Below are 125,150 nucleotides of genomic sequence, written 5' to 3'. Positions count from 1 at the left end.
ACAGCCACAGCTGCCCCTGGGAGGAACAGCCACAGCAAGGCTCTGTCCTTGAACCCCAGACGGGTGGACAGCCACACATAGTTGACCTGGATCTGGTGACCCTGGAGCTGGAAGTTAGCTTCTCCCCGGGCAGGGGCAGCCTGCACAGCTGTGGACGGGGACTGGAAAAGGAGCTGGCCTGGGGCAAGACGGCCGGCCCCACCCTTGCGGGCTCCGGGCTGAGTGTGCAGCCAACCCGCAGGGGGACCCGGAGCCGGCCTGCAGTGCCGGGCACCGCAAGGGGACCCTGGGGCCCAGCAGTCCCCACTGCCCACAGGGCACTCCCAGGAGGTGGCAGAAGACCCTCCAAGGCCTTCGGGGGCCAGCTGCCAGTTCTGGGGAGCCCCGACCTTGGAGGCAGCACCCATTAGCCAAGGTTCTGCCGAGCGCCGACGCTGAGGACCCAGAAATTCTCGGCCCTGTGGGCCTCTCCCCCGCCAGTCTCAGCTGCACTCAGCCCGAAGCCCACTTTGAATGTGCTCCATGACGCCCTCCATGTCCAGCTGTCCAACATCCCCCGTCCCCTGCTGTCCTCCGACTGGGACCCCACGTAGTGTCAGGCAGGGCTCGGCATTCTGGGGACCTGACTAAGCGAAGGGCATGGCTTGAGGATCTGGCTCAGGCCCCTGCAGTGGCGTTTGCCCTTTGGGGAAGTCCCCAGGGGCTGCCACTCTTGGTCACTCCTGGTCTCTGCGGTCCGGCCGCCTCGGCCACCGTGAGGGAGAAGGAAGCAGCAGTTCCACCAGAAAGCTCTAGGTGCTGGGGCCTCCGCCCGTCCCAGCTCCCCACACACCAGCACAGGGACAAGGGGAGAAGCGCTGCCCAGGGAGGGGACACAGCGGGGACCAGGCTATGGCCCAGGTGCTCCTGCAGGAGCCGGGGCCAGCAGCACAGTGGCCGATCGCACTGTGCCCACCTCACATTCAGGTTGGCCAGGCTGTGTCCTGGGGTGGCTTCTGCCGAGGAGGGTGTCGGGGGTGTTCGTGAAAGCCAGGAGCAGCCCTGGCTGGCGTAGCTCAGTGGATGGAGCGCTGGCCTGTGAACCAAAGGGTCACCAGTTCAATTCCCAGTCAGGGCACTTGCCCGGGTTGCGGGCCAGGCCCCCTGTTGGGGGGACCAGTTAACGTTCTCTCACCCTTCAGTATTTCTTTCCTCTTTCTCCCTCCTTTCCCCTTTCTCTGACAATAAATAAAATATTTTTCAAAGCAAATTAATAAAATTGCCTTTGAAAGGGAAGAAATTCAGGTGGTGGACGAGATTCCAGACAACACAGCAGGGTGTCTGACGGTGGTTCCCACAAAGGACTCTGAGCAGAGTGGGGTTTTTTTGTTTTTTTTTTTTTAAAGATTTTATTTATATTTTAGAGAGGGTAAGGGAGAGAGAAAGAGAGGGAGAGGAACATCAACGTGTGGTTGCTTTTCTACTGGGGTCCTGGCCCACAACCCAGGCGCGTGCCCTGACTGGGAACTGAACCAACGACCCTTTGGTTCGCAGGCCAGTGCTCAACCACTGAGCCACAGCAGCCAGGGCTGAGCAGAGCGTTTCAAACAGTGGAAGCCCGGCTGGGAGAATGGTGTGAGGTGCCCACTCTGAAGGGGACAGAGGTGTCACTGCCCTACGTACCCTGTTTCCTGCACCTTCTTCGACACGTGTGAAGGGGGCCTGGCTGGGAGCTTCTGGATGCTCGCCCACACCCTGCACGGAGGGTGTGGGGCTGCTCCTGGGTCCCAAGCCCTGATGTGACTCCAGGTGGCCAGTGTCCTCCCCCAGGGAGCATCCGGCAGTGCCGCCCTTCGTCCTGGAAAGCCACTTCCTCCCTCCATTTGGTCCGTGGAAGCTGTTAACCTCTTCTTTCTCCTGCATGTTTGGGGCTCGGGCTGATATCTGTGCAAAGGAGCTGTGTGGCGGGCTCTCTGACACCCCCACCTGCCCACCTGGGTGCCTGCCCACCTGGGTGTCCCTCACCTCCAACCTGATCACCTGGGTCTCTGTCTCCTCTGACCTGCCCACCTGGGTGTCTGTCACCCCCTACCTGCTCACCTGGGTCTTGGTTCCCCCCCGCCTGGGCTTGCGGGCCTCATCACTGAGGTCTCTGCAGAACCCCCGGGAGCTGAGCTCGGGGTCTGGAACCCCTGTGGGGTGTTCTCGCCCTGTGTTGTTTATGAGGCCAGCCCAGTGAAGCCAGGCCGCCCCCTGGGCTCAGTTCTGGATGAAAGACGGCTCGGAGCTGTGTCTGTGAGCACCCACCGGGAGTGGGGACAGAAGACGGCCTTGCTTCTGATTGTTGAACAGCCAGACAGTCGCCATCTCGATTTTCCTGTCTCTTCTGGGCGTGGGGGTCTCACTGTGCTCCGACATTGCCATTCTACGTGGGGACTCTGGTCAGCAGCGAGTGCATTAGTCTGGGGGGTGCGCTGCAGGAAGACGGTGCCCCCACACATTCCCTGCCCCTGGGGCCTGCTGGCTTAGAACCTGCTTTCCCACAAGTCCCTGGGCTGTTCTGTCAACATCGGGGGCCGAGTCCTTCTGTGTATTTCATGGTTTTGAGGCAGGAGACGGTCAGGACGGAGGAAATTCGGCAGGCGCCCAGCGCTCAGACGAAGGACCCTGTTCCAAGACCAGTTCCTAAGGAATGGAAAAACCGCGGGTGCCCCAGGGCTAAGATAAAGGACAGGGCGGGGACCCTGTTCCAAGACCGGTTCCTAAGGAATGGAAAAACTGCCGGTGCCCCAGGGCTAAGATAAAGGACAGGAGGCAGCACAGGGACCCGGTTCTAAGACCGGTCACCCCCACTTTCTGGAAAAGCACTGAATCACGGTGAGTCATGACTGCACCTGCGCAGAAGATGCCACCTGGCCCCTGCCTGCTTCGTTATAATAGTGTTACGATAAATCAGCCTTGTGGGACCCCCTTCCCTGGTGGCCAATCAAGGGAAATCATGGGAGACCACAGGCACAGTAGCTTTAAAGTAATAGAACTACTCACACACACAATAAAACCCAGCCAAAACCAGCCAGGACATATGCGCCCTTTAAGAACAGAATCCAAAACTGTACTTGAAAAATAACTAAATAAAATTAAAAAAAAAAAAAAAAAAAGAACAGAATCCCTCCAGGCCCTGAGGTCCATCTCTGCCTGGAGCCGGCCTGTTTCCATGTTTTGCGGAGCGTACAGGCGCTCCATCAACCTGCTCTCACTCTTTCCGCTATCAACTCTCCATGTGCTCGGTTCAATTCTTTGTGATCACCAAGAACCTGGTTCCCTGTGCCCACTTGTGACAGGCTTTGGCGAGCCACTTGCAGAGTGGTGAGGCCCCCTTTGCTGCCCTGGCGCCCAGGGAGGCCCCTTTCCACTGCCGTCTACTGTGCTTTGGTGAGTCTGACGTTCCCTGATGGAAGGTTGGCCGCTAAACTGCGGTCACAGGTCAGGCAGTTAAGAGCCACAAGGCGCCCGCCCCTGGAAGTCACCCGAGATAGGATAAACCAGGCGTGGAACGGGGGTCGGCCTCAGCCCCTGCCAGGTGTGAGGAAATGTCCCCACCCCGGCAAGGCCCACTGTGAGAGCCACGAGACGTGGCCCCGCCCGCAGGCGGACCCCCCGCAGACGTGGTCTGCCCTTCCCTTCGGGATGTCAGTCGCCGCCTCGCCTGCACTCGGACTGCCTCCCCCAGGCTCCTCGTCGGGTCCGCAGGTGGTCCTTCGCCCCGTCCTCCCCGGCTGACGTTTGGCCTCTACGCCCGCACCTGTGCCCCATCTGCCTTTTGTGTAGGAAGGGTCCCCGCTGTCTTTGTGCCCAGACTATCTGTTTGGGGGCCACTAATCGTCGCCAAGTACAGTTGCAGGAATGGGCCATTCCCATCTCCGGCAGGCACGTGCTCTCTGGGCCAGCGGAGTCGCTCGCCGGGTGCCTCCGGGTCATCTGTCACCAGAAACGGTCACGTGAGCCACTCTTACCCAAGTACTTGAATTTTAAGTTCTAAGGTGGTTGACTCGCCCCTACAGGGGTATTTTAATTTCCCTCTCCGCCCACCATCCTGCTGTGAGGTCCCCCCTCCAGTATGACAGGGAGATGAAGACACCTCTTGAGGTCCCTTCTGGGGAAGTTTCAGATGCACGTACAGTTTCTTACAGCTCTGGAAAAGTCAGGTAGAACACCTGAGGGTCTTCGTGATTTAATGGGAAAGAGTCATTTTCCAATGAGATCATCTTGGTGCCCCTCTTGGTGGTTAACGGGGCCAGAAACTATTTTGCTAGCAGGACACCTTTTTTGCCCCAGACCCAAGGGCTCCCGGGAAGGTGAGGGTCTGCCCAGGTGGAGGAAGTAGGGATGGAAACACGGCCAGGCCGCCTGGGTGGGGCAGTGGGCCTGGGGTCGTCAGGATGACAGGCAACCGACCAAATTGGCTGGCCAACTTGGTCATGCTGGGCTGGTTCCTTCTGCCCGGACCCTCAGGAGGACCCTGAGTCCTGCAAATGGTGTCCAGGGACCTCACAACCTCTGAATTACACAGAGAAAGAAACAGATGCGGGCTGTGGAGGGCCTCTGGAGCCTTTTAGGTTTCTGTCGGCCACACTCACTAGGCTTTCTTTCACCAGGGACATCTGGGCGACGCCCTGCGGCCGCCGGGAAAGCCCCTGAGGCAGGCACGGGGGACGCCTCTAGATTGCACAGGAACGTCTCTCTCTGGGCTTCTTTCCTTCCCTCCCTTTCACGTCCAGATGGCAACCACACCCTCCATCCCTTTCAAATCGCCACTGGGTGCATTCTTAGCGATTGAGACATATTTGACCCGAAACATTTAGAAGGGAAGAGATTAGTTTTCTTTTGAAATGCTGTTCGGCCCCAGTGCAAGTTAGGGGACGGAGACACACCCTGTGAGAACAGAGCAGGAGTTCTAATGCTATCCCACGGTCTCCTCTGTTCTGCCAGAGGGGAAGCAAAGGGCTCGGAATTCCTGACGTGCAGGCATTCAGGGCTCTGCACCGGGTTCCCCGGCTTTGCTCCAGCCCCACCCCGACAACCTGCTGTCGAAGTGTTGGTCAGTTAGGAGATCCCCTCCTTAGTTCCCCAGCTGTCTCTCGAGGGAGATTAAGGGGACCCCAGAGTGCGGGCGTCTCTGCCCCTACCTTAGAGGGAGTGACCTTTTCACCACCCTGTGCTACAGACCACCTAAAGCTACGAGCTGAGGAAAAACCCAGCCCCCAGGACACACTGGGAGTGGCCCTTCTTATCTCCCTGCCCCTCCCGCACTCCTGCCCCTAGGGAGGCGCCCGAGGGGCTGTGAGGGTCCGCGTCCCCTTCTCAACGGCGGACTTACGACAGTGTAAAGACAGGCTGGGGAGAGTTTCAGAGGGCCCCTCGTGTCTCTCGTGTGATTCTCAGACTCTTACTTTAGCCTCTTGTATGTTGAGGAGGGATTTGTGCAGAATTTGACCACCTGCCGTTCCCCAGACCAGAATCGGCAGGCCTGGGAGGAGGCCGGTGGACACGCAGACCAGCCGCACACCCAGAACCCCGGCACGGAGCAGCCCGCCGTCGAAGCCGCCCCGGACCGGGATCCTGAAGGGGATGCAATGCTCAGGCGGGAATCTGGAACAGGGGTGCAGGGACAGGGTGCCTGCTGGCGGGAACGAGAAACAGCATCGAGAAACCTGGAAATTAGATGAGGGAAATCACCCAGGGCAAGCGAGAGAACCCGGCTCTTCAGAAACAGACTAGTAGAAGCCTTCCAAAAATACACAAACTTGAACCCATCATCCCTGGAGGGTTGGATCTTGACAGGACAGCATTGTATAAGTCAGTCTGCCCCTGATAGTGGCCGGAAGCTTCGGAAATTACAACAGGCCCACAGGCCCCCCTAGAGCAGCTCGCGGGTACGGCCTTCTCGGTCCTGAATGACAGGGACTCGGAGGGGAGAAACCAGGGAAAGGAGGGGGAGGCGGGCCAAGCTCCTCGCACGGGCCTTTCCTGGTGCTGTTGGTGAAAAGCAGCCCCGTCAGGGGGCTCGGGGACGCCTCGAGAGGGTCAGGGCCGGAGGATCAGACCTGCGGTAGGTGCCGGCGCCCCGGACACTGGGCCCTCGGCCCCTTGGGGACCTGTGCTCTCTGCAAGAACGTCAGCTCTGACCCCTGGCACTGGGAGGTAGACCGCCCTGTTCCCAGAGGGGAGAGGCGGCATCACCCAAGGCCATGGCCGCCCTCGAGGGCTGAGGGTGGCCGGGGAACGGGTCGACCCCAGGGAATGAACACTCATGTTCCTGTCTCTGCCGGGAGCCCAGTGACTCTGCAGGTGGCAGGTAAGAAAACGGACTTTCTTGTTGACACCGGGGCCACTTCCTCCGTCCGCACCCCTTACTCCAGACCACTGTCCTCCAAATCAGCCAAGATAATGAGGATCGAAGGAAACTTAAGGCCCATTTCTTTTTTTAAAAGAAGATTTTATTTATTTCTTTTATGCAGCAGGGAAGGGAGGGAGAAAGAGAGGGAGAGAAACCTCAGTGTGTGGCTGCCACCTACTGGGGACCTGACCTGCCTGCGACCCAGGCCTGTGCCCTGAACTGGGAATCGCACCGGGACCCTTTGGTTCCTGGGCTGATGCCCAGTCCACTGAGCCACACGAGCCAGGGCCCGGTGGAAATTCTTAAAGGCTTTGCAGGAGTCCTTGCACATCGGAAGGGATGCTTCAGTGTCCGTGGTTGGTAAATTACTCGTAGGCAGGGGAACGGCTACGACAGTGAGGAAAACCTACTGGGCTTGTACTCCATGTGCCTGCAACAACCCTGGGCAAAGCCACCCCTGCTCCCGCTGACAGAGCCTATTCAGCAAAGAGGGACCTACTTGGGAGAGGACTGGCGGGTCGGTTGTACCAAAATGCCTCCTTGCAGAGGATATAAGCACTTACTAGTCCTGATAGATACCATCACTGGGTACATTGAGGCTTTTCCTATAACCCTTCTGAGAAGGAGGGGCTCCCCTAAGGCCAATACTGAGCTCCGCCCACTTGAAATGCCGTATGGCCCGCCCTTTTCCAACCCTAGGTCGGATATGTGATAGAGCGCCATCTAGCAGTAAGTGTATAATAAACTCGGGGGCAAGTGCAGAAAACTCTCCAGGGACATGGAAACAAAGTCCCACCAGCCCCAAAGGGCACTTTCACACTGCCAGATGCCCGGGGTCTGGGCACCCCTTCAAACCTGGAAGGAGGGATCGCCAGCAGACCAACTCAGCCCTGAGTGGAAGGGACCCTCCCTACCAGGTAGTCCTGAGTACCGCCATAGCTGTGAAATTTGGGGGGGTTGGTAGTTGGGTTCATACTTCCAGGGGAAAGCAGGCTACCGCCGATCCCGATCCGACTCAGGACCAGCTGGAGACCCGAAGCCCAGACCACACCGGGGAGCTGCTGGGGGGCCCCAGGTTCCTGTTCAGAAGGAGGAAGCCCTAAAACACAGGCGGCAAACACAAAGCCCTTGGGCTGAATCCGGCCCCCCACCTTGTTTCTACCCGGGGCAGCGCCGAGCTCTCGCTTAACTGTTCAGGAGTAGTTACATTTACAGAGTCCTAAAATTACATTTGGCCCTTTGAAGGCCACTACGAGGCTGATGTGGCCCCCAGGGAAAATGAGTTTGACACCCCTGTGGTAAAGGGTAAGTGACCTTTGATGACGCTGGACTAACATCACTGTCGTTCTGGAGAGTCACGCTTCTTGTAAACTTCCTGTTGGCACCGGTCCTCTGCATGAAGGCTCGTTTCCTGCCTTCTGGGTGGAATCCTGTCTACGAGGGTCCGAAACGAATATGTCCTTGTTGTTTCCACTAACTACTCTCTACTCGCCTCTAGATAGACTAGGGCGAGAGTTTCCTGGTTCTCGATAGGCAGGGATGACTGCCCCATCTAAGCTGGAAGTAGTTACAGAAGGATGATCTTCGTCCTTCAATAACCCCAAAAAGATTTTTGAGAACCATGTCTCTCATGGGGGAAGTTGAGGCAGGGGGTGGTCAGGAAGCAGGAAACTGCAGAGTGCCCTTGCGCTAAGACAAAGAACATCAATACAGGACAGAGAGCCTGTTCTAGGACCGGTCACCCCCACTTTCTGGAAAATTGCTCAATCACGGTGAGTCATGACTGCACCTGTGCAGAAGATGCTACATGGCTCCTGCTTCATTATAATACTGTTATGATAAATTAGCACTGTGGGACCCCCTTCCCTGGTAGTCAGTGAAGGAAAATCATGGGAGACCACATGCACAGTAGCTTTTTTTAGGTCAACAGTATTTATTGAGCATTCATTGTACAGAGAACAGTAGCTTTAAAGTAATACAACTACTCACTCACACAATAAAACCCAGCCAAAAACCAGCCAGGACATATGCGCCCTTTAAGAACAGAATCCCTCCAGGCCCTGAGGTCCATCTCTGCTAAGAAGTGACCAGCTCCCATGTTCTGCGGAGTGTACAGTCGCCTCATCAATCTGCTCTCACTCTTTCTGCTATCAACTCTGTGCGTTCAGTTCACTTTCATGTTTGCAATCACCAAGAACCTGGTTACCTGTGCCCACCTGCGACAGTTTTATAATTTTGCTCTTTAAACTCGGTATTTCAATCAACAAAAACTATTTTTTATGTTGGGTGTGAAAAAATGCTCTAAGTTCATTTTTTCCTAAATTATTAACCCCTGCCCTGGTCTCTTTCACCCAGCAGGCAGTCCGTCATTTCTCTCCTGGGGACATACTGAGTGGGAGTGAAGAAAAGCAAGTTAGGAAGTCACATACTACATAGAATGAGCTTGTGTTTGTTCAAAGAAAAGATACTGGAAAGGACACGAGTGGCGTCCAGAGTTCGGGGTCTAAGCGGGGACAGCGCAGAGCCTGCTTGGGAGAAAGCCTCCATCAGGAGCCTCTCAGCATAGGTTCCAATACACAGCCCAACCACACTGGCGAGCAGGGTATGCCGGTGGCGAAATGGATACAGTCGCTATTTTGAGGCCGCAAAAGTAAAGGGCACCTGTTCTGTGATATTGCTTACAGAGGATGAGAGATGCAGGGATAGACAACCCTTCAGGGACAGAAAGGAGGTGAGTGCCCGCCGGGGGAATGGGGGTGGGAAAGGCGAGACCGTGCTCTCGGGCACCGGCTTCTTTCTCTCGGGGCGACTGACTGTACGGCGCTGTGAGCACTGCCAGGCCCCGAACAGCACGCTCAGGTGGACGAGCGGAATGGACGGGGCGTTGTCTCAGCCAAGCTGCTCCAGTTGAGCTCCTCGGCCAGCATTCGCGGAGGGCATCGCTGCACGCCCTGCGCAGCCCCGGGAGGAACTGGGGGCTGCTGGCTGTGTGCATTGATCGGACTTCCCAGCCGGCACACCTGGCCTCGGGACCCCGTTTCACCTGTCTACTGCTGAGGCGCACGCAGACGGCGCGCCCCCCCACGCACCTCCGGGAACCCGCCGTGGAGGGGCTCTGGCCCGCGGAGGTGGGCGCCGCGCAGCCCGGCCCCGCCCCTCACCCCCGCGTGCGCGCGCAGCCCGGGTCCGACCGCCGCGGGCGAGGGGCGGGCGGTTGGAGGGCAGGGCCTGCGGGCAAGGGGCGCGCAGGGGGAGGGGCTGCCGTTGGGGGCGTGGCCGCGCAGGCGCGCTGGGCCGGCGGTTTCCGGCGCGCCGTCCGCCCGAGCGGGTCTGTCGCCGGCCTGCCCGCCGCGCGCCCCCCGCCGTTGGCGCCGGCATGTCGGGCCCCGGGCCGCGGGAGCCGCCGCAGGCGCAGGCGGGCGGGCCGGCGGGCCCCGAGGGCGCGGACGCGGCGCTGGGCGAGACGGGGCTGAGCTTCACGACCACCGACCTGAGCCTGGTGGAGATGACAGAGGTCGAGTACACGCAGCTGCAGCACATCCTCTATTCGCACATGGAGGCGGCGGCCGAGGGCGAGCTCGAGACGCGCCTCAACTCGGCCTTCCTGGCGGCGGGCGGCGCGGCGGCCGGGGGCGCGGCGGCGGCGGGGGGCGCGGCGGCGGGCGGCGCGGCGCCCGTGTACCCACTGCTGTGTCCGCCCGCGCTGGCCGACGGCGGCTTCGCGGGCGCCAACCCGTGCCTGGGCCACATCGACTTCCAGGAGCTGCGCATGATGTTGCTGAGCGAGGCGGGCGCGCCCCCTGCTCCCGCCGCCGCCGAGAAGACGCCGGGCGCCGACGGCCCGGGCGCAGCGCGGCCCAAGGCGCCCGACGCCACCGGCAAGGAGAACACGTCGGCCGCGGAGGGCGCCCCCGAGGCGCGGGCCAAATCGGCGGTGCGCGTCCGCCTGGAGGACCGCTTCAACAGCATCCCCGCCGAGCCCCCGCCCGCCCCGCGCGGCGCAGAGCCTCCTGAGCCCGGCGTGGCGCTCAACAAGTAGGTGCCCGGGGGCGGAGGGCTGGCCCCGCGGGGTCGGGGTGTGGAGGGAGGCTGGGGGTCCTGTGCAGGGCCGCGGGCTCCCCTCTGACTGCCATCCCCCAGGAAGCAGGCCCTCCGGTCTGCGTGCGGGAGATGCACGGCGAGCAAGGCTCTGAGTGGAACAAGCAGCTTCCCCTGCAGCGATGGGGCAGTGCAGTGACCCCTCAGCTTTCCACCCACCCCCCCACCCTGAAGTCTCCCCCCACGTTATGCACTGTCGTGACTTTGGAGGCTGGCTCTCAGAGGAGTGTGGGGTCAAGGGCGAGACCAGGAGAGAGGACACACAGCCCCTCCCTCTGGCAGGGAGAAGGCGGGAGCTGGCCCTACACCTGCGGGCAGTCGCTTTGCGGAGGTTGTCCTGATGGGGGCGTTGCTGTCTGGAATAGGCCGTGTTGTCCTTAGCAAGGGACTGATGGTGGGTGGGGCCGCGTGTCAGGAAGCGTTCCCACCACCACATCTTCACGTGTTTCTGGGCTTTCTTTTGTCTTGGCAGTTTGGTGACTCTTATCCGACACCCGTCAGAGTTAGTGAACGTTCCTCTTCATCAACAGCAAAACAAATGCACAACGTTAGTGAAAAATAAGACGGCGGGTGCTGCCACCACACTGCAGCTCACCTACCCCCTGTTCACGGCCAACGCCTGTTCCTCTGCGGCAGGCGCCGGCCTCTCACAGACACAGGTTCGCAAAGCGGGGGTCTCTGCTACCTGCGGCCCAGAGGCCTTTCCCTTCCGTGGAGCTTATTTTACTTTACTTTTATTTTTTAAATTTTTATTTATTTATTTTTAGAAGGGAAGGGAAGGGGAGAAGGAGAGAAACATCAATGTGTGGTTGCTTCTGGTGCATCCCCTGCTGGGAACTGGCCCCTGCTGGGAACTGGCCTGCAACCCAGGCATGTGCCCTGATGGGGAATCCAACACTTTTTTGGTTTGCAGGCCCGTGCTCAATCCACTGAGCTACACCAGGGCTTTATTTTACCTTTATTTTAAGATTTTACTTATTTATTTTTAGAGAGAGGGAAAGGGGAGGAGAAAGAGGAGTGAAATATCAGTGTGTGGTTGCCTCTAGCCCGCCCCCTACTAGGGACCTGGCCTGCAACCCAGGCCTGTGCCCTGACTGGGAACCAAACTGGCGAGCCTTTGGTTTGCAGGCTGGTGCTCGATCCACTGAGCCACACCAGCCAGGTTGAGCTTGTTTTAAAATTGAGACCACATATGGATTTGGGGACTTTTAGAAGTCCTCGGTGCACAAAGCTCTTTCTCTGGCCTGTGAATGGCTTTGATGTCACTTCTGCTGAGTGCATTTTATTTGTGCAAGAAAGAAACCACACATCAACATAGTTCCCTTGCTTTGTCTTTTCCAGAGTTCTAGTAACTCCTGTCCTGTACTCGAGGCTGCCAAGCATCAGGACATCGGACCGCCCAGAGCGTTTTCCTTCTGTTTCCAACAAGAGAGCGAGCCCGCCAAGCAGACTTTGGGTGGCAGAAACAAAGCTTTGCCCGAGCAGGTTTGGGTTAGAGTGGGAGGTAAGCCACCCAGTGGGGGGGGGGGGGGTCCTTCTGCTGCTGCCTGACCTTTGCCCTCTAGTCCTTGGGGCCTGTGGGGAGAGGCGGGTGGTTTATAAAGGTGAATGGTCTTGGAAGTGACTCTTACCTCATCTCGGGGCTCCTTCCATTCCTGCCCACTCCCTGCCACCTCACTTGGAGCATGCTCCTGAATCACAGAGTTACAGTCACAGGGAGTTCAGGGCTGCCTTTTCTTAATAGTAACATGCGAACACAAAAACTCTTAAGAGATTTACATAAATTTCCAGTGACCTTCAGGCCATCAAGGCACATAGGTTTTTTCCCTCTTCTTTTGTACCTCTTGGGTGAGGCGGGGGCCTGCAGTCTGTTGGAAGCTTTGGGAGCCAACCTGCAGATGGACCCAGGCCTGGGTCGGCAGTGAGCGGAGGTAGCGTGATGTGGGTGTTTCGGAGACAGACCATCACGCTCAGTCCCTCTCCCCCTGAAGACATACCGTCTTTCACGTCCACTGAGTGGCCCACCACGGCCCACCACGACTGCACGGCTCACCCCGAGCTTCTCCGAGAGCCGGTGAACACAGCGTGGGGTGCAGGCTGCTGCTTTCTCCTGTGGCGACAATTAGTTTTCCCTTGTTTTTCTGACACTTTCTGCAGAAACATATGTTGACCTTTGTTGGGTGTGAGGGTGACATTAAAATGTCCCTGTGCTGACTGCGCGGCAGACGGTAAAATTTGACCTGTGCCTGTGGACCTGTCTGTCCCCCTTGGGGAGTGTCCACAGGCAGAACTGTGCTGAGGGACTTTCAGACGTGGCCTTGTGTGGCTTCTCGGGGATGTGGCCCCCCGCACAGCAGTCAGACGTCTGCTGGCGTGTTTGGTGTGGAGTTGACGTCTTTCTTTAGCCCGGGCCGGGGCGATGATGTGATCCCCCCTCGTGAGGAGACTCGCTTGTTAGGGGACAGGGTATTGAATCCTGAGCCACTTAGCTGTTGTCCTCTTCTGAGAACTGCAGGTAGAACGACAGTTGTCATGTTAGAATTCCAGTTTTCCCCCCACTTTGCACATCAGAAAAATCAAGCAACTTCTTGCTTTTTCTGTTCATAGAGGACAGTTAACGCCTGTCAATTAGTGAGGTGGCTTTGACGAGATTGTTGGCAACACTCAGCGAGTCGCAGTGTGGTTCTGGGTTTGTGCTGTTTGGCGTTTGGACACACAGACCGGCCACTCGGTCCAGCTCGTGTTCTGCGGGTCTCTGCTCCTTACTCACTAATGTTTATGTCTTGGATTGAAGATGCCAAACATGTTAGCTTTAAGGTAGATCAGTTAAGGAAAATAAAGAATTAAAGTACCTGTGTTTTTTTCTTTTGCAAAGAAGAAGCGCTGTGCAAACAAGCAATGAATAAGAGGAATCGGAGTAGGGTGCGGCAGCTGGACGCCAGTGTGGAGCGAAGAGCCCTGGGAGAGATTCAGAACGTGGGGGACGGCGCTCCTGCGGCGCCGGGCCCCTGGCAGCCCACATCCACGGAGCCGTCGCAGCCCCACCCCGGGGAGCAGGCTCCAAGCGCCCCGGGTGGCAGGTCGCAGCGCAGGGAGAGGCACAACCGCATGGAGAGGGACAGAAGGTGAGGTGCACGTGCGTTAGAAGTGGTGGGCGCCCTGTTGCGTAGACAAGAGCAGCTGCGACTGTGTTCAGAGGGAGAAACGTCGGCAGGAGGAGGGGACACGGGCTGGGCCCTGCTGGGTACTCCCCAGACCCGCCTGGTGGGTGAGGAGGGCTCATGGCTTTGACTCATTACAGAGAAAAGATGCTACGAGATTGGCAAAGGCTCCCGGGGCGTGGGGGGGGACCAGGGCCCCCACCCAGGGGAGTCCCTCAGGGGCACTTCCCCCCAGCCCCGAGGTCTGGGACACGGGGACTGCTGCCAGCAGGCTCAGTGCCGGGGACTGTGTCGGGGTCAGTCCTGTGGGCGTCCCCTGTGGGCACATGGCCAGGCGGCTGACACAGAAGGAAAGCCCGTACTTCACACAGACTGTGTTGCTTGTGCAAACCGCTTGTGCAAACCGCTTAGGCACTGGGAGCCCCACTTAACCAACGGTGGGGTCCCCCGCCCCCGCAGTCCAAGTTCCCAGAGGCCAGCGGGCCAGCCTCCTGGGCAGTGCTTCCCGATGGGCAGGTTTACTCCCTGGCCAGATCCCCCGCACCTTTGTCACCAGTGTGTCCCGGTTCTTTTGAGAATGTTGGGGACGGAGGAGACTGAAACTGTTACATTTAAGTCGCTCTATCTGTAGATTTGATTGCGCTGTTCTGTGTAGAATCGAAGGGGGGGGAGCTCTCAGGCAGCGGCTCTCACACAGAGCTCATCGGCCTCGTCATGCGCAGGCGCAGGATCCGCATTTGTTGTGATGAGCTGAACCTCTTGGTCCCGTTCTGCAACGCCGAGACGGACAAGGCCACGACCCTGCAGTGGACCACCGCGTTCCTGAAGTACATCCAGGAGAGGCACGGTGACTCTCTGAAGAAGGTACGTCTGCGGGCCGGGGCTCCGGCTCCTTCCCCAAAGGTCCCAAACTGTCCCTCGAGTCCCGGAACCTGATGTTCGCTGTGAGCACGGCTCTGCGCACTGGCGACAGGGCTTGTCGTGGTGAACATGGTGGCCACAGCCTGGATTTGTTCACTTGGAGGCAGAGTGACAATGACTCAGGTGAAGGGTCGTGTCAGGTTGAGTGCCTGCTGTATGCAGTGGGTGGTGCTGGGCATGAAGGGGCTTTAGCGACCTGGAGGGGGAGATCTTTGGTTTTGTACTCAGAAAACCCAAAGGGGTGAAGCGGGAATAGACCCCTCCCCCCAAAAAAAAGGCAGATAAATGTCAAGTAGATGGTCTGGAGATCAGAGGGCAGGAGAGAGACACTTGCGTGGTCTGGGTGCCTGTGGGTGACTTAGGCCCTGGGGTCCGAGCACCTCGGCTCCTCGTGCCGCCAGTGAGAGCGCGGCCTGGCTCCCATTGGACCGGCTGTTCCATGTGGGTCCTGCCTGCCCCACCCCTGGTTCAGAGGGGAGAGCGGAGGTGGTACTGGGGACCCCGGCTTGGGGACCTCAGCTCAGGCGCTAGCCGCAGGGCTGGGGGTCTGGGTGGCAGGTAATGAGGCTTTGTGGACCAGAGCCTGCGCCCCCTGTGGGCTGTCGTGGGGTCGGAGGGCGGAGCGAGCCGTTTTCCACAGCACCTGCCGCCTCCAAGTGCCCGAGGTCCAGGTGCCTGTCCCGGTCTGTGCCCCCGCCGAGTGGCTTTCCTTGTGTCCTTGCGTCTCCGGGCAGCACGTAGGTCAGGCTTCCTTCAACGGCCACTGTGTCTGCAGTTAGTCACTCTTTACCATTTGGTACAGGTGGGCTGGTTACCTCTGCACAGCAAAGCCGTTACATTTTGTAAGTGATATAATGTTTGCCTCTGTGTTGTACCTGTTAGAAAACTATTGATACAACTCATTCAAGTACAAGGAAGGCATTACAGCAACAAAACCCTTACCTGTGTGTGTACACACACAGTCACACACACACATATGTGTCCCCCACACTAAGTTGAAATAGATTAATAGCTGATGGGCGTCCTGTTTCACGGATGTTTTCCTTCCGGAATGTTTCCGAAATTCGGTTCCATTGAACTTGCCCTTCCTTCTGTGCTGCACCCTGGGGCCCACCCAGAGCGGGCTGCAGGGAGGTGCGTGAGCGTTGGGGGTCAGGAAGTCGTCAGCCCCCACGCACACGGGCTTCACGCTTTGTCCGTGACTCCCCCTCTTACCCGCCCGAATGTTTTGTTTTCCCGCTGCGACGCGTGAGACCGCAGTGGTTCGCCCGGGTGACTTTGGTGCTCGTTTTGCTCCGCAGACCTTTCCTGCTCAGCCAGGCTTCCGCGCAGCCCCGCTGGGCCGGCCACAGAGCTCGCTCGTCAGCCCCAGGGGCGCCCAGTTGTCTCTGACTTCATTTGGAACAGTTTTGTTAGGTTGTGTTGTGACAGCTGTCAAATCAGTGTGCAGTTAAAAAAAACTTATCAAAATTGGTGAGCTGTTGTGTAGCCATTCTTTTATTTTCACTTTTTAAAAGCTTTTTATTTATTTATTCTTAGGGGGGAGAGCGAAAGAGAGGGAGAGAAACATCAATGGGCGAGACACACGTCCCCTGGTTGCCTCTCGCCCCCCATCTGGGGACCTGGCCTGCAGGCCGGGCATGTGCCCTGACCGGGAATCAAACCAGCAACTTCTTGGTTCACAGGCTGGTGCTCGATCCACTGAGCTGCACCAGCCAGGGTTTTAGCCATGTAATGTTGAAGTTGGAAAAAAATAAGTGACGTTTTCAGCATATTAGCCTTTGTTATTCCAACAAAGGTAAAAGCGCACTGTAATGCATGAGGCTTTGTGCAGCGGGGGGAGAAGGTGCTTGCTGTGACTGACCGGACGTGCCGGAGGTGGTTTTCGAAGTCTGTCGCTGGACGGTGCTGCGTGGTTGCACAGACCAGCTGCAGCTGACAGCGATCCAGTCGAGACACCATTTGAGAATATCAACGTTACGCCACGTGGGAGAGGGCCGCCTCACTCAGAATGTGCAAATCAGTAGTTCCCAGTGAAAGTGAAAGATGTCTTTTATTTTGCTGAAAAAACTAAATGGGCTTTTTGGCCAACCCAGCACTTTGAACGAGGCAGAGACTCCACTGGCCTGTGGGCGGCTGTCCCCAGTGTCTCAAGGAGGCAACACGGCCGTGCAGCCCTGTGGCGGTGGGCCTGCAGGGTCAGGCCGGAGTGGCCCAGTCTGCTTGGTCTTGTGGGCACCTTGCTGTGTGGGGAGCCGGGGCTCCAGGGAAGAGAGGCTGGGGCAGGAGTGACAGTGAAGCCCCCGGCTGGGGCGGCAGAGCCGAGTGCCTAGACTGTGGGGTGCTGCCGGGGAGCCAGGGGCCACGCTCTCGGGGACGTGGGGTGCCGGAGGGGGATCAGGGAGTGCTCCGGCTTCTGGCTGGAGCCCCCCCCAAAGGGAGAAACTATGGTGGGCAGAGCCCACCAGACGTTCTGCACCAGCTGTGGCTGCCGGCAGGTCCTTGTCGGCGAGTCAGTGCCTGGCGTCCTTCCTCTAATGAGCCCACGGCACAGCGGATGCCTGCGCACATCGCCGGCCTCATGCAGCTGCCTGCGCGCCCTGAAGATCCCGTCATCATGGCTGTGGCCCTGCCTGGCCACATATTTTTCCGTACTTTTATGGAGAGGGGAAGGGAGGAAAACAGAAAGGAGGGAAACATCTGCGTGGTCGCCTATCGTGTGCCCCTTACTGGGGACCCCACCTGCAGCCCAGGTGTGTGCCCTGACTGGGAATTGAACCCTTTGGTTTGCAGGCCAGTGCTCAATCCACTGAGCAACACTAGCTAGGGTTTGAGGTGTTTTGATAAATTGTGAAACCCCCTTAAAACTCAGCTTTTCCCCTGATGTTTTGTTGAAAGCAGATGCTAGTTGAGAGAAGTGAATGAGAACGCGGCCCTGCCTCACAGCCCCCCCAGCTCCCCGTGACTGGGTCCCCCAGGCCGGGAGAGTGCAGGCGGAGCTGCAGGGTGACCCCTCTGGCCTGGAAGTTCAGGCGCCCCCGGGGCCAGCCTCACATGTGAAGACAGCTTCGAAGATCTCTGCTTGGACTCCTCTGTCTGAGAAATGGTGGTTTTGCTTTTGACTTCGGTTTAGCTATTTTAAAAGGCAAATTCTGCCCTGGTCAGATAGGTCAGGTGGTTAGAGCATCATCCTAATAGACCAACGTTGTGGGTTCAATCCCCCCGTTAAGGCACATGGGAGAATCAACCAATGAATGCTTCAGTAAGTGGGGCAACCAATCAGTGCTTCTCTCTCTAAAAAATAGTCAGTGGAATAGGAGACGGCTTTGCAGTCTGGCCAGGCCCTCGAGGAGCTGTTGGCAAACCAAGTGCGAACCACGGCACTGTGGCCGTGCGACAGAAATGTTTGGTGTCTGGTTCTGTCCGGTGACCCTGACAGATGCGCCACGAGTGTGCAGGTGGCACCCCGACATCCCTGTGATTGGAAGTGGCTCGGCTCTGAACCTCAGCCTCCTGGGCGCGAAGGCGGCTGTGCTCCGTCTGAGTCGGCGCCCTTTTCTCGTCCGCAGGAGTTTGAGAGTGTGTTTTGCGGTAAAACCGGCAGGAGGCTAAAGCTGACCAGACCGGACTCCCTAGTGGCGTGTCCCACGCAGGAGAGTCTGCAGAGCAGCCCCGCCATGGAGATCAAGTGACCCGTGGGGACGCTGGTTCCTGGGAAGCACTCGGCCCTCCCGGCCCCGCACGCCTGCAGCCCTGGGGCTCACGCCGACGCCAACTCCGAACGCGACTCCAGTGGGACTCCAGGGGGGACTCCGAAAGCACAGTCTCTACAAATATTGATCTGAAACAGAGCATCTGTCCACCAGTGTCCTCTTAGACCATTCAGGGTGAAGACACCCTGACATTAGTAAGTACTGTTTCAATTATCCGTCTGATTCCATCATGTTTTCGTAACATGATAACTTCAAAAATTAACATCCTTTATAATTTCTTTAGTCTTACCAGGCACACCGCTTTTTACTTATTTTATTGACATTTAAATATGCCCCCTTAGCAATTGGAACAAGTCAAAATGTTCTTCACTAGAAGTAGTTGGAAATTTATTTCATTTGTTTATCGCCTCCCCTTGTAACGACCTCCGGCTGCACGCCCTGGCTGTGGAGCGCGGCTGCGTTCCGCCTCGGCCGGAGGCGCCCAGCACGCCCCTCGGGCCCCTCTCGTCCATAGAAGAGATGCTTTTGGGGGCAGGGGTCGCTTTGCCGACCTCGCCTCCACGCTGAGAGACATTATTTTCTGTGTAATAAACTATAGTGTTCAGAACCGGGTTTTCAAACGAGTGGCTTTATTCAGGACAGCAGGTGACACCGACAGGGTAAGTGCAGCACCGAGTCGGCTCCCACGGACGCCGCGGGCCGGAGGCGGCGTGGCGTCCACACAGGCAGGAGCGGGTGGACTGGCGCGGAGGGCATTGCCCGGTAGGAGCCCTTTACCCCTGTCATTGCCCTGCGGGCGCTGTCACTCTGGGGTCCAAGTTACCATTTTACTGTGGCTGCACCTGGTATTGTGCCAGCACCGTGTGGTGCTGAGCTTTCTCTCCGGCCCTTGTGCCCGCTTGGTGTGCGCCAGGCCCTCCTGGCGCTGCCGCGCGGTGCCCCTGTCCAGGTTTGAGGTCCCCACGGGCTAGGCCGCTGTGAACACACAGGGAGACCGCCTTCCCGGCACCTGGGGAAGGACACTCGGGCACGGGTGTCCAGGTGCTGCCGCTGAGGATGTGGGGGGGCAGGGGGAGGGGCTTGGGAGTGAGCCAGCGGGGGTGAGCCAGCGAGGCCGAGCTGGATGTCAACACTGGGTGCTGCTGAGCCCCGCCCCCCAGAGCCCACCGCTTCAGTGGGCATCGCTCTCACTGCCTGTTGTGCTTCAAGAGCTTCTGGGCCCGGACTTCTCCCCGCCCCCAGCCATCACAGCTCCTTGGCAGGCTGAGGTGTCACAGATGCCGGGGGTCCCTTGGGCACCGACAGCGCCGGGGAGGCCGGGGTCTCCGGGCGGCCCAGGCTCACCATGGGCCCCGTCTTGGCCATCTTTGCCGACGCCAGGCACACCTTGGGGCCCTTGAGACAGATGAGGGAGCTGAGTGTGGACGCAGGACACCTGTGGGCGGTGGGCTCACGGCTGCACCGCCCTGCTGCATACTGGCCTGTCTCTTAACCCAGGAGGGGGCCCGGGGTGGGGCCGGGGAAGCCCAGGGCAGACAGGGTGAGAACGGTGGTGGCTGGGACCATCCACCACACCTGACCCGAGCGGGGTGCAGGCTGAGGCGTGTCAGCAGGGGAGGAGCCAGGGAGGAGACTGGGGGTGTCAGTTTAGGGAAAGTCCTGCCCCCAGAAGTTGGGGTGGGGCGTGGCAGGGCGGGCCTTCGCTGGGGACAGTGCTTAGGTGAGAGTGAAAGGTAAACAGGGTCAGTTAGAAGGTTCTGTTAGAACTTAACTGACGTGGACACTAGATGGCGGTAGTGAGACCGCACGGAACCGGATCTGCTAGCGGGTCAAAGGCCCACCCACCCCACTGCCAAGGGTGCTGCGCTGGGGGAAGCTCCAGGGCTCAGAAAAGGTGCCGGGAGACCAACGCGGGTGATGGCAGTGGCCTTGTACCTGGCAGCCCCTGGTCTCCGTCGGGCCCGTCCAGACCTGCGCCAGCTGCGCCCTTGTCTCCTCTGTCCCCCGGATTTCCTGTCGGAGGGATTTGGCAGAAGGGGGAGTTTAGAGCCACCCAGTGTCTGGGACCCCACTCAGGACATGGGGAAGCCAGCTGTGTGGCCACCCGGTGTCCCAGCGGCCACTTGCCGCCGCGCTCTGGCTGTGTTCAGGGCCCACTTTCAGTGTGGTTTGGAGCCCCCAAGTTTCAGTGTTTTCAAATGTCCCCCAGCCGCGTGATCCCAGCCCCCGCGGTGAGGGAGGCCTCTTGTTGCTGTGGGGACATGTGGACAGAAAGCCAGGTTAGCGGGGCTGTCGGCCTGGCGCTGACCGGCCAGCTCCGCTTTGCTCTCGGGAAACGCCCTGGCCCCGTCTGCCTCTAATGCTGAACCGTCCGACACCTGAGGGTGCTTAGAGCCAAGTTGTGTGGCCAGCAGGTCGGAGCAAGTGGGAATCACGAGCTTTAAATTCTTCATTTGGGCCGCGGGGCTGGGTGCCCTGGGTTGCCGGCCACACATGCGTCTTATGGTGAACTAAGTGCTAAAGGCCACTGTGGGAAAGGCTCGTGTCCGGCACGTGTCCGGCACGGTCTGGCACGCATGGCCCCTGCACCCCCGATGGCTGTGTGGCAGGCCCCCACGTGGGCTTCTCCGCGGCACATGCCTGGGACTCCACCTCGTTTCTGAGTTGCCTTCCCTAGTTCTTTGCAGGTGGATTTTGTGTTTCTGGAAAGGGGCCATGCGTACTCTCTGCCAAGTGCAGTTCTGGTGGTTTGGGGGAAAACAGCGCCTTTTAAACAGCGTGGGGCCAGCCTGCAGGGCAGGTACGGATGTGGCTGTGCTGGGCCATAGGTGGCTCCCAGCAAAAGCCAGAGGTCCGGGCGCCCGCGTGGGGGACACAGGCAAGGCCAGGGTCCCCTCCCTCTCTTGTCCCCGCGGAGGGGACAACTCCTTTGCGGGATGCAGAACGTGTGGGGTTCCTGGAATGGCTGTGGTGGGGCTGCCTGGACTCACCTCTGGGTCCCGGGTCTCCCAGCTCTCCGGTGGGACCACGATATCCGGGAGGTCCCCGAGCTCCAGGGTGACCAATGGAACCTGGGGGCCCGGGCGGGCCCGGGGGTCCTGCAGGTCCAGGCCGACCCGTGGCTCCCGGCGCCAACGGCTTCCGCAGGTGAGCAGCCAGCTGTGCGATTTGTTCTTTGGAAACAGAGGCACACAGTCATCTGGGGAGGGTCTCCCTTTCAGAAGGGAGTTTGTTGACCGAGAATGGCTTTAGTGGCTTGGGGGCTCGTGACAAGTACTGTCCGTTCTCCGAGTGCCCAGAAGTGAATCAGGCTGGGCAGGGGACTCTTGATTTTTTGGAGCTTCTGAAAAGTGTCCTCAGAATGGCCAGAAATGTCCACTTGGCCCACTAAAGCCAGAGGGGCACAATTTCATGTCCCTGGTACCTATTCTGTTTAGCAGGACTAGGACAGCCCCGTGTGCGGGCAGCCGAGCTGCGCCCGGGAGTGCGGAGGCGGGTGGGCGGGGCTGGGGAGGGAGCGCTCACCGCTGATCATGCCCCCACACAGCTCCCTGATGTGCTGCTCACTGGCTTCCTTCCCCTGAAATTCAGCCCAGAGTCTGTCAGCACGCGGTTGCATGCCGGTCCCCTCCGAGGCCCCCACTCACGCTCCAAAGGGAGAAACATACCGGGACTCCGGGCTTCCCAGTGATGCCAGGCAGGCCTTGGACGCCCTGGATGCCCACGAGCCCGGGGGGGCCCGGGACACCGTCTACGCCACTCGTGCCGTTGGGACCCTGGATGCCTTTCGGGCCCAGCTCCCCTCGACTGCCGGGCTGGGGGGACAGCAAACTAGGTGGCCCAGGAGGCCAGTGGGCTCCTTTGCAGCTTGTCACCCGACCACTGGGCAGCCACTCACCTCTCCTTTGGATCCGACAGGGCCACTGGGTCCCTGCAGAGAGAGGCGGAGCATTGTGGTGACTCGCGTTGTTACATGGTGGGAAGCAGTTGCCAAGGGACTGGCCAAAGTCAGACCGTCCCTGAAACCGCTGCACCGCTGCCCACACGTGACTCTGCACAGCTGTCTCCCTCCAGGGCCTGCAGGCAGCCCTTCTCCACCTGGGGCGGTCCCCAAACCCGGCCGGCCTACACCCCCCTGTTCCAGCAGCGAGGTCAGTGGCACAATCACACTCACCGGCTCGCCTTTGTCCCCGGGAAGACCGTCGGAACCAGCAATGCCCTGAAATGACACCCCAAAATTAAAGGGACCGTCCGCACTGTTCCCAGACCCCTGCCAGCATCAGCTGTCGACCCAAACGGCCTCTCTTCCCAGGAGAGGGCCAGCCCGACTCAGGCTGCCCCAGGTCCTCACCCCCGGTAGAGAGGGCCTTGGACACCTGGAGGGGCAGGCGGATCCTGGACCCGCCCCTGTTGCCGGCCCAGGCCAGCAGGGGGCGTGCTCCCCCCAAAGAGCAGCCGGTGTTCCCACCTCCCTCCTCTGGGAGGGAGCTGGGAGCAGGTGAGAGCCAAGGACAAAGGTGGAGGAGGGAAGTGAGAAGCGAGTGGCCGATGCCCAGAGTGGTCAGAGAGGTCCTCCCCACCCCTCCCCAGCCCCTGCCGCCCCCCGTGGTTCACCTGGTCGCCCTTAGGGCCTGTGGCTCCTTCTGGGCCCTGTGCGGAGGGAAGGCTCAGTGTCAGGGGTCGGAACCGAAGACTGAAGGCGTGTGTGCCCTCCCTGGACGCTTGGCCCCCGGCCAGGCCCGATGCACGACCCCTCCCTGTGCCCGTCCCCTCAGTGTCCGAGGATCTCGTGGAACCGCCTGTCTCCTAGGGGCTCTGTAGCGTCGCACGACTGACAGGCGTCTCTGATTGGGTTGCGTCTTTGTATCACCAGGAGCGGCACGGGGCCCCTCGCCCATGCACCCCTGGGCTGCCGTCGCAATGACGGGATTGCTGAGTCAGAGGGTCCGGAGCTGAGGGCTGTGGCCGGACACAGGGGTGGTCCATTTGCTGAGACAGCAGCGTGAGAACAGCCCGAGGGGCCCAGGTGCAGGGAGGGCACGGCAGGGAATCAGTGGCCAGCCCCCTTCTCGCCCCCGAGGCCCTGCCGTGGCTGGACCTCCTGACCCTGGAACATCCCCCCAGAGGCTGAGGGGAGCGCCTGCTGTCCCCCCAGTGCCACTGGAAGAGGAAGCAGCTCCAGTGTCTGGGGCAGGGGTGGCCTTGAGGATGCGGCGCACCAGGGACCTCTGCACCCCCGCCATCATGGACGGCAGGGACCCCACTGCAAGCCTAGGTCCCTGGCTGTCAGGAGACCACTAAGAAAGGCTAGAAAAGTTAGGTGCAGTGATGATCACAGGTACAGAGTGACGGGGTTTTCAGGCTCATTTCAAAGCCATGTAACCCTGGGACCCTCGGGACAGCCATGCTGGCCACTCACCCGGTCGCCCACACCTCCGCGGAGGCCCTGGGCGCCTGGCAGCCCGGGGTCTCCAATGCTGCCCTTCGAGCCCTGCAGACAAAGGCCACTGGTCAGCACCCACGAGGGAGCCACACAGGGACCCCTCCCTGCCCAGCTGGCCCACCTGGGCTCACGGCCCAGACTGGGGCCCCAGACCAAACCTGACCCACCTGGAAGCCTCGGATGCCGGGGTTCCCGGGAGGGCCTTGTGGGCCGAGAGCCCCCTGAGAGTCAGAAGGGTAGTGTGAGTTCAGTCCCGCCTCCCCGGGGGCAGGGCAGATGCAGGAGCCTGTCCCCGGCCACCTGGCCTAGCAGTCCAGGCCTGAGGTGGGGGGTGTCCCGTGGGGTAGTGGGGGGTGTCCCGGGGGGGTAGTGGGGGTCCTGGAGGCCAGGTCAGGCGCACTCTGGGCTCTCATGCACCAGCCAACTGGGTGCCAGGGGCCGCAGCCCATCGTCCTCCACCCGAGGCAGACACATGGCTTTGGGGAGCTCCCAGCGCAGCTGCGGGTTCGAGGCTGGGTGGCAGCTCTGTCCCCTCGGTACACGGGTCTCAAGAGCAGAAGGGCAGGCTCGGCCGCCACTACCCCGGGTTTCATGCACTCAGCCCATCGATGCGCCCCCCAGCGCTGCCTGGTCCAACGGAAGCTGGGTCCACGCCCATCCCCTGCCCTCGCTCGCTTCCCACTCACCGCTGAGCCCCTGTGGCCCGCCTCGCCGCGCTGCCCGGGCATGCCTACATCGCCCTACGCAGAGGGGGAGGGTGTCAGCAGGGTGCGTGCCCCAGGGTGGGGAGGGGCGAGGACGGGGACACTCACCGGGATGCCGGGCTCTCCCAAGGGGCCCGCCTCGCCCAGCTCTCCGGCTCTGCCCTGTGCGGGACGGGAGCCCTGAGCACCTGCCACTCCGTGCAGGGCCCTGGGCTGGCCTCCCCTTCCCCGCGAAAGAAGCCACCTACCAGTTCTCCTTTCTCACCCTTGGACCCTGCTCTTCCAGGGAGGCCCTGCAGGGCAAAGGGCAGAGGTCAGGGGTCAGAGCTGCCGAGTCCGAGTCCGGGGGAGAACACGCGGGCCAGAGGCAGAGCACCCCCAATGGGCATGGGGCTCCTTTCTGGGGAGCCCCCGTCAGGCACCCACAGCAGATGGCCTGTCCTGGGAGCCTGGACCCTGGCCCTGCCCGATCCCAGGCCCCCCTGGGGCCCCACACTCACCGGCAGCCCATTGGGACCCTTCTCTCCTGGGGCACCATGGCGACCAGCCTCTCCCTGCGGGAGATTCGGGGGTGAGGGGTGAGGGGTGAGGGGTGCTGATGCCCTGGGCAGGGGCAGGGCCCCCGCAGATGCCTCCTCTGCAGGCCACTGGCGGGTACTAACCTTCTCACCATCCAGTCCCGGCACGCCGTTCCGGCCGTCCTTGCCCGGCATGCCCTGGGGACAGACGAGGGCCTGAGGCCTGATGGGCAGCCCCCAACGCCCCGTCCTCCCCAGCCCTGCTGCCCCCGAGTCGCCCGCTCGGGTGGACCCCTCCCATCCCTCTGCACTGACTTGTCCTCCTGAACCAGCGGACCCCCCACTGGCCTCACAGCTCTGTGGCCCCAGGTACCCTGGGCCCCAGCTCAGACCCTCCAGGTGAGGGGGCGCCCTGTGGGACCCCCAGGCAGCCCTCCACCTCTGCCCAGACCCCTCCAGGCCCCTGGAGGAGTCCTGTTTCACAGGTGCGGCAACTGAGGCTCAGGAGCCGGGCTTTGGGCCCGGCCTGTCCGACCCCACACTCCTGACTGGAGCTGAGGGCCCAGGGACTCACCGGCTCTCCGGCCGGCCCGGTCACTCCAGGGGCTCCTTTGGGGCCCGGTCGTCCCTGGAAGACACGAAAGCCGCTGCAGCCAGGACCCTAGAGGACTGTCCCTCCCGGTGCACGCTCTCATTCCTGGCCAGCTGTCGTGCCAGCCCCCAGTGCCAGGTGCCTATCCTAGGGCCCTGCGGCCCCCCCCCCAGTGCTGGGTGGCCACCTCTTGGTCTCTGGCCGGCCGCTAGGCTCAGTCCGGGGGAAGAACCGGTGTCTCGGGGGCGTCCACAGGAAAATGCCGGTCTGGGAACAGTCACTCTGGTGCCTAATCACCTCTCGGCTTTAGTGCATTTGCTTAACCCGAGTCACTTGCTCTGTGTCGCCTCAGCTCGAGCAGGGAAGCCTGGGCTCGGGTCAGGCCCCCGTGCCCGGGGCCCCTCAACCGGTGCGCGTCTGGGCAAGCAGCGGCCGCCGCTTGGGGGCAGCCAGTCGGATGACTGCCGGGAAGTGGGGGCTGAGGGCTCCAGTGGCTCACCCCTGCCACCCCAGGGAGGGGCAGCCACCCCACGCCCCCGGCCCGGGCCCCTGCAGGTTGAGCCCCTTTGGCAAAGGACCTAGGGGTGCACAGATCTGTTACTTACGAGGTCGCCCTTGGGGCCGCGGAACCCATCTGGGCCCCTCTCGCCTCTGTCACCCTGGAATGACAGGGGCACAGGGACAGAGCTCACGGCTCAAGCAGGTGGGGAGCCGGACTGAGGCGTGACTGGCCGGGGTGACAGCCCAGAGGTGGGCAGAGGCGTAGGGCCGATACCGCTGAGGGTCTCGGCCCGAGGGGCGCCACACACAGCTCGCTTCACGCCCAGGAGGAGAAGGAATGCAAGTGCCCCAGGAAGCACAGAGAGACCGCTTTGGTGGACTTGCCCGCCGGGGGGGGGGCCCATTGCCTCCTGCTCAGGTACCCTCGTGGGAACCTGTCCCAGGGTGCCCACAGATCAGCTCCAGCCCGGGAGGGGCCAGCGCAGCCAGTGGGGCTGGGGAGGTGTCCAAAGGAGGAAGAGGGGAGGGGACAGAGAGCCTGCGAGACCTCCCTCCACCCACCCCCACATACCGCTTTACCAGGGCCGCCTGGGATGCCGGGGGGTCCTCGGAACCCGATGGGACCCTGTAGAGAAAAGGGGGCACCTGGGCCTCACTTCTGAAGCCCACCAGCAACCCACAGAGCACTTAGCTCCATCTGGAGGGGCCCCGCCTTGTACGCTCCACCTGAGCCCCCCAGCAGGCCCCTCCTGAGTTGGCCACCCAGTGTCCCCCATCCCCCCCGCCTGCATTTGCTGAGGTCCCCTCCTGCCCCAACCCCCAGGCCTGAGATGCCTTCACAGCCCCGGCTTTGGAAGGACAAGGGAAGAGAGGCTCAGGCGTAGCCTCTGGTGGCCCAGCTGTGGCCACTGGAGAGGGTGGGAGGGGAGGGGCCTCCCCTCCACCTGGCTGGGCCGGGGCCCGGGGCCCGGCGGTGCAGTGTGTGGGGGTTGGCAGACTCACCCGGTCCCCGGTGGGCCCGAGTGGCCCTGGCAGTCCTCGGAGACCCCGTGGGCCCTGTGCGGGGAGAGTGGAGAGCCATGGTGGGCCCCCAGCAGCTTTCCCAGAAACCCGCAGCCCCAGCTCAGGCCCCGGCGGAACGGGCCACAGACCCGTGAGACCCCTGGCTCGAGAGGCAGGGCCTGGCCTCATTCACGTCATGGGTGTTGGTGACCGTCCTCCTCACCCCGAGCTGTCCAAGGGGCTCCCATCTCCCAACCCACAGGCGTCCCACTCACCTGTAGCCCCACTGTGCCGGGGAGGCCGGGGGGCCCAGGGGGGCCGGGGTCACCCTGCAGGGGAGTCAGACAAAGCCACCGTGGGGGGTCAGCCCCTGGCTCTCCAGGGCCCTTCCCACGCCTGCCGGCCCTGCTCCCACATCCCCGGCTTCTGTTCCAGCCGGCGCCCAGACCTTTCCAGACCCCACTCCTGGCTGGGGTGGCCCCTGCTGCCCACGTGGGGGTCTGGCCACGCCTGCCACACTGGAAGGCGGGCGGCCTCACCCCAGCATGTGGGGGAGGAAGGGCAGATTCTCGGGCAGTGGCTATTGCAGGGTGGCAGGGACCGCTGGGGACACTTCCAGTGGAAGCCAGCCTTCTCTGGCCACCGCTGGAAGGGGGGGTCTCTCCAGAGACCCTGTCCCATGTCACCTGGCCCTGGGCAGCCAGGCCTGCTGGGTGGGCGTGCCACTGGGTGCACCCCCAGTGCCCGCTCGCCTGCCCCTCCACCCGGCTGCAGCCCTGGTCACCACCACCAAATGCCCCTCCGGCTGCCGCCACCTGAGTGGGCACCCGCCACGCACCTTCTCACCGTCCTTGCCGACTTCTCCTTGCTCCCCTTTGTAGCCAGTGGGTCCCTGGAAGCAGGGGGGCGTGAGTCACAGCCTGACCCCCCCAGTAGATCCAGAACCCCGGGGGGAAGCAGGCCGGGCCCCAGGAGCGCGGCTGGGCTGGAAAGGGGTTGAGGCCTGACCAGGCCGACTCTCTGTGACCAGGCCGGCGATGGGGGGGGGACAGAGCGAAGCCCCCAGGCAGGGTGGAAGGCCAGCCCCCCTTTCTGGGCCCCCACGTCCCCCCCCCCCGTCTCAGCCCACCTAGAGGCGGGGCTGCCTCCTGGGGGCATGGAGGTGGGCCGGAGTCTGAGTCACCTTGTGGCCACCACTTACCTTGAACCCTGGCATCCCCGGGGGGCCAGGGGGCCCTGGTGGGCAGATGGCTGGGCACTGTTAGAGAACAGAGAGGTCAGACCCTCCCAGACGCAGGGGACTCGTTCGGGGCCGGCCATGGGCTCTGTGGGAGCCAGACCACGGCTGCCTCCTCACCGCCACCCGGCTCTGATTTCCCGGACTCAGCGCAGACAGGGCCACCTCGGGGTCGGAGAGTGTCTGCGGCCACACAAAGGGGCCTTCATCCGAGCCCCAGCTCCCTGCCGTGCGCGGCGGCGGCTCTTCCGCGCACAGACGTGCTGAGGGGGGGAAGCCTGTCCCTCGGGCACTGATGCTCCACACTGGGGAGGGTGTGGGGCGGGGGCTGAGGATTCTAGAGCATTCCACAGCTGACCTGGCAGAGCCAGGGGCCGTCGACCTCGTGCTGCAGGACACTGGCACGAGGGGTGGGCTGCCTTCCCTTTCACACGAGCAACGAGGCTCAAAGGCCCAGATGGCAGCGAGCCCCAGACTTCAGTCTGGAACCTTCTCCGAGGGGCACATTCCATCTGCAGTGCCCAGTGCCGCCGCCACCGCCACCACTGCCACCGCCGCCACCGAGGGCCATGGGCAGCCTTGCGCCCTGGGGGTGCAGCTGAGCCCAGACCTGCCCCTGCCTTCCCCGTGGGGGGTGGAACAGGCTGGCCTCCAGATGGGTCCAAGGTCAGGGACCGGGCAGAGCCCCCTCCCACCAAGACAGGCCCCCTCCACGAAAGGAACCCACCTGGAGGTCCGTCGCGCCTTCGGGGAGGACCCCTGGGTGGCCCTGGAACAGAGATGTCCGACTGCGACCCAGCCCACCGCCCTCCCCTGCCCTCCCCACACCCACTACCACCAGGGCCTCAGGTTCCTCCACTTTGTGCTGCTGGCCCGTCCACAGGACACAGGACACAGTGACAGAACCACCTGCCTTGGGAGGTGGGGGGGCCACCGGGCCTGAGCCCTCCCCTCCCCAACTCTCTGCTTCAGCCCGGGGCTCAGCTGGGCCTGGACACTGGATGTTGGTGCGGGTCCTGGGGGGTGCTGGGGGCTGAGGACAGGGGAGGGGTCATCCGTGCCTGCAGCCCCCTGCCCAGTACTTACAGGGGGTCCTGGAGGGCCGGGAGGGCCAGGCAGGCCTGGGAGTCCAGAGGGTCCCTGGGGGGCGGGTTACAACTTAGATGGAGCAGGACCAGCCTCACCGGAGGGGAGGGCACCAGCTGCCACCTGGGAGAAGCCCCTCTGGACTGTGTCCTTGGGGGCCGCCTCCAGCTCCGCCCCTCTCACCGGCCTGGCCTGCTTCTGGTGCCTGTGCTCTGAGGCTGGGCTTGTCCCTGTCCCCAGATGTCACTCAGGCTTCCCTCCAGGAAGGTAAGAGGGGAGAGGACGCAGGGGAGGGAGAGACTGGGGAAGCCCCCGGTGGTTGAAGTCGGGGGGTCCCGGCAGGAAGGGCGCCTCCTCCCCGAGGCGGGGAGGGATCGGAAAGCCACTCACCGGGGGGCCCCGAAGGCCGAGTCCACCTGGGAGCCCGCTGATTCCTGCCTCTCCCTGGGGTGGAGTAAAGAGGTGGGGGCGGGAGTCACACCCAAGGGCTCCCAGACCCCCATGCAGGGCCCGTCTGCCCTCTCTGAAGACAGGAGACTTCTGAAGCCCCACCCCACCCCAGCCCTGGTCTGGGACCTGGCAGGCAGGTGGCGGCCCTGGGTGGGTGTGGTGGGCATGCCGGGGTGGGGGGCCTGAGGGTACTCACAGGGGGTCCAGGGAGGCCTTTGCCCTGCAAAGCCAATAGCAGGGTCAGAGTGTCTGGAGACAGGACGATGAGCCCCCCTTCCCCCGACAACCAGGTGGGTGTGGGGAGAGCCCCCCCACCCCTGGAGTGGGGAGCCCCTCCCACCCCTCGAACTCCCACTGGGGGGAGGCAGGACTCACCCCAAGCCCAGGCGGCCCTGGGGGCCCCAGACTTCCCTGCAGAAGGAAACTGGGTATCAGGGCCTGGCCAATCCATCCTGCACCTCCTTTGAGGAGGGGTGCCCATTGTACTGAGGCCCTGGGTGTGGGGGACCTCTGGACCCCAGTGGCCTGTGTTCCCTCGGCCAGGAAGTCCTCCAGGTCAGCTGCCGCCGGGGTCAGAGAGGCCTCGACCCCCGGGAGGGAGCCCAGAACCTGGGCCGGTCTGCAGCCCAGCACCCTGAGGACACTTCCCTCCCGTGTCCCCTCAGCTCAGACTCCCTGCAGGAGGCCTGGGGCTCCCCCATCCTCCCCCACCCCCGTCCACTGGCCCCGAAGGACCCACAGGCCCCAGCAGCCACTTGTCCCTGGCAGCCCTGTCCCAGGGCTGGGGCGGACGGTCACTGCTCTGGAGGGGAAGGGAGCAGAGTGTGCGGGCTCGGAGAGTCTCCCAAGGGCCGCTGTGGTCAGGAAGTGGGCTTCAGAAACGGTGGTCAGACGTGGGGTGCAGTCCAGGTGACCGAGGGCCTCTCGGTGGGCACAGAGATGGCGTGGGAGAGGTCCCCCCAGCTGTACCAGCCTCCCCACACGGTCTGAGGCCAGGACAGCTGCGACCACAGGTGGGTGTAACGGGGGGGGGCTCTGAGAGGGGCTGCCCACTTGTCCCCTGTGCCCCTGCTGCCCAGCGGCACTGTCCCTGTCATGGCAGCTGCCCCAGAGCCACCAGCCTCAGGGCCTGTGGACGGAGGGGTGCCAGCCTGCCCTTCCCGGCCTCACCCGGAGCTGAAGCTGCCTCGTGCTGCGCTGGCACTCACCCGTTCGCCAGGGGCACCCTTAGATCCAGGCGGTCCTTCTCTCCCGGTCAGACCCTGGGGAGAGGGGTGAAGGGCTCATGTGGAAGGGCGTGTCCCCCTCCCGTGTGCAGGGGAAGAACAGGCCACGGGCACTTCCCTAACTAAGCTGAGTCCAGAGCTGCCCAGGAGACCTGGGGCTGGGCGGGCACTGGGCAGCCAGCGGGAGGCCGGGACACAAAGCCTGTGCCGGACTCGGGGAGCCTGGCAGGCAGGAGAGCTCGAGTCTCAGAGCCCTGCGTCCCCACGAAGCTCAGTGGTCCGGGGGCCGGGCCTGGGGCCCCTGGCGACCGCTGCACAGCTGGGCCTGGGAGGGGCCTGGGTAACGGGCCCTCTGCGGTGGGCAGGCGCCGTCCCCTGCCGGCCTGGCCAGACTAGGCTCTGGGACAAAGGCCAGGGGAGGCCTGCTGGGGGCAGCAATTAACCCAGACTCCTGGGGCTGGGAAGGAACCCTCCAGCCCCGGCACACAGCGGGGGCTGGGGAGGGGGTGGTGGGAGAGGGAGTGAGGGGGGCTCAGGGGGCGGGGAGGGCCCTAGGGGAGCTGGCACACTCACGTCCACGCCGGGGAGCCCCGGCAGCCCCGCCTCTCCTGGTTTCCCCGGCTTCCCCGCAGCCCCTTTCGGTCCCTGGGGGGGGAAGGGCAGAGGCGTGAGGAAGCAGCCCGGTGTTTTCCAGCCCGGGTGTCACGAGGGGCCCTCACCGTTGAGACGCAACTCTGTGTCCCAAAGACCCTGACACCCCCCCCCCCCCCCCCGTGCTGGCCCCAGGGGGCCTCCCTCCCCTCTGCACCCTTAGTCACCTCTACAGGATGTCCACCTGGACACTTCAGCGTCCCCAGCTCAGGGCCGGCAGTCCCTCTGCGGGCCCCCCTCCATGAGCCCAAGAGCCCCAATTCCAGGCTGAAGAGGGCTCACGAGCAGACCTCTGACTGGCTCCCCAGTGAGGCTGTGTTCCAGGCCCAGAGGAAGCTTCAAAGCCAGGACATGCCTGCAGCCGCGCAGAGCCCTGGGCACTGCCTCCCACCTCCTCCCCAGCTCAGCCCCTGCTGGGGCCCTCCGGCTGGTTCCCCAGGCCCCCTGCAGGGGGCGGGGCATCAATGCCCCCTCTGTTTCGGGCCGGTGCTCCTCTCCCCCACCACACCAGGGGCACTCACCGGGGGCCCAGGCAGGCCAGGAGGGCCAGCTTCTCCCTGCAGAAGGGAAGACACCCTGTGTGACCCAGTGCTCCCTGAAGACCCCACCCCCATGGGCGTCCCTCACTGCCTTGTCCACACCTGGGGACACCCCCTCTGCAGGGCCAGGCCCTGGGGGAGGGGCGAGCAATGCAGGCGTCCTCGTGGCCTACAGGTTATGGGAGATCATCTCTCTGAGGGCTCAGGGACAGGACCCCCGGAAATGAGAGCTCAAGTCCTGAAGCCCTAGGCCTCCACTGGCCAGAAAGCCTCAGAAACTCGGCCTCCTGTCTCCACGTGGTCAGAGGGGGCGGCCCCAGCCTCACCCCAGCACCCAGCGGGCAGGACTTTAAGGACAACCTCCTCCGAAGGCCTGACTGGCTTGGCCTGGGAGCCCCGGGAGCCAGGGCCCGGTCAGGTGGGAGACCCGTGGGGTCCACACTGAGGGGGAGGCGTCACGGGGGGGCCTGATCTTCATGGAGGCGGCTGGGTGGGGGTGGCCAGGGGGCAGGGTTCCCGCTGCCCCTCCACGGGCTGCCCGGACACCTGTGGGGGTTGCACACAGCCCCCCCCCAGGCTGGCTGTAGCCCCCAGCAGCCCAGGCTGAGGGCCGGGCCCCACACGGCCATGCCCGATCCCCAGAACAGAGGGGCGCAGGGCCCCACACCTCAGGGCCCTCACTTCTGGTCCGGGGCCCACCCTGCTGTCGTCCCCCCACCCGCCCGGGGATGGGGTCCTGTGGGGTGTGTCCTGGGTGAGAACAGGGTCACCTTTGTCTCATGTCGCATCCCACAAGGGTGCTGGCTCATCTCCCTGACGTCACCCAGCCCTGGGAGGTGGGACCAAGTTTTCTGTCCATCAGGCCCGGGGGTTCGGGGAGGTCTGGGGCGACCAGAGCTAGAACCCATGGCCCTCCCTGGCCCTTCCCGCACCCAACTCACATCAATGCCGTCCTTGCCTGGCTTTCCAGGTGGCCCCTGGGGGCCTGGGGGGCCTCTCAGGCCCATTTTCTGAAATGGAGAGATGCTGTTAGGCACCTAGGACTTGTCACCCGCCCACCCTCCCCACCCCACCCTGCAGGTGGGTCCCCTGGCTGGCTCTTGGGTCAGCCCGACGGAGTGTCCCTTCTCCCCAGGTTGCCCAGCACTGGGGCCTGGCATTGGGGCCCACGGGCCCTGTGGCCTCAGAGACCCTGTGGGGGTGTCGGTGCCTGGTCTGTGCAGCCAGGAGGGGCTGTGGTGGCCCTGCCAGGGCGCCTCGGGGAACAAAGGCGACATTGTGTGTCCAGCAGTGGTGGCTGTAGTGTGGCTGGACCCTGGCCTGGAGATGACCAGGCAGCCACCTGGGCTCCTCCTGAGTGGCCCTGGGGTCCATGGGGCTCAGCCTGGCAGCTGTGACAACCCCCAGCACCCCAGGCCGCCTGCTGGCCAGCCCAGGGCAGCAGGGACAGGGGGTCGTCCCTGGGGCTGCGCTGCCCCACGCCCCCCCCCCCCAGGCCCCCACCCCAGACCGCTGTTCGCCGGCAAGGGCCCAGCTCTCCCGCGACCCTGCACTTACCTGTGCCTGGGCCACGAGTGTCTCGGCCAGGAACTGCCCCAGCAGGAGCAGGGCCAGGGCTGGGGCTCGGGCCATGGCTGCGCTAGCTCTGAGCGGCGCTTGGCTGCAGCGGCTGTGCTGAGGCTCGGGGCTCAGCGGGCGGGGCGGACGGTGGGCAGGTTGCCAGCTCCCGCCCCTCCAGCTGCGCACAAGCCCCCCATTCAGCAGGGCCCACCTGGGCGGGCGGGGGCTTCCGCAGCCCGCGCTCCCCGCCGAGCCAGGCAGGGGGAGACAGCTCTAGTGGCATTTTTTGGGCTGGCCTCTGAGTTAAAATTAACCCAGACTGGTGAATTACACACACATACCTTTTAGCAAAGAAGAAAGATGCTCTTTTCTCCCTGCCCCTCCCCCAGAGTGTGGAGAGCCTGCACTGAGGGGACCCTTCAGGGAAGCAGCAGCTTTCATCCCAGAAATGGGACCCAGAGCCGCCCACTCTTCCCCAGGTCCTGAGTGGGGCCCCAGCTGGGCAAGGCCCAGGCAGGCCCCCACAGCCCCGGACCCTGCTATGGGCCCCATCATGCCTGCTCTCTGGACCCCAGGCCTGATCCCAAACTCCATACAGACACATGCACCCTGAAGGCCATGGCCAGACTGCCCCCTGGCCCTCCTCAGCCCAAGAGAGAGCAGAGCGGTGGCCCTGGCAGAGAGGAAGGATGGCCACCTGGGGACTGAGCGGAAATCTTGAGGAACAGGCACCAGGTGCTCCGCTTGCACAGCCTCGGGCAGCTCGGGGCCCCTGCCACAGGCAAACTCTGGTTGTTTGTCTCCGGGTGGGGGGGAAGGGGCAACACCTGGGGTCAGGAGGTCTCCACAGTCCCCTGGGGTCTCTCCATTGCCCAGGTCACTTACAGGCCCACCCCCAGGGGTCGAGGTAGGCTGCGTCAACCGCATTTGCTCGGGTGGAAACTCAGGACTTTGAGGTGATGCGAATTCGAACGGGAGGCGGCGGATGGAGGGGAAAGGGAGCCTCGAGGAAGCACCTGGCTCCGGAGCAGCTTCACCTGGACCTCGGGACCTCGGACCCAGGCCCGGCCCCACCCACGAGGGGAGGGAGGGCGTGGGTTGGGTCGGGAAGAGCTGAGAGAAGCCGGAAACTCCTGCCTTCCAGCAGAGTCTGAGCCAACCTAGGATGGCCTCCCTCGGAGACGGCGGGGGGGGGGGGGGGGGGAGTCTGGCGGGAAGCAGCAACCCCAACCCCAGCCCAGGGTCTGGGGCACGAGTTGTTCCTGAAGCTCACCCCTCGGGACCTCCCGCCTGGCCCCAGGGCTCTGGAGGACGGCCCACTGGCATCAGAGGAACCACGTGGTGTCTGGTACTCTCTTCCACAGCCCCCAGCAAACACGCCCCCAGCTGCTAGTGGACCCTCCCCCTGGGGAGCTGCCCCCACCCCCAAGCCCAAACAGTGAGGCCCCAGTGGGGCTGGGGCTGGGGCCACAGGAGGCAAAACTTGGGGGTCAGTGTACTGTAGCTGCCCGCTGGCACTCGAGACCCCGCAAGGCTCTCTCCTGAGGACCCGGACCCCCAGGTCCGTGCGTGACTCCATGTTCCATGCCTCACGTCCACATCCAGGCCCAGTCTCTCCTCCACGGTGGGAGCCGAGGGCACGTCCCTCCCCACTCCAGCGCTGGTGAGCATGAGCTCTGGGCCTCTCCTGTCCAAAATGACCCCCTGTGTTTGGCACGCCCAGCACCCCTCCCCAAACAGGGCAAACCATCAATGCTTCTCACCGAAAGGGACCCAGATCCGACTGCTCCCTGCACACTCCCCAGGGGCATTGCAGCTCATCCTTCCACTTCTGCGAGTGTGGGCTCCTCCACGAGGCCCCGTGGGCCAGTGTCAGGGAGGGAAAGGCTCTGGCCCAGGGGGTAGAGCTGGCCCTGTCCTGTGGGGAGGGCCCACCGTGCCCACAGCAGGTCGGAGGGGCCAAGGCAGCCCTGGAAGGCCAAGCCTCAGCGCTCAGGCTCGTTGGGGGGCCGTGACCCGCTGGGTCGGAGCCACTCCCAAAGCACCAGCTGAACCCGTCAGGGTGGGCAGGGCGCGGGAACCCCAGCACCACCCCCTCCGCCCCGGGACGGGAGGGTGTGTCCCCAGCCTTGCTCCTGCTGGGGGGGGGGGGCAGTCAATGGCTGCATGTCCAGCCCAGGCGCCCCCAGATGTGGTGGGTTAGGGCACTTTGGGTGGGGCCCACATGTCCCTGCGAGGGACGCATGTGAGAAGAGGCGCCACAGCCCAGCCAGAGCCCCTTGAAGCAGAGGGTCCCCGAAACCAGCCCCCAGCCCACCCTGGCCACCGCAGGATCACTGCCCGCGCCACAGCGCTCTAAGTCAAACGAGTTTATTCAGAAAAAGCCTGGGCACCAGACTTAGAAAATGAGCCCCACCCCATTCCCAGACCCTCAAGGGCCAATTTACAAAGATGGGCCAGCGGCGCCGAGGAGGGAGGCAGCAGAGAGGGCGAGATGAGGATCCCGGAGTTCTGTGCTTCCCGGGGCCGCAGCGACCCCCGGGGCGCGGCCCACAGTGCCGGCACCGGGAGCAGCTGGCAACGCGGCTCTCCCAGCGCAGGGCCAGGCCGGGAGGCCCACTGGCGTCCCATCGCCTAGGGCGTTTGCGGGGTGGCAGCCAGTCCCGCCTCCGCAGACTCGGCAGCCTCCGCAGCCTCCACAGACTCGGCAGCCTCCGTCGTCTGATCAACGGCAGGTTCTTCCGCGGCCGAGCTCTGGGGGGCGCTCTGGCCTTGATCCTCCGCCGCCTCCTTCTCCACTCCATTCTCACCCCCGCCAATCTCAGGGGACCCTGGCCGCACAGGAGACCAGGTGGGGGCCAGAGTCTGGTCCACCTTCCTCCGCTTCCTCACCTCGTCGTTGGGCACCTTGGCCCCTGGGGGTGGGGGACAGGGCTGCTCGGTCTCCCCGGCTTCCTGGCTGCCCATTTCCTGGGCCCCCGCCCCCAGGCTGCCCTGGCTGAGGGCGCAGTCCTCCAAGTTCTGGGCGATCTTCTCCACCTCGGAGGAACCCTGGGGGCCCGCCTCCCCTGGGGCCCGCTCCCGCCGGTTTGCCTCCAGCTTCCTCTTCTTGCTCTCCTTGGGGCTGGAAGGTTCCGGCCCCTCCTCTCCTCCGTTCTGGGCCTCCTCGCCCTGGTCCCTCTCCTGGACCCCCTCCTCCTGGGGCTCGGAGCTCGGTAGCTGCGGGTCGGCGGCTACACTGTCCCCATCCTCGCCTGTCCCAGGTTCGCAGGCTCCAGCCTGGAGGTGGGTGTCCCCAGGGCTCTCCTCCCCTTGGGCCTCGCTGGGGGCCACTGGCGAGGGTGGCCTCGGAGGAGAGCGAAGCGCACGCCTCTGCAGCTTGTCGTGGGGCCCCCAGACGAACTTGCGACGCGGACGGAAGTGCTCCCAGGCGAAGCGCAATAGCGCGCGGCGCTGGCGCGGGCAGCGCACAGTGAACACGAAGTAGTCCAGCACACTCTGCTGTACCGCCGGCAGCTGCCGGTGCACCAGCGTCTCCTCCAGGAAGAAGTGCACCAGCGGCGCCTGGTAGCGCTCCAGGCCCAGCTCACCCAGCGACTTGAGGATGCGTGTGATGCGCAGGTTGTTGTGGCTGTGCCTGGGGGCGGGGATGGAGGGTGCTGGTGGGTGGTCCTCAGCCGAGGCCCCCCCCCCCCATCCCACCTCCAGGGGCCTGGCTTAGGTGGGGGTGGTGATGCGTCCTCTATCCCCTTGGTCCCATGGAACACCCCCTGCCGCCGTGGCTACGATGTGCGGTGGGCACATCAGCCCCCTGGGCCTGCACCAGCTCCCCCGCTTTTCAACGGAGAGGAGCGCTGTCCACGAGGCTGAGGAGGCCAGCGGGTGGCAGCGCACAGCTGAGAAGCCACAATGACCAGGGGACTTTCCTTGGGCCCTGGCACCCTATCAGGTAGGGCCCACCCCACCCTGCAAGGAAGGAGGAGGGCGCTCATCAGTCCTTTGCCCCACCTTCCCCAAGGTGCTCCCAGGACCCCTGCCTGAAACCCCTCGCAGCACCTTCCTCCCTAAACCTGGGGCCTGGCGGGGGCTAGCTGGCGGGGGCGGGTGGTCCTCACCAGTTGAGGTTCTGGAAGCGCTTCCGATAGTTGTGCGCACGGCACACGGCGCCAGAGTCCCGGTCCTTGAGCTCGATCCCGTAGAATCCCAGCATGAGCTCGTAGGCGCGCACGAACCGCTCTCGGGCCTCCTTGGAGTTTTTGAACTCCTGGGGAGTAGCCCGAGCAGAGTTCAGAGGCCGACCCCTGCACGGACCGTGGCTGCCGTGCTCCCTCAGGCCTCGGACTCCGGGGTGTGGGGTGAAGAGACGGGGAAGGAGCCCTGAGACGCGTTAACGTAACTGTCCCTTTACTCTGAACTCCTCTGAAGCCACCAGGGCCTGAGGCGTCACTTCAGCCCCGAGGGGAAGGCCCCCTGGCAGCTCTCGCTGCCCACCTGTCCCTTCGCACCTCCCTGGATGCCACTGCTGGTCCCACGGCCGGTCTCCGCTCCTGCCCCCACCGCCCACGCGGCAGGCCAGGCCTCTGGCAGCCTGAGCAGAGCGCCCAGGGCAGCGTGAGGGCCCCTTAGAGGGGAGACGATGGGGGTGGTGGCGGGTGTTCCAGCTCCTGCACTGCAGGTGGCTGTGAGGGGCACCCAGAGGCCCTGGCTCACCTGGATCTCCCGCAGCGTGAGGGGCTTGGCATGCCAGTTCACCCCCGGCTCCCGCAGGGGAAACAGCCTGTGGGAGAAGCAGCGGCACCGCCTGTCAGAGGCAGACCCGGCTCCCTGCCCCACGGCGCCGGTGGGCTCTCCGGGCTCACTGCTGAACCGAGCAGGGGCCACCAACCAGGGCCCAAGACAGACACACGTGTGGCCCCCCAGGTCCTCAGCAAGTGCGCTCAGCAGCCTGGGACACCTGCCTGCCTCTCCACACCGGGCGGCCAGTGGGCCCTGTTTTCTTTGTTCTTTTTCTCTGGTCACTGATGCTCTGGTGCCCAGGAGAGGCCCCTGTGAGTGGTCCTCAAAGACACACTGCGTTTGCAGGGCAACATCAGGGTCACCTCCAGCCGCGGGTCGAACCCTGCCATGTAGGCCGGGCAAGCGCTACTTGCTTCTGGGGCTCAGGAGGCTGTCCCACGCATGGGACTTCAGCCCCCCACCAGCCACAGAGGCTGGTCAGGGCTAACGAGCCCCAGCCTGCAGGGGCTCGGGGTCCTCCCTCAGCCACCTGGCCTGTGGGGCCCTGCAGTGGGCGCCAGGCGTGGCCTCAGGAAGGGCGCAGAGTGCCTGCTGAGGGGGACGCCCGGACCCAGCCCCGCCCACTGCTCACCACTGGATGTAGGAGTGGTTGTCCTCAAGGGTGTCGTAGTCGTCCTTCCAGTCCTGAAGGATGGTCTCGATGAAGCAGCCTGGGGGCCAGAGGGGACGGTCATCGGGAGTGACCCGGGCCCCGACCCTTCCCCTCGCTTTCCGAGGGCCTCGGCGACGTGCAGCTCTGAGTCCCTCGCCTCCTTGTGATCTGGGAGCAGGGACACCACTGCTGACCAAGGGCAGCCCCTGAGGAAGGGGCCGGTGTTCCCACTCTTGCCCCTGTCCTTGCAGGGGGTCCTCGCTGAACCCCTGCACCATGGCTTGTTCACACCAGGGCCCCTCCTGCTGGGTGTCCACCACTCTGCAAAGTGCCAGAGGGTAAGCGCTGGACGCCACGTGGCCCCCACAGCAGCCACGCTGTGTCCTGGGGAAAACAGCCACAGGCCGGGGTCCCACTAAAACTTCGCTCGTGGACGCTGAAATCTGAGTTTCCCAATATTTCTAGCCACAACATTCTTCCTTCTTGAAATCTTCCCCACCATGTAAAAATGCAAAACCCACACTTTATTAGTTGGCATGTGTGGCTTTCCCGCTGCGGCAGGGGAGTCACAAGGTTGTGACATGAGCGTGGGGCCTTGGGGGCAGCAAAGTGGCCGTGTGCACTGCAGGGCCCTGGTGTCCCCTCAGCAGCCTCCAGGGGGTGCTGTGGGGTGGCCTGAAAGCCACAGCCCCAACCGTTTGCTGCTCCCCGAGGGGGCCCTGCAGTCCCAGGCAGAGAGGGGAGGGACCGCAGGCAGGCACGCACCGTGGGGCAGGAACTCGATCTCGTTCCTGTAGAAACTCAGGTTTGGCATGTCGCCGTTGCTGTCTCGCTCGATCAAATCCTGGAGAGTCGGAGAGAGTCCCGGTCGGGACAGCATCAGGAACAGGCTGCCTCCCCAGACCCCTCAGACTAGAGTGTTCCCAGGGGAGGGGGCGTCTGCTCTCGGCCAGAAACCTCCAGACATCCCGAAGGCTGCCGGAGACCCAGCCTGTGTCGGCCTCTGGCCCTCTCCTCGCCAACGTGGGCTAGCGCTGGGGCATCCCCAACCCACCCCCTGCCCCTGTCTGTCCCCAGAGGCAGCCCAGGGTTGTCTGAGACTCACGGGCACAGAATGAAGTGCCAGCCGCACACAAGAGGGGACCCTGTGAAACCAGGCAGTGTGGGGCCTCAGGGGAGGCGCTAAGCGGCAGCATTACGACCGCCTGTGAAGGCGAGGACGCTGAGGCCCAGGGACGCAGGGCCCCACTGGCCTCGTCTGGGGGAGGTGGGAGGGCTTTGTCCCGGGCAGGCTGCAAAGGTGCAAGGGGCCTGGGCAGCTACTTACCGGATAGTGGTGGCGGTACCTGCGTGTGTCCCGCACGGCTCGCCAGTTCCGGAGCTCGGCCGTCCTAGACTGGGGGGAGAAAGAAGGGGATGAGACCCCCTGGGAGACCCTCGCCCTCCTCAAGGCCAGCAAGCCCTGAGCCAGGTGTCAACAAGACCTGAGGGGCCCCGAGCAGCTGGAGTGAGGCCTGACCCCCACTCACCCCTCAGGAGCCCCCAGCCTGTGCAAACCCCTCTTGGGCGCAGCCCTCCTCCTTCACTTCCTCCTCCCATGCTCCCTGGCTACCCCTGCCCCCGCCAGCACCTCCTCCTCCCACTGTGCCCTGAGCTGTCACCAGGCTCCTGTGCCCGCTTACCCCCTGGTGGGTCCCCAAATGCCTGTTGCAGGGTCTGAGGAAGGAATGAGTGTCCAAGGCCCAGGGAGCCTGTCCCCTCTGGCCCAAACCCACTGCTCAGTGACCAGACCCCTTATTTCCGGGCCACCAGCCCCTTCAGAGTGGGACTCGGGGCTTCCCCACAACAAGGCAGTGGCCCCTCGAAGCCCTCCCAGCCCCTGCAGCCCTGTCTCTGCAGGCCAAGCACCCTGGGGTTGCGGGAATCATGGGGGGTTAGTGGTAAACGCAGCCCACCCAGGGCAGGGGCCCGGGGCGGGGTGAGCGCAGCTGACAGACTGGGTGAGGATGAGGGGCCAGGACAGAGAGCCCCTGGGCACGACAGGAGGGGACAGCTGGGAGGAGCCAACAGCTGGAGGGGCCAGAAGGCCAGCCCCCCCCCCCCCCCCCCCCCCGTGTGTCCCCTGTAAGGTCTGAGCTCCAGCCGGGGTCTGGAGCTGCCCCTCCGCCCACTTCTCCGCCACGGCCGGGAAACAAAACCGAAACTCAGCCGCAGCCGGTGCTGCTTCTCCATCAGTTTCTGTTTCTCCTGCCCCGGGCTGGCGGGTGTTGGGAGCAGCACGGGGCCCTGGCGGGGGCCTGGGAAGGGGTGCGAGGGTCAGGGCACCGCACAGGGTGACAGGGTGGACACGGATACAGTGGACCTGTGGGAGGACTGCGTCCCCCGCCTGACCCTCACCGCCCCTGCTGGAACCTGCCAGGGACAGAACCAAACTCCTGCCCTGCCCCTCCAGGCCCATGACCCCAGGAACTCATCCCGACACACTGGATGTGCTGAGGCCACTGGCCTTGCAGGGTTCCTCTCCCCCTGACTGAGGGGGACTCTTATCTGCTCTGGGAGAATCCACCCGAGACCCCACGGACATGTTCACCCTTCTCTGGACATGCTGCCCAGGGGTCAGGGCCTAAAAGCAACTAGGACACAGGGTGACAGCTACCATTCTGGGTCCCATCCCCCGAAAACTCCTGGGACCCCAGCTGTAACAATGGCACCCACAGCCCAGTAAGTGCTGGCAAGTAACCCCCTCCTAAGGACAAGTAACCAGTGCCAAGACAGGTAACGGATGGCAACAAAGTAACCAGCAGTAACAAGTAACCAGTGGTAACCAGAAGTAACCATTGGGCAGGCCAGTGGCCCCTCAGGCAGGTCACCTAAGTGCAGCCTCCAAGACCACCTGCAAGGCCAGCCCCCGCTGGAGAGGACGGCCCGCACTCCATGAGGAGCAGCAAGGGCGCGGGGCTGGGTGGCTGGCCGCCTGGGAGAAGAGGGGAGGCTTGGGTGCGGGGAAGCAGAGCGAGGTGCTCCTTGAGGGGCGCAAGAGGCTGAGAGGCGCGGAGGGTGGGGCCCAGAGCCCAGAGCCACAGGCCTGGAGGTGGACTTGACGGAGGAAGGGAGGTTAAGGATGTGCCCCGACTTCCCTTCGAGGAAGTGCCACCGCCCTGCTGATCCCGTCCTGGGGGCGCCAAAGCGGGGGCGATCTCAGGGTGTCCCGCGGATTGTGCGGGGCCCTCCAGGAGGCCAGGGTCCGGAACGGGGGCCGCTGGAGCCGGAGTCGGGCTGGAAACGCGTGTCCGAGAGGAGCTTCCGCCCCCGGCCCGGGGCAAGGGGACGGTTCTCCCCGGAGCAGGGCCTCCCCTCGAATCCGAGGCGACTCAGCAGGCCTCCCGGTAGGCGCGGGGGTCACGGGGGGGGGGGGGGACGCGGGGATCGCAGGGCGCGCACCGGCAGCGCGCTGGGCCGCGCCTCTTCCTCTTCCTCCACGCCCCGCGGGGCGCCCGCCTCGCCATCGTCGTCGTCCCCGGCGCTCGGGTCCTCGCCGTCCTCCTCGTCGTCTTCCCAGGTCGAGTCGCGATCGGGATCGTCCATGCTCGGGCGGCGGCGGGGCCCGCGCTCCGCCGGAAGCGGCCGCGAGCCCGAGAGGAAGCGCGGGGGCGGGGCCGGGCGCGACGGGGCGGGGCTCCCAGCGACTCGGGGCGGGGCTCCCAGCGACGCGAGGCCGCGACCACGCCCGCTTGGGAGGAGTGCGCGCGGGCGGCCGGGCGGGAGAACTTCTTTCTCCTGGTCCCGCCGAGCGCCTCCCCAACCCCAAATCCCTCCGCCCAGGGCTCTCCCGCGGGGAGGCTGCCGCTGAATTCAGCGCGGCCCCCGGACGGTGTCCCCACAACCCCTCCCAGGCCTCCCCACCCCGGGATCCGCCCACCCCGAGGATCCCCCAAAGCTCCCCACTCCGAGCACGCCCCGCCCTGGAGGACGCTCGCCCCCTAGAGACCCGGCCTGGAGGCCCCCAGCAGTGTCCCCCAGAGAATGTCCTCGGAGGACGTCCCTAGGAGGGTGCTGCCTGGAAGTTGTCGCCCCCCACCCCGCCATGAATACCCCCAGGTGGTGACCGACTACCCCCATCGTGGTCCCCTCAGGAAACCCTCTGGGTGTCAGCTGGGCCGTGGGCTCCTCAGGGGCCTGTTTAGGGAGCCACCTGCTCCCAAGCTCCCTCGGGCCTTCCACCGGCCCTTGGTACCGGGCAGTGAGCCCCTCCCAACGAAGGGCGGCAGGAGCGCGTTCGCAGCGTGGTGACCGTCGATGCGGCCCGAGCGCCAGGAGGCAGAAGTGACTGGGGGTCCCCTGCTGATGTCCGCGCAGGCCATCGCCAGTTGTGGGCCCTTTGGGGGTCTCTCTGGCAGCTGGGAGATGGCTGATTTTGGATGGCTGAAAATTACCTGCTGCTCCAAATTTCCCCGCAACGCTGGGTCCCTTAGTTAACCTCTGCCTCTGAGCTTGGGCAGGTGACTCAGAACTTCAGCAAAGTGGGTGACTCACCCTTGGAAATGAAGGCTGGGTGTGGCCACCCCAGGTAAAACTATCTGCTGCGACCACAAGTCCTCTGCCTTTCTGCAGACACGTAGCTAAGACTCAAGTGCAGCACTTAGATTCAGCCACGAGGAGAGCTGCCTGCGGGAGGGGTGGGGGGGAGGGGGAGGGCAGGTGCCGATGGGGAAGGCTGCAGTCTAGCCTTGCCAGGGGCGCAGACGTCTCCTGGCCCTGCAAGCAGCTAGCAGGCTTCGGGACGCCCGTGCCTGGGGGTGGTGGCACTCCTGGTCCTGCAACGCTGGTGACAGCCCAGAGTGGAGCAGGACAGTGCACAGGGGAGGGCTGGCCTCCTTGCGGTGACGGCGGCTTCAGGAGCTCTCTGGGCCCTGTCTCACCCCACTGCAACCTGGGCACGCACACCTCTCCTTCCAGGACACTGGCGGCTCCTCCAAAGGCACAGTCGTCTGCCAGAACTGGCCAGCATAGGCTTCCCAGGGAGTGCAGCCGCTGGTCCGCGCCTGCTAGCCAGCGTGCAGCTGGCTTTGGAGACCCTGGCTTTGACACCCGGGTACATGGGAGCCTGTGGTGGAGGTACGGGGTACTGGGGCTGAGGGTCCTTTGGGGTTTGGCTGACCTGGGAGCTCCTGGTGGGCAGGCTCTGCCCCTCCTCTCCCCCAGAGCCGGTGGGAGGATAGGGCTTCACCACCCAGCCCGGCCCATGGGCAGGGCTGGGAGGGCGGTCGGCCTCCTGGCTTGTTCTGAAGACGCTGCCTGGCCCCTGCTCTGGGAATAATGGTCGCCCCCCATCGCCCGTAGATGCTTCTCTGTGCAGTTTGCAAGAGCTCACCTCATGGGGGGGGGCGGTAATCCTGGACCCCAGACTCTGCTGTGGGAACAGGCGGGGGCTCTGGGGACCCCTGCCGTGGGCTCCACATCTAGGCGGCTTGCTGCCCAGGCTGTGCGACTCGGCCCAGAGCACAGCGCCAGCCTCGCGCCTTCAGGCCCTGGCCCCCTGGCCCCGGCAGTCAGCCGCGTGCCCGGAGGCCCTCCCTGCCAGGGGTCAGTGTCTGGTGAGGGGGCTCCGGGTAGACGTGCTCTAACGCTTTCTTTCCTCAGGCAAAAATAGTCGCAGCCACCTTATCTGGCCGGGGTCTGCCCACCCCCACTCTGCCAGCCACCAGTGAGGAGGCGGTACCCACTGCACCCTGCTGCCACTCAGTGTATGCTCACCAATTCTTGTGGCTCCACTGTCTCTCCTGATCCCTCATCAGGGGCGGAGCCAGAGCAGAGACCACACCCACCTGTTTCCCACCCGCCTCCGATGCGGCAGGGTGCTCAGGCCCTAGGGTCCTTGGCCCCGGAGCTGCTGGCTGCCAAGGTTTCCAGTCTGAGGCTGACCCTGAGTTGGTGCAGACCTGTTAGTTTGTTCTGCAGCATCGGTTGTGTTTGAATCTCTACACCCCGCCCCCACCTTGGCCCCCACCATCTCTGTTTTCTTGTTCAGGTACAGGTTCCACGTTACCCAGTGGGCACATGTGAGACCCCCGTGTCACAGATTGGCCCAAGGGCTGGAGACATCATGTGCCACAGGGGCCTGTGTGACCTGCACAGGCCACATGTGGCCAAGGGTCCCGGGAGGCCTGGGGGGCTGCGTCTGCCCAGGGCAGGTGTGCTAGGTAATGCTGAGGACTGCAGCCCCCAAGGGCGCCAGGACATGTGGGAGGTGGGGCCACCTGCTCCCCTGCCCACACTCCAACCAAGTCCTGCAAGATGCTGAGTAATTGAAAGAGGCGGGTGTGATTTATCGACTAGGCTTTTCCAGCAGGTCCCCAGGCCCCTGAAGGCGTGTCTCAGGCGGGCGTTTCCCAGCAAGCCTGGCAAAGGGAGCCTGCCCCCCACTCTGCACGCACCCCCCAGGGCAGGGGCCTCCGGGCACCTGGACCAGGGTGATCTCATTCGTCCTGACTCCTGAACCTGGCAGAATGAGGGTGGTGGGCACTGTGAGTAGGAGGGTGGGGGGGGCATGTCCTTCCCCTGTCAGTTCTAGAACTCTCTATAAGGCAGGCTCTGCTCCCTGTCCTAGGGGAGTCGTCACCACTGTGCGTCGAGGGAAGGTGACAGGCCCTGCGTGTCTGGGCAGCGGGGGAGCGTGCGGTATGTGTGGACTCGGACCCCACGGGCCCTCATCTTGGGAGGAGAAAGGCCAGTAGCAGGAGTGTGGCGGGATGGCAGCCTCCGACCCCACCCTGGGCTCTGCCCAGACCCCTGCCCGGGCAGCAGGGTGCCTTGACCGGGTGTGGGTCCCTCACTGGGACTCACCCCACGGGGCCGGAAGCTGGAAGCATGGGCTTCTCCTGCAGGCTCCCTCGGGAGGTGGATGCTAAGACCCTCTGCTCAAGGTTTGCAGACCCTGGCACAACACGCTCTGTGCCAGGTGCCACCGGCCTGTGGGGGAAGTGGGCACCAGCGACATCTTCCAGGCCCCGTGGGGACTGGGTTGGCCTTGGATGGGACACTGGACAGGGGATGGGAACTCAGAGTCCTCGTGTTGCTCAGGCTGAGGAGGCCGGGCGTGGTGGCTGGCCAGGAGGGGGCGCGCCTGCGCCGTGCACCAGCAGAGGCCTGGGCCAGCGTGCACGTGCGGGCTCTCTTCCCACAGCACGAGGCGCGGGCTTTGCCTCTGTAGCTCTCCTGGCACCACTCTGGGGGCTTGTCACATTTACAGGTCACTGCTGGCGGTCACGCGTTTGCACCTGCGTCGTATCGGGTGTGTCCAGCGCATCTGAGGGTGCGCTGCAGTTATCAGTCTTGGAAAAATAAAAACTCCCCACAGTAGCAAAAGGTAACTTATTCTGGTATGAAAATCACACGAGTCCAAGTCACTTTTCTGGGCTTTAATGTCCCGTAGTCCCCTGCCTGGCATCAGCCCCGGCGGGCTGCCCTCCACTGAGAGTTTAGTCTGTTTGCAAGTTACTTGGTAGTACAAAAATAACCACAAACTCTGTCTGGCATATAAAAACTGAGCACAAAGTATCTCAGCGGTCATCGCCTTAGAACAAAACGTCTCGGAAAAAATACAACACAGGTTTTAAACTTCTGCAGTATTTTTTTCATATAAAACACTAGTAAAATAGGCTTCTTAAAAATTAAATAGTGAAATATCAACCAAATTATATACATCGTTACAGTACAAATGAATGAGGCCAAATATCCAGTTCCCAGTTTCTTGGGTGACGGAGGGGCCGCCATGCGCGGCCTGGTGGTCTTTCCCCGGAGGTCACAGTCACTTGAACAAGAGAGAAGAGCCGTGGGTGGACGGATGGACAGACGGACCAAGGAGAAGACAGGCGCTCCCGGGAAGGCAGTGCAGTCGGGCTTTACTGCTCTTCACGCCAGGCGTCTGTCACACAGACGGCAGCTCGGTGCTGCTGAAGCCACCACTGAGCGCGCTCTCAGCCTGAGCCAGCGATCCTGGCTTTTCGTGTTGTTGGGGCTCCAGACAGGGACCCCCGACGGCCCTCCTCACGGGGCATCTACGTCCGGCGCCGCTTGGCGGCACTGGGGCTGGAGGGGTTGCTGTTGGCGGTGAGGACCTTGTCGGCAGCCCGGCTGCGCTTACGCTTGTCCGCCCCGTCCTTGGCCCCCAAGTCGGAGGGGTTCTTGTCCCTGTCCTTGCTGGGCTTTTCCATTACTTTCCCCAAGCTTCCTGAAGATGAGAAAACTGGGAGACAAAATCATTTGGCTGAAAACAGAATATCCAGAGTTTTATTTTATCTTCCTGTTCAGTTAAAAACTGCATCTACACACACGACACTCTCAACCCACAGCTTCTCCTGAGCTGGGGGTGCCCGCCCAGCCCATGGAGCTCCTGGTTCTTCTGAGAACGTGCCGGCCACGGGGGCCTCAGGCACCGTGTACTCAGCCTTGGGACCCGCCTGGCCGCCACTCACGCCTGTCCTGCAAGGTTGCGCTGGCTTTGCTACTCAGGGTCTGTCCTGCACTGAGACCTCTGGCACGGCACACGGGGTCCACCTGACTGGGCCTGCCCTGCGGTTCGTTTGCGGTGCTGGCCGCACGCATGACGTCCAGGCCTGGTGAGGGTCCTGCCCGAGCAGAGGGAAGCTGCCTCTCAGCTGCTGGACCAGACAGAGCAGCTGTGGCTGCAGCGGACCAGGAAGGCCAGCCGGGCACCTGAGCTGTGCCCTGTGGGGAGGCCCTGCCAGGGGTGGGTGCCTGTCCCCCGGGGCTCCAGCAGAGCGATATGACGAGCTCCACGCTTACCATCATCGGCCCCGTTGTGGGGGTCCATGTCTTCTTTCATTTCCTCCTTCATTTCCTCTTCGATGACCACTTTTCCTGTGGGGAGACAGTGGACAGTTCCCAGAAGCCCACGCTGGCGGGTGGCTCAACACGTCCCCCCCCAACACGTCCGCACATGGGGGCCCCAAGGCTGCAAGCAGCCGCCTGTCCCTGAGCATGTCTCCCCACCCAGGTGGGCTGAGCGTCACAGGCCAGCAACCCCACCCCACAGGAGGCTCACGGCCTCACCTGTCAGCACCTGCCCCCCAACCCTGACCTCCGCTGAGTCTTACCCTCACGGACTTCTTGAATGATTTCTTCCGGAAGGACGAAGTTCCTTTCTGGATTCGGGAATGGAAGAATCTCAGACTCGTGCTGATGGCAAATAGAGAGTTTTATTTTTTTAAGAAACAAGAGACAATGTGATTTTAGTGAGTGACTAAATGTGTGTAAAAGCCAACTCAGGAGCCCCCAGTGAGCCACCCTGGGAGCTGCTGTGGTGGGCACGGAGGGGTGAGGCTGGCTCGCTCCTGTGTCCCCTGCAGACTCGGTCGGCAGGCCCGGGGAGGGCGAGATGACAGTGCCTGCCTGGGAGGAACGCTGGGTTAGCAGCACACGCCCTCAGGGACAGACTGGCAGCAGCTGTCACGAGCTCAGAGGGCAGTGACCGCCCAGGGGCCGAGGACTCAGGGTGCTGACTGGCAGGCCTGCGAGGCCTATGGCCCTGCCTGCCTGGCTCTCACAGGAGCCATGCTGTTCACCTTGACCTGATGGGAACAAGGTCACCTGCCTGCCTAGAGCACTCTGGGGCCTCCCCCATAAGACTGATGACGGCGCAAGGGCCCCCCTGCTCTGGCCTGGGCTCCTGGGTTACCTCCCTGAGAGGCCTCCCCTGACCACCAACCAAAAACAGGTCTGGCACAGGTGACCCACTGCCATCGCTAGGCCTGTGCTTTTTGCAAACCCGTTCTGAGCCACCCTGTTTCCACCGTTTCATGGCCGGCCCCCACGGGGACAGCAGGTTCTCTGGGGACAGGCCCTGCAGAGACCGGAAGGCACGGAGGGGACACTGCTGCTAGCTCATCTGGGGACTGGAGAGGGTGGCGGAGTCCAGCTCACCAGGGCCTGCATGTCATACATAGTGCTCAGGTGGTCCCAGATGACTTTCGATGGCACCTGCCGGCCGATGTTCTGGCTGAACTTGTCCCTGATACAGATCATGTGGAAGTGCCGGTTCACACCTGCAGGAGAAAGGGTCAGTTGAGGGAGGGTGGGGGCAAAAGGGGTCAGGAGTCAGTGGGGTATTGGAGGACAAAGGTGAGGGGAGGACAGGGCAGGCATCAGTGGGTAAGGGGTAAAGATGGGGCAGAGGTGGGGATGCAGAGGGGGCAGGTGCAGGAGGTGGCGGGGGTGGGGGAGTGGGGGTGCGGAGGGGGCAGGTGTAGGAAGTGCAGGAGATGGCAGGGGCGGGGGTGCGGTGTAGGTGACCCCCGCCCGGCCGCGCGCTCCGGGCCGTTGCCGGCTTGCCCCGCCCCCACGCGGGTCCGCGGAGCTCCGCTCACCGACGGGCTTGTGGCCCAGCATGGCGTGGAACAGGCACACCTCCACCTCGGGGCTCCACACCACTGTCTCCTCAGCTGGGCTGGTGGCCGCCTCCCCCGGTCCCTTGTCACCCGCCGCGCCCCCGCCGCCCACCTCCGCCTCTCCCATGGCCCAGGCGCCCAGCGAAGAGCCCCCGGCGGGAGCGGCGGGGCCTCGGGCTCCGCGCAGTCGCAGTCGTGGGGGAGCGCGCTCGGCGGGCTAGTGCTCGGGTTCGCGCGCGGCGCCGGCGCAGGCGCAGCTGAGAGTCGGTCCCGCAGCGCCCCCTGGCTGTCCGTTTTGCAGCGCAGCGCAGTCAGATCTCGGCGGACCTCCGGAAATGGAGCAGATTTGGGGAGGGGGATGGAAACGCTCTAAATTAGGTCTTGGCGATCGCCGCACAGCTCTGGGTAAACCCCGTTGAACGTAAAAGGCGGAATTGCAAATAACACCTCAATAAAGCAGTTAAGAAGAACGAGAATAAGCTGCTGTCAATTCTGCAACTGTGGTCTTCGTTTGCTTCTGGCCGACTTCTGGCCTCAGCGCTGCACAGAGGGGCTCCCATGCACCGGGGAGGGACCGGGGCCCAGACGCCGGGACCTCGGGCCTCTGGGTGACCCACGAAGGAATCGCCGGGATGTTAAGCCGGACTGCGGCGTGGGCAAGGCCCCCGCACGAGTTACTGCAGTTCTCAGAGGGGCGTGGCCCGGGCAGGGCAGGGGCGGGGCCAGGCGGAGGTTCTCCGCGGGTCAGCTCCCCGCACGCGGCGGGGTGGGACCTGGGCGGGGTCTTGTTCAGGGGCGGGGCCAAGGTGGGGCCATGGACTGTGAGACAGCCCAGTGAGGAGCTCAAAGCAGCACCCAATCAAAGTCGCCCGGGCCTCCTGCTCCTCCTGCCCCTCCCGTCCCCGCCCTCTTCCCGCCAGGCCTCGCCCCCTTGGACCTCTAGCCCGGGCCCCGCGGGTAGAGCTTGGTTCACCTTCCGAGTGTTGGCTCTGGAGTTGGGCTCCAGGTCCCCTCCTTAGCGGTCTGAAAGCTGTGTGAGTCGGGCAAGGCCTCAATTTCCTCCTCCGTGCCTGGGATCAATCAGGATGCATTCCCAGGGAGGGCTGTCTGCAGCATCTGCTCAGGTGCCACGAACACAGCTGGCCTTCATAGTAAACGGCTGGAGCCGCACAGCTGAGCGCTGTCCCCTGGCCGGTGCAGGGGTTGGTCAGCCTCTCCTGCTGGGACCGCCAGGTGCACTCGAAGACGGGTCACCTGGCTGGGGCTTGAATCTCGGCTTGCCATCTGTGCAGGGGGCTGCCGGTGATGCCAGTCCACCCCCCTCCATTCCAGGAGGACAGATGGCCCAGAGAGGATTCTGCAGTGGTGCAAGGCCACCAGCTGCCATGGGAGCCCGAGGTGGCTGGGCGTTCTGATGGGCCCGTGCCCGGCCCTGACCCAGAGAGGGGAACTTGGTTCAGCAGAGGCTGCAAGGTCCAAATGAACCTTGGCCTCTTAACCCAGGCCCCTCCCTCAGTCAGGGCCCTGCAGAGGGCGGCCCTTTCCGTCGTTAATCTTACCGTGCCCTGGACACCTTGGGGTCCCTGCTCCTCGGCCACTTTCACCTTAACCTTGCCTTTTTCCGGTGGAGAACCTCCTCTCCCAGGAGCAGGAGGACTCACCTAGCACCACCAGCTGGGGTGGCAAGACTTCTGCTTCGGCACCAGCTGGGGCTTGCAGTCCACACGTCCTACCTCCAGGGGGCGTCTCCCACCCACTGGACCCACGCTAGGGCTGTTCACAAATGTGCAGGCAGGAACCAAAGGAGGGCCTGTTTCCTGGTGACCTGGCTCACTCAAAAGTTGCCAGTCGAGGCATCTCGAAAAGAAAGTCCAGTTCAGAAGGGACATATGCAGCATTGCTGCAACGACCTTGGGGATGTCTGTCCCGCCGGGGAGTGCCGCTGCGTGGCCAGCTCTGTCAAGCCTCACAGTGCCCTGTCCTGGCACTATTACGGTCCTCTCCACAACCCCTGCAAGGCTCAGCTGGGCCCAGGGGAGGTGGGTGGCCCTGAAATGCTGGGCTCAGCTGCTGGTCACTCCTGACCAGTGTGGGGGTTGCCAGCTCTAACAACAGTTAGACTTGAATTTCAGAAAAACCACGAATGACTTTGCAGTTTAAGTACATCCCAAAGGATATGTGCGTATATCAAAAATTACTCATTATTTAAAGTTCAGATTTAACTGGGCACACTGTATTTTATCTGATGATCCTGCCCCTAGATCTGCCAGAATTCCCTTCTGGTCGGCAGCTACATTTGTCCCAACCTGGGGCCCGCCCAGTGGAGCATGTCCCGCCTGCCTCTCGCTGAAGTGAGCTGTGTGAGGGAGGGACAGGACGGCCCTGCCACCACCGGGCACTCAGGGTTTGCAGAGGAAGTGGGTATCTCCTCTGCAAAGGCCGAGGAGGCGGGCCTCAGCCCCAGGATCTCCAGGGTTGGTCTGGGCATGCAGAAGACCCCCAGGGGAGGGGGCACACGGATCGACTCCGCCACCCGCTACGTCGGTGGGCAGAGTCTTTGGGCCTCGTCTGCCGTGAGAAGCCGTGAGAAGCTGCGCTGCGCTGCAATGCTGCCCTGGAGCGCACGCTGGTCCTGGGGGTGGGGCGGAGAAGAGGAGGGGCGCAGGGTCCGGCCTCACCAGGAGCCCCCGCACCAGTGGAGACGCGTGTGCCTGCATGTGCACACACGGGTCAGCACAGTCGCAGCCCCTGCTCCGCTAGGCCAGTCTGGGGTGGGGCCTGGAGGGGGATGCGGCCTAGCTGCCTCCAGGGTGCTTCTCAAGTTGTCTCCTGGTGGGCGGGGCGGGGTGCCGGCCGAGCTGCTGTTCATCACCGTTTAATTTTCCAGTTTCTTGGGGGAGACCAGCCTGTAGTGGGATGTGTGGCCCTTGTCATCAGGGCCAGGACCTGCTGGAAGGACCTTTGTCCAGCAGGCAAATGGTGGCTGCCAGGACCAAGCCCAGAGGAGGGTCTCCTGGTTATTCTGTGCAAGCGGCCATTATTATTCCCTTTGTGCTGGGGAAACTGAGGCACAGGAATGCTGGGTAACTGGTCCACTATGCTTAGTGGAGTGCCAGGCTTTGTACTCTACACAGGTGACCCCACTCCCTTGCCTTCCCTGAGAGTGGGGGTCCCACTCAGTTTTCCCTGCTGGCACTGACCCACCCAGCCCCTCTGCCCTCCCCGCCCAGGGAGCCTGTGGGCCAGTTTGCAGGGAGCCCTTCCCCTGGCAGGGGTGTCCCTGCTGGGGGTGAGGGGCTGGATTCTCTCTGACCAGGGGCCCTGCTGGAGACAGGGGGCTCTGTCCTCAGTGGGGGAGCAGCTCTCAGGGGTGACTGTGTGGCCACAGTGATGGGGACTCTGTCTCAGCTTCTCGGCTCAAGGTGGCCCGGCCCCAGGGGGACCCTTGGTCTCCAGAGGCTGCTGTTTCACTGATGTTGGCCTTGAACTCTCCATCCCCCCAGATAACTCAGAGCCAACCCCTGCAAGGCCCCCTCCCCACAGATGCCCCTCCACTCGTGCCCTGACCCCGTCCACTTTCTTTTTAAAAATGAGGGCTTTTAACACCTATCTGATGGCGGGTGGGCATTGTTAGAGTCTGAGGACAATGACAACTTTGAAAGGCCACAGGACAGAGATGTGACAGCCACGGCAGCCGTGCCTGGGTCGCTAATCATTTCAGCTCTCACGTCAGTTTCAAGAGCACTGACAAGGGCTGAATTTATTTTGAAAAGACAGAATCTTTCCCCATCAATTCAGCTTCTAAAGGCCGGCGCCGCCTTCTCGTGGAAGAAAAGGAGGCGGTTCCCTGGGTCAGTGAGGGAACCGCGGTCCCGTCTGGGTGAAGGGCAGGCAACCCCTTCACAGACGAAGTCGTCCCGGAGGAAAATTCGTTCTGGCCCCACTCCTGCCGAGCCAGCCTCCAGGTCCAGTGTAGTGTGTGCTGTGCGTCTTCGACCCCCACCCCTCCTTCCGTCCCCCCAGCCCACGGACGCTGGCCGGGCCCCCTCTCTGTGCTCGGGCCCGAGACAAAGGGCCCACGGGGGGCTTTCTGCCGGGACAGAGAGGGGAAGGGAGGGAGAGACAGGGAGGGAGAGAAACACCCACATGTGGTCGTCTGTCTGTCTCACACCCCCCACTGGGGGCCTGGCCGCAACCCAGTCCTGTGCCCTGACTGGGAATCGAACCGGTGACCCTTTGGTTCTCAGGCCGGCACTCAGTCCACTGAGCCACACCAGCCAGGGAACAAAGCTTAGCAACAAAAGACTGGAAAGCACGTGGGCCTGTGCGCATGGGGCCAGGGTTTGAGAGCCGCAGGGCAGTCGTACTGCCTGGATTTCCCACGGCTGCTGCTCAGCAAATGGGGACAAACGCAGCAGCTCCAAACCCCAGGCTTTTGCCGTCTCACTGGGCAGCTCCGCGGGGGCTTCATGCGGGTGCCGTCCTCTGCTCGGGGTCACACGCCGACATCGAGGTGTCGTCAACCGGCTCATCCCCACTGTGCTCCCGCCCTTGCTCCAGCGGAGACGTCAGAAGAGACACACTCGGGCCCTTCACACGGTCTCTCCGACTCCCCTCCGGCTCCGGAGACGCTGCAGGGATTGCTCGGCTCTCGGCTGCTCCTGCGGCTCCGTGGGGCCCTCCCCGCCTCAGCGCCTGCGGCCTTAGTTGCACCTGCTCCCACCCTGTGCCCGTTACACAACCCCCGCACCCGGGCCTGGGCACCGGGGCACGGACACCTGTCCCCACAGACGCTGAGCCGCCTCCTGGGGGCGGGGGGCTCTGTGGCTGAGGCGAAAGGGCCCACAGCTGCTTCTGGAGGCTGCCGTCCACCCCAGTCTCTGTGCTTGTGGCCCGTCCCTCCCCGGGGCGGGACGGGCTCCCGGGCTGCCTCTGGGGAGGACCTGGGTGGGGGGGGGCGGCGATGTTTTCCCGGGTCAGCTTTACCCGTTTTGCATCTTGCCACGTACACCTGTCACCCATCTGACAACCACGTACGTTAGAAAATGATGCATTTTCCAAACACAGACGAGGAGAAGACAGGATGTGGGGTGGAGCCTGGGGCGGGGCCCGCACAGCCCGGCAGGCTGGGGAGCAGTGGGGCTGCCGCTAAGTCAGGAAGGGGAAGTCCTGTTGGCCACCCCCGCACCCGGCCTTCAAGTGCCTGGTGCTCAGCCTGGTGTTCGAGGGAGGCCCACGGGCAGCTTTCTGGCTGGGCTGCAGGTGACGGCACACACACCTGCCAGCGTCCTTGGGGACTGAGCGGGTCGCTTTTCTTTTCAAGAGTAACAGCATCCCGGGCTGGCATGGCCCCTCTGAGTGGCACATGGGCTCTTCTCTGAGAAGCTGCCGAGTCCAGGGGTGCGGGAGAAACTCCAGAACCGATGATTTAGCAGCTTCAGACAGTAAAAGAAGCAGGTGACATCGTGGCCAGCACACGGGGGACTCCACAGCACGCAGAGTTGGGGTGTTGAGGGACGATGACAAAAACCAAAACCCGTCCTCAGGGTCGAGGGGAAAGAGACGAGCTAATCGCTGAGAGAGCATTAAACAGGGACACAGCATGCGCGCCCGCTCGCCACGGGAGACCCTCAGACGAAGGGAGCCCCGCCTTCTCCAGAGCAGGGAAGAGGCAGCTGCGCACCCGCCAGTCCGGGTGAACGCAGCTCACGCTCGTGTCCGGGGCTTCCCGGCCCCACTGCTCACACGCAATTCATCCAAACCCCCAGTCACTGGGGTGGCCTTGTGTGTCGCCCGGTTGACTTTAGCCACAGGAAAGACAGAACCTGGTAGCTGCGTGACGACGGCAGGTTGCTCGGGGCGAGGGCCCCTGGGACGTGGGGCTGGGAGTCAGCACCTCCCTTCCTGAGGGTGACACCCCGCAGACAGCTCCCGGCCCTTGAGAGAGCCAGTCCTCCGTGTAAGCTGCCAAGCAGCTTATTTAACTTTTAAAAAGATTTATACGCCTCTCCAAGGAACTTGCAGTTCCCCTTTGAGACAAATTGTGCAATTATCTGTTCTCCGGAGTGGATGCTGGAAGCAAGGGGGAGGGGAGGCGCTTTCTTCTGGCACCGGGAGCAGCCTCTTCCTTCTCCTTTCTGGTGGGTGTCTGCCCGCCGGTCCAGGGGCCCCGCCGCCACCGCCGTGGCTGGGCCCTCAGGGGTGGGACTGGTGCCGCCAGGAGGGCAGGCTCAGGGCACAGGCTGGTCCTGGTCCCAGGCCCGAGCAGGCTGTCTGATGCCCTGGAGCCTGTGCCCTGTGACCCGGCCCCCTGCTCCGGCTGCAGGAGGCTGGTGAGCCAAAGGCGGGCTCCGAGAACTCGGCAGCTGCTCACCGTTGCTGCGGTTGGGGGAGGGCGTGGCGAGGAAACCCAGAGCGAACTTAAGGGGAAGGTGGGCACAGTGGGGCTGCAGATGTGGGGGTGTCCCTCAAGGGTGGTGGCAGGTTCGGGGAGCAGCAGGGACAGCGCATCCTAGGGTCCATCAAGGCCGCCCTCGTGAGGTGACCCAGAGGCCCAGCCGCTGCCCGGCCACGGGAGACTCTGCCTCTCACGCTTCTCGGTGCTCTGAGTGGGAGAGGCAGGGGCGGAACTGGGAAGGAGGTCAGGCCCCGGGTGGAAGGTGGACCTTTTTAAAAAATCATTTATTTTTAGAGAGAAGGGAAGGGAGGGAGAAAGAGAGGGAGAGAAACACGAGTGTGTGGTTGCCTCTCACGTGCCCCCTACCGAGATCCTAGCCTGCAACCCAGGCCTGTGCCCTGACTGGGAATCGAACTGGGGGCCCTTTGGTTCACAGGTGGGCACTCAGTCCAATGAGCCGCATAAGCGGGGGAAGAATGTGGACCTTAAATTCATGTCCTCCCAGCCCCCACAGAGACGGGTCCCTGCACGAGAACGGGGACACGGGCCTGCCTTGTCCCTGCCCCTGTTTGTAAACTGAGGACCCAGGGGTCCTGGGGGGCATCTCCTGGTGGGACCAGTCCATGCAGAACCACAGGGTGAATACAGCCCCCCAGGCTCCCTCCTGGGGTCCTGAGAGGAGGGATGTTTGAGAGGAGGGGCTGGACTGAGGCCACCATGTTGTCCCACCCTGGGCCCCCACCTGCGGCTTCTTCATGGCTTAGCACACGCGGTGAGTGCTCGCCGACTGTGCTGAGGGAGGCGGACCGGCCCGGTGAGCCGCAGGGACCGGTGTGAAGGCCCAGGGCACGGTGCTCAGGTGTGGGGAGCTCATGGGTGCGAGGCACCTGGAGGGGGTGCCCAGCTCCAGGGTCACCTCGGGTAGGCCGGGCCCTGTGCGTCCGACGGGAGGGGCCTACCCCCAGGACAGGCAGGGGGCCGCTGCTCTGTGGTCAGGGAGCAGCTCACCGCCTGCCGGCCCTGCCGGACGCATCCCTTCCTCCCAGATGAATGATGGGGCCGCCGGCTGGAGCCGGGCTGCCGGCGGGGGAGGCCATGACGTGACGGAGGGGAGAGGGCCCGGGAGGCGGTGGACACGCACCGGCCGCCGGCAGTCTGGCCGAGCAGGCTGGGCTCTCACCCGGACGCCGGGGTCCCAGGCGCAGGGCTGGGCCGACTCGGGGATGGGTCGGGGTGGCTCCCCGAGGCCTGGGATGCCAGCCCCCAGCCCCCAGGTCCCCGAAGAGCCTAGTTGTCCTGCCAGGTCCTGTGGCCCTGCAGGCCCATCTGCCTCCCACCCAGTCAGCTCTGCTCTGGCCACAGCAGTGTCACCTGAGGGGGGTGACCTCCTGTGCTCCCTCCGTCCCGGTCCCGACGGCCTCGCACCCTTTCTGTCTCGCTTGGTCACCCCCACCCCCTACGAGGGCCCCAGGGTCCGCCCTGCTCACCCCGGTCCCCTCGAGGCAGGGGCTCCAGGAACTCTGTCCACCCGACTCTCCACCCAGGTGGGGGCTATCGGGGGGCGAGGCCAAGGCTGCACCGGGTTACAGCTGCCGCTGCTCTGAGCGCCAGGCGGGGGTGTCGGCCACTCGCTGAACTGGAGGCTCCACGCCCCCCACCGTGCCCTGTCCCCGAGCTCCCCTGGGGGCAGCGGAGACCTGTGGACACCCGGCCGGTCCTCTGCTCAGACCCTCGGGACAGGCCCCTGAAGTCCGCACGGGGTGGGTCCTTGTGGGGCTGGCAGCATCTGAATGTCAGAAATTTAATTCTGTCTTAAAAAAATGGCTTTGTGACCCTGCACATGAGGGAAGGAGAGGTGCCGTGTGCGCTGACGTGGCCCAGCCTTGTGTGTCCGTGTGTGCTCATCTGCGTGGGCCTGTGCATGTCGGTCCGGAGCCGCCGTGCCCACAGGGCGGCAGCTGGTGGTCCCCTCGTCGGGAGGTCCGTCTGCCAGCCGGGCCGTCTCTGGCGGGACCTCGCTCCGCACCACACGCCGCTGTGCCCACCGAAATGTCCACGAGACAGGGAGCCGCTCTCACGCTCAAAGGCGAAGGCTTGATCTTGAAAGGGGGTGTGCACACAGAGAGCCGGCCTGGCCCCGGCTCCCCCCTGCCCCCGGTTCTGTGCCTCTCCGGGCCTGGAGGCTGAGCTCTCATCCCGCAGGGTGAGCAGCAGGCGTGTGGGCCGCACCTGGCGAGCAGCTCACTGTCCAGCCGATCGCGAGATGACACAGGATGCCACCAGTGTCACCTGCCCAGCTGGAAACCACAGTGCAGGCTCCAGGCGTGGGGTGTCCCACGGCAGCCTGGGTGTCCCCAGGGAGGCAAGGCGGGGGTCCCTGGACCACTCTCAGGACTGCTCGCCGGAGGCTCTGAGCTTGTTCACCTGGCTGCCGGCCACATCAGGAGGGGCACCCATGGCCCAGGGGAGGGCAGCTGGGCTGCGCCAGTGACAGCAGACCTGAGGTGCCAGTGCGTCCCAGGGGACGCCTGTGACCCTCTGTTGAATGGGCACGTGAGGGAGCGAGTGGGTGGGTCCAGAGCCCTCCACACGGCCGCACAGTCTCGAGGGCCCACCGTCCCCTTCACTGAGGGGCTCAGGGGGCTCCCTGGGTGGCTGCATGAGGTGGCAGGGTGTGAAGCGACAGGACTGCCGGCCGGTCACGGGGACACTGGACTCCAGACCGGACCTGCATACGGCACAGGGAGCGGCCTGGGGAGCGACACCCTGACCGGGCCAGGGGCTGAGGAGGAACAAGGCAGCCGGACCCGGGGCTCGGCCGCGCCCCTGCCTACGTGAGTGTGCGCACAGGGCCACAGCGACCAGGATGGTGACGTGGACCCGGGGCCACCGCTGCAGGTGGATGTGGGCCCGCCTCCAGGGCCCGTGGTTCTCCGACTGCGTCCGCTCTGCCTGCACCAGGGCCCCTCTCTGTCTGTGCCGGGTCCTTGGGGGCGGTGGCGTCCAGCCTTGGCCCAGGACCCGCTTGTAGGCCTGACCTCCCTGGCCCTGTTCCTGAGGGGCCTGGTGGCTCAGAGAAGGACTTCGGGGGGCTCAGGTCGCAAACCAGCGCACGGCGGTGGCCAGGCCCGAGGTGACCGACCGTGGCTGCCGTGGCGGCCCGCCGGCCTGGTTTGCGGGTGTGAGACTGATTCGTGGACCCCAGGCCAGCACAGGGTCCCCCGCATCCCGAGTCCGCACTGCCTATGCAGGCTGTCTGTCCGTCTGCACGCCCCTTTCTGGGCAAACGGGCGGGCCCCACGCCAGGGAGAAAAGGCCTGCGTCTTGCTTCCTGGGCCCTGTCTGCCACTTGAGGCCCTGGCTGGTCCGGGGCAGCTCCCACCTTGTCCTGACTCGGGGAGCCTTCTCGGGGCCAGGTTCTCTTGCTCTGTCTGGAGACCTGCTCCTACAGCCCAAGGAGGTGCCTGCTTTGCTGGGTGCCAAGGGCCTGGGCCGGGCCACCTGCCAGGAGTGACAGGCATGTTGGGGCCTCCCCCGGGGGACGCACCCGGAGAGAGAGCACGTCCCTGTCCGGGCCCGGGCTGCCTGGGCGGGTACGGGGAGGCCAGGACCCGCTGACCTGCCCGAGAGGCCAGCATGGAGGACTGCCGGCCGGCCTGCCGCCCTCAGCAGACATGTGGTGTCCCTGCAGAGCCCTGGCGAGGAGGAGGAGGAGGAAGAGGAGGAGGGGCAGACCAGCAATGCCAGGCTGACCTCTAGGGCACATCTAAGCTTCTCAGGGGCCACCTGGGGCGGGGGTCCCCCGGTGCCTGATGCTCTGGGGGCTGACTTGCTCCTGGGGCAGTGGGACCCGGGACCCTGCCAGCCCGGCTCCCTCCAGGGCCCACCTGGGGGGGGGCACGCCCTCCCCAGCTGCCCCAGGCCTTCATCTCTGCTCTCTACATGTCCTTAGCCTGGGAACAAGACTACCTTTCGCCCAACACCAGTTTCTCCTCACAAAAGGCTCTTTTTGGGTCCAGGAGAGAAACGATCTCTCTGGCTTTGCAAGAGGCCGAGGGAGGGATGGGGAAGGCAGGGGAGGGGCGGTGAGAGGGGAGCCAGTGAACGAAACGGGGTCTCAGAGTGTGGGCGCCGGTCCTAGGCCCCCGGCAGACCCTCATTCCGTCCCTGGCCAGCCCCACCCCGCCCCCTCCCCGGCCCTAGTACAGCGTCTCGCGGGTGGCGTGGCTGGAAAAGGCGTGGCTGCTGGACACACTGTTGGCCTTCCTGGACAGGGCGGGCCTCCCCCGCCGGCGCCCCCGCCGGGGCCAGAGGCAGGCCAGCGTGGCGAGGAAGGCCTGGCGGAAGCTGGCGGAGACCAGGTTGTACAGCACGGGGTTGGCGGCGGAGCTCACGTAGAAGAGCGTGTTGGTCAGCAGGTAGAAGTAGTGGTAGAAGTCGTAGAGGAACCTGGGGGCGCAGGACGCTCAGACCGCGGCCGAGACGGCCCAGGGCCCCCACCTCCCGCAGAAGGGCAGCTTGGGGCCATGGCCTCAAAACCGGTCGGGGGGGTTTTGGGTGTGAGGGCATTTTGTTATGAATCCCAGGCTCTGGCTGCTCCGGAGAAGCTGGAAGTTCTGAGTGCAGTCCTTCCTGCACTGAGTCCTGAGCACAGGGCGTGGCCACTCTGCTCAGTCCCGTCCCTGCCTCTCCCTGCAGCGACCCCCGCCCCCTCGCGCTGCCCCCCCACCCCCGCCTGCCCCTCTGTGTGCAGATTCCCAGGCCCCAGGCCTTTAGGGCTCAGCTGGTCCAGGTCTCAACCAAACAGCTGGGGCAGGGACCACCTCCAGGCCTCCTGGACAGCCGGGCCCCACACCCTTCACTTGTTTGCCTCCACCCACGGGGGCCTCGATCCCTCACCAGGCTGCTCACTTCACCGCAGGAAGCCCTGAGTTTCGGAAACCCATTATTTGGGGCTCCCTGTAGCTTCCCAGGAAGCCCCCTCCACAGGGCAGAAAGGCCCGCTGCGAAGGCTGTCGCCCTCTCTGAGTCCCTGTCCCCGCAGGCCAGCTGCCTCCCCTCCTCCCCCCTCCAGGGGAGCCTGCCCTTCCCCATCCGTCCCTCTCCGGATGGACGTTTCCCACCCTGTCTCCGCACGGACCAGCCTTGCACCCGCCTTCCTTTCCGGCTGCCGCCTGTCCCTCCACGGCCTCCCGCCTCCCCCCGGCCTGGTCGCAGCTGGGGGCCCCCTGACCTGCACCCCTGCCCTCAGCTGCCCCCCTCAGCGCCCCCACACCCACCCATTTTGGGGAGTGCACTCCCACACCAGCTTCCCAGTCAGTACTCACGGGGTCCACTGCTCCCCGGAAACATAGCAGAACATGAGGCGCCTCACGTGGTAGGGCAGCCAGCAGACCACGAAGGCCACGACCACAGCACCTGGGACAGGGGCAGGGACATGGGCCTGAGGGGCGGGGGAGGCGGCCGCCGGCTGAGCGCTGTGAGAGCCGGGGAGGGGCCCTCCGTGGAGGGCCGAGTGGCTGGCGCCCCGGCGTAGTGAGCGTTCGGTGGGGAAAGGACAGCATCTGCGGAAACGGCTCCTGGGAGCCAGGGCCCCACGTGCACGAGGACAGAGCGGGACCCTTGCCTTACACGCGCACCATGCAACAATGTGCAGCATGTACAAAAATGAACTCTAGACGGATCGAGGACCTACGCGTGAGACCGAAAACTAGAAAAGGCCTGGAATAAAACTAGGGCAAAAGCCTCACAGCTCTGCGCTCGGCGACGCCACGGTGGACACCAAAGGCCCAGGCAACGCAAGAAAAAAACGGATGTTTTGTGCTGGAGAGTGAAAACTTCGGTCCCCGGGGGACACAGTCCGGGGGGAGCAACACAGGGCGGGGAGCCAGTCTGCAGACCGAGTACCTGATAGCGGCTAACGTCCAGAACAGGCAGAGGACTTCTAAAACTCAAGAACAAAACAGCAAAAAAGCCACTTCGAACAGGGGCGACACAGGACCGAGCAGACATTTGAACCTAGGAGACACACCCGTGGCCAGTAAACCCCCTGAAAAGGCAGCGTCACCGAACAGGGAGATGGAAATCCAAATGGCGGCCAGGTGCGGCCTCCCAGCCGGCGGGCGGCTGCTGTGAAGAGAATCAGACCAACCAGGGAAGCAGTCATTTTGGGCTGGGATGTGGGAAACCGTGAGTCTCCTCCGCTGCTGGTGGGAACGGACAATGGTGCTGCCAGTCTGGGGGAAAGTGTGAAAGTTCTTCCAAAAATGGGGAGCAGGGTGCCTCCCACCTGCCACGGCGGACACAGGCTCTGTGGGCACGCCTTGAGGACCGGACACGCCTTGAGTGCCACAAGCCAGCCACAAAGGGCAGGCACGTGACCCCACTCCCTTTGCCAGCTCTCCCCTGCCCCAGGGCCTTGGCACAGCCGTGCCCTCAGCCTGCAGCTCTGTGGCGGAGACGGCCTCCTGGTCTTGCCGGTCTCAGTCGGACGTTGCTTCCTCAGAGCGCCGCTGCATCTGCTTCTTCACACGCGCCCCTGTCTGCACTCGTGGGGTGTGTGCTCCCCCCCACTGGAAAGTTGGGGTGACCCGGCCCTGGGAGCCACTGTCTGATCCAGAGTCGGTGCTCAGGAGGCTGCTGAGTGGGTGCATGGATTGACGAGCGAGTGAGCGAGCGGATGAGTGAATGATGCCTGATGAGTGAGCGAGGGAGTGCGTGGCTAGGTGGGTGGATGGAGGATGGATGGATGAATGGATGGATCGTGGATTGTGGATGGTGGATAAATGGGTGATGGTGGTTGGTGGATGGACGGGTGGACGATGGATAAATGAATGATGGATGGATGGGTGGTGGATGATGGTGGATGGTGGATGGTGGGTGGGTGGGTGGATGCAGCCGGGAGCAGCACCGGCCCCGGGGGAGCCAGCGCTCTGAGTCTTGGCCCCGACATGCCCACTCTGCAGGTCTTTAAACTTTGCTCCGTTTGGGGCTGTGGCGCCTGCGGCTCTGCTGGACCCTGGATGCCCCCCCCCTCCCCGCAGAGGGCCCGGCGGGCACATACGTAAAACCCGGACTCCGTGGCGCAGAGCCTGGATCCTGCCGGGCTCGACGGCCATGCTGAAGGAAGAGAGCTTGTCCCCGGCCGTGCACCCCTGGCCCTGCTCGCCTGCCTGGCGGACCATGACCGTCAGCCTGTTGGCGATGATGGTGTTGAGGACGGAGATGACCACCATGGGGAGCACGAAAGACATGAAGGTGTTGACCTGGGGAGAGAAGGGGCGGGAAGCCTGTCAGGTGCACCGGCGGGCGGGGGCCTAGGGCCCGAGTGTGGAAGGTGCTCGGTCTAGTGGGGAGCCCGGCAGACACAGACTCGAGCCCCCGCCTGCCCCCAGCCCCTGGCTCAGAGCCCGTCTGCAGCCTCCCCGGCCCCTCGGGGAGCCCCTTGCCCTGGGGGAGCCTGCAGGCATCAAGGAGGCAAACCCTGGGGTGTCCGGCTGTGGCAAGGGGGCAGGCCCTACAGCCCCAGGTCTGGGCGCACAGCATCCGCGGCCACGGCCCCCGAGCACCAGGCTGCCCTGCCCGACCTCTCGCCAGGACGCTGAGCCCCGCGTCCCTCACCGTCTGCGGTCAGGTTACAGGTGGACACAGACCCTCCCCGGCCCCGCCGCCCAGCACGCCGCGAAGGGCTTCTCATCAGCACTTCTCACCCTCCCCCCGCCCCCCGGTCACTCTGCGTCTGGGAAACCGGGTCTCGAAGACGGGGCTGGTCAAGGTCCCGGCTCAGAGGAGGCTGGACGTGGACTTGACTGGGCCTTCGAGGGCATCAGGCTGAGACTGGACTTGCTGGACTTGTGGAAGGGGGTGGCCAGATCTCCTTCCCGGGGTGGCACGGCTGCTCCCGACTGGCCAGCACAGCGGGCGGCGGAGCTGGGACGGGCTGCAGAACCAGTGCGGAGACTTGCAGCCCGATGGGCCTCAGCGCTGCTGAACAGGCCTCGGCCGTGCCAGGGTCAAGGCTGCGTAGGGATTTCATCCTCATTTAACGTACTCTCGGGCGTGTTGTGTCCTGGCGCCCGGCTTGTCAGGCCCTGCAGTGCCCCATGCCCGGCAGCGGTGTCTCTGTCCTGCCTGCTGACCTGCTTGCTCCCACGGCTGGTTCCCAGCTTCCGATTCCCAGGAGGCTTTGGGTGGCCCCTGCAGAGACTGCCAGGAAGGGCTGCGGCCTGGGGAGGCTCCGGGGTCTGCGCTGGGGGCTCCCTGGGCTCCAGGCGTCCCTCCTGCCGCCTCTTCACCGTGAGAGCAGAGCTCCCTCAACAAGGAGACCGTGACACCCTCACCAGGGCCCGGATGGTCACAGTGCTGCCCTGTGGTTGCAGTACCCCCGACCCCCACAGAGCCACCAGGCAGCACCAGAGGTTCCAGATGTTGGCGGGCTCTGTCCTGCTCTTGGGGGCACTGGCGGAGCCCCAGAAGTGTGCCAGTCCCCCCCAGGCCTCTGCCTGCCCCCAAGTCCCAGTTGCTCGAGGCTGCGATTAAACTGGAAGGCAAACACGCCGCCCGGGGCTGCCCCATCTCTCAGGAGGACGGCCTTTTCCACGCTGGCTGGCCCAGCGTCCACCACTGGCTGCCCACCTGCCCAGCACCCTGCCCTTCCAGGTCTCCCCAGGTCCAGATGTGGGGGGTTGTCCCCTGCCTGTCTCGCTGCCTTCTGTTTGGAGCCCACCTTACGCAGGACAATGAGGGGCAGCCTGGGAAGGCCTGAGGCTCCGGGCCAGGCCAGGAGCTGGAGAGCGGGGCTGGGAGATGCTGGGCCTGGGCCCAGGAGACACATGGATTCCTGGTGAGTCATTGCAGCTGGACAGAATTTAAACAGAGCGAATGTGTCCAACACGGATTTTAAACGTCGGAACATTTAAAATACTGCAGCTCAGTAAGTGCAGGCAGCACAAACAGCGCCAACGGTCAGGTGGGGCCACCGGCTGTGGGCCAGGGCCGGGCCAGTGGGCTGTGGGGTCTGGCCTGAGGTCCCCAGGGGCTCCCGCTGCTGGAAGAGGTCCAGGCCCTGGGCCCCGAGGTCCTGGGTGTGAGGGGCGGAGGCCCTGGCCCGGCAGGCCCACCTGACCAGACCCCGGGCCCAGGGCTCAGGGACGGTGCTCAGGCCAGCGCTGACTCCAGGGGACAGGAAGGGCTTCCCCTGCCCTCCCTCCAGCCTGGAGACCAGACAGAGTCTGGATGAGGGGGGTGCCCGAATCCTGGGGGTCTGCCTTCTCTCAGAAAACTCATGGCATGGATAGGGGCTCAGGCTGCACCCCTTTTTGCCCTCTGCCCCCCAACTTCTGGCAGCTGGGGAGCAGCCCACCCCCCACCCCAGCGACAAGCAAAGAGACAGCCACCTGCAGAACCTCAGGGGGACATGGGAGCACGGCCACAGGAGGGGAAGCCGGCGCCCCGGACGGAGATGCAGGACATGAGCAAGCTGGGCCTGGTCTGTGCATTTGTCCCAATAAAACATGACAGTGATTTGGGAGCAGACAAGCTAATTCTGAGATTCAAATGGAAAAATACGTATAACCTAAGGACAGCCAGGAAATTTCTGGAAAGGCTGATCCGTGGGTCAGTGCAGGGCGGGGGGCACCAGCCCCACCAGCCAGGAGAGCACGCTGGAAGGAGGCTTTTAACAACTCCTCCCGGAGGACACGCTCGTGGGTTTTAGAGAGAGAGGGAGAGAAACGTCGGTCGGCCGCCGCTGTATGCACCCCGATATCGTCCGGGGTGGCATTTTGCCCTCAGCTACCCCTCATCTAATGCTCTGGGTGCCGCCGGGTCCCTGCATTCACGGGTCAGCTGCCCTGCAGGGCACACACGGGCCACAGTGACAAGCGTCTGGGAGACCAGCCAGACCCGCGCTGAGCCGCACGTCGAGGACTAGCATCTGGAACGCCCGTGTGGGCTCAGGGGCGGGGCCCTCGCCGGTCCCAGAACTGCGGGCATTTCTGAACCCCAGGCAGATGGGATGACCTGGGGACAGGGCGGGCCGTGTGACCCGGAGGGGCCATGGGAGCCGTCTAACTGCCTGAAAGGCCCCCGTAGGGAGGGGGTCCCGGTGGACTGTGTGCGGCTCAGCCCGGCACACTCAGCGGCCCGCCGCCACGTGGGAGTCGGACACGCAGATCCGGGCATGCGGTGCCTGCGACCAGCGCTTCCCTGGTGGCTCACTGCCTTCGGCCGACGGCAGCCAGACGCCACGCTCAGAGCCACAGGCGGAAGCTGCTGGCGTCTCACCACTCACTCGGCACCGTCCTCAATCGCTTCTGAGGGAAGAGTGTGACAAGCACTACTCCTCCGGCAGTACCCGTGGGGCTGCGGCACCGCACCACCTCCGAGCTGCCGCTGGCACTGTGCTGGGACGTGTGGCCGCCTCCCGGGCCCAGGCTTTTGTGGCCGCAGGTGGCAGCCCTCGCCACTCCCTGTGCCTGGGGACCGGTCTGCTGACCCGTTGGGTGTCAGGGTTCCTTCCAGCAGGATCGAGGGACCGTCACCGACCCAGGAGAACTCAGGATTCTCGGGCCCAGCAGCGGCGCCCAACTTGCCCCTCGGAGGCAGACCGCGGGCTCCGAGCGAACATCAGCTGGTCAATGAATGCCACGATGGACAGGCTCGCCGTAGGCTGTGCCTTTAGGGACAGGGTGTTTGCGGCCACCACAGCACCCATGCATCCGACAGGTGGCATGACCTTGCCTGCCCTTGAGCCCCAGCCCGGTGGGGTGGGAGTGGGGCCCTGCAGCGCAGAGAGCTGACAGTGGTACACCCCGAAGCATCTGACCACTTCCTCCTCTGTCACTCCTGGGGGGCTGTGGCGCCCACCTTGGCTCACCTGGTGGCTGCGGCCAGGTGGGAAGGAAGGACCTTTCTTCCTGGTGCCCTCAGCTTATGGGAGAAAAAAGGCAGGCCCAGGAACGAGGCCGGCTGGAGCTGCATCCCGGTCTGACCCTCGGTGGAGTGCTCACTTCGCACGTCTTGGGCAGGTCCACAGCAGACAGCAATGAACTTGAAGGAGCGTGAGGAGCAGGGTGACAGCCGGACAAGGGCGAGGGATCCATCCTCACCAGCCAAGTTTTGCTGGGTGGGTGCCACCCCCAGCTCCCTAGAGGGGACACGTTTTTGGGGGGTGGTAACGGAACACTATGGAGAATGACTTCCAGTCCTTGGTGACGTCTCAGGGCTGACGTCTGTCCACCTCTGTCCTTCCTCTGCCCGCCCCTCTGCCCGGCCCCAGTCACTGGACTCCGAGTGGAGAGGGGGCTCTGGTCCCAGGAGCCTCAGATTCAGCACCTCGGACAGTGACCAACGCTGCAGACCCAGCGGCCCTGCTGGGGCAGACCGGGGTGGGAGGGACCAGGCCAGCCAGGGGCAGGGGCCGTCCAGAACACCCCACCTGTCCCCAGAGCCTCCCTGTCCTCTGAGGAGGGGCAGGCGGGCGCTCCAGGCCCTGTGCGGGTGTCCCCCCACCCGGCGCCGGACTGCGAGGGACCTTGGCAGAACAGAGGCCCCTGTGGAGCCGCATCCTGTCTGCTCCCGGCTTCGCTGCCACCCTGGCTCCGGCTGGGCCTCTGGGCGACTCTCAATCAGATTAGGGAGGTGGCTTCCCCTCCACCTGTGCCAGGGCGGTGTCCTCCCTGTGGGGGCAGGACGGGCCCCTCCCCCGGGCAGCACACAGGGCCGGCACTGGAGGCCTGGCCTGAGCCGAGAGCTTCTGCCCTGGACGCAGCAGCTGGGCTGCCTGCGCCTCCCAGAATGGGGCGGGGAGCCCCTCACCGAGTTTAAATATCCGCTGGTTAAAAGGCCATGTGAATGTTCGGATCTCCGTGACGCCTGCCCCACAGCAGCAAAGGGGCTTGGAAAGCCCTTGGCTGGACTTGAAAGGCCCCTGGCAAGGGCAGGGGTCAGAGCAGGGGGCAGGGGGTGGCGCCAGGCCCCGGCGCACGGCGCCCGCCCTGGCGCCCGACAGAACTGGAGTGAGAAGGAGGCCGAGTGTGGACGAGCCGCGCAGGCCCGGCGAGTGTGCCCCGACCGCGGCGGGGAGAGCGGGGGCGGGTCCTGACCAGGACCCCCTGGCGGCAGCTGCACGGGACTGAGTGGGCTCCCAGGAGGTTGTTCCAAACCCCTCAGCCGCGAGTGGGACGGCGAGGCCCTGCACACCTGGGCCCCGCCGCGCTGCCGGCCGGAGCCCGGAGCAGGCACCGGCGGCACTCGGGGTGCTTCCCTTCCCGCTGCAGCCGAAGCCGGGCCTGGGGCCTGCCCCCCCCCTCCGCCCGGTGCAGCTGGGCCTGACGTCCTCCGTGTGCCCGTCCTCGCCAGCAGCTGAGTCTCTAGCCCCATGATTTTGAATGTTCTCCTGCCACGTAACTGTGTGGGCAGTTTAGCAAATATCCTGTTGCTTTGCAATTTCGAATTCCTGCCCGCCGACAGGGTTGGTCCCTCTGGTTCCTGTAGACATCTGGCTCTGAACCCAGCGTCTTGGCTCCTTCCAATAGAATTAGTGCTGCCTCGTGCCTTAGGGAGAGCTGATTACGGTGGCCCGGAGCCCAGTGGCTGACGGAGGAGGGCTGGGGGCCGGCCCCCGAGGCCCCCATGGGAGGGACTCGTCACAGCTCAGCCGACGTTTGGCTGTTTCTTCCCAAGTCCCCAGGCTTGGAGGGGACTTTGTGCCCTGCCTGTACCCCTCAGGATGTGACACTCTGTGCCCCTTTGGCCACCCCCCTCCTGGGGCTTCCCCCCCCAATGGCTGTGGTTAGGGCTCCTGCACCCCCCCGCCGCACCCCTCCCCTGTCAGCCCTCATGCTCAGGTGAGCCTGGCTGGGTGGGGTCCTCTCAGGACAAAATCGGTCGGTTAGGAAAGGGGCAGGCGAGGGCCGCTGGAGGGCCCTCGGGTGCCCGCGTCCCCCCAAAGCACATCCTGGGCAGCACAGTCATGTCGGTTAAAGGCCCCCCTTCTCTCCGTCCTGAGACGACGCTTCTCTGTGAGCGGCTTCCATGAGCTGCAGGCCCAGAGCACGGGCGTGTGAGGTGGGCGAGCAAGGCGCCCAGACCCCGACTTTCTCACCGGGAGTGAGGGGCAGGGAGGGTCAAGCACCCGGTGCTGGCCCTCCTTGGAGGGGGCCTGCTTCCTGCCCGTAAAGGGGGGCCGTTCCCCTGGAAGGCTGGCCCTCAGGAGGGGCGTGGCCTCGCAGACGGGGGGGGGGGGGGGGCCCCGGCCCGGGCTCTGGGCAGTGGGGGCGGGGCGGGGGTGGGGCGGCCGTTCGGGGCGCCTCATCCAGTCCCCGGCCCCTCGGTCTGCACCATCCCTCCACCCACGAAAGGGACTTAATCTCCCTCCTAATAACGGTTTGTCACAAAGACATAATTGGTTCGTGTGTGAGGCGCGGGAGCTCCAGGCCTGCACTGCTGGGGTTGTGTTGGAGAGAGCCGCAATCTGGCTGAACCACGGCAGCCTTTGAGGAAAGCAAATGAGGCATTTTCCCCCCCTGCCTGCCTCCCCCCACCTCTTCTGCTGCCAAAATCGCAGCAATTTCCAGAACCGTGAATGGGGCTGGCCACGGAGCTGGGACCGAGTGGGGACAGGGTGGCCTCTGAGGCGCAGGCTCCCTGAGACCTGGCACTGCCCCCCTGCCTGGGTCCTGGGAGAGGGCGGCTCGGGCCCTCCACTCTTTCCTGCAGTTAGGGGCACACGCTGCCCAGGGCTCCTGCCGGGGATGGAGCCTGGTGCACTCCCGCCCCCGGCCCGGGTCACTCAGATGCTGCATGAATGAATGAATGAAAGGCCGCGACCGTCTTGGCTTGGTGGCTCCAACAAAGAAGCAGGGATGGAGCAGCAGCAGAACAACAGAAATGTGCTTCTCTGGCTCTGGCGGGGGCAGGGGCGCGGGGACAGGTTCTGGTGAGGCCGCCTTCTAGTGTCCTCCTAGGGCTGAAGGGGGGTCAGGGGGTGTCTGGCCTCGCCGTGGGGGCCCCAGCGTGACCTCACCGCCAGGCAGTCCCTTCCCCGGAGGTGGCGTCCATGCCGGGTTGGGGGGGGCCCAGGCAAACAGCGCACCAACCACGCACCAGACTCAAACTTCGAGGCGCTGCACGCGGGCGGGCAGAGCATGTCCAGCGTGGCAGGGAAGGTCAGAGCCGGGGACCGCACGGCCACGTGCCAGCTGTCACAGGCTTCACCAAGTGTCCCTCCCGGCCGAGATTCCTCACACTCGGCCAGCTCGCCAGCTCACCTTCTTCCCCATCAGCTGGGACCCTGGTCATGAGTGGCCATCAGCAGGTGGTGCCCCTCCCTGCCCCTCCGTGTCTCTCTCCCGCCCCCGGAAGCCGTGTCGTCCCAGCTGCCCACCCAGACCCTGAGTGCGTCCACTGGGGCCCAGGTTTCTAGAACTCTCTGCCCAACCTGGAACGCTGGGGCGACCCCGGGCTGACTCCCGGGGACAGTGGTGTCCCCGAAGCTGCGTGAGGCTTTGCCAGCCTGGAGCCAGGACTCGGAGGATGGTGTGGAGGAGCCTCGGGCAGGGCCCCGGGCCGCGGAGGCGGCTTCCTGTCGTGACCGAATGAAGACACGTTTTCTCCCTGCAGCTCCTCCCGAAGTCCCATCCGCTTGCTGCAGGAGACTCTTCAGCTCCCAAGTCTGCAAGTCCAGAGCTGCCGCCCCGTGTGTTCAGGGCTGCGACACTCCACGCCCAGCCTGCCCAGGCGCCTCGCTCTCCACCAGGACGTGCCACGCCTGACCGGGGCCCGCGGTGCTGTCCCACTGGAGAACACGCCGGAACTTCGAAGCTGCCCGACGCAAGGCCCCTTTCACGCAGACTGGGCCATGTTCCCCTGCCTGGGCCTCCCACTGTGACCCCAACCCCAACCCCAACAGGAGAGAGGGGCGGGAGGGGCAGGAGGGAAGCTGAACCAGGGGGCAAAGTGGTGGCGTGGGGAGGAGGGGCTTGTCCTAGACCAAAGGCGGCTGTGAGGGGCGCCGGCCCCAGCCCACGCCGCCCCCAGGACGCCCCTGCAAACCGGCCGGCCCTGGGCTGAGGGGCACAGGACGGGCAGGACACGGCTGCCCCGTGAGGGTTTCTCTGTGCTGAAGGGCCTGCCCCGCACGGGAGCCTGGCTGGGGGTCTCCTGGGTCCGCGTGTGGCCAGTGGGGACAGTGGACCCCTCACAGGGCGGATGCGGAGTGACGAGTCCCATAAAGCCTGCCCCCTGCTGTGGGGACCGGCCCCTCCCTGGTTTTGGTCACAGAGAGCCCACCCTGCCCAGGCCGGGGGCTCAGCTGGTCAGAGCGGTGTCCCGAACACCAAAAGGTTTCGGGTTCGACTCCCGGTCGGGGCCCCTACGGGAAGCAGCGGACGGACATTTCTCCCTCACCCCGACGTCTGTCTCTCCCTCACCCCGACGTCTGTCTCTCTCTGGGTCTAAACACTGGAAACACGACCTCTGACAGCAGCCCACCCTGGGGGGCGGGAACCCAGGGCTGTGGCCAGGCAGCCGGCTCCTGGGAACCGGCCTCCCTGGAGTCCCCGGCCTGAGTCCTGCAGTGTGACCCCAGCGCCCAGTTCGGGGGAGCTGATCCTGGGGTGCCCCATCGACTTTGTGAGTTAGTTTCAAAGGTCAGGGAAGGACCCCATTAAACAGACTCAGCAGGAGGGCCGCTGTGGGACGAAGGAGCCTTGGGTGTCCTCTCTCCATCCTGCCTCCTGCCCTGTCACCCTCGCCCCTGACCTACTGTTGTGGACGATGGTGGACCTTCAGGAGGCCCCCCAACGGGTTCTGCAGGAGCCACAGAACTTTCCTGGGTCGGCCCGGCCTCCCCAGGCCCACTGCTGGGGGTGGTAAACAGGTGATGTTTTGGGGGTCCCCACAGTGAGGACAGTCCAGAGGGGCCCTCTGTCCTTCTCCAGAAGGACCCTGGACCCCCGCCGCGTACCCCCCAGGGGGTTCTGGTGGGAGTGGAGGGTGAGCCCAGGCCAGGGGGGCCTGGGGGAGGGGTCGGTACTGAAGCGCAGGCTTCACCCTCATCCGGGAAATAAATACCGACCTGGACAGCTGCTTCCGTCCGTGTGTGTCCTGCTGGGCGCTGAGCCCAGGCGGCTCAGTTAGAGCAGAGTTAGTGCTTGACTTCGGCTCCAAAGCAGGATGTCCTGCACAGCCCGGCGCACGGGTCTCCCTGAGGACACGTGTCCCCAAGGACATGGCCCAGACGGACTTCTACTCCCCCCTGACCCTCAGGAGCCAGAGCGTGTGCGGCCCAACTAGGGACTTACAGTTGCCCCGGACACTGACCTCCACCGGCGGTTTGGGCTTAATTCCTGAAAGGGGGTCACCCCAACAGTCCCAGGCTCCCCCAGGGCTCCCCCATGCTCCGGGGGCTGGAAGCGGCATGGGTTTCAGTGAAGGAGCCGTCTGGAGGTAGCAGAGAGCAGGGCTCTCCGAAGAAGGCTCTCAGCCCTCACACAGGACGAGGGGGAGTGGCTGGAATTTGCAATAAATCAATTCACCTCTCAGCAGACAAAGGGCTAAAGATGTTCTCTGTCTGAGCTTCCCCAAACAGGGCCGCAGTCTCCGCCAGCTCCGGCTTTGTTCCTCGGGCTCTTACGTGCCCTTTTGCAACATTGTTTCAACAATCCCTCTGAGCGCAGTCTCTTCCCATCAACTACCGCAGACATTTTTTAACGTGGCGGCGCTTCAGGTCCACAGAAGTCTCCCTGGAGGGGCCCTGGGCCGTGTCTCCTGTGTCAACAGCTACACGACTGGGCTCGGCGGACCAGGCGGCGGTTTGCAGGCACTGGACCAGCCACAGGGGGAGACTCTGGTCCCCAAGGGGGGGACGCACAGGGTGAGCCCACCGTCACCCACCCGTTTCTGTTCTTGAGGACATTTTCCTGACTGTGACTTTCAGAGCAGGGGTGGCCGAGTGGCTGGAACCTGCCGAGTGAGGCACCGGTTATGGGTTTGATCCCTGGTCAGGGCTCCCACAAGAATCAACCCATGAGGCACCAATCAGTGGAACAGCCCATTGGCGTTTCTCTCACTCTTTAAAAAAGAATTACAAATTAACAGCCTCCGCTGGTGTGGCTCAGTGGATTGAGCGCCAGCCTTTGAACCAAAGGGTCGCTGGTTCAATTTCCAGTCAGGGCACATCCCTGAGTGGTGGGCCAAGTCGCCAGGAGGGGGTGCACAAGAGCCAACCACACACTGATGTTTCTCTCTTTCTCCCTCCCTTCCCCTGTCTAAAAATAAATAATAAATACAATCTTCTTAAAAGAGAGGGAGAGAGAGAGAGACCTGCAGGTGAAGAGGGAGGGGTGGGCAGGGTCAGGTGTGAACGGTATCACCAGACCTCGAACAGGTGTGGAAGTGTGTTGACAGCCGACAGCCGTCATCACAGGAACAAATACGACGGGTTTCTGTGTGGGGGGTCTGCCTGCTGAAAGGGAGGGGCCTGGGACGACCCGGGAGGCACCGAGTTGGCCCGTGACAGGCTCCGGACGGGGCCACGAGCCCACACTGGCCTTGCGTTGAGCACAGCCCCAGTCAGAGCCGCTCGGAACCGCCGCGGGCTTCCGATGCGCACGGACCGCAGCACCGATTCTGACCTGGACTCTGACCTGCACGTGGAGAGCAAAGGACCCGGGCCAGCTGACGGCTCTGGGGGAGGAGGAGCCGGGTCGGAGGACTCACGGCCTTTCCGATCCATCTGCAAAAAGAGCCCTTGTGCCTGGTGCCCTAGAGAGACGTTCACTCGGAACGGACCGCGGCCCTCAACATAAAGCCCTAAGGCCAGAGGCCCCGGAGACACCAGGGAAGGGAGTCTGTGGTCGGCGCTCGGGATGAACGCTGCTTCCCACTCCTGCAGTTTATAGCCCAGTCCTGAAACAGATGTCCCTCTCCCGGGGCGGGGGGGGCTCACTGGCCGCAGCCAGTGGCAGGGGACGGAGACACCGAGACGGTGACCACGGGCCTGGTTTCATTTTCCTCCACTTTGTACACGGGTCTCGAGGGGCCGCCCCTGCCCCACCTGACGCCACTGACAGAGAGCCGGTCACAGCAGGACCAGGAGCACATCTGAGGTCGGAGCGCCGGCCCCCGAGGGCAGGGACACGCGAGGACGGCCAGAGCCTCAGAGATGCCTCAGTGGACAGAGGGGGCAGCCCTGGGCCTCGGGGGGACTTCCTCAGGGGACGGACACGCGACCACTCGCTCACACACAGTGTCCTCTGTTCCTGACACCGTCCCCATGACTGACAGTGTGTTCGGACCGGTCGGGGTCAGAGCAGGGCCTGGCCGGGAGATGAGGCAGCCGCCCTGCTGACTGGGGCCGCCCTGCCCCGCCGCCCCCTTGGGCTTGGCTCAGCCTGTCACTTGCCCCCGAGCCCAACACACTCAGCAGCGCCTCGCCCTGTTCACTGCAGTTCAAAGTCGCTCGAAAACCTGACCGCCAAACTACCTCAGTTTCAAACAGGACTTGTTTGCAAGTGCCAGGAGGGGCCGCGTTGCGGAGAGGGACCATGAGATTGGCGGACCCCCAACCCAGAGGACACGGGGGACGCATGGGGACTCGGCCAGGAGTCACTTTAAAAGCAGGGGAAGTGGGCCCAGATCTGCCCAGTGGCCAGGAAGCCGGGATGGAGCATGGCGGGGGGGAAGGGGACCCCCTCCAGAGATGCGGGGGCCCATGGAAGAGGGGAAGGGGGTGGGCCAAGGCCACGTCCCCGGAAGCAACGCCATCAGAGCAGCCTGGGGCGGACACTGGAGTCTCAGGGCAGCTGTCACCCCGGGACACGTGGACAAGCGTCCCACGAAGCGGCCCAGAACGCCCCCCAGGCTCTGGGTGTTGCAGCCCCCCCGCCACAGACCCAGAGCCTCGGCCCTTTGGGAGGCGTCTGTTCCGTGGGACGAACGGGGGTCAGAGGGGGGCTCTCTGTGGGGGCTGTGCCCCCTCTGCCCTGGGTTTGATGAGGACAGACCCCGACGACTGCTGACCCCGCACTCAGGGTCTGCGTGCGGGCGTCTCTGGCCGGGCAGCCTGCTGCCGACCGGACCCGGCCGTGGCGTCGCACCTTCGAGGGCAGGTGGTGTGGCTGCTGCCCGCCCAACCCCCCAACACGGGCCGGGGAGGCCCCTGGGCACAGCCGGTCAAAGACAGGGTCTGGGGAAAAGCAACGGGACCTCGAAGAAGGGGGTGGTGACCGTACTCTCTGGGGGTGCCCTGGCCTGGAGCGCAGGGAAGGTGGGGGGGCGCAGGGGGGCAGCTCTTCTCTGACTCGGCCCTGCGTGGCTCCTTGGGAAAGGGGGTCTCTTCACACAGGGGCACTGCAGACACACGTTCTCAGCACAGGTGAGGGGGTCCCTTAGATTTATTGCGACCTCCCGGCCAGGGCCCCCGCCCCTCTGCCGGCCCCGCCCCACTGGGCTTCAGAGGCAGCACCCAGAGTCCGGGAGGCAGGTGTGGCTCGGGTCCCCTCCTCCGCCCCACCCAGACCCTCCCGCGCTGGCATCCCCATCCCGTCCTGCACGGCCATGGCCACCCACACCCTGGGGCGGAGACGCCGTTCCCAGCAGTACTTCTGCCTGCTCTTCCTCTGTGGGGTCCCTTCCCTGGCAGCTTCTGCTTGAAAAGCCTTCTTTGGGGGAGCGGAGGAGGATCACCGGCCGGGCCAGGTCCCTCAATCCCTGAGGACCACCAGGGCGGGGTCCCACCCAGGGCCCCACCCAGCTGGGTTCCCTGCACTTTGCTCAGACCCTCCAGGGCAGCTGGCCGCCGGCCTGCCGGGCTGTTCGCCTCACACAGTGCCCCCCCCCCCCGCCACCATGCCCAGACACTTCAGGCTCTCCTCAGCAAGGACAACAGGGCCACCGCGGAGCTCTTCTGGGCACAGGACCTGCCAGAACTCCTGCCGCTGCCCCTCGAGCCCTCTGCCTGCTGGGGTTGGGGCTCACGTGGGGGAACCAAGACTACTAAACCAAGCACCAGGCTCAGCTGTCTCTCAAGTGTGTGTGGGGGACCCAGGCAGCCAGGGTGGGGGCACCTGCTGCAGACAGACAGACCCAGTCTCCTGGGACAGATGCTGGTGGAGAAGCCCACAGAAGGGACTTTCCTCCGGAGGGGCCAGCACACGGGGACGCCGGTGCCCCCGGGGAGGCCACGGCCCAGGGCTCCTGAACTCCGAGACAACGCCAGGGGGTTGGACGAGGGCTGAGAACTGGCAACCCCGGGGTGAAAGGCGACCAGGAGGGGGTTCAGGCTGCTCCCGAGCCCCGAGCCGCCTGCGTCCTCTTCCCAGGAGTCAGGTGTCCCTGGGCACACGCACGGGAAGCGACTTTGGTGGTAAAGGAAGGAGGCACACTGGGGCCTCCCTGAGGACGTGCCCCAGGTGAGACCCCGGTTTCTTCCCAGCTCCCCCCAAAAGACTGCTTACCTGGATGACGACCTTGATGGCAGGAGCACTCACAACCGGGGTGCACACCAGGCCGCCAGGGTGCTGGCCGTCGGTGCTACGGTTCTGCTGGCCCATGACGAAGAGCATGGGCAGGGCCAGGAGGCCCGCGGCGACCCAGATGGCGCTGATGAGCTTCTTGGTGCGGCTGCGGGACATGAGGGTCTTGGCCTTGAAGGGGTGGCAGATGGCCAGGTATCGCTCCACGCTCAGGCTGGCCACGTTGAGGGCGGTGGCGTAGGTGCAGGCGTCGCGCAGGAAATAGTAGCCCCGGCAGCCGGCGTCGCCGAAGGCCCAGGGGTGGTGCACCCAGACGAAGTTGTACAGCTCCACGGGCATGGCCAGCAGCAGCGTCAGAAGGTCGGACAGCGCCAGGCTGCCCAGGTGGTAGTGCACCGTGCTCTGCAGGTTCTGCAGCGACTTCTTGCGCGCCAGCGTGCACGCGGTCACCGCGTTGCCCACCGTGCCCACCGCGAAGAGCGCCAGGTACACCACAGTCACCAGCACCTTGGAGTAGACGTCCGTGTCCACGTCCAGGTCGCTGACGGAAGAGGCTCCCGCGGCCTGCGACGCGTTGCCGGAGCCATTGGAGAAGTTTGGGGCCAGCAACGCCTCATCCAGTCCCGACGACGGCAGCGGGAAGGGGTTGGCGCCCTGGGAGCCCGGCGCTGAGCTATTGAGGCGCATGGTAGGCATGCTGGGCGGGGTGCAGCGCGCCGCTTGTCGGGGTCTAGGCTCGGTCTGGCGCCTCCACCGCTGTAAGTCCAGACAGAGGTAGGCAGCGCGTCTCCGACGGGGGCGGGATCGGGGCAGCCCCAGGCGAGAGCTCGAAAGAGCGATGGGGCGCGTCTTCCAGCGGGAAGCGCGGGAACCCGACCGCGGCACCCCGGAGCGCTCGGGGCTTGCGCTCACGGTGCGCTGTGGGTCCCGCTCCTCCACCGACTCCAGGCTCCCGGCTGCGGGTTCCCTCCCGGCTCCGCTCCTGCCGCAGCTGCCTCCGGATCTCCCACCGGGCTCGGGCTGCTGGGCGAACCTGTGGCGACGAGCGGAGCGCACGCAGGGTAGCCGGCGCGCTCACTTCTTTGCTCGCGCCCTCCGCGCACGCCCGCACCGCACACCTCCGCGCCCGCGCCCTCACGGCTTCCACGCCTCTACTGAGTCGGCGGCTCCGCGGCGCGCCCAGCCTGGGGGGCGCCGGAGGAAGGAGGAGGCGGCCCCAGAAGCTGTCCCCGCCCAGCCCGAGTGCGCGGCCTGCGGTCGGCCCCGCGCTCTAGCAGGGGCAATCCAGGCCGCGCGGAGCGCCCCAGGGAACTGGATTCCAGCGGGCGCGTAGGGATATTGGCTGTTTCCAAGCTCCCTCCCCCCGGCAACACGCCCTCCTCTGCCGTTTCCCAACTTTCACGCCCCCAGGAAGGAGACGCCTCCTTCTCACCCCCAGCTCCCTCAGCGGGGAAGAGGGGGCCATGGTGGGCTTCCTGCTGCGGTGGTTGAGTTGCCTCTCCCTCCTGGGGCGCCTGCGCAGAGCCAGAAGCTGGCGCCCTGGGGCGCTCCCACACTGGGTGGGGTGGGTGAGTGGGGCAGAAAGCTGGAAACAATACAAACCCTCCCCCCCCAGGTTGTCTGGGTTCCTGATCCCGGCACCCTGGGGCGTTCGCTGCGGGTGTGCGCCTGCACCCTGGCTGCCTTATCACTGCCTGGGTTTTGTCACCTGAAGGCCCCAGGAGACCCTGAGCTGGGTGGGGTTTGGGGAGGGTGGTCTGGGGTCACAGCCTCGGGGCCAGCTCTGTCCCCACGTGGGCTGGCTGCACCTGCCGTGCTGGGAATAGGGAACCCGGTGGGCAGTGGCGGGCGGGGCGATGAGGGAAGGGGGACCAAAGGGAGGAAGCCCCGCCCAGCTCAGGGTCCCGCCCCGCCCCGGCGTGAAGTTCAGCCTAATGAGCTGATTGATTACCACCAGCCTGGGACCATACGTATTCCTGTTCTCGGCTAACCTTGGACTTGCCTGCTTCACCGAATCCTGTGTTCTCCCCAGGGCAGGCCCGCACAAGAAACTACGCGGTCAAACGTTTAGCTTTCGGCGCAAACACCAGCGTGCCCCTCCCCCACCCATCTGAAGCCAGTACAGCCAGTGGAGCCACAGGGGCTCAAACGGGGCCCCACTACTTAACTGGGCGAGTGTCCCTGCTTCTCGGTGCCTCGGTTTTGTCCAGGACAGCAGGACGCTCCGGGGGCCAAGCTGCTGCTGGGGCTGGCGGTGTGGGCCCAGGGTCGGCGTCCATCTCTGTGCCCAGAAAGAGCAGCTGGCCCCCCGGCCAGCAGGGGGCGGGGGTGAAGTGCCCTGGCCGACAGAGGCTGCTGTAAAGCGCTGCCGGAGTGGACGGGTCCGTTCTCTGGGAGACCAACCCAGCAGCTCAGAGGTCAGGGAGTCGGGACCTGGGTGTCCCCAGCACAGGAGGCAGGGAGGGTGGCTTCTCCAGACCCGTGGGCACTCGGTGCTGCCGTGGGGCTTGTGCAAACCTCAGGCCTCACCATCAACAGTGGCCTCGGCCCCCACCTACTGGGAGCCCCTCGGAGGAAGGTCCAGCTGGTGGCCTCTGGGTCCTCCCCCTCTCTGGGCCAGAGTTGTAGCTGCCAGGATGCCACCCACGGAAACGGGGCCTCGCCCGCCGCCCCTGCTCACTGTTTGGTTTTCAAACCCTGACCTTTCCACGGGCAGGAGGTTGGTCTTGGAGCCGGCCGAGGGGCTTAGGAGATCGCAGAGGGCAGCTTAGCGCATTTGCTGAAACCACCTGGGAGATGTCACCCTGGGGCCTTGTTCTACCAAGTGGGCAGGAGGCCCTGGTCCTGGCTCCCTGGCGTCTGGCTTGAGACACCTCTTCCAGGCACCTCGGAGACGGGACCCGCAGCCACGCCACCAACGCCACAGGGTCGGCCCTGGGGGAGGGCTGACGTGCGTGCGGTGGCTGTCTAGGGAGCCCGGGGGGCGTGCCGCCGGACCCCGATGCGCCCCCCGCCGGGCAGGGAGGGCCCAGACCCGTTCAGGAGGGTCTGCTCCCTGGAGCAGGCAGGCAGTTCACTGAGGAAGGGGACAGGCTGGGGCAGCACCGGTGTCCCCGGGGTCTCTGAGCAGCCGGGTCCTTGTCTGCTCACTGCAACCGCCTCAGGCCCCAGTGCTGCCTGCACTTAGTAGGGCTCCGTGGACCCTTCTGACCCAGAGGAGGAGCCGAGGCCGCTGCCGGAACATGCCACGCCCACCGTCGCTGCCAACAGGCGTCTGGCTGTGGGGGCCGCCGGCCAGGGTGGGGGCGGGAGGGGCTCCGCTCCTTCCTTCTCTGGCTTCGAGGACCCAGTTGGCGGAGTCGCAGCGTCACGAGGTCCCTCTCTTTCCTCTGGTCCCCACACCACCACTGGGAGATACTTGTTTGCAAGGGGGCTTCTTCCTGAGTCCACACCCTGACCCGCGTGGCTCAGTGGGTTGGGCATTATCCGGCAAATAAAAGGTCACCAGTTCGATTCCCGGTCAGGGCGCAGGCCCGGGGTGGGGGGTTGGGTCTCCGGTTGGGTCCGTGGGAGAGACAACCAATCAGTGTTTCTCTCTCACGTGGATGTGTCTCTCCCTCCCTTCCCCCTCTCTAAAAAATAAATAAAATAATAACTCCACAACCACGCGTGTGCCAGTTCAACACAGTGCGGTGAACCGAGGGGCTCACAACGGCAGACATCACGGTCATTGTCACTGTGCCTCCTGAGGGCGGGGGCAGGGCCACTGAGACACTTGGACGTGAAATGGGCAGGACTTGCAGCGTTTAGCTGGAGACTTTCCCACGGCGGCATGGAGATTGGGCACGTTCCAGAACGTACAGTATTCCGAGGAGGGTTTAAAAATAGATCAGCGCTGGCACCAGCGGGCCCCCCACCGCCGTCCTGCGGAGCCCACGCTGAGCCCCGGCGGTTGGCCCAGCCCAGGCCCCTGCAGGCTCGGCCACCACCGCCTCGTCCCCCTTCCCGGGTTGCCCCTCAGCTGTCAGTCGTCCTCCCGGACACGCGAGCCTGCTCGCTGGGAACCACCAAAGGGACAGGCCACCACCTGGGCCGCAGGGGCGGGGCGGGCGGGGGCTCTGAGTCTCCGCGTCCTCCCTCCACTGACCACGCGCTCCAGGGGGAGGCGAACAACAGCAGGAGGCGCTTCAGCGTCCTCGTCTGTGAAACGCGGACGACGTGGCCCCACGTTGCTCGGTGGCCGTGGGCGCCTGTGACAGGTGCGTGACCTTGGGAAAGAGACCTCGAAGCGCTGGCCCCCCCGGGGACATTTTCTTCCGCAAATTTGCTCTTGGACAGAAGACAAACACGCCAACCGCACGCGCGAAGCACAGGACACACGTCCCCATCTGCTCCATTTCCGAAGGAAAGCAGCGGCTCGCCAGCGCCCGCCCCGGCAGCCGAGCCTGGCTCCCTCCTGGGAGGGCTCTGGTCTGCGGTCCGTTTCCCGGGCGGCCGGCGGGCACTGAAGGCCGAAGGCTCCCGTGCAGAGGACGCCACTTTTCCAGTCACTCAGGAGACGGGGCCGCAGGTCCTAGGGTCTGGGGGTGGGGTCCCGGTGGGAACATCTGGACGGCGGGGGCAGGGAGGAGCAGGGAGGGGCAGCTGAGGGGCAGCGTCTCCGCTCCCTCTGCCCTGGGACTCGTCCCCTCCCTGCGGGTGGTGGGGACGGGAGGACGGCGTTGGCACAGGCAGGACCTCTGGCAGCACAGCCCCTTCCCCAGACCCGGATGCTCCCCCTTTGTCTGCCGTCAGGACTCCAGGTGCCTGGGAATGTTTGAATACAGGAGCACCCCTCACCTCCCTGTGATTGATGCCTCACGAGCTCCGAACATGAAACCCGAACGGTGTCTCTTTTGTCACTCTCGACTTGGAGCTCTGTCATTCAAGACGACACCCACGGGAAGCAGAGCCAGGTTCTGGGGGGTTGGGGAAGGGGGTGCAGGCAGGCGGCCAGGCAGGGAGGAGAAGGAAGGGGTCCCCACTGAGGCCCCAGCAGGCCAGGTGGGCCAGGGGTTGCGAGGTGCAGTCCCTGCAGCAAGTCTGGGCGGGGCCGAGGGGGTCAGAAGGTTCCTTTGGAGCTGCCGACCTTGAACTGGTCCTCCTTCAGGCCCCGTGAGTGACCAGGGGCTGCCGCAGCCAGTGACCATGCCCCGGGGCACTGGGTTCTCTCTCTCAGTGAACTAGAGGTGAGCACAAAGCCACCCCTTCCTCAGGGGGCTCAACACAGAGCAGAGGGGACACGTGTCATTCCCAAGATCCCTGAGGGCGTTCGAAGGGGGATGGATGACTGTGGCCCTCCCTGAGCCCAGACCCAGGGCAGCCCTTTCTGGGGCGCAACAGACCCTCCATCCATCCACCGGAGCCTGATGTCGGCACATGGAGGGCAGCTGGCTCGTTCGCCGGCACAGCTGTGCAATCCGTTTTCTAAAAAATTCCATCACGGAGGGGAACAGGCACGCGCCGAGGGGACCTGTGTCCTGGCGTAAGGAGCAGTCCAGGAGCACCCAGATCACGCATGCGCCCGGGTGGACAGGACTTTCAGGGTCCCTCCCGCCTCCCCCGCGTCTGGTATCAATGCGCTGCGTCAACCGCAGCACCTTCAGCCCCTGGGACCCTCACTTGCGCGCGCACACATGCCGTGTGTTAAACACGCGCCCGAGTGCGTCGGGCGCCACGGCGGGGGGACGCGGTGTGTTTGTTATTCTGCTTTCCTGCGGGTGCCACTGAGCGAGCGGCCTCGCAGCCAACATCCTCTGCAGCCCTGGAAGCTCCGTCTGGCTCCTGTAATCTTTTCCAAATGCCACCTTTGTTTGACAGCCCGGCCCTCTGGATGAGAAGTCTGTTGCTCCTTTGTTACTCTTCGCAACAGGCCAAACAGAGCCGCTCCGCCGGAACAGCTGGCACCGGCCCCGGAGGGGACATCTGTTGGTTTTGCTCGTCCAGACCCAAGGCGAAGACATCCTCATCCCCCACCCCACTGCCACCCGCCTGCCCCGGGCCCACCCCTCCTGCCGGGTCTCGGAGCCCATCCGAGAGGCCTGGGGATTCTCCTGGCCTGGATTCTCCTGCCCCGGGTCCTCAAAGCCGCCCTGCCTGCAGGCCTGGGATTGGGTGGACTGTGAGCATGTCACCAAGGTGGACACTCATGGCCCTGTGTTCTTTGCTCCGCTGGCTCCGGGCACAGCCGGGGACCCTGACCCTCAGCCCCGCCCCTCCTCCCACAGCTGCGGCCTGCGTTTCCATCGGCCGCACACGAGCACCGCGACCACCGGCACTTCAGATGTCACTGCGGGGACCAGTGCCACTCGACTCCCACGTCCCTGGACCAGGAAGTCAGAGAGACAGCAGAGCCGCGGGCAGAGCGAGCTGTGGTGTCGTTTTTCCGTGACGAGTCAGAAATGACAGCGGCGTCACGCACGAATAGGGTTTGTCTCCTCTGACGATGCAGCCTCTGGCCCCTGAGCGGTGCTGGCCTTGTGGGGACCCTGTGCAGGTGGTTGGCCTCTTCTGGTGACAGCCAGCGACGGGCTTCGTGACAGCAGGTGGCTGTCTCAGGCCGACCCTCCTGGCAGCCGACTTCCTGAGAGGGAAAAGCACTCTTCTGAGAAAATATTTCTAGGACCTCGCCATTACTTCTCGGGAATCACTGCAGAGCCCGCCCCCGGCGTGGGGGACGTCCCTGCCTGGCTCCCAGCGAGCTGTCTCCTGCTGCCCGGGGCCCCTGAGTCCAGGGAGCCCCCTGGCGCCAACACATCTGTGCACTTTCTCCTCGCCAATGGATCGGCGGGTTGATGAGCGGTCTTTGACATTTTCTTTTAAAAATTTTATTTATTTATTTTTAGAGAGAGGAGGAGGGAGGGAGAAGGAGAGGGAGAGAAACATCAGTGTGCGGTTGTCTCTTGTGCGCCCCCTACTGGGGTCCTGGCCTGCAACTCAGGTGTGTTCCGACTGGGAATCGAACCGGTGACCCTTTTCGTTTGTAGATCTGCACTCAATCCACTGAACTACGCCATCCAAGATTGACTTCTTCAAATGATATTTTAAAATAATTTGGGGGAAGGCTGAGTGGACGAGTGGGTGGAATCGGATTGGCTGCAGTCGGGGGCCCAGGCGACGGCACATGGGCGTGTCGGCACTTCCTGCAGCAGTTAAAAGTGGGGTGCAGACAAAAACGCGTATTTATGGAAGCCCGTCCTCTCCCCCGCCAAGTTGCCGAATTGCAAACCAGCGAGGGGTCCTCCTCATTGTCGACAACTGCGTGAGGGAATCAGTCATCGGGCGTCGGGCTGCACAGGGGACGGTGCTCATTTCCTGTCACAGCTTCTCCGTGGGCGAAGTGAGCGGCGAATCCGGAATCATAACACGGGTAACGAGCAGGGCGGGTGGAACGAGACCCCAGGTGTCGGGTGGGGGTGGAGGGGCGTGGTCGTCTCGCTCCCTGAGGGGGTTCTCGCTGCTCCCGGAAAAGCCTTCCCTGAGCGGAGGTCAGGTGGCCTGGGTCAGCCCCTGGCTCCCCGTCGGGGGCGCCAGAGTGTGGTCAGGCAGCTCCTGGCCCCGGGCCCTTCCTCCCACCGACAGTGGTGCCGGACGCCTCTCCGCTGCCCAGGCTGTGCTGGGGATCCGTGAGACGCCGCGATGGCCGGGCAGCCGCCGTGTCTCCCCCGGGTCCACCCCAAAACACACGGGGCAGGTTGTCCTGCGCAGGCCGCGTGTGGGGAGACAGGTGCGGGCACAGTGCAGGTGGGTCCCCTGCCCCAGGATGTGTGGACCCCCACCTCGGGGTCTCCCGCTGTGGGGGACTCCTGGTGAACGGGGGGTTGCTCACTGGGCCCCATTCAGCTACCACACGGGTGTCCAGGAAAGGAATGGGGGTGCAGGGGACGCCGGCGGAGCGATGGCGGCATGAGCCCTCCACTCCACAGTCAGGGTGGCTGCTCACCGGGAGGGCTTCCCTCAGCCCCGCGCCCTTCCTCTGCCACTGACGCCCCCAGTGCCCAGGGCCCCCAGGAGGGGAGAGTGTGAGAAGGAGACTCATCTCGAGAGGGGCCTGGCCCTGCAGAGTCCGGGGCAGGGGTCTCCTCTGCTGTCCACCCCGGAGGCCCTGTCTGTCTGTCTGTCTGCCCAGCTGGTATCCTTGGTTTCTCCAGGACAGAGTCTGCCCCATTCTGGATTCTCTGCAGACCGTGCACATCGCTGAGGGAGGTGAAGGACGGATACAGGAAGACACGGTGCATGTCCCTCCCCCCAGATGTGGTCCCGGAGGGGGCTCAGGTGGAGGCTGGCCCCGTTCAGGGCCCGAGCTTGGTGCTCTGAGGGCCAGGCTCTGTCCACTCAGGAACGGCTCCCCAACCGCCTGCTGGCTCAACAGACCAACCACAAGAGGGAAGCCCGAGGCATTTTGATGGGAATGTAACTTCTCAGGGGCTGTGGCAATGAATCCGAGGTTCCAGCTCCGAAACCTCAATGTGTTTGGATGTGCTTTCAGACCGAGGGGTTCTCGTGGGGTTATTGGAAAGAATCCATGGGTTTCTCAGGAAACAACAGGCCTCCCTGCCCGCCAGCCTGCTGTCCCCAGCCGCCACCAAGACCCTGGAAGTTCCCTCCCCGCTCCGTTCAGAGCCCGGCGTCTCCCAGCTGTCGGCACGGTGCTGGGCTTCCTTCCTGGGCAGCTCTGGTCCTGGGTGAGCGTCCGCCTTCCAGGTTCCGGCTCTGCAGCTCCCTGAGCGCTTGGCAGTGGGTGTGGCCCCAGCTCGGGGTGCAGGAGGTGGCGGCGACCTTCTGGGTCCTGGCACCCTCCCAGGTGCGTGCAGTCCACAGCGTGGCTTAGGGGCAGCCTGGCCTTTGGGGGCGCAGTCTGGGGGAAAACGTCGTACCCCCAGGGTCTCCCAGGGGGTGGGGGGGGCTCCTTTCTTCAGCTTGGTGCTCGTGTTTCTGGGAGCTGCCTCCTTGCCAGCCAGCCTGGCCGCAGGGGCAGGGGCAGCGCTCCCTCAGGGGACGCTCCACACACTGACCTTTTGCTCCCCTGCTGCTTCCTCCAGCAGCCCCGCTGTTCCGTGGGCATCGGCACGCACCCTCCTGCAGGGCAAGGGCCCCTAGGGGCCTGGGGACATCCTGGTGTTGCCCAGGGCTCTGTCCAGGGCGGCAGCTCCGAGCCTGGCGTTGGGAAGATGCTCAGCATGTGTTTGTTGACCGACCAAGTGCACTGAGCACACTGTGTCTCTGGGGGCCCAATGGCCTTTAGCCTTCTTCGTGGACCTCAGAGCATCGTGAGGTTGAGCCAGAGGCTGCTCCAAAGGACAGCTGGTTCCCTCCCCACCTGCCTTTCCTCTGGGGCCCTAGATGTGCTGACACCCTCTTCCGTCCCTCTATGCTTCCCTCTTGCATCACCCAAATCTGCCTGTGGTGAAACAGCTGGTGCTAATTTAGACTAGAGGGTGAATGACTGCTAAGAGTTCCTGGGCCCCCTTTTACTTTATATTTTATAACAAAAGGTTTTTTTTTAAGGTTTTATTTATTTATCTTTAGAGGGGAAGGGAAGGAGAGAGGGAGAGAAATGTCAGCATATGGTTGCCTATCATGAGTCCCCTGCTGGGAACTGGCCTGCAACCCAGGCGTGTGCCCTGACTGGGAATCGAACCACAATCCTTTGGTTCTCAGGCCCGTGCTCAATCCACTGGGCTACACCAGCCAGGGCATAACAAAAGGTGTTTTAAAAAAAGAGGAAAAAGACCAGTCTGACCGTGGAGTGGTGGCCAGCTGGCAGGGACGGCGTGTTGGGGTCCGACTCCCCGAGCGCAGACGCGGGCTTTGCTGTGCAGGTGGTGAGCCTCCTGCCCCGTCTGCGGCAGCCGAAGCCCTGCCTGTCTCTGCCTCCCTCCCACCCCCGCCCCCGAAGAAGCCGGTCGTCTTCACTCCGAAGGTGGGGAACATGACGTCCCGGCACCAGGGGGACATTCACTGAGCAGCGAACTCTGTGTCTGCGCCGTCACCCTTGGTAAACGGGGCGGCCGCCGCGTTTCTCAGCTGCCTGGGGAGAAAGGCTGGTTTGAGCTGGGAGCTCGGAGAGAGCGGCGCTGCCCTGGTGCAGGGCTGTTTAGCTGTCACCGCTGTCTGGGGCTCGGAGCCCCTCAGGGGGCCGGAGCCGCAGGGAGACACAGCCCAGTGGACAAACACGAGTGTCGTTCGGCCCGGACCTGGGGAACCGGGAGCACGGCCGGCTCTCAGAGCCCAGAAGTCTCCCACCCAGGCAGGACCCTCCACGAGGCCCAAGCCGGGTCCCAGGCTTTCTGGGGTCGCTGCCTTTCCCCTTAAGCCCACCCCCTCCCCCACGCCCTCGGCTGCACGTCTGTCCTGCTGCGGCCCGCCTGTCCGAGCCTGAGGATGTCGCTGAGACAGGGCTGGTCACCCACAGCCTGACCCCGTGCACCCCGGCCTGGCCGCCCCCGACCGGGCACCACTCTGGTCTCTGCCTGGATGAGTGGAGCCGCAGGGCCCACGGCGGCTCCCGCTGCAGAGCGGGGGTTTTCTGGGAAAGTGGGAAGTAAATGCACCGAGTCCTCCTCCGTGTGCTCCCTGAGAAGGTGCAGTCACCAGCCGCAGGGGGAGTTTGCTCCGAGCCACCGTGGTGAGGGGTGGAGACCTGGGCCTAATTAGGCTGCTAATTAGTGACTTCCAGGTGTGTGATTGCCCGCCACTGGGCTGCCGCGATGCTCTCGTGGAAATCGGTGGCTCCAGGGAGGGGCTGACTGTGCGGCTGAGGCCGGGGGTGGAGTTGCTTTCATGCTCCGGAGATTCAAGGGTGGTTGGGACGCACGAAACAGTGGCCTGCACTCGGTGACAGCCAGGCTGCCCAGGTGCTCTTTGGGTGCAAGTGGGGATGCCACCCCTCCCTGAGTCTAACCCAGGGGCGAGGACACAAACCAGCCTTAGAAGGGTGTGCCCACATGGTTCTGGCAGAGATGGGGGTTCTGACCCCCAAAAACGCCAGCACAGGGGACAGGCTTGCTGGGGAGACCCGAGGCTCTGCCAAGAGGCAGGGTGGCCCAGTGAGAGCGGGTGAAATTTGATTTTTTGTGTCCACCTGCCGGACCATGGGGCCCAGATTAAACGTTATTCTGGGGGTGTCTGGGAGGCTGGTGTCCGTATCGGTGGGCTCAGTGAAGCGGGGCTGCCCGCAGTGCGGGTGGGCCGGTCCAGCTCGCTGACGGCCTGGACCGAACACACAGAACGCGGAGGATGTGCGCCTGCCTGTCCGCCTGAGCCGGACCTGGGTCTCCTCCCGCCACGTCTCAGCCTCCGCAGCCGTGGGCCAGTTCACCCTCCTCCCCTTCCACAGCCCCCCACTGGCTCTGTGTCCCTGCAGAGCCCTGATGCAGGCAGGCTGCTGGTTCAGCTCTCAGCGCCTCGGTTTTCTTATCTGACAAGCAGGGATGCCAACTATTTTAATTATCTCATAAGCACGCATACCTCCTGCAATTGCTGTTTAATCCGGAGACCCCTCTAGTCTTTAGACACCCCAGTGAGATCAATACTGAGGGGTCCTCCCCAAGGTGGACGTGGGGAAACCGAGGCACGGAACGTGTGAGTGAAACACCCAGGCTCCTGCACATCTGCTCCAGGCCAATGAAACTCACACTGTGCTGGCAGCCCTGCCTGGTGGGTCCAAGGGTCCAGGTCACATGCTGAGTTGTTAGATTGTGGTAACAATGTATCTGATGTTACAGTAACAATGTATCAGCGTCTCCACTGCATCCTCCCTGTGCCACTGCTGGCTGGGAGCCCCCAGCAGAGCCCCGAGAAGCTTGGCCTCATGTCCGCCGGGCGCAGCCAGGGCGGAGAACCTGGCTCCTTCAGCAACAGCTCCCGAGAGCCTGCGGTCCCCCAGCACCACTCAGAATAAATGATCCAGTTATAAATTAAACGCAGCGGAATGTAATTACTGGGGGAGCCAGCAGAGAATAAAACGCATTATACATACAACGACCACTAAGTCGCTGTTGCCTGTGCTGCCGACCAGAACAAGTCCAAGTGCAGGCTCTCTCGGTGGGGGCTATTGCCCGGAGCAGCCGGCACACAGAGCCCAGGGGGCTCGCCCACCAGTGCAGCTGGTCCTTCGGGGACTCCCAGCCTCCGAGCTCAGGTCAGAGAGGGGCCACCTCGGGGCCCTGAGACCACTGGGCGGTGGCAGTCAAGTGCCGAGCTGGCCAGGGCCACCCTCCGAGCCCGGCCCAGATGGACCGATTGCTCCTCACCTGCGCTGACACCTGTGAAATTGTGGATGAGCCTCGAGCAGGACACTGTGCGGACACAGCCGGAGCCACATGGCCACGTGACCTGTGCTTCTGTTTAAGGAACATGCAGAACAGGCCCTGCCAGAGACAGGAGGTGGACTCGTGGTGGCCGAGGGTCGGGGGCTCTCTGCCACGGTGAGCAGCCCCTGGCCTCCATGTTGGTGGTTTTTAACGGCGGGGGCTTTAGCGGTCCGCAGCCTGGCAGAGCAGGGGTGAACCAATCTGGACACTCTGGCTTCTGCCGGGTCCTGGGGTCCCCACCCTGACGAGGGGGACCAGGGCCGTCCCCCTTGGGAGGGGGTGTCAGGGAGCTAGGAGGGTCCCAGGCCCCCGACTGCCCTCCTCCTGGGCCTGGGCCCTCGTCACCCAGCACAGGGCCTGGCTCAGAGCAGATGCCCCACCGATCCGCTTGTGCCCTCCAGCTTCACGCTCACTGCTCAGCCCCTCGCCCCGAGGGAGGTCAGGACTCCTGGAAGGGTGGCAGCCAGCTCACAGTCGCAGAAAGGTCTCCCGGGGGGAGTGGAAGGAAGAGACCCCTTAGGGGCTGGCATGTGGGGGGAGAGGAGGCCAGCTGGGCCTGGAGGCCTGGGATCCTGTGGCCTTCAGGGAGCCAGACCCCCAGGGCGTGTCTGTGCTGCCCCCTCGTGCCCAGTGGCTGCAATTGCAGCCTCCCACCTGAGCTGGGAGCTCCCACCAGAGGTGGTGGTGGTGGGGTGGGGGGAGCCCTGGTCCAGGTGGGATCAGAAAACGCCGGGCAGGCTCGGCCATAATGGGCCAGGCGTTGCCGATGCCTTGAGGCACCCCCGGCTGGCAGTGCCCAGTGCTTCTGTTTTGCTTCTTGCCAGAGAAGTCTGCCAAGGACTCTGCCACGCCCTGAGCCCACAGGGGACAAGGGGCCGAGTGGGACATGGGGCCTGTGGAGGGGGTGCCCCCAGTGACTGCCCCGGGTCCCCGAGGCTACAGAGGGTGGAGGACAGAGGGCAGAGGGCATGGGGGCCCCCCTTGCAGGTCAGGCGCTGTGGGAGCGTCCTGACAGAGTGGGGTGGGCCCAGGAGGGGGCGGAAGGTGGGAGGGGGCCGCTGGCCCCTGGGCTGCGGGTGGGGAGGTCGAGGAGCCCAGGGGTCTGCCCGGGACTGGAGGGGAGAAGCGATTTGAGCCTCCGCCGGGAGGGACGGGCAAACCTGCCAAACTTTGCACCTTCCCAGAAATCAAGTCCACCAACAGGACGTGTGTTTTAAATATTAAAATATATTTATTCACATAATTTTGACCGAGGGCAGAGGTCCGACTCCCTCAGGCAAAATCCACAGGTAAAAACCAGATTCTAGAAATAAGTGTTTCTGCAAAATATGGGTCAATAAATATACGATTATGCAGCCTGCTCCTGTCCCGTTGCAGGTCACATGGCAAGGATGCAGGGGGGGGTGACAGCAGGTTTGAACCAGGAACCAGCCCCCGGGGGATCCCACCGTGGGAAACGGCCTCCCGCCGGCCTCCCCTGCGTCAGGACAACTCAGGAGGCCGCGGCGCTGCACTGGACTGGCTCAGAGGGGCCGCCCAGCCGCCAGCGCCCACGCCGGGCCCACGCCTGCCCTTCCCCACGGGGCAGCCACACCAGCCTGTCTCGTCCACGAGAACTGAGCAGGCCCCGGGCGCACACGGATGGCCGAGCCCAACGGGTGAGTCGCCAGCTGCTCGCTCAGCCGTGGACAGAGACCCCGGAGAGCGGGGCGGCGGCTCGGTCCGAGACGGCCCTGCTGGTGCCTACGACAACTGACAGCGCTAAGTCGGAAAGGCACAGGCTGATTTACAAGCTGGGCTGTTCCTGCGTCTCGGGCTCCGGAGGCCCTGGGTGATGCCGTCCGGCTGTGTCCACTGGGAAAGACCCAGAGTGTGAAACGGCCGGACAGCGGTGGGCAGGGGGCGTGTACGGCGGCAGGGTGGGCACGCCGGGCCGCCTCCCCCGTCCCTGTGCTTCTCTGCAGGCACTTCAGTGTGCTTTGCCTGCCTTCTCCTCGCTGCCTTCTGGGCTCAGATACGCACAGCCCCCCTGGCTCGAGCCCCCCGCCCCAAATCTAATGGGAGATGTGTGAAGGGCCCCCTGCTCAGTGCTGGGTGAGCGGTCAGTGAGGGTCGGCCCTTCCGGGCAGCAGCTAGATGGTGTTTCCAGGGACTGCCGAGTGCTGGCCTAGGCCCCGAGCCGGCGAGTGGGCATCAGACGTTGCTCTGGAGCTGGAGGTCCGAGGGGCTGTCGGAGGCCGAGGACTGGCTGGGCAGAGAGACTTCCAGGCCGTGGGAAGACGCCGTCGGGGGCCTGTACAGCACGTACGCAGCGGCGAAGAAGAGGAAACCCAGAGCCTGGGGAGAGAGCAGCTGCTGGACCCACGGAGCCGCCCGCCTGGGCCCCGTCCAGCCGGGCTCCGCTCGAGGTTCCCGGGAGCCTGCCCCTGCAGCCAGTCCCCCGTGTGGACACCAACGCTCAGCCAAGGAACGAGAGCGCCATTTGACTAGAAGCAGAGGCGGTGGGTAAGGGGGGTGCTGAACACTGCGCCCCCACAGCTGTATTCAAGTCCCGATCCCCGGCACCTGGGACCTGTGTCTGGACACAGGGCCCTGTCGGAGTGATTAAGGAACCCGAGAGCAGCGCACACTGGACGGTGGGCCCCCAGTGCAGTGGCTGGTGTCCTTACAGGAGGGAGGGGACAGAGGTTTGACACGGATACACAGAGGGGACCCCGTGAACATGGAGGCAGAGATGGGGTGACGGCCCCCCAGAAGCTGGGGGACTGGCCTGGGAGGGAGCCCCCTTCAGAGACCCCAGAAGAAACTGGCCCTGCGGCACCTTGACCTTGGATTCTGGCCTCCAGAACTGACCACACATTCCCGTCGTTTTAAGCCGCCCAGGGGAGGGCCTTGGTTACAGCGGCTCAGTAACCTGACCGGGAGCTGGCGAGCCTGGCACTCCCACCTCACGGCCTCGGCCTGGAAAACCAGAGCGCGGCGCCCACGCCGTGCACACTCGTGCACCCTGGAAACCCAGGTCCAGCAGAGATGCCCACCCTCTCCCCGCAGCTTCACGGGGGACTGCCAGGCCTGGGCCACTTGGGGCAAAGGTACTTAGGGGCACACCTGCAGCCGCCCCCTGCTGGAACTAGCAGGCGGTGCAGGCTGGCTGTGCAGAGGTCACAGGGTTCCAGCCTGCTGTTCTGGGCGGGAGCGGGCAGGGGACCACGGGACATACACACGGAAGAAAACTGGGGGCCAGCTCCCTCGGAAGACCGTGTCTCTTTAAACCCAACCCGGGGCTCTTCTGTGGAGCCCCAAATCCCTGGTCACGCTCAGCTATTTTTACGCTAATCCGCATCGACCTAACCCAGGGTCAGCCCGGGGCCCTTCCGGACAAGCTTCCCACCAGTGGACACACTCTCCCTGCCCAGCCCAAGGAGACCATTTCATTTGTGAAGTCCTGTGCCTTTTCCCGGGGTGGGGGGACTCGAAACACGGAGTCGTGTCCACCTGGGGGCACAGGCCGGAGCTTCGGCAGGGTGTTTCTGAGCACAGCACAGAGCGGAGGGCCCGGGAAGGCCCTCACCGTCCTTGAGCCCATCTCGCCGAGTGGCCTGGACGTGCCGGGGCTGCGGGCTCTACCCTCCGAGCCTCGGCTGCCCGCAGCCACAGGGCAGGCTTCACGGCTGAGGCCCCGGAAGGCAAGGGCGGGGCTGCGAGCCGGGAGGAGGGGCCTGTCATGGTGGCCACAGCGCCAGGGTCCCAGGGGCCGCTAAAGCAGGGAAGGGTGTACTCCAGCCACGTGGGCTGCAGGAGTGACGTCTTCAGCCACCAGGCTTGTCCGGGTAGAGAGCCCAGGCCCCCTAGTGATGAGAAGCTCCCACCCCACCCCCCGAGCCGACGGGCCCGCTCACCTTGTACACCAGCCCGGCGATGAGCATGTAGCGGCTCATGGCGGCGTTCTGGTACAGGAAGCAGGAGCCCTGCCGGCCGCACTGACTCTGCCACAGCAGGCAGGCCTTGTCAATCACCCAGCCGAAGGCGATGGGCCCCGGGATGCCCCCTGAGGCGAGAGAGGCTGCTCAGAACCCCACGTGCCCAGGCTCCAGAGAGGCGGCCGCGGGGACCTAAATGTTCCTGCTTGGGGACGGGGCATCAGGCGTGGACAACCCCATGGCCTCTGACCCCAAGGAGACTCTGGGTTGGTGGGGCAGAGGGCCCTCTGGGCGGAAGGTGACCGCGGGTCCCTCTAGTGGACTGTTTGGGAATGGCACCCTTCTGGGGGTGGGAAGCTCCGCAGCTGGGTGGGGGGCGCCCTACCTAGAGTTCTAACCACGATCCACTGGATTCCCAGCGCGAAGGACCTCTGCTGGTCACAGACGCACCTGAGGGGGGACACCGCCGGGTCACCACCAGGGAAGCGTGGCCGCCACCAGTTCCCTCGCCCAAGCCCACAGCTGAGTCCAGGCTGTGCCCCAGGCTGCATGGCCGCCTCCCCAGCTGGAACTGGGGGGCCTGGCAGGGACCCCGCTGGAGCGAGCCACAGGGGCAGGCGGCGGACCGGAGCCTGTGCTTACCGCAGTGTCGCCGTCAGCGCGGGGATGCTGCTGAGGAACGTAAAGACAATCACAGCGAACATGAGCACCAGAAGCAGGGGCTTGCTCCTGCAGGTGGCCGGGCATTTCCCTGCGGCCGCGTGGCCGGGGCCGGAGGGCAGGTTCCGGAGCGCGCACCGGCAGCGTCGGTACACCTGAGGAGCGCAACCACAGCGCCCATTACAGGAGGCAGGGAGGGGCCGGGGGCCCAGGCGTGGGGCCTCGTGACGCAGGCAGGGCCTCACTCACCTTCTGGCCGCCCGGGCCGGGCGCGGTCTCGCCCTGGCACCCCGCGAGACACGGGGAGTAGTAGGTGAGCCCGTCGGAGCCGCACACAGGGCTGTAGTGCTCTGCCCGGCAGCTGCAGTTGGCGTTGCAGGCGGCCACCAGCTCCAGGTGGCCCTCGGGCAAGGCGCTGCCAGTGGGAGAAGCGCGAGGTGGGGCGGAGGCTGGGGCGGGCGGGGCGCCCCGTGGACACGGGCAGCCCGGTCTCGTCCCCCGGGCCCTCGTGGGTGGGTCGACCACCTGCTGGGACTGCCCCGCCCTCAGAGGTCCGAGCGTCACACAGGGCCTCACGGGATCCCGGGAAATCATCCCAGCAAAGCAAACCCGGGCCCGAATCCAACCCGTGTGCCAGGCGCATCCCCGCCGGTGTGTTTCTAACTCGGGCAGCGGGTCCCGGGCTTCCACATGCTGAAGCGGCCTCGCTCCGGGCCCAACAGGGCCCAGGAGTGTCGGGTGCGAATCCCCCCAGACACGGTCCTGCTGCAGCCGGGCGGGCAGTTCATGCCTTTCCCGCACAGCGGGCACCCGGCCCGCGGTGCTCTGCCCCCTCCCACCCACGCTGGGGGGCGGCCCAGGGCCCGCAGCCCCTCCCTCTCCCCACCCGTGGACCCCGCTGCGGCCCCACCTGCCGTTGTAGTGGGCCGTCACGCCGGCCATGGGCACGTTGGGACAGTGTGCGAGGAAGACCAGGGTGGCCAGCAGGCTGGTCAGGGTGCAGGCCAGGCAGAACTTGATGATGCTGGAGCCCCGGAGCTTCAGCTTGTTCACGAAGAAGCCGCCCAGGAAGGTGCCGCCCCCGCCCGCCGGCACCACCAGGTACCCTGTGGGAGAGGGTGGGCTCAGCCAGGGGCTCCCCGGGAGCCTGGGCCCTGAACCCTCTGCATCTTGTTACCCCCCCCCTTTGCGGATGGGGAACCTGAGGCGCAGAGCCATCCCGTCTGGCAGTGCTGGGCTCGCCAGGTGCCAGGCCCTGCCTCTGGGGAGGAGCGTGTCCCCCCCCACGGGCCCTGCACACGGCCTCTGCCCGTCCACCTGGGGGGGCAGGTGTGAAGCCGAGGTCATCGTCCCTCAAAGTGAAGTTGAGGTTAGTCAGCAGGGGCTCCCAGGATGAAAGTCGGGCTCCCCAGCACTGACCAGAGCCCCTTTGAGGGGTGGCAGGGGGGGCCCAGAGGACATGGCTGTCCCAGGACCGGGAGAGGGCTGCTGTGGGGACGGGAGGCAGTTGTCGTGGGTGGGGTCTGGGTGGGGGAGTCGCCGAGAGGCCGGGCAGCGAGAGGAGGGAGGGTGTTCAGGGAAGGGCCCGGCCCCTGACGATGGGCCCTCCTTGCGGGAGTGGGAGCCTGAGGGGCACTGGCCAGAGGCCCCCACTGCGCCCACAGGGCAGCCGTGCACACTGGGGTGGCCCCTCCCCGGACAGGGGTGTTCTCAGCGGCCGAGGCTGCCCTGCAGCCAGAGCTGCCCAGGAGGGGCCTCGGGAGGGTCCTCCCTCTCCTGGGCGCCTGTGGCCCGGCAGGCTCTCCGGGAGCCGGGACCCTGGCTGAGGCCCTAGGCAGGCGGGGCCCCAGCAGAGTGGGCTGCCACGCGGAGGGCAGCTCGGCGCCTGGGGCCTCAGAGGGACCCGTCAGTGCACCAGGCGCGCAGTGGTCCACACACCCAGACCCCCGGGGAAGGGCGGTCTGCTCCGGTCAGACCCCGGGGCGGTGTTGCCCAGCGCTCGGGCTCCCCCTGCCTGGGCTGGGCCCCCCAGGGGGCAGCGCACCTGGGCCTTCCGGAACATGCTCTCGAAGACCCCTCACGCATCTGAGAACTGGCAAAGACGCTGAGGGCCCCCGAGATGCGGGGCCTTTTCTCACCGAACAAGGTGGCGGCCTCGGAGGCGCTCAGGCTGAACTGGGACTCGAGGAACTTGGGGCCAAATGTGGACATGCTGGCGATGAGCGTGGCCTCCGTGGCGCCGGCCAGGCAGAGCAGGATGAACGTGGGGTTCCTCAGGAGGAGCCAGACGGAGCTGCCGGGGGACGGAGCGGAGAACGGAGGGAAGAGATGGGGCGTCAGAGCCTGCCGCAGCCAGGGCGTGGGGATGCCGCGGTTCTTGAGGGGGGACAGAACAGGCAGGCACCCCAGTTCTAGTCCACAGAGACTGGGGGTGGGCGTGGCTGGGCTGTGGCCGGGGGACCTGGCACCTGGGTCCGCAGCGTGCAGCCCGAGGCGGAAGCTACTGCCACGGGTTACGGAAGGGCTCCCTCCCCCCTGGGCTGGAGGGCAGGCTCCGGGGTGAGGCGAGACCTTGAGTGGCCCGTGGTGCTGTTCAGGCCCCTCTGAGGGCCACCGTCGCCAAGTTCAGGACTGGACAGGCCCTGGGAAAGGAGACCCAGGCATGGAGGGGTGGGACCCCTCTGAACCAGCAGCCTGTGGGAAGGCCCCCCCCAGGAAGTCCTATTGACTTGGACCAAGAGGCCCCTCCTGGGAGCCCTCGGTGGGCTTGGCTGGCTCCCCAACCCCACCTGCTGTGCACTCGGTGGGGCGCTGCCCGGCCTGAGGGAGGGTGCGGACGTTGGTCCCCTGGCGGACCCCCCTGGACCCCTGTCTGAGGACTGGGCAGGCTCGGCCTCGCATGGCTTTGGTGGGGGCGGGTTCAGGAGTGTTAGACGTGGGGCGTAGGCCTGGAGGTGCCAGCGCCACAGCCTGAAGCTTCACCGGGGAGGCGTCCCCAGAGTCACAGGGTGTCGGTGCCCAGTGCCAGGCCACGGTCCACCTGAGAAATGAGCACACGGGCTCGAGGAGGGCCGGCCCTGCGGGGAGGAGGGGTCCTGTCCCCTGCCCGTCAGGAGCGGCAGCAGTATGAGCACCGAGGGTGCCGTGCAAACGGGGGCGGCGCTCAGAGCTGGCGGACTTGCCGGGAGAGACACCAGCAAGGTGGACAGAGCCCCAGACAGAAAACAGGACGTCCCTACCCCCGGGGGTCTGGGAGTAAAAGGCCCGGCCTGTGCGGGCAGTGCCCCAATGCACAGATACCCTGGGCAGGCAGCCGGGGTTTCCCAGCCCTGGAGAGCCACGGACGGCGGGCACCTGGCCCAGCGCAGAGATGGCTCAGCCAATGGGGCTGAGTCCTGTGCCCAGAAGTCATGAGGGACGTGGGTCGGGGGGGACGGCCTCACTTTTGCGCCCTGACCACCCGGTCAGGGTCCTGTGATTGGTGACTAATGGGGGCTACCACCCGGCTCTATGGAGCTCAGAGCCTCGCTGTGACTATGGAGAGGTTCTCGGTGGCAGCTGAGGGCTGACCCACTGGGGCCCGGAGACACCATCCTCCTGGGTCCCCTGCCGCGAGGGCCGTGTGTTCCCTGGGAAGGGCCCCCCGGGTGGGGCTGGCCCTCCCGCTGCCTCGCCCAGGCGGTGGGGCCGTGGTCCTGCAGGGAGCGGGCTCCACCGTGGCAGGCAGACTTCCTGGTTTCTCCCCAGCCTGCGGTGTTGGCGGAAATCTTGTGTTGCCTGTGCTCGGGGACCTAACCAGTCATGGCCTTGACCGAGGGCACCTGTGGGGGGGCTCGTTCCTCTACCGGTAGCCAGTCTGGGGAACCGAGCCCGGGTCTGCCCTCAACCCCCGGGTCCACTGGGGACCAGGCAGTGGACGGGCTCTGTGTCCCACACGGAGTGGGCGTCGGCATGATGTCCCCGTCCCCTGGCCAGAGAGGCCCTGGGCCAGCTCACCCTGGTGGGGGCGCCCTCCTGAGGGGGCGGGTCTCCTGGGTGGCCCACAGGAAGTTGGACGGGGAGAACAACACGCTGGATGCCGTGGGGACCGTCCACGTGCCGGCCCGCTCCCCCGGAGGCTGCCCCTCCACCTCTCCTGCTGAAGGCAGGCACCGGCCGCTTACAGCCGTCCTGTGGCCTGTCAGACGCTGCCATTAACAAATGGGCTGGGGGGCCGCAGGGCCCGGTGGGCACTCAGCAAGGCCGAGGACTGGAGCCCAGAGAGGCCCCCAAGGAGGGTCAGGTCCCCTGAGAAGGGGCCCTGGCAGCAGCCCCCAGGGCTCTGTGAACCGGGATGAGAGAGCGAGACCACGTCCCCCCCAAGGAGAAAGAGGGCAGACAGTGGACAGAGGCATGTGTGGCCCGGAGGGGGGTCAGTGGGGGCAGTGAAACCGTTGGAGGGTGGAAGAGGGAGGGGTGCGGCCAGCCAGGGGGACTCCAGGGGGCTGTTGGAGGGTCGGACATGCGTCCCTGGGCGCCAGGTCACGGTGGGGGCTGGGGGACTGCGCGCTCCCCACGGGACCCCAGAGGGTCACTCGGACACTCCTAGCTTGGGGCCAAGCTCAGCGAGTGTGGGGCCCTCAAAGGGTCTTGGAGACACGCAGCACGGGGGAGAGGCGTGTGCCGGGGACCACCCCCCAGCTGCTTACCGAGGCAGGTCGCGGATGGTTTTCCCGAAGTCGGGGCTGCTGGCCGCCCGGTGGCCGCTGTCCTTCTGCTGGTGCGTCTCGGAGGCCCTGACCACCACGTAGCGCTGGGAGCCTGGGGGGACAGGGGCCCTGGTGAGAGGCAGGGACCCCAGGCCGGCTGCTGGCCCTGCCCCGCCAGGCTGGGGACCCCCGTGGGACAGAAGGTGTGAGGATGCACCACAGTGACGAGAGGTGGGACAGAGCTGGTGGCCCAACCTGGCCAGAGGAAAAGAAAGGGCGCTCCTGCCCCCACTGAAGCCCTGGCCTTGCTGCGGGGGCACCAATGGCTGGCCGCACCCCGCAGGGTGGCCCACCAGACACCCGGACTCTCCTGCAGCTCAGCAGACAGCAAGGGGGTGGTGCGCGGCTCGCACACCTGGGAGGGCACCCACCTGGCAGCTGCCGCGGGTAGGCCAGGATGGGGACCGCAACGAGGAAGGCGGCAGCCCCGGCGCCCAGGAAGCCCACCCACCAGGCGCCGACCCACTGCGGGCTCTCGGTGGTCAGCTCGGTCCTGTGGGAAGAGACGGCGGGGTCAGGGTCCCGGCCGGGGCTGCGCGCCCTCGGCCGCCGGCCCACGCAGGCCAGGGGGAGGGCGTAGCGAGGGAGGGGCACGGCCCCACCCGCCTCCTGCACTGCCCAGAACGCGCACGTTTGACGCCCCACTTAGTCAACCGAGGCCACAGCTGCCGTCCGAACCAGGGCAGGGCACTAGAGGCCTGGACGGGAGGCCGCCGTCCGCAGAGAGCGTGCGGGGTGGCCGCCCACCCCAGTCTCAGAAGGCGCCGGAGGGTGACGCCCGCAGGGCGGGCCCTCTGCAGAGCCCGCCCCCGCCGTGGTCCGCGGGGCTCCCTCCTCCTTCTGCCCTCCCTCTCACCTCTCTCCGTCTGTCTCTCGGTGTCTGTCTGTCTGTCTCGCCTCGGCCCTGTCTCTCTCCTGCTCGGACGTACAACACTAGCATCACGAGCACAACTCGCCAGGAGACCGAAGAAACGCACAAGACGTGACAGGGACCCAGCCTCGGCCCCGTCCCTGGCACAGACCCTAATTCTTTGCGGTTTCTGGGTGGTGGCGGCATCTCGCATTGGATGTGGCCCCTCTCGGCAGGTCCCTCGAGAGCCTCGGAGGGGGGCTGGTCACCAGAAAGCTCCCCGGTGAGGCTGGGACTTGCCGCCTGGCCTCCAGGGAGGTAACCAACCACACCTGTGGAGTGAGGCCCCCCGAAAACCCTAGCAGGAGGGGGTCCCGGAGTTCCCGGGGTGGGGGGGCCTGGGGGAGGGGGCGCCAAGCTCGGCCCCTTCCCTCGTGGCACCCTGTGCTCTCCGCCACCTGCTTTGTGTCCGGTGGGAGAGCCGGGGAGAGCCGGGCTTTCTGAGGTCGGGGAGCCACCGAGCACATTGCGGAGCCTGGGAGGAGGTCGCGGGGATCTCCGTGCTGTGCCCCAGGGGGACAGAACGCACGGGCGACCTGGCGTCCTCACTGGGGGTCGGCCTCGGGGGACCCAGCCGCTGAACCTGTGGGGCCTGCCCAGATGTGGGGAGTCGGTGGCTCTGGGAGCCCAGCTGGCGTCTGGGAAATTGCTCGGTGTGGAAAAACCCGCAGAGAAGAGTGTCACCAGCAGCAGGAAAACCCACCCCCAGTTCTGCAAAGGGCCTCAGGGTGGCCTGGTCTCACGTGGCTCCGGGAAGCGGTCCAGTGCCCCCGGCCCCGCCCCCCGCTCTCCCAGCCGCCCCAGACCGGCAGGTGCATAGCGCTCCCCGCACACCTGCCCCGTGGGCACCTCGTCCTGCTGCGTGGTGAGCGCGGCGATTTCTGTGCTGGCGCAGGGGGCTGGGCCACTCACCGTCGGCCGATTTCCGTGTAGATGTTCAGCAGGGCGCCTCCGATCAGGTAGCCGGCCGCGGGGCCCAGGATGGCCGCCGTGTAAAAGATGGCTGTGCGGGGAGCAGAGCCGTTGGGTGCTGCGGGGCTGTTCCCCGTGTGGCTCCCGGGAAGTGACACTCGGCAGCCGGCCCGCCCGGGAGAAGCAGCCCCCCACACGGGCCCTTCTGCACCCAACTGACCCCCCCACCAGGGGACAGATCCCTTTAAATCAGGGTTTTCATCTCTGAAACCCCGGCTGGAGCCAACTTCTTAAAGGGATTTAAAAATATTTCTCTCAAAGCCAAGTGCAGGCCTCTGTGGGGCTCTTTCCCCATCACCTGGGAGCCCCTGGGACTACGTGCGGCCACGAGTGGCAACGGGAAAATGCGCACCAGGCCCGGGCTCCTCGTCGGCACCTGGCCAGTGTGGTTGCCTCGCTGCCCGACCCCCCGCCGCCTGCACTCACCGATGTAGACGGGCGAGTAGCTGGCCTTGACGTTCTCGTCCAGGTAGGTGACGCCCAGCGTGTACAGCGGTGTGGCGCCCACGCCGTGCAGGAACTGTCCCAGCATGAAGACCAGCTGGTAGCCGGACGGGCCTGCAGCTTGGCCCCCGCACACCACGCTGCTGCGGTTGGCCGGGCATGCGCCGAGGTCCTCGTCCACCTCCACCTCGTAGGGGCCCGTGGCGAAGTGGGGCAGCGCGAACACCAGCGAGCCGACGCCCATGACCAGCACGCCCCAGCCCAGCCACCGCGGCTTGTGCCCGCTGCCGCCGAAGTAGCTGACGAAGGTGAGGCACAGGCAGGCGGCCAGGTCGTAGGCGCTGGCGATGAGGCCGCTCTGGTAGCTGTGCAGGTCGAAGCGGCGCTCGACAGAGGTGATGACGGTGTTGATGAAGCCGTTCACGGTCATGCCCTGCAGGAAGGAGGCCGCCGATAGGAAGAGCAGGAAGCCCCGTGGCGTGTTGAAGGCCTGCAGGCACGCGGGGGCGAAGGCCCGCCAGCCGCATTCGGAGCTCTGGGGCCCCACGGCCGTGTACCGCGCCGAGGGGGCCGCCCGGCCGCCGTGCTTCTGGGCCCTGGGCTGGCACAGCGGCTGGCTGCAGGAGTCCGGCGGGCCATGGGGGGCTGGGCGCAGGGCACCCAGGCTCAGGGGTGAGCCCAGGGACGCCCGCCTGCTGGGGGGGGTGCAGTCACCCCCGTCGTCCAGGGCCACGGGGCAGACCAGCTGCGGCATGGAGGCAAAGGGCTTGTCCCCCATCGCGTGCTGGGGCATCTCCACCCAGGCGGTGACCGTGGCCGTCTTCCAGTGGCCGGTTTGTCCTGTGAGAAGAGTTTCTGGTGAGTAGACTGGCGTCCACCCACAAACTGACATTTCGGGGAGAACGGGCCCACGTGCCCCATCCCCTAGGCCTGCTGCGGGTTCTACCTGCGTAGGCTGTACCCGGTCTGGTGGGGCAACCCGGGGGACCAGCTCCCTCTCCGAATCCAGGGCCCCACCTGGACCCACAGACTCAGGGCTGTGGCGTGTCCCTGGCCTGGTGGTCAGGGGCTGGTGGTCCACCAGCTGGGCTGGTGGTCAGGGGGTGGGCAGGTGTCCCGGCCTGGTCCTGGGGCAGCCCTGGCCCCCCCCCCCCCCGGCCTCTCCAGGGGCCGAGCTGAGTTCTGGCTCTGGCAGCTGCCAGTGCCCGAGAGACCTGCCCACAGCCAGTGTCAAGCTCAGCCCTCCTGAACCCCACACCCTGCCAGCCCTCTGGGACCTTCGTGCAAACACGAAGTCCATCTCAGTCCAGATTCTGGGGGTGGGGGAAGCAAGGAAGGGGACAGGGCCGGGCCCTGGGAGCGCAGCCGAGATGGGGTCGGACAGCAGGAGTCCTGGCAGACAGACCGGGCCGCCCAGGGGCACGGGGGCAGGACCCACCTTGTTTCGGGGGGCAGTTCTGCGTTTGGGGAGACTAAGCAGCACCCATCTCTCTTCAGGCCCCCCTGTGGCAGCATGGTGACCCTGCGCCCTGTGGACTCAGCCTCGAAGCCAGGGGGTCGTGGTCCGCCCACCACAACCCTGTCCTGCTCCTGGGTCCCCTGCAGGGCCACGTCACCGAGGCAGTGGGCAAGGGGCCACCGCTCTGCTCCTCCGTGCAATCGGAAGGTCACACCTTAGCTAGTGATGTAAGCCTCGCACCCCTCTGCCACAGGGCTGGGCGCGGGGTGAACACCGCCAGGCCCCCTTCCCCTCACGGGGACATCACACATTCCCAGACAGCCTGTGGGTGACCCCTGTGCACGCCTGGCCACGCCCACTATACAGGTAAGGGAAGTGGGCCCAATGCGCCCAGGTCCGCAAACAGCCCCCGTCCATGCTGCCCGGCGTTAGAGCCCACGCCCATGCGTCACAGCTGCCCTCTGACCGAGTGGCATTTACACACCAGCTGGCTGTTTGCTTTGGAGACTGCTATCAGCGGCCAATCTCAAGGCTGTGGGCGGAGGGCAGAAGTTCCGCTGCCCAGTGCCGGCTGGCCCGCCGGGCTCGGTCACGAGAAAGCCGGGGCCTGAGGGGGCCGTCCGAGCTTCCTGCCAGACGGAGGCAGGCACCCGCGCACAGCTGCCCAGACTGGCGGCCGCCCAGGGGACAGGCAGCTCGCACGTGGGAGGCAGTGGGGCAGCCTGGAGCCGCCGCCCACCTGCGCCCCAGCTCAGGTGGCCAGTGACACAGAGAGAAATGCAGAACAGGCGCGACGGCCCCCGAAACCCCCGGGCCCGAAGCCGCCCTGTGTCTTTTGTCACCATGTGGGAGCCCATGCACGTGCACACACGTCCACGCACATATGCACAACTCGTGCACATGCACACACAACCGTCTGCACGCCTGCACACGCAAACCACGAGGCCCTGGGTCTCATCCTGGGGCCAGAGCAGATCCCCAAGGGATGGGGCCGGGCCAGGCCCAGGGGTCAGCGGGGCTCATTGCAGCGGCCCAGAGCCCTGAGTGGGACGGGGCGTCTGCACTGCAGCCCGGGAATGACTGCAAACCCAGGCCCGAGATGCGGCGGCTGCCGAGCAGTGGCCTGTGGGCCCCACACTTGGCTCGCTTGGGGGCTGCAGGAGGGCCAGACCGCCCCAGGGCCCGCACCTCGGGTGGTTCCGCAGCCAAGTTTTGTCCAATCCGAGAGCGGTGGGCCTCTGACCCAGACAGACAACGGCCAACCCAGAGCCTGCGTGGCACACGCGTGTGAATCAGCCCATGTGGAAAGTCTCATCTGAGAGGGTGGCCAGGGTCCGGCCGCCAGCCGCCCCCGATGCAGCAGGAGAACTGAGCACCCAGTGCTCGTCCATCAGCCCCAAGGCCTCCCTCAGGGTCTGAGGACCTGGTTCAGGACCCATAGCCACCGAGGACGGAGGGCCTCCGGCCTCATCTGGGGCCCGCCTCTCCTCTGTCCGGCGAGCGTGGGGACAGTGTCAGGGCTCCTGTCCTGCGATGGACCACGGGCTTCTTCCTCTGGGAGGCTTCGGCCCTGTCTGCGCATCTGGGTTGGAAGGGGAGCGTGTACCCCAGTGACCGAGGTGCTGCGGTGCAAGGCAGCTGGAGCACAACCCCCGCCACGGAGTCTGGAGTCTGCCAGCTGCGGCCGGATCCTGAGGGCACCCAGGGCTGTGCGACGCCCAGACTCTTACAGCCCCGAGGTCGGTCCCACGGCCCTGGGAGCCTGCGAGGAAATGCCCCGGTGTGGAGGAGATGGCGCCCCGTGTCTGGCGGAGCCCCCACTGGACCGCCGGTCCCCAGGGCCCTGTGCTCCCTCCCGGCACCTCGGCTTCGAGACCCCAGAGCTGGGCATCGGCCTGGCGCTCCCAGCCCACCCCCTTTCCCCTGTGGCCATGGGGCTCAGGCACAGCTGCACTCAGGCCCAATGGGGGCAGGGGGTCGTCCCTGGTCAGGCGGGCAGTGGGAGTCTCCTGGCCCAGGACAGCGAGTGGGGAGGGAGCCTGGGGCTTTGGTGGGGAGGCCACACCCTGCCCACTGGGGAAATCCAGGGCCCGAGGCTGCGCTGTGATGAGCCGGTGGCCTGTGGGCGGCTCCCCGCGCCCCGTCTGAGAGGACTGGGACCCCGGCTCCCACAGAAACGCTTTGGCGTGCCCGCTCCTCTCGCTCCTCTTATCTCCTTCGATGCCTCTGCAGGTCCCCACAGGCCCTCGCTCCATGTCCCAGGTGGAGGTTTACGCGAAGCAGGACAGGCAGGCAGGGGTGACCGAGAGGGGCGCTTTAAGCCCCTTTGGGACAGTCTGGGGTCTGGCCCAGCGAATGCCCCCCGGGAGCCCTCTTCATTCCAGACCCCCCCAGGCTCAGTGGCGAGCCCTCCTGACAACTGAGCTGCTGCTGGGGAAATGCAGATTTCGTTTCTTCTTTCTCGTTATGTGTGCCAGCGGTGAAGTCCCTCCTGGCTGCACCTGATGGCTCTGAGGCTGTGGCACGTCCCACACCCCTGCCTGAGCCCCAGCACCCTGGCTGCACCCTCGGTCCTTGCCCCCCTGTGGCTCCTGGCAGTCCCCAGGCAGCTGCCTTCTCTCCTGGCCCCGCCCTGGTGTCCCCTCTTGGGGTCAGGGAGGGGGCTTTCACTTCTTCCAGATGAGGTTCGAAGCTATTTATATCGCAGACACCCCTGTGGCCTGACCTGGGGCGGCCGCCGCAGGGCCTGGTTACCCAGTTTGCATACTTCACGAGCCCAGAGCTGCTTTGCATGGAGGACGACAATGAAGGGTTGTCTGAGTGTGCGCGTGAGGGCCTGCCCTTCAGGGAGCGTCCTGTTCCTGTTCCCACGCTCGTCCCCAGTGCCCGAGCCCCGGGCGGGGAGGGTGGGGTGAGCCGGGGTGGGGGGGGCTGAGGGAGCGTATGCCTCTTCCCAATTAATGATGTTTGATCAAAAAAAAAAAAAAAAAAGAGCCATCCCCACCACTCCGGGGCGATGCCCGCGCAGAGAGGGGCTGCCTCCGAGCCAGGCAGGCACTGAACCTCGGGTCGGGCCTCCCTGAGCCTCAGTTTCCCTACTGGGAAGGGGTCCAGGCACCACTTGAGGCTCATCAGAAATGCAGACTTACGGAAGGGTCTTCATGGGGCGGGGGGAGCTGGGGGCAGCAGGCTCTGCCCACAGGCTGGGCCCTGCCTGGGCTGGACTTGGCCGAGACCCTTTTGGGTCAAGTTTCATGAGGGCCTCTCAGGCCCTTGGGTCCATGTACGAGGCCCCTGGTGCCTGCTGAGAGGTCGATGCCCCAAAAAGGGCCTGGAGCAAGGTGGGGGGGTGCCACGCTCAGCCCAGCCCATCCCAAGCCCCCTGTGGCTAAGGCTGAGGGGTCACCCCAAGGTTTGCTAAGTTAAAAAGTCACTGAGAAGAGGCAACCCCCACGTGGAGGGTGCTCACAGGGACCCGGCTCAACATGGGGGTAGAAGGCCTATTGGGAGCCCCCCAGCCTGGGGGTCCTGAGCACCCACCAGCAGAGCCATCTGGGCCTCAGCTGGCCCAGCCCACCCTGTGCTCAGGCCTCTCCTGGCCTCGCTGTGAGCAGCACTTGCAGGACATGTGGTTAGTGACAGTGTCCACCCGTCCCCAGAAATGTGGTCCGGGAGCTGATTCTGGACAATGCTGGTGGAAACAGGGTTTTGCCCCAGCCACTGAGGACAGCGAGGCGTGCCCAGGACAGCAGCCCACGAGGGGACACAGCCGGGGTCTGGCGTTCAGGCACCTGGGACGGTTTCCTCTGCTTCTCCTGGCAGGGCCCGGGTGCCCCGTTCCCTGCAGAGTCCCCAGGGGCCTGTCCACTGCCTGTTCCCCAGCCCTCCACCATGCCCACCACGCCCAGGCCAGGCCAGGCCGGGCAAGCAGCGGAACATCCCAGAACTAAGGTGGCCTTGAGGTCCTGAGGCTCATGTATGTCCCCTGCCAGAGCAGACAATGGGCTCCTGGGCACACCTGAGCACAGGTGACCACGTGACTCCAGAGGGGCCATTTTTGTGGTCTGGGTCCACACCCCAAGTAGATGACACCGGAGGAGACAGGTGGATGGCCAGGCAAGTCCTCCGCATCCCCCACTGCGCCAGGTGCCCCAGCCCAGCTCCCTCCCATCCAGCAGCAGGCTCTGGTCTGGCTTCCTGCCCCCATCACCCTCGGCGTCACCCACCAGGGAGGCCCAAGGGGCTCAAACTCGCCACAGTGGGAGCCACTGCCCCTGGGGTGTGAGTCCAAAAAGCCACAAAGTCTGTACCGCTCAGCAATGCTGACCCGGGGTGCATTACCTGACACCCACAGACTTCCGGAGGGAAAGCACCGGGATGGTGCTGACTGCGATTCACAAGGAGCCAGGCAGCCTTGGCTGACTGGGGGCCAGATGCAGACTGAGACCCGGCGCTGCAGCCCGGGTCCATAGGGCGAGGGCCCGTCAAGGCCAGGGAGAGCCAGGCGCTCCACGCTGAGTCCCTCGGAGCCAGGTCAACCCCCAGACTCTCATCCTCTCGGCCACCATCCTGCCTGACTCCAGGCATCCAGCCACCTCACCTTGGCAATGGGACCTGCCTGGCATCTGCTTCCAGAGCCACACCCAGGAAGGTGGCCCCATGAAGAATTTCCAGGTAGTACCTTCCGCCCTGCCCAGCAGGAAACAGGACAGGTGCCTGTGCAGGGGGGTCGGGACCTGGGTCCAACCAAGATGTCCCTCCTGCCTCCTCCCAGCCACACAGGGGCAGCCTGGCGGGACAGGCCGGCTGCCAAGAGGTGTTGGGCCTGTGTCTCAGGGCCAGGGCCCACCCTTTGGGACAGTGTCCTGTGTCAGTGTTCCTGGCTCCCCCATCCCCAGGCACAGAACTCTAAATGTCCGGGGTCCCACAAACCCGGACTCAAACTGCTTCACCCAGACAAGCTGTATGGCCGTGGGCTGGTCACCTGACCGCTCAGGGCCTCAGTTTGCTGATCGGAAAAGTGGGAGTTCAGTGGCGGCCTTGAGCAGCGGCCAGGACTGACAAAGTGGGGTTCGAGGCTTGCAGCACAGGGCCAGCGCTGTGCAGACAGCCCCTGCCGTCTTCATCGCTGCGGTGGTCGCAGTCCCGGCCGCCAGCCACAACCAGCAGCTTCCTGTGCTCTGAGGCCCACTGGCCCCATCCGGCCCAGAGAACAGAACCCTCCGCCCTGGCCTTGCAGGGTCCAGCTGCTGCCCAGACCAGTTTCTGATCAGACAGAGGGAATTCAAGCCGAGGCTGAGGCTGGGTGAACCCTGTGGAAAACTACTGCGGCTCCACCTGCCCGGGGGGCCACTCCAGGGAGCCCCAGCACTCCTGGGTGTGTGGTCTGGGGGCTGTGGGGCCAGCCGGCCTCCTCTCCACACCCCTGACGTTGACCCCACTGCCCCAGTGGGGCCCCCTCCACCCACAGCCAGCCTGGGTCTCTCCCCCAGTCTCCCGATCTGGGAGCCAGTGTACCCTCCAGACGCCAGGAGTGGGTCAGCACCCTCATTTCCATCCCTCCTGCCCTCTGCTTGCACCCGGGGATCCGGTGTGGGACCTCACGTGGTGAGGCCGGGACAGGCACGTGGCGGGTATAACCCAGGCTGGGGACCAGCCCGGGGCCACCCACAGGAGCCCCTCGGGGCTGCCTCCGCCCACGCCCCGCTCCCCGCAGTATCCGGAGCTCGGAGCACGGATGGCGGGAACAAAGCGCCGCCTCCCTCCAGAAACTTCACGGCCGGCTTCCTCCTCGACTCAGCAGCGGCGGCCGCATCCGCCGCAGGTGGCGGGCCGGCAGCTGCCGGGGCCACATCTGGCCCCGGCCGGCCCTCGTGGCCTGCTCCAGCATGTGCGTCTGGACCTGCCCTGGCCACCCCCCTGGACCGCCGCCCCTCCCCGCCCGCTTCCTCCACCCGCGTCTGAGCCCCAGTCGCCTACCACGCACCTCTCTGCCCTTCGCCTGTCTCCTCCCAGGGTCCCCGAAAGCGGAGCTGGAAGCGAGAAGGGATGAGTTTTCCCTCCGATGCCCGGGAGGCAGCCGGGCTGTGCGGCGCTGGTCCACGTTCTGGCCCGCACGCCCGCCGGAGGGTCTGGAGCGCTCTGCGGACCCCAGGCCCCTGCCCGGCCCGGATTCCCCAACCCCGTGCGAGCGTCACCTCGGCCCCGCGGGCCCCCGCCACCCCTCCCCGCCGCAGGCACCTGCCGCGCTCCTGACGTCAGCAGGCCCCGGCCCGGCGCGCCTGCCCAGCCCGCCCGCACTCCCGGGAGCACTCACCGTCCCGGGTCTGGGCCGCCGCGCTGCGCACTGAGCTCTGGCGGCCGCTAGCAACCCACTCGGTGTTTCATTCATCCGCTCCCGGGCCCGCCCCCGTTCGGAAACCGGCTGCTTGGCCCCGCCCCAGCCGCGCCCCCGGGCCCGCCCACTGAAGGGCTGCGGCGGAGCCAGCGGCGAGGGAGGGGCTGGAGGGGCTGCGTGACTCCCCCGGAGAGGGGCTGGGGCCTGGACTGCGAGCCTCCGACCCGGGAGGGGGGGGGACAGCGCCCCTGGAGCCCGCGCGCTTGGGCCGAGTAATTCCTCCCCAACCCCGGAGACACGGCCCCGCCGCTTGCCGGCGGGGACACTGAAGCCCAGCGCTGAAGGCCCCTCCCCAGGCCGCGAGGCCTCGAACTGGCTTGGAATCCAGGCCAGCGGGGTCCGGGCCGCAGGGAGATGTCATGGCAGGGAGTGGAGTTTTGTGCCCCAATCTTTTGGGAAGGCTGTGCGTGGCCCGGTCAGGGACAGGCCAGCGAGCGGCAGCCACGCGAAGGTCACAGCGGGCCCTGGTCTGGCCAGGACTCGCATCTGCGCGCAGCGCCTCAGGTGCGCTCTCTGATGCACCCCCGGGCGTGGAGCGGAGCCGGCGGGGGAGGGCCAGCTGGGGATGCGCCCTGGAGCGCACAGCGAGGCCGGCACCCTGGCCTGGGGAACCCAGGGTTTCCTGCCTGCTGCCTTTCGGTAAAACGATCCTGTTTGAAGTCAGCACTGAGGTCAGGCCACAGGGAGCACCAGACACAAAGCCACCACCAGGAGGTCCTGTCTGAATTCCTGCCACCCGGCCCGCGGGGTGGCCTTGCACACGGGGCTGCGTCCCTCCGAGCCTCGCTCCTCTCCCGAAAACCTTCCGCGGTGAAAGCATTGAGTGCAACGAGCGGGATGAGGTCCGGGAGTTAACATAGTAACAGCTGGTCACGATAACATGCCCAAGTGTCCCCTTTCGGCTTCTGTAAAATGAATTTATTTTTACAAGAAGTCTACGGAACTGAACCACGTGTGTGTTTGCATCCTGGGCCGTGTGGGGTCAGGAGGAAATGCCCGGAGCGTGGCCTTAGGCTGCAGAGGGAGCGCTCACAGGCTTCCGTCTGCTTCCTGTGGGCTGGCGGTGGGGAGGAGGCGGTGCTGGGTTTCGGGGTAACGTCCACATTCCATTTACTTAGGAAATGGCCTTTTCTTCAGAAGGAGGGGCCTGTGCCCACTTGCTCCGATACTACGAGCCCCTGGCTGTCTCCCGTCAGGCCTCCACTCCCGGAAGCTGGGTCAGGGTCCTGCTGCTCCTGGAAGAGGGGCCTCTGCTCCTGAAACAGCCGTTCAAGAGAAAAAGACATTAACTGTTGTCCCCGGTGGAGAAGGTCCCTCCAACAGCATGAGGACCTGCTTGAGGGACATGGAAGAAGAGGCTGCGGGAGTAGACAGGGTGCGCTCTGCACCCCTCCCCCAGGAAAGCGGAGCTTCCCAGCGCACCTGGCCTTGGCTGTGGAAGCGGTTGGGAGCCACGTTTCCCAGTAGAGCTGGTTAGAGATGCCTTCGAGGGGTAGTGAGCTCCCCATCACAGGAGGTGTGTAAGCGAAGCTGGCCAATTTTCTGATGGGACGGGGCCACTGTGAGAGGCTTTCATATGTCAGAAGCAGGGTGGCAGTCTGTGTCTCTGAACTTCACTTTGGGTCTTGGTTCCTTAAAACCTTTAGTTACACAAACAGTTCATGTATTTTACTAAAAGGGTAAGTTTCTTTTTTTTTAAAAAAGGTAAATCTGTAGCATTACCACAGAGAGAGCACCATGAAAATAGGTAGAAGAGACAAAAAGTGGCATTAAGTTCCTGCCCAGAACACGGAGCCCAGACATGCTTCCTCCTGATTGCGAAAGAACGGGCCGTGCCAGGCGCCTCGCATGCCCTGCGGGGGGAGCCCGCCTGCTGCAGGCGGTCGCCGCTGTGGGAGGGGGAGGGGGAGGAACCGGCCCCCTCCCCAACTCACCGAGGTTTGCAGTCTTGCGTGTGAGCCTTCCCACATGCCACGGGCCTTCCCCGTCCTGAGGAGCAGTGACCCCAGGTCCCCCAAGGAGCCCGGGCTCGTGGCCCCAGCAAACAGGTCACATCCGAGGGCTTCCCCATCCTCCAGCGGCCACCACATAAAGGGGAGACAGGAGCCAACGTTCCCGCTTATGAGAGCAAAATGCAGGCCTTCGGTCCTCGGAGGCTGGCCTGGGCCGGCTCTAGAGGCCAGCCCGGAAACCCTGTGTGCCCTGGGACCCCACTCTGTGCGCCCTGCCCACCGGGGCAGGGGTGAGCCTCGGGGCGTGCAGGGGGAGGAAAGAGCCGGGCCAGATGCCAGGTGCCCACAGACTCCAGGTGCCCACGCTGTGGGTCGGGCTGGAGCCTGCTCTCCATCCCCCTCCCAAAGTGGAGGGGTGGGGGGGGGAGGGAGGGGCCCCGGAGGTCACCCACAGAGCACGGCAGCTTCGAGAACAAGGGCAGCCTACTAAAATGTCCTAGAACATTCTGAACTCAACATGCTCCATCCCGGCGGGGTTTCCTCTGCAGAGAAAATAATTAGAAGGGGAAGGAAGAGCCAGCCCAGGTTCCCTGGGTCCCCAGGGGCCCTGTCCGCAGGGGCGGTGCCGCTCCCTGCCAAGTGTCTCCCGGAGGCTCGGGCCAGGCCCTGCCCACTCCCCGGGCACCGCTCTGTGACGTCACCCAGCCCACCGAAATCTGAAGTTGGGGTGCTGGCTGTGCAGACACACCCTCCCCCCGCCGACTCTGCTGGCTCACGGGCCTCTCACCTTGAGGAAGGGGTATGTCCTCCTGAGGTCAGGGGAGCGGGGTGGGCAGGGTGGGGAGGAAGCTCGCCAGGTTCTGGGACAGGTCAGCACAGCCCCGACACTCAGCTCCCCAGTCTGGGGACCTGGCCTAAAAAGCGTGGCACCAGGTGTCCTGGCCGAGAACGCGGGGGTCAGCGGGCGGCGCCCTGCCCGGGAAACACTGAAACCGCGCGTTAACCCCGCTCTCTGTGCTCACTTCTGTTTCGGTGAGTTTTGCGTGTGCAGCAGTCGGGGCCTCGGGAACGGCCACCATTGTCCCTTCCCGACTCCCCACGGTGGACATCGCAGCCCGGTGACCATCGAAACCACGCCTCAGGACCCAAGTCGGGGTGGTGACCTCGGGGGAGGTTCTGGAAACACCTTTTACTTTAAACACTCACAGTCAGGTTCTCTCGGTTGGCACAAGAATGAGGATCTGGGGGAAGCCGGAGAGCAGTCGGCCCCAGGCCCCAGGGCAGCTCTGGCCCCTCGGTGGCCGAGAGCAGGCGTGTGGCGGCCATGGTCTGCTGGGCACTGCACTCAAGCAGGACCCGTGGTCACGGCACGGTCCAGGTGTGGGCTGACCGCAGGTCCCCGGTTCACCAGAGAAGGCGAGCGTGAGGTCGGGGGGTCCCAGGAAGAGACTCAACTCAGCTGGGAGTTCAGTCTCCTGGGGGCGCGAGGTTGCCGGGGGCGGGGAGGTCTGTGGCAGCCGGGGTCCACAGAGGGTCCAAAGCACTTTCGTCCCCAAAGTCACAATTCCACCCAAGGAGGGGAAGGCCCCTTTATTGTTACTTTAAAATCATTTTTATAATTCCTCACCCGAGGAAATGTTTAGTGATTTTTTAGAGAGAAGAAAGGGGGGAGAGAGAGAAACATTGATCAGTCATCCCCCGTGTGCGTCCGGACCGGGGACCTGACGCACAACCCTTTGGTGTCAGGCGATGCTTCTACCAGCCGGGCACCCAGCCGGGGCGGAGAGAACGCCTTGGAGCGGGGCGCGGCCAGAGAGCCCACTGGGGCCACCCACTGGCTGCGGCCGGGGCCCTGCATTGGCTTCCTGGGCCTCGGTTTCCCCTTCTCACGACACTTGGCACCGGTGGGGGGGGCCCACACACGTGACCCTTCCGTGTGAGGGGCCACACTCCCTTCCACACTGACTTGCAGCCTCTCACGGGGACTGAGGCGGTGGCCTCCCCAGGCTGGGACCCTGGCCAGCTCTGCACAAAGGCCTGGGGACCGGCCTGGGCAGCAGAGACCTGCTGAGGGCGAGGAGCCCACCCCGGCCACCAGCTGCCCCCGCTCTGCCCCCTGCAGCCGCGTGCGTGGCTCTCGGGAGACGGGGTCTCGACCGCCTCTCGTCTTTCCCTCCGCACGTGCCGCCTCGAGAGCAGCTGCGGGGGAGCCGGACCCCACTGCCCAGGTCCGAGTTCTCCCACAGGCCCGGGGGCACGGCCACACGTGGGAATGACCGCGCTCGCCGGGGCCACCCAGGGAGAACAAACACGGGGGGCTCACCCCCCCCCCCACAGCTCAGGCGCAGGTGGTGTGGTGCTCTTTCCCCGGCCACCCACTGAGAACTCTTTGCTCAGAGCCTGGTGTTAAGAGTTGGGGTTAGGGCAGGAGATGCCCTTCCCTGCCAGGCCTGCGAGCTCCAAACTCCAGCACCATCTGAGGACATCGGGGGACCCGAGCGCCAGGAGCAGCTGACTCCGCGGGGTGGGGAGGAGCCCGGCTGTGCAGGTGGTTTTCTGACTCGGGGGTCGGGGACCTGGGGGAGCCAAGATCCTGGTGCCCGCAGAGCCCGGCCTGGTCCAGACTGGCCTTTCCCCTTTGGAGAGCTCAGCGTCACCACGGGCCCACTTGCAGTCCTTCTGCGTCGCATCTACGAAGTGGGAAAGGTCTCCTGCGTTCGGAGGACATTCTGTGCTCTTGGCCAGCCGGGTGCCCGCCCTGCAGGTCTGGGCAGAGGGGTGGTCAGTGGTCCACTTGGCAGAGACCGCGCATTCCAGAAGGACCTCACCTCAGGTGAGTCACGCCGTAGCTTCACAGACAATGACGCAGGCGGCCGCGGGGCCTCCTGGCAAGGAGGAGAGACGGGCCCGGTCAAGCCTTCCCCCCCGGGTCGGCTCATTCACCTGGGATGTGGAATGTGCCTCGGAGATCCGTCCCTGCCTCGGGACTAGCAACATTGTATCACGTTGGGGTGATCAGGTTAAAGACATTGAATGCAAACATTCACGCGGCCCCACAGCCCTCTGCCGCTGCATCTAAGTGCCTCTTCACGTCTCACTTTGTTGGGGACCTCAGCACACTGGGCAGGAAGGACCCTTCCTTGTCCTCAAAGCCCTGCCCCGGGCACCTTCAATCTCCAGCTGCTGCCTCCCCAGGAAGCAGCCACCCCAGCTGCTACTCGTGACAGCCAGTAAGAAATGACTCAAGCCAGTAACAGAAGGCCACTGCAGGGGACAGTCTCAGGCTGCAGGACCCCCGGGGCCTCCGCTTCTCCTGTGAAGCCTCTGGTCTGTCCTGCCCTAGCCTCTGGGTCCTGTGCCCGTCCAGCCCTGACCCTCCCTTGTTCAGTGCCCTTGTCCTGTGTCTCCCACTCGCCAGGGTGGAGCTCACCCCAGTCTGGCTCTCAGCCCCCTGCCCAGCCCCACCCTTCCCTCCCCTAGACCTTCCTGTACCACAAACGCCCCCTAGGCCGTCCCCCCACCCCTGTGCCTCAGTGTTCCTCTGGAAAATGTCCTCCTTTGCTGTCTATGCAAATCTCATCCCGCCACTTCCAGGAAGTCTGCTGGGATTGCACCTCCTCTCTTTCCTCTCCTCCACTCTGGAGGCCATCTGGGCTCTGTCTCTCTTCGCCGTTTCCTGGGTGTGGGCCTCTCCCTGGCCCTGGGCAGGCTGCACATTTTGGGAGAACCTTCAAGCAAGCTGATCACCTAGTGACCAGTGCCCTGGCCCTGAGTGAGGTGCCAGGGGCGAGAAGCAGGGAAAGCCTGCGTCTCCTCACCCCTGTGACATCTAGGATGTCACAACCTGGAACCCGCCCCAGTGTGCCCTCTGTCCTGCTGACTGTGCTCACTGAGTCACCAGGGCTCGGGTCTGGCCGAGCAGGTTGGTCAGCGGCCTGAGCCCTTGGTCCGCCTTCCTCCCCCACCCGTGACCATCCAACCTTGGAGGGGCAGCCTCGGCAGGCACCCTGGACACTCCACTCCGGCTGACCGCTGACGGGCTGCAGGGGCCTGAGACCCCCTCCCCCGGGGAACAGGAGACGAATTCCCAAGCAAGAAACCGACCTCCGGGAGCTCCTGAGTGGCGCTGGAGCTGAGCCTGGGAGGCGGCCGGCAGCTGCGGGGCAGGTCTCAGGGAGCACCAGGGGGCCGGCCACTGCCCAGAGCGGGGACACATTGTCCCGTGCGTGTGGTATTGAAGTGGGAGGCGGTCCTGGGGCAGCTGGAATGGAGGTCTGGGCAGCCCCCCTGCCACACAGCTGCCCCTTCGACTGGGTGGGTGCTGGGCACAGAGGGCAGGGGGGCTGCAAGCTGCCAGAAGGCCCTGCAGGGACCACTGGGTGGGGAGTTGGTCCGGCAAGCTCGGGGACAGCAGGAGCTACAGTCAGGGTGAAGACCCCGAGGAGGTCCTCCGGCCCAGGGCGACCCTCGTGGGAGCAGCTGAGAACGTGGGGCTTTGCCTTAGGGTGTGTGCTGTCCCCAGAGAGCTTCGCCAGGGGCAGAGTGTCAGCCTGACCCTCTCCAAGCTCTCTGGCTGCCGGTGAGGGGCTGCCTGGCCGAGGCCCCAGGAGGCGGGGCATGAAGAAGGGTGCCCTGCGGTCCCGAGCCCCCTCCTGGGGAGTGTCCGCAGCCCTCAGAGCCAGGAGCCCCCCAGCAGGCTCGGACCCCGGATGCGTTGGTTCTGCCGGCCGGGCGGGCCCAGGGGTGTTCTCAGAGAAGGTGGAGGACATTGCCAGGGCCCACTCAGCGGCCAGGAAGGCCTTCAAACTCTCTGGTCGTGGGGCCTGTGGCTGGTGCCCGGAGAGCTGCTGGGCACACTCCCACTCAGTGGGTTTCTGTTCCTGTCCCAGGGGGCCAGTGTGACTTTTGGGGTCACCGAGGGGTCTGCATCTTCTGGGAACATGGAGCCCCAGCCCATTTCCGGAGCCCAGACGGCTGCACTGTTGCAGGAAGTGAGGTGGCTGGTGGCTCCTCGGGGGCCGAGGGTGCCCTGCGTTTGCAGCCCTGGCCCGGCCTCCTCGCCCGTCCCCTCCCCCCGCACACGTCCCTTTGTCTTAAGCAATCATAGTGGGCGGTCCACAGCAGGGTCAGGGGGTGAACGGCCAGGTCCTCAGAGGCACCTCCAGAAGCCAAAGACTGGGCCCAGCACACTGGAGTCAGCCAGGAGAAGGGGCCCGCTCTGGGGACAGCCGAGCCTGGGGGCGGCGGCCCGGAGACGTGTCCCCGTCCTCATGCAGGTGCCAGTCCCTGGGAGGCCCCTGCCCACAGCCGTCAGCTCCGCAGTCGCCTCCCACACACGTCCGGCACGTTGGGCTCGTCCGAGCCGGGTGCAGCCGTGGGCAGGGCCCGGGTGCCGGGCATCTCCCCACCCAGGGAGGGGCCAGGCCCCTTCCTTCCAGCCCTTCCGGCTGGAGGCAGACAGCCCGCCAGCCTCCCTCAGAGTTGTCCCCATCCAACCTGTCACCCAGGCTGTGCCCTGAGGTGGTCTTGCCCCTCTGTCCGCCTGTACCTAGTCCAGGGCTCCCCGTCTCTGACCACAGCCTCCCGTGGGCCCCCGAGACTCCCGCATCCATCCAGCCCTTCACATCCTCAGGGGAAGCTCCCTCCCTCCTAACTCCAGGCCTGCACCCCCAGAGGAGGCGCCCCACCCCCATCCTCTGAGGGAGGAGCTGGTGGGTCCTTGGTGTGCAGGGGGGCGACGCCCGGCAGAGGGGCCGCCCGGGCCTGCACGGAGGCCTGGCCGAGCAACCCAGAGGGTGAACGGTGTTAGGGAGAGGCCTGGGCTGATGGGCCCGACGGCCCCCCTGCCCGGCGTCCTGCAGCCGGTGGCCCCTTCTCCCAGCTCGTCCCTGCAGGCCAGGAGTCAGCCCCGCACTTCAGCCCTTCCCCCCGGGAAAGGGGGGCCGCACCTTCAGGAGGACTTTTCAAGGACCCGGCCACCGCCCTGCCCTGGGGGGCTTCTGAAAAGTTCTCCGTGTGCACTGACGGGGTGGGGGCGGTAAATGGCGAGGCCACTGTGGAAAACTGTGGGGTTTGCGCAAAAATTAAAGAGTCACCCCAACATCTGGCTGTTCCACTGCCGGGTGTTTTCTTCAAAAACCGACAGCGGGGACTCGAAGACAGTCACGCAGCATCTTCAGCACAGCGTGCCCGCTGCGGACCAGGAGAAAGAGACTCGAAGACGTCGAGACGGGCGTCACGGCGTCTCCGTGTCCCCGGTCCGAGGCCACTGCGGTGAGTCATTCGTCACTGGGAGTTGAGTTAGTCAGTCGGGCCGGCCCCCACCTCTCTCGCAGCGTGGGAAGCCCGCCGTGCTGACCCACCCCGGCCGTCCCGTGGCTTCCCATTCTGCGGATACTCACACCTTGTGTTTCTCCACTCGGCCCCCGACGGACTGGTGGGGGCCGGATGAGCCGGAGCAGATGTGGGTGAGGGACGGAGGGTCACCTGTGACCTGAGGGGGGCAGGGAGAGCCGGGTGTCTGCCCCAGGCAGCTCCCGCCGGCCCCAGAGGTGACAGTGAGTCAGAGCTGGAGAAACCGCCCCAGGTTCCGAGGACAGTCGGGCCTGCAAGTGCAGAATGGGACACCTGCTGTGGCTTTCAGGTGGCATTTACCCCGCACGGAGGCCCGGGGCCGTCTGGGCGGGAGGTGACGGAGAGGGCAGCTGGGACACCGAGAGGAGGGAAAGCGTCACCACCTTTCCAGCAACCCCGGAGGCAGCGTCCCAGGTGCCCCGGGGAGGAGGCCGACCCGCCCCAGGGGCTCCTCCACCCGGAAGGTGAAGCTGAGGCCAACGAGAGCCCGGAGTCGGGGGTGGGGGGACCAGCAGGAGGGGCGCCCGGCCCAGGACAGCCGGCTGGAATCTGGGGCAGCCCCGCCGGCACGTCCGGTAGGAAGACACAGAGGCCACACGGCGAGGCGCCCAGTCCCTGCTCTCTGTCCATCAGGTGCCCTGAGGCGCTCGGGGCGAGTCACAAGCCTCCTCGGAGCCTCAGTTTCCGGGCTCGTAAAGGGACAGGACTGAACCCACCCCTCAGATGCAGCCTCAGAATCCGCAGAATCCGGGCCCTGGTCTGGGGCCATGGTGGGCCCTGAGGCATCAGGGACAAGCCGCTGTGAAGGGAGGGGACCCAGAAAAGGCCAGGCCGAGGGGAGGAGGGCCGCTGTCTGCCTCGTCCACCAAGGGAACAGAGCCAGTACCCGGGGCCCCAGGTGGGCGGAGGGAAGGCGGCCCAGGCCCGGGGTTCTCGGTCACGGTTTGTCCCATTTCAGTTCAGGGTGGCACAGGGTTAGACCGAAGCAGAGAAGCGCTGGGAATTTCGCAGCACGTGGCAGAGTGGATTTTCTGTGATGGTGACCGTGTGTCACTGGCTCGCGGGGACGGGTCGGGGACCAGGCCGCGCTCACCCCCACCCTGGGCGCAGCCTCCTGTGCCCCACTCAGGCTGAGCACTGAGCTGCTGCCCCTCCTCGGCAGACTCGCCCCTGGGAAGTGGAGAAACAGCCTGTGGGGAGCCTGGGCTCTTGGAAAGGGGCTTTGTATTCACGTTCTCTCTGCCTCGGTTCTGGGGAGGGAGGCGGAGGTCGGGGCCAGCACACAGGTGGCTCCGGGAGGCGTGTCTGGGCCCCGTGACCTGCATGCACCCCGTGGGCTCTCTTCAGACCAACTTGTAACTTTCTGTGGCTGGCAGGGACGCGGGGACACTGGGACTCGGGGGCTTGGGGAGGCAGGGACTTGGGGACGCGGCCTGCCTCACTTACATCATCGGTGCTGCCCGCGGGGGAGCCCCAGGCCCCCCGCCCGGGATCCAGGGCTCCGCCTGCCCGGCAGGCCTGCTCTGCCAGGAGGAACTGGCAGCCATGCGGTTTGGGTGGGCATTTCCCTTTTTTGACAATGACATATTTAGATAATAATTAAGAGCTTCCCTTAAGTACTCAAATACAGAACTGCCCGGAAGCTGCTTAGAAGACAGGGCTCGGTCAGTGTCGCTTCTGGGCCTCTCCCCGTCCTGAGGCATCTCTGTCACACAGCCCTGCCACCGTGCCCAAGTCCAGCAGGCCCAGGTGTCTCGGTGCAGAGCCCGACCTCGTCTGCCTGAGGTGGGGAAGGACTGGTCCTGAGGGCTTCCACCCGAGGGGGGTGGGCCCCCTACCCACAGGACAGGGAGGGGCCCCTGCCTCGTGCCCTGAAGGTGGACGAGAACCTGGGTTCGGCACAGCACGTGACCCTTTACTCAGGCTTGGTTGGTTCAGGGTTCATTTCTGGAGAAGCTGGACAGACTCTGGCCTCAGGGCCACGGTCAAGGTGCTCAGTGACTGGGGCCCTGCGGCCTCGGGGCGGACGGGGCCTGCACCTCCTGCTGCCCAACGCTCCCACCACCCGGACACCGGAGTGGCCGCCTCTGCTGCTCTCTCACCCACCTCGGCCGGGGCCTGGGTCCTGGGAGCCCCTGGCCACGGCAAGTTCTGCATGCACGGCCACTCCAGTGCGGGCAGCGATGCATGCAGCCGGGAAGCTGGGGGACAGCCTGGCCGCTCAGCACCCCCACCCCCCGGCCCCACCACCCCCACCACCCCCACCCTGCCCACTTCCCTCCAGCTGCTGAGTCACAACCCGCCCCCACCTGCCACTGACTTCTGTCCGGGCACAACCGCTTCTGGTTGAGCTCTTGGTGTCTCAATGTCCTTCCTGCCCCCAGAGGAAAAACTGCTCTGGAAAATCACCAGGCCAGAAAGCAAGAGCGGTTTGTGCCTCGGGCGGCGTGAGGGAGAGGTTCCCGGTGCTGGCCCAGGCCGGCCAGGAGGCCGGGATCCGTGGCGGCCTCCGTGAAGGCAACTCCCTCCTGGGCAAGCGGGGGGCTGCGACCCAGCCCCCCCATGCAGGTGCACGCTCTGAGTGGTGTGTGCAGGCACAGGGGCCCCTCCCGGAGCCCGACCACCCCCCCCACCAGAAGACGCCCCCCACTCTGCGTCCCGGGAGGTCCAGGACTCACCGCGCTCCCCAGCCCGCACAGTGACGGAGGCCCCGTGGGTACCCTCCCCTCGCCCCCCCGTGGCGGGGTCTTCCTGGCACAGGTGCGCTCTGCAGCCCCAGGGCAGGGTCCTGAACTCTCTGAAGGAGTTACGGTCAGAGTGGGGCAGTTCACAGAAAACAGACAGGTGGGACCACAGCGGCCTGACGGGCCTCCCAGTGAGGGGACTCAGGGCCAAGGCTGGTGCCACAGCCGAAAGAAAGCCCCCGAGCCAGGGCGGTGCGTCCGAGGTGGCCCCGAGGTCCTCAGGCGTGCTCCGATCACGGAGTCAGATCCTGAGAACCGCCGTCGGGGTGGGAAGCCAGCCCTGGTCCTCGCCCACCGTCAGGATCTGAGCTTGCGGGAGGAGTGGCCGAAGGCCTGGTGCTGGGAAGGACTGGGAGTGAGAGGGGCCAGGGGAGGGGGCGGTGCCGGGCTCAGGCACACAGTGCCCGCTGGCTGCCGTCCGAGAGTTGGGGGGTGTGGGAGGAGGTCTGGGGGCTTCAAAATCCCAGTCCGCATGTAGCAGCCACATAGCACTCCAACAAAACATCTGTTAAATTTTTTTAAATTAAAGATTTTATTTTTAGAGAGAGGAAAGGGGAGGGAGAAAGAGAGGGAGAGAAACATCAATGTATGGTTGCCTCTCCAGCACCCCCTGCTGGGGACCTGGCTCACAACCCAGGCCTGTGCCCTGACTGGGAATCGAACCGGTGACCCTTTGGTTTACAGGCCGGCGCTCAGTCCACTGAGCCACACCATCTGGGGCCAAATTTTTAATTCTTATTTTTTTTAAACTTTATTTATTTATCTTTAGAGGGGGAGGGAAGGAGAGAGCGAGAGAAACATCAATGTATGGTTGCCTTTCATGCGTCCCCTGCTGGGAATTGGCCTTCAGGGAACTAACCTGCAACCCAGGAATGTGCCCTGACTGGGAATCGAACCGCGATTGTCTGGTTCGCAGGCCCCAAATTTTAAATTTTAAATCAAAATCGGTTCGGCCACTGAAAACTGTCGCCTATGCGTGAAGCAGCTTAGGTGAACCAATACCGTTTTGACTGTCAATTTTATGAAATTTAAGTGCCATCGACAATTTCCGGTGAACGTGTCCCGTCTGGATTGAGAGTTGCCGCAGGCACAGCACACACACCAGAGTCTGAAGACTCCGTAGAGAAAAAGGAAACTAAAATATCACATTAATAATTCCTGATACCAGGGATACATTGAAGTGCTCATTTTTGGTGATATTGGATGAAGTCAGAAGCAACTCAAATTAATTTCCCGTTTCATGTAAAAATCACACGCGTGTCTGCAATGTACTTTTCGTTTGTTTTCAGCCCTCACCCAAGGATGTGTTTGTTGCTTTTAGACGGAGTAGAAATGAAAGAAAGAGAGAGAGGGAAACATCGACTCCGAACAGGCCCAGCAGGGGCTCAAACCCTCAGCCCTTTGGTGCAGTCACAATGCTCCGACCCACTGAGCCACCTGGCCAGGGCTGCGCTGTGGTTTTACGGGCTGGTACCAATCTGGGCTCACAACACGTGGTGCAAACTGTGAACGGGGACCCACGCCTTCAATCCGGTCACTGCAAGCACCTCGGCTCGGGGCGGGGGACGGGTGCAGAGTGTAAGTGCATGAGGGTGTGTCTGTGTGTCCAGGTGTCCGGGTGTGTCCCTCCGGGGGTGGGCAGGAGGCCAGCGTGCGTGAGGGGCGACCCCCTGAAGCCCACAGAATGGGGACATTTCCACAGGACTCAGAGTCCCCCCCACTGCTGCAGTGGGGGCTGGGCTGCTCGGGTTACTGACCGCCCTTGGCCTCCTCACCCTCACATTGAGGCCACTTCCTGGGGACCCGTGATCCTAGAATTACTCACAGCCCGCGCCTCTGTGCTCAGGAAATATATCAGGTCACGTGGACGTCACCAGGTTTCACTGTGACCTTTCATGGGGGCAGGAATGGAAATGTTTGACAAGCCATGGCTTTTTCTTTGGGAAATTCTGGGTTTCAGAATAAAGGCATGCGGGGGCGGGGTGGGCGGGGTGTAGGGGACTGTGCCCCGCCCCGTCCGTCTGTACCGTGGGCCCAGCAGCCCCTCCAGTTCCCAGGGAGTTTGAGGGGGACAGAGACCGAGGCCCAGACTTTTGTCTGTGGTCCCTGCCTGGGGCAGGGGTGAGGGAGGAGGGGAGGCAGCTCTGTGTCACCCCCAGCTGGAAAGGAAGTCATTTCCTCGCCCCTCCCACCGCGGCTGCAGTGGAAAAGCACAGCTGCAGGCAAGACTCGGAGGAACCTCGTGAGTGAGCGGGGAGTGAGCGGGACGGGGGACGCCGGGCCTCCCCGAGCCGGGGCGACAGGAGGGCGGAGTCCGACCCCAGGGTCCCGGTGGGACACCTCTGTTCTGGGTCCTGGGTCTGCTGAGTGGGGGCCCCACAGCCTCTCCGATGGCCCCTGAGGGGCACAAACGGAAAGAACAGTTCTACCCTGGCCCCTCCCCGTGCCGCCCTCCGGCCCCGGAGGGAGGAGTGTGCACTGGGGACCCACAGGCACCTGGGCTGCGGCCTTGGCTGTCCAATGGCCACACAGCCAGCGGCTCGGCAAAGAGGGAGCTGGCCCATCAAGTCCTACGGTCTTTGGAAAGTTCCCTCTTCTGTCCTGAACACACGGAGAGCCCCGGAGGGTGGGCCCTCCCCGGGCAGCGCCTGGCTGGGCCGGGAGGGGGCAGCCGCGCCCCAGCTGAGTTGGGGACACAGATGCAGGGAGGGGAAGGTGTGTGGCTGTCACTGCTCTGCCCACGACCTTGGGCACTGCCAGGCACCTTCCCAGGGTCCCCCTGCAACCAGCATCTCTGGGGTGGGGAGCGGGAGACTCACTCTGCCCCCCTCAGCCTGTGAAGGCACGGGGTCGGGGGGTGGGGCAGCAGGTGGGTGGGTGGGCACAGGGCGGCCTGACCTCAGCGTCCGCCTGCCCTTCGTGGTGCCTCACTGTCCCCCGGGGGCTCCCAGTTCTCCACTCTTTGTCCTTGTCCTGGCCCAGGCCAGTGGGTCCCAGTGGAGACTCAGCCCCTGTGTGCTGTGTGCCTCCCCACGGCCTGCGGCTCTGAGACTTTCCAGACCCGGAGACCGCACAGCTCCGGCCTGAGACGGCAGAGCACGCCCAGGGAGGTGAGGGAATCGGCTGGCTGCCTGGGGCAGGGACGCCCTGAGCCCACCGAGTCCATGGGGCAGGATGGGCAGGGCCCGGTCCTCCCTGTGACCACCCCTCCTGCCTCCCTTCCCTGACCCTGAATGAGGAGGGGCTCTGATGGGGAAGGACCGGGCCTCCCTGGGCCTTGGAGCCTGCTGAGAAAGGCTGCCCAGCGGGGGTCGTCCCCTGGCCACCCTGCCTCCGTCGGTCGCAGGACCGTGGGGCGTCTTTGCTGGTGCCGGCTGGCCTGCAGAGGTGGGCGGGAACGCAAGGGGGGTGTCGGCGCCCGGAGCAGAAGCCCACGCGTGTCTGGCCCGTTGCCGGTCCCAGGCTCTGCCGAGGTCAGGAACCTGGCACCCTGGGAGCGAAGAACCCAGCCTCCCTGCAGGGAGGTGAGCGGTCCCCACTGGCCGGGTCTCCGTGTGGGCGGCTGCGCTGCGGACCAGGGAGGGCTGGCCTCTGAGTTGGATTCCTGCTGAGGCTCCGCGGGTGGGCGCTGCCGGGCATGGCCACCATCGGACCCACAGCTTGAAAAGGAAGGGAGACGCGGAACCCAACCGGCCGCTGCCTTTCCCCTACTCCGCGCCCACCGCCCACCCTCCTGGGAGGTGGAGGTCCGCCCTTGACTGAGGCCTTTGGACTCAGCTACTGCTGGAGCTGACGGGGAACCTTGTCTCGGGCCTTCCCTTCACGGCTCCTCGGGGGGGACAGTGCTTCCCAGCATCACCCCGAGCCCCAGAGCATGGGGGGGCCACGTGCATGGGTTGGGGGCTCACCGGCAGGAAGTGGGGGTCTCATCCTCAGCTGGGCACGGTCTGCTGTCCTTCGGCCTCTGCCCTGTGCTCTGGGGAAGCCAGGTAACAGGGAGAACCCCCCAGGACACGCAACCTTCCTCCACACCCGGAAGGCAGGCGCAGGCGTGCTGTACTTCCTCACCTCTCGGGCACTTGCTTTGCATTTTTAGAATTCCCATCTGGCCCTGGCTGGTGTGGCTCAGGGGATTGAGAGCCAGACTGTGAACGGGAGGATCACCAGTTCAATTCCCAGGCAGGGCACATGCCTGGGTTGCGGGCCAGGTCCCCAGTAGGGGGTGCACGAGAGGCAACCACACACTGATGTCTCTTCTTCTCTTTCTCCCTCCTTTCCCCTCTCTAAAAATAAATAAAGTCTTTTTAAAAAATCCTGTCTAATTGCAGGGGAAGCACCGTGACAGCCCCCCGGCCCTGTCTATCATCCCCACCCCTCCCCTGATGTTAATGACTTTATTGTGTCTGGAGCAGGCCAAGGGAAATGCCCGTCTTCCGGCCAAGTCTGCAGGTCTGGTTCAAGTGCATGCCTCTTTGCATTACTGCTCCAAGTAAACCTCCTGCAAGTGATTCACAGAACAGAATCGGTGGGAACAGAAAGATGATGACTCGGCATGTGCACCAGGAAGACGAGCCGCTCGTCTGATCATTCCTCCTGATTTACAGCCGGAAAGTGCGGGGAGGTCCCTCGGTCTCCGCGAGCATTAGCGGGGACCGCCAGCAGGGACCGCCAGCATCGGCCCACGTACCCTTGACGAACTGCGTCACCGCCGCTTTCTCCCCACAGAGCACTCTCGTGGTGTCCGCTGTCCTGGTCACCCTCTTCCATTCCACTCGGCAGCTGATCACGGGTCGGTGACACTCTGTGGCAGCTTCGGTGGCCGCGCACGGTTCCACCATGGTCCATGCGACTTACGACAGAGACTGCTGCCAGCCTGGGTACCTGGTGTCTGTCTTTGCACGAGACTTTTCACGCAGAAACTTATTTCCTTAGGATACTTTTCGATAGATTTTGTCGGGATTTTGGTGCCTTGTGCCAAAGTGCACCCCGCTGCCCCGCCCCTCCACACTCTCCAAAAGAGACCAGCTGGCTTATATTGCTCCAAGGGCCGTCTTTCCTCTCTGCTTTGGCCAGCGTGGGTGTTACCATTTAAAACAAAGGTTGCCAGTTTGACGGAAGACGCCCGGAAAGTCATCCATGTGCTCAGGACGTTGCTTTGGGTCTTGCGAAGGACGGCATCTGTCACGAGCCTGTGGGCCAGGGTGCAACCCGAGAAAGGCCTGGGCCAGCTCCCGCCCATTTTTCTACGAACGTCCTGTCCTTTGAAAACGCATGTGTCTGTGAGGCCTCGACTGACCGTTTGTCCACAGCGTGGGAGGACACGCTCTCTCCTGCCTCCCCACTCGCTTCCCACTGGGGCTGGGGTGTCTTTAGCCGCCCGAGGGGTTTAGACACTCATGCAGTCCCGCGTCACCCCTGTCCTTCGGTGGCGCCTGGAAAGGTCCGCCCTGTCCCCGGGTAATAAACGATGCCTTTGTGTCCCTGCTATTCACCCATCAGGTGGGCTCGAGTTTGTGGTGACCTCCAGCTTCTGAACTTCGCTTCAAATCTCTTCCTTCGATCCTTAGCTGAGGGTCTCACCTTGGTGAGCAGAGATTGAAGGTGGAATTAGTCTAAAGTATGGTTTTTAAAAGACTTTATCATTTATTTTCAGAGAGAGGGGAAGGGGGAGAAAAAAATCCATGTGTGGTTGCCTCTCGTGCGCCCCCTTCAGGGGACCTGGCCCACAACCCAGACATGTGCCCTGACTGGGAATCAAACCCGGCGACCCTTTGGTTTGCAGGCCGGCAC

General features: G+C 64.7%; 6 protein-coding genes and 2 long non-coding RNA genes across 10 annotated transcripts; 2 read left to right on the top strand and 6 right to left on the bottom strand.

Moving 5' to 3' along the window:
* The first annotated feature begins 9,692 nt into the window (after window positions 1-9,692).
* TCFL5 (transcription factor like 5) lies at window positions 9,693-18,875 on the top strand. Of its 2 annotated transcripts, none has more exons than XM_053671369.1 (6): window positions 9,693-10,411; window positions 10,947-11,133; window positions 11,816-11,978; window positions 13,353-13,599; window positions 14,358-14,499; window positions 18,126-18,875. In XM_053671369.1, exons 1-6 carry the CDS (start codon window positions 9,753-9,755, stop codon window positions 18,246-18,248), a joined length of 1,521 nt encoding a protein of 506 aa, XP_053527344.1. In that variant the 5' UTR covers window positions 9,693-9,752; the 3' UTR covers window positions 18,249-18,875. The 2 variants fall into 2 exon arrangements, with proteins under 2 accessions (XP_053527344.1, XP_037009411.2); XM_037153516.2 differs by having other exon boundaries at window positions 13,350-13,599.
* A 3-nt stretch (window positions 18,876-18,878) lies between these two features.
* COL9A3 (collagen type IX alpha 3 chain) lies at window positions 18,879-34,061 on the bottom strand. Its single transcript, XM_037153565.2, is given in 33 exon segments — window positions 18,879-19,664; window positions 20,205-20,282; window positions 21,260-21,442; window positions 21,795-21,849; window positions 21,938-22,084; window positions 22,168-22,200; window positions 22,444-22,488; window positions 22,884-22,919; window positions 23,689-23,760; window positions 23,880-23,933; window positions 24,399-24,452; window positions 24,525-24,578; window positions 24,665-24,709; window positions 24,917-24,970; window positions 25,079-25,132; window positions 25,509-25,562; window positions 26,132-26,185; window positions 26,599-26,652; window positions 27,030-27,083; window positions 27,305-27,358; window positions 27,868-27,921; window positions 28,231-28,287; window positions 28,994-29,035; window positions 29,353-29,406; window positions 29,743-29,796; window positions 29,999-30,022; window positions 30,178-30,213; window positions 31,011-31,064; window positions 31,602-31,673; window positions 32,201-32,236; window positions 33,160-33,228; window positions 33,776-33,874; window positions 33,876-34,061. Coding segments are annotated over 33 exon segments (2,262 nt in total). The 3' UTR covers window positions 18,879-19,473.
* A 2,071-nt stretch (window positions 34,062-36,132) lies between these two features.
* On the bottom strand, window positions 36,133-42,816 carry OGFR (opioid growth factor receptor). Its single transcript, XM_037153543.2, has 7 exons — window positions 42,609-42,816; window positions 40,495-40,563; window positions 39,933-40,011; window positions 39,147-39,225; window positions 38,489-38,555; window positions 37,894-38,042; window positions 36,133-37,415 (listed from the first exon to the last, which is right to left on the bottom strand). The coding sequence occupies exons 1-7, from the start codon at window positions 42,750-42,752 to the stop codon at window positions 36,413-36,415; spliced, it is 1,590 nt and encodes a 529-aa protein (XP_037009438.2). The 5' UTR covers window positions 42,753-42,816; the 3' UTR covers window positions 36,133-36,412.
* A 3,754-nt stretch (window positions 42,817-46,570) lies between these two features.
* Window positions 46,571-50,257, bottom strand: MRGBP (MRG domain binding protein). Of its 2 annotated transcripts, none has more exons than XM_037153571.2 (5): window positions 49,553-50,255; window positions 49,110-49,231; window positions 48,284-48,365; window positions 47,973-48,047; window positions 46,571-47,412 (listed from the first exon to the last, which is right to left on the bottom strand). In XM_037153571.2, the coding sequence occupies exons 1-5, from the start codon at window positions 49,698-49,700 to the stop codon at window positions 47,225-47,227; spliced, it is 615 nt and encodes a 204-aa protein (XP_037009466.1). In that variant the 5' UTR covers window positions 49,701-50,255; the 3' UTR covers window positions 46,571-47,224. The 2 variants fall into 2 exon arrangements, with proteins under 2 accessions (XP_037009466.1, XP_053526975.1); XM_053671000.1 differs by lacking the exon at window positions 46,571-47,412 and adding an exon at window positions 47,440-47,794 and having other exon boundaries at window positions 49,553-50,257.
* A 9,912-nt stretch (window positions 50,258-60,169) lies between these two features.
* On the bottom strand, window positions 60,170-77,134 carry NTSR1 (neurotensin receptor 1). Its single transcript, XM_037153508.2, has 4 exons — window positions 76,430-77,134; window positions 63,034-63,235; window positions 61,298-61,388; window positions 60,170-60,419 (listed from the first exon to the last, which is right to left on the bottom strand). The coding sequence occupies exons 1-4, from the start codon at window positions 77,132-77,134 to the stop codon at window positions 60,170-60,172; spliced, it is 1,248 nt and encodes a 415-aa protein (XP_037009403.2).
* Window positions 77,135-90,056: 12,922 nt separating this feature from the next.
* Window positions 90,057-108,288, bottom strand: SLCO4A1 (solute carrier organic anion transporter family member 4A1). Its single transcript, XM_037153567.2, has 12 exons — window positions 108,230-108,288; window positions 100,437-101,294; window positions 99,951-100,041; window positions 98,500-98,621; window positions 98,069-98,180; window positions 95,519-95,673; window positions 94,291-94,486; window positions 93,630-93,795; window positions 93,363-93,535; window positions 93,106-93,170; window positions 92,700-92,848; window positions 90,057-91,137 (listed from the first exon to the last, which is right to left on the bottom strand). The coding sequence occupies exons 2-12, from the start codon at window positions 101,245-101,247 to the stop codon at window positions 90,994-90,996; spliced, it is 2,184 nt and encodes a 727-aa protein (XP_037009462.2). The 5' UTR covers window positions 101,248-101,294; window positions 108,230-108,288; the 3' UTR covers window positions 90,057-90,993.
* Window positions 108,289-109,253: 965 nt separating this feature from the next.
* LOC119055364 (uncharacterized) lies at window positions 109,254-110,734 on the bottom strand. Its single transcript, XR_005083685.2, has 3 exons — window positions 110,245-110,734; window positions 109,733-109,950; window positions 109,254-109,566 (listed from the first exon to the last, which is right to left on the bottom strand). It is a non-coding gene; the product is annotated as an uncharacterized LOC119055364 (long non-coding RNA).
* Window positions 110,735-121,374: 10,640 nt separating this feature from the next.
* LOC128628279 (uncharacterized) lies at window positions 121,375-124,856 on the top strand. The gene is made up of 2 exons (XR_008392599.1): window positions 121,375-121,602; window positions 123,689-124,856. It is a non-coding gene; the product is annotated as an uncharacterized LOC128628279 (long non-coding RNA).
* The last annotated feature ends 294 nt before the right edge of the window (window positions 124,857-125,150 follow it).

The sequence above is a fragment of the Artibeus jamaicensis genome, unplaced genomic scaffold (assembly GCF_021234435.1).
Source record: "Artibeus jamaicensis isolate MK-2021 breed Jamaican fruit bat unplaced genomic scaffold, CSHL_Jam_final contig_685, whole genome shotgun sequence".
Classification (NCBI taxonomy): Eukaryota; Metazoa; Chordata; class Mammalia; order Chiroptera; family Phyllostomidae; genus Artibeus; species Artibeus jamaicensis.
The sequence above is the reverse complement of the archived record's forward strand: the minus strand, read 5'-3'. Positions and strand labels throughout refer to the sequence as shown.

Coding starts and splice junctions, on each gene's coding strand:
- TCFL5 (XM_037153516.2), top strand. CDS start 9,753: ATGTCGGGCCCCGGGCCGCGGGAGCCGCCGCAGGCGCAGGCGGGCGGG. Junction 11,134..11,815: donor CCGGCCTCTCACAGACACAG/GTTCGCAAAGCG, acceptor TGTCTTTTCCAG/AGTTCTAGTAACTCCTGTCC. Junction 14,500..18,125: donor ACGGTGACTCTCTGAAGAAG/GTACGTCTGCGG, acceptor TCTCGTCCGCAG/GAGTTTGAGAGTGTGTTTTG.
- OGFR (XM_037153543.2), bottom strand. CDS start 42,752: ATGGACGATCCCGATCGCGACTCGACCTGGGAAGACGACGAGGAGGAC. Junction 40,564..42,608: donor CGCGGCCCAGCGCGCTGCCG/GTGCGCGCCCTG, acceptor TTCTCCCCCCAG/TCTAGGACGGCCGAGCTCCG. Junction 38,556..39,146: donor AACCACTCCTACATCCAGTG/GTGAGCAGTGGG, acceptor CTTCTCCCACAG/GCTGTTTCCCCTGCGGGAGC.
- MRGBP (XM_037153571.2), bottom strand. CDS start 49,700: ATGGGAGAGGCGGAGGTGGGCGGCGGGGGCGCGGCGGGTGACAAGGGA. Junction 48,366..49,109: donor TGTATGACATGCAGGCCCTG/GTGAGCTGGACT, acceptor ATTTGCCATCAG/CACGAGTCTGAGATTCTTCC. Junction 47,413..47,972: donor CCACAACGGGGCCGATGATG/GTAAGCGTGGAG, acceptor TTTGTCTCCCAG/TTTTCTCATCTTCAGGAAGC.
- NTSR1 (XM_037153508.2), bottom strand. CDS start 77,134: ATGCGCCTCAATAGCTCAGCGCCGGGCTCCCAGGGCGCCAACCCCTTC. Junction 63,236..76,429: donor CCATCAAGGTCGTCATCCAG/GTAAGCAGTCTT, acceptor TTCTCTCCCCAG/GTCAACACCTTCATGTCTTT. Junction 61,389..63,033: donor CCACGGAGTCCGGGTTTTAC/GTATGTGCCCGC, acceptor CCCCTGTCCCAG/GTGCTGTGGTCGTGGCCTTC.
- SLCO4A1 (XM_037153567.2), bottom strand. CDS start 101,247: ATGCCCCAGCACGCGATGGGGGACAAGCCCTTTGCCTCCATGCCGCAG. Junction 93,796..94,290: donor ACGGCCCACTACAACGGCAG/GTGGGGCCGCAG, acceptor TCCCACTGGCAG/CGCCTTGCCCGAGGGCCACC. Junction 93,536..93,629: donor CCGGCCCGGGCGGCCAGAAG/GTGAGTGAGGCC, acceptor TGCGCTCCTCAG/GTGTACCGACGCTGCCGGTG.